The following is a 144,179-nucleotide window of genomic DNA, read 5'->3' on the forward strand; positions in this document are numbered from 1 at the left end:
ATGTGACTTGAAGTTTAAGGTCCTCTCCAAGAAATTAGATCAAAGATTTTTTACGTTCTGTTCAGTCACATTTACAATAGTTTATTATCTACTTACAACATGCAAAGTAATGTTGTAGACGTATTGAGGGCATGTTAAAAATGAATAAGATAGTCTTTGCTTTTTAGAGGGTCATAACCATGAAGGAGATACTTTTAAAGTATATGTGGGTTCAAGTATGGTGGCTCATGCCTGTAATCCTAGCACTGTTGGGAGGCTGAGTCTGGAGGAGTACTTGGGCCCAGGAATTCGAGGTTATAGTGAGCTATGATTGTGCCACTGTACTCCAGCCTGAGTGATGGAACAAGACCTTGTCTCTTAAAAAAAGCATATGTGGGTAAATACTAGAAGAGATGTACAGCTGAAGTAATGAGATTGCAAGGAGAAAGGCGAGAAACATATTTATTGGGATGATCTGGGAAAGCATAAAGATGGTGGGTTTCGAGCTGATTCTTAAAGGATTGACAGAATTTCGTCAGATAGATGGCAGTTATTCTAGACAGCAGAAAATAACCTTGAGCAAAGGCTTGGAAATAGAAGGAAAGCAGCGCTTATTTGGGAATACAGACCAACAATCATATGCTCTTGGGGGCATACGATTTGAGAATGTGTAAGGTTGAAAAGTAGGTAGGGCTAAGTTAATGATACTTTGTTAGAGTACTTCAAATTTAAGAACCTCCTTTTCAAACATGACATGTTATCCATTTGGATATGTTATGAGGCAAATTGTATTTTCTAGACTTATTTGACAAATACAGTGAAAGCTTGGAACCTAGTCAGCCCATGAAAGGACCTATGCTATTTCTTCCCCTCAATGAGATAGTTATAAAAGGGTGTACTGAATTCATAATGACAGACTCTTATCATTAGATTAGAAAATGCCACATGTGACTAACAGGTGATTTCAGTTTCATTTTAGTATTCGGTCTTAAAGGTTTACACATCCTTTAATTATACTTGTTTTTAGTGAAGAAGAAGTAAAACATTCACAAGATGAAGATTTTTCCAGAAGGGACTTTGAATCAAAGATGGCTTTTTATATTTGACAAGTAAGTCTGTATTTTATATGTGTTAAATTTGGTTGACAAGGGAAAGTTTCCTAGTTTTAATTTCTTTAAATAGCTACCTTATCTCCGATAGTTGTACAGTGGGCAAAAGTTGTGTATTTTGACTGGCAACCAGGTTGATATTTGGAATTGGATTGAAACTGTCTGTGTTAAACCATTCTTGCATTGCTGTAAAGAAATGCTTGAGACTAGGTAATTTGTAAGAAAAGAGGGCCAGGTGCAGTGGCCCATGGCTGTAGTCACAGCACTTTGGGAGTCCAGCGTGGGTGGGTCACTTGAGGTCAGGAGTTCGAAATCAGCCTGCCCAATATGGCGAAACCCTATCTCTAATAAAAATATAAAAATTAACCAGGTGTGGTAGCGTGCGCCTATAGTCCCAGCTAGTTGGGGAGGCTGAAGCAGGAGAATCACTTGAACCCATTGTCTTTGATATTAGCACTTGACTCCTTTTTAGTTATGCAAGTATCTTTAGCAAGTGGTTGCTCTACAGCCTGCTTGGAGTCCTCTTCTGAAGAAGCTTTTTCTTTCTTTTTTTACCTAACCAGGCTGCACATTTTTCAAACTTTTATGCTCTGCTTCCTGTTTAAATATAAATTCAAATTTTAAGTCATTTCCTTGCTCCCACATCTGGGCATAGGTTGTTAGAAGCAGCCAGTCCACATCATGAATGCTTTGCTACTTAGAAATTTCTTCTGCCAGATACCCTAAATCATCACTCTGAAGTTCAAACTTCCATAGATCTCTAGGGCACAAATACAATCCAACCAAGCTTTTTGCTGAGGCATAACGTGGGTGATCTTTGCTTCACTTCTGAATAAGTTCTTCATTTCCATCTGAGACATCAGCAGCCTGGACTTGGCTGTCCATATCATTATCGACATTTGGTTCACAACTTTTAACCAGTCTCTAAGAAGGTCCAAACTTTCCCTCATCTTCCCACCTTCCTCTGAGTCTTACGAACTCTTTCAGTCTCTGCCTATTACTCCATTCCAACACTGTTTCCATGTTTTCAGCTATCTTTATACCAAAACTTTACTACTGGTGCCAATTTTCTGTGTTAGGCCATTCTTGCACTGCTGTAAAGAAATACCTGAGACTGGGTAATTTATAAGAAAAGAAGTTTAATTGGCTCATGGTTCTTCAGGCTGTACAGGAAGCAAAATGCCAGAATCTGCTTTTGGGGAGGCCTCAGGAAGCTTACAATCATGGCAGAAGGTGAAGAGGGAGCAGGTGTCTCACATGGTGAGAGCAGGAGCAAGAAAGAGAGTAGTGGGAGAGACGCAACGCTTTACAACAACCAAATCTCACTTACTGTCATGAGGACAGCACCAAACCATGAGGGATCCACCCCTATGACCCAAAACCTCCCACCAGGCCCCACCTCCAACATGGGGGATTACAATTCAATGTGAGATTTGGTAGGGACATATATTCAGACTATATCATTGTCCTATTAAGTCAGTAAGTGTAGGAAGTCCCCTATGAAGCCAAACTTTGTAGGTGGCATTATTTTACCTAAAGTGGTACCGGAATAGTGATCAACCATAGAGATAGAGATGAACTATTCTTAATACAAGTTATACAACTATGTGGTTATTGAAAGACCTGCAGGCTCTCTTTATCAGATCTGCTATATGTATTAGCTTGCTGTGTAGGTTTCCTTCTACTTGGTGTTATGTTCTGCCTGACTAAATTAGGAATATGGATCTTACCATATTAGATTAATCTATTGCATCTAATGTTCTGCCAGTACCAGTTTCTGTTTCTTGGAAATTATTCTTTCCATCTTGTAAAAGTTGACTCAAAACTGCTAGTGTTGGCCAGGTATGGTACCTGTGCTGATAGTCCCAGCTACTCAGGAGGCTAAGGTGGGTGTATCATTTGAGCAGAGGAGTTCAAGACCAGCCTGGGTAATATAGAGAGACCCTGTCTCTTAAAACAAGCAAACAAACAAACCAACAAACAACCCAAACCTGCTACTATATTTTTGTTACTCATGCCAGGTAAAGGAAACTCTCTTTATGGGTTGAGAGATTAAGAAATGCACATATGGAATACTGAAGTATTATAGTCTGTAATTTTAAGGAAATTATCTACATTTAAAATCACTTAAAGCAAAATTTTAGCTTAACTATTGTGTTTTAGTCAACTTTTATTCTTTTGAACATATTCTCAGACTATAAAGTTTTGCTGAGAAGAGGCAGTGGAAAATAAGTTAAAGAAAAAGAAAATTAACAAAAAATCTTTTTTTTTGTTTTGTTTTGTGACAGGGTCTCACTTTGTTGCCAGACTAGAGTGCAGTGATGCCGTGTCAGTTCACTGCAACCCCCACTTCTTGGGCTAAAATGATCCTTCCACCTCAGCCTCCCAAGTAGCTGACACTACAGGAACACACTACCATGCCTGGCTAATTTTTGTATTTTTTTTTTGTAGAGGCGGGGTTTTACCATGTTGCCCAGCCTGGTCTTGAACTCCTGGACTCAAGTGATCCTCCTGGCTCAGCCTCCCAAAGTGCTGAGATTACAAGCATGAGCTACTGCACCTGGCCAAGATTTTTGTTTAGAAAGGCTTAGATCACATCATTTGCAATTCTAACTATATTCCTCTCTCCCTTTAATTTCACTACAGAAAAGAATAATATACGATAATAATAATAATAATAATAATAATAATAATGTGTAGTCTATCTCAAATCTATAGACTGCTATGCCTAAGTGTTATACTCACACAACTATAAATGTTTTCTGTTTTCAGATACTGTGTAAGTATATTGTGGGTAGGACCTAAGCATTGGGGGCAAACAGATTTTACTCATTAGAGATAACTCACCTAAATTTCGAACACCTCTATGCCTCAGTTTTCTGGTTTGCAAAATAGAGTCAATAATACTGTTTTCAAAGGGATTTGTGAGGATTAAATGAAATAATTTATGCCAAAAAACTTCACTTTTAGTAAACACCTAGCAGTAGTAGCTATTATTACCACCATCTGTTCTTTTATATATGCAATCTTTTTCTTAGTATAAAGCTTAAGAAATTATGTTTTGAAGAATGATATTAGAACAGGATTTGTATACACATTAAACATATCCAATAGAACCATGCTGAGGAATTTCTGACAATATTTTATGAAACTTATTTTTGGAGGATTTAAAATCTAGTGCATTAGACTTTTGAACTAACTGTTCCTTCAAGCTGGAAAGCTTTTCCATCTCATATTCACATGGCCAATTTCAATACTCAGATGCCACCTTCTCAGTGAGTCCTGCCCTGACCAGTCTAATTAATGTCGCAGCCCATGATACGTGCCTCTCTACTGTAATTGCTGATCTTCCTTAATATGCTTTTTTTTTCCTATAGCACTTACCACCTTCTAATATAATATTTGATTTATTTATTCATTATTTTTATTGTTAATTGACTATATTTCAAATTTTATGTTTAAAAATGATACATAATGTAAATATTTTTGAGGTGCATGTGATAATTTAATACATTAATATAATTTATAAAGATCAAATCATTGTAATTGAGATACTCCTCAATTATCTTTCTGTGCTAGGATATAAGTTCCACAGGGGCAGGAATACTTGTCTCTCATCACTTGATATATCCAGAAGAGCCTAAAACAGCACATGGTAGGTTCTAAGTAAATATTTAATTAGTTCAATTGAGCAGAACCTCCCAATTAACCTCATCTTCCTAAACCCCATGTATATGTTGGCTTGAGGTCTTTCATTTTAACATAAGAAACCTACTGCAGGGAAATTCATGGCCCACTAGATTTTAAAAACTCAATTTTTAAACTGTTTTTTTTTTTTCTGTCCTGTTGGTCACAATGTTCTTGACAGGAGAAGCAGTGATCATAACTGTTGCTTTATTCTGTGAGAAGAATGAAATACCTTTTAATATTATTCTGAAGACTTTTAAAGTAAATACTTGTAAGTGATAAAATGATGAGAACACAGTAAGTATTAGTTTGTGTGTGTATTTTTTAGTAAACATTCACCTTGGTGTGTTTAAAGTAATATTTTTTATAGAAATATAGTGTGTTAATTGGTCTGGCTGCCATAGCAGAATACCACAGATGTGTTAGCTTAAACAATAGAAATTTATTTTTTGACAGTTCTGGACACTGGAAGTCCAAGATCAATGTGCCAGCAGGGTTGGTTTCTGGTGAGGTTCTCTCTCCTTGGGTTACATATGGCTGCCTACTTGTGTCCTCATGTGGCCTTTTCTCTGGTGTTGCTTCCTCTTCTTGTAAGAACACCAGTCCTGTTGCATCAGGGCCCTAGAGCTCATTTCTCCCTCCTTACCTTTGAGATCATACCATAGTACTTTTTCACAAAACATTATATGATGTAAAGTCAGAGACTGCAAACTCATATGCTTACAGAGGCCAGGCAAGCGGTCAGCAAGGTCATAATGATAACTTAGCATTTATTGAGCCCTAACTGTGTGCCAAGTACTTTTCTAGGGGTTTGTTTATATGTATTACATGTATTATCTTTCTTGACCTTCACAACAACCCTATAAGGTATATACCATTATTCTCTCCACATTTTAGATGAAGAAAATAAGGTATAAGGCTGAAAAGAACACATATTTTTTTTTTTGAGATGGAGTCTCGCTCTGTCGCCCAAGCTGGAGTGCAGTGGCCAGATCTCAGCTCACTGCAAGGTCCGCCTCCCGGGTTCATGCCATTCTCCTGCCTCAGCCTCCCGAGTAGCTGGGACTACAGGTGCCCGCCACCTCGCCCGGCTAGTTTTTTGTATTTTTTAGTAGAGACGGGGTTTCACCGTGTTAGCCAGGATGGTCTTGATCTCCTGACCTTGTGATCCGCCCGTCTCGGCCTCCCAAAGTGCTGGGATTACAGGCTTGAGCCACAAACGCGCCCGGCCGAAAAGAACACATTTAAGGACACACAGCTAGTAGGTAACTGTATTAACATTGAAATCCAGCTGTTGAAATGCCTGAAATGGGCCAGATGACTACTGTGATGAACAGGAGAGAGCATGCCCCATCTAAAGGGGCAGCCCCTGCTCATGAAGGAGTAATCTAGTATAGAGGATCTTTCTGTTTTTTGATAGCAGTTAAACATTTGCATTTTTTGTGAAATGTTGGCAATTAATTAGGAAAACAAACCAAAAAACCACCAATGAGTCAGACAAATCTTGTATACAGATTGCATTCATTCAGACTGTTTATAAAATAGTAATAATAGTAGAATCTACATTTTAAGTGACAGAAGAATTAAATTGGGGCGTTTTATATACAACATTTTGCTCAGTGCTTGGCACATAGTGGTAAGTAAATGTTAACTTTTATTAGTAGCATAAACATTTTCTCCAGTCATTGAGATTCTGCGTAAGTATCATTTACTATTGTTTTTATTTACAAAAATTATATACCTAGCAACATCAGTACAGGTCTGTTGTTAAAAAAAACTGAAAAAATATAGCAGTATAGAGAGAAAACAACTGAAGTTGCATGTGCTTCCTTCTCTCAACCCTCTTCCTCTCTCCATATATAATTAAAAACCATAAATAGTGTACGGTATTTATCTTTCTGGGATTTGCTTTTTTCACTTAAAACATCTTGAAGATCTTCCAAAGTGAGTTCATACAAAGCTGCTTTACTCTTTTTAAAAGCTGCATGGTGTATCCTTTAGTATGGATGTACCATAATCTGTTGAACTAGGCCTCTCAATTGTCATTTAGGTAGTTTTCAGTATTTCGCTCTTATAAAAAAAGGCTCTGCAAAGATTATCTTTTTGCACATTTTTGAATATTTCCCTAGGATAGAATCCTAGATGGAATTGCTGGGCCAAAAGCATATTAAGAATTGTTACAACTATTGCACCTTTGTTACATATATTTTAGTAGTTTTGTAATATTCTATTTTATGAATCTACCTTTATTTACTTTACCATTTCCTTATGTTGAAATATTTAGGTTGTTTCCAATTTGCCACTATAAATAGTCATGTGATAAATATCTTTGTGGATAGGTCATATTTTTAAAAGATAAATAGTCTGAGAGGAAGTTATCAACTATCAAGTATATTTTTGAGACTTTCCCAAAGTTGTTATAAGAACTGTATTTACTGGCAATATGTTATTTTTAGAAAAAGTAGAGCTTTGATGAAATCATTGCCAAGCATTTTTAATATTATACTTAAGATATTTTGGAACTTAAATATCTGTTTTATTTTAGGTCTTGTCATCTGTAATGAAGATCATTGTGAAACAGAAGATTGATTAAAGCCTTGTAACATTGGACCTAGATTGGAGATTTAGAAAAGAAAGTCAAAATTAGTCACTTTGGTGTTAATGTTCCCATTTCATAATATTTATTCTTTCTTCTAAATAGATTTAGGGAGTAGAAATTAAAATTCAATGCTATGCCAAAGGATATACTAATATTTATTTGGCTTTTTTTCTCTTTTTGTGAGGGAGAAAAAAGTAGATAACGAAAAGCTATAGTCATTCATAATGAAATATACTAAACAGAATTTTATGATGTCAGTTCTTGGCATTATAATCTACATAACTGATTTAATTGTGGACATATGGGTATCTGTCAGATTTTTCCATGAAGGACAGTATGTTTTTAGTGTTTTAGCATTAAGCTTTATGCTTTTCGGAACACTTGTGGTTCAGTGTTTCAGTTATTCTTGGTTCAAGGCTGATTTAAAGAAAGTAGGCCAAGAAAGTCAGCATTGTTTTCTTCTACTTCATTGCTTGCAAGGAGGAATTTTTACAAGGTAAGCATACATGTTTAATCATTACCACTGTTTTTCTTTTATCCAAACAGAAGCTACCTTTATGTATCTGGATAGTCAAATGTACAAAGATCCCTTATTTGCATGAAGCACAAAGGTTACTTGCTCCTCACTATTGTGCTTATGTAAGTCATTGCCATACTGTCAGAATTTTCCAGGTTCATTAATAAAAATGTTTAAATTTATCTAATTAGGTTACTTTTTCTGATATGAACTCAGTTTTCACGAGAAGGAAAAAGACATTTCTGTGTCGTACAGAACTTTTATCTTCTCTGTATATTCTAAGTCTGATTGTGTAAATATGACATTTCACTTGTAACTGAGAGAGTACTCACTTTTTTATACTTATCATTGATTTAACTAAATGAAATTTTTGCTGCAATAATGCAGTAGCTATGTGGTTAGCTAGGTACAGAGTCATAGAACTAAAGCAGCCTTAAGAATCATCTTGTTGTAGGTAAAGAAACTAGACTCTAAATAGGCCCTCAGAATTCCATGATTCTCTGTATATCTCATTTTATATGACCTCTCCATTATTCCTTTAAGTGATTCTACTTCTGATTCTGTCCTGTCAAAAAGCAACAAATTCATGACCCTTAGTTGAATGTATTAAAAAAATTCCGGGCTTTTCTTATATTAATTAATGGGAATAATGTCATTGTATATATGTGGAGACTTATAATTTTCAAAGTATCTTCACATATTTTGCCTTTTTGAAGCTATAGTTATTATGTTTTTAATAAGTAAAAGAAACAGAATGTGCAATGAGAAAGAAGTTTACAGGTTTTAGGAAAAGCTGGAAAGAAAGTGCTTTAGTTGTTGGTATTAGAAGTCAATTTTCGAACTGCACATTCTCAGTAAGATGCAAATGTTTAAAGAAATACAGTAAAAGTGCTGATGAACAAATACATATGTAATAGATAAGATTTAATGAGTATTCTGTATGAGAAATATTGAGAATTATATAGTTGTAATATTGAAGAAAGACAAAAGTTGCTTTTGCAAGGAATTTAGAAATATGGTAAATTCTCTGTTATTTGCCATTCTAATAATGGACAATTTGCACATCTGCAGAACTATTTTCATCAGCATTCAAATTAGGACCTTAAGGTACATTGTGTTATAAATTATAAATTGTATTATAAAAGAAAGGTCAAATTGCCTTGATTTCCAGGGTCTCTTGATACACCTAGTAATTTTTGATTGAATATTACACATTGTATACTAAAGATGATAGAAGTTCCAAATGCTGCTATTTTGCTTTTTCTCTGGTAGGCATTTAGACTAAGGTTCAGTCTGCTTTTGGTTTGCAGTCTCTAGGGAACTGAGAGTATGGTGTAGTCATCGCACCTCCTCAAGTCCTGAACGCTGATTTTTATCTTGGCACCACAAGACTACCAGAAAGCCTGTTTTGCTTTTTCAAGACTTTCTGCTTAGCTTTTAGCCTGTATGGTGTAGTTTCAAAATTTGGCACATATGTTGGTGGAAAAATTGATTGAGTTGAGGTCCCTCAGTAACAGACCTCTAAAACCTAGCTTAAACATCTTGAAGATCTTCTGGAGTGAGTTCATACAAAGCTGCTTTACTTTTTTTAAAGGCTGCATGGTGTATCCTTTAGTATGGATGTACCATAAGCTATTGAACTAGGCCTCTCTTCTTGCCTAACAACAGCCCTTTGCTTGGGCAAAATCCAGGTTTTCAACCTCTTGTTCTGAGTAATAGAATCAGCAAGTATTTCCAAGCAATAAGCATTTGTAGATATATCAGCCCAGTTTATAGTTTCTCTAATTGCTTTGGCAGGAGCATTGGTCTGTTCCAATATACTGGATCCTACCTAGAAGTATAGTGCATAATGTGTAGTCTTAAATTGTTCTGAGTATAAAGTAAAACAAAACCTTTGCTGTTAACATTGATAATTTAAAAACCTCAAAACACTAGAATTCGATTTGCTATGCTCCCAACTAATATATTTATATTCTTGTCATTTTAATGCCTGTTGTTAATCCCACTAGATGATATTATTATGTATTTTTCTACTTTATGTAGTTAAATTCTACTAAATTTTATTTATGTTTACCCATATATTTACTATTCTCTTTTTTATTTCTTCTTGAATCTCAGGACTTCTACCTAGAATTACTTTTCTTTTCTTTTTTTTTTTTTTGAGACAGGGCCTTGTTCTCTCACCCAGGCTGACCTGCAGTGGCGCCTTCCTGGCTCTTTGCAGCCTCCGCCTCCTGGGTTCAAGAGATTCTCTTGCATCAACTTCCCGAGTAACTGGGATTACAGGCATGCGCCATGACACTTGGTTAATTTTTGTATTTTTAGTAGAAATGGGGTTTCGTCATGTTGGCCAGCCTGGTCTCGAACTCCTGACCTCAAGTGATCCACCCACCTCTGCCTCCCAAAGTGTTGGGATTATAGGCATGAGCCACTACATTCGGCCCTAGAATTATTTTACTTCTGCTTTCCCGAGGTCTGCCTTTTAGAATTTCAACTATTGAGGGGCTGTTGGTGACATCATCTCTCAATTTTTGGTTGTTTGAAAATATCTTTATTTCACTATCTTTCTTGAGAGATATTTTAGTGGCTATAGAATTCTAGATGAGTAGTTATTTTCTCTCTGCATATTATATTTGATTGTTTGTTGGATTCTATTGTTGCTCTGGAGGAGTTAGATTTTAGTCTCATTGCTGCTCTTTTGAAAGTGTTTTGTCTTCCTCCTCTGGCTGCTCTTAAGATTTTTCTCTTTATCTGTGGGTTTCTGCAGTTTAATTATATGTTTAGATGTAGATTTTATTTCTCTTGCTTAGGATTTGTTGGTCTTCTTGATTCTGTGGATTATTATCTTCTATTAATTCTACACAATTGTCAGCCATTATCTTTTTTAACATTTTCTTTACTATGTTTTGTGTTTCTTTCCCTTCTGGGATGCCAATCAAACATAACTATTAAATGTTAGATTTTAAAAATTCTTATTTTTTAACTCTCTCTGATACATTCTGTGGAATGTTTTTTTTTTTTTTTTTTTTTTTGAGACGGAGTCTGGCTCTGTCTCCCAGGCTGGAGTGCAGTGGCCGGATCTCAGCTCACTGCAAGCTCTGCCTCCCGGGTTTACACCATTCTCCTGCCTCAGCCTCCCGAGTAGCTGGGACTACAGGCGTCCGCCACCTTGCCCGGCTAGTTTTTTGTATTTTTAGTAGAGACGGGGTTTCACCGTGTTAGCCAGGATGGTCTCGATCTCCTGACCTCGTGATCTGCCCATCTCGGCCTCCCAAAGTGCTGGGATTACAGGCTTGAGCCACCGCGCCCGGCCCTGTGGAATGTTATAATCCAAATTCCTCTCTCTCATTCCTTATATCATTGCTGTCATTCATTTCACTTATAGTAAGTATACATAAGTATATAAATATATACACACAAGCATACATAATCAAATATATTGTCATATTATTTTGAACTGTTATCTGGATCAGTTAAAATTAAGATCAATTAAATGTAAGAATTATATTTAAATAATTTAAAATTAGATCAATTAAAAATCAGAAAAATAAGTTTTTGTTTATCTTCAATTATTCCTTCTTAAGTGCTCTTCCTTTCTTTATATATTTTAATAGATCCAAGTTTCTAACCTGTAACATTTTCTTTTTCTTTGAAGAATCTATTTTAACATTTCTTGCAAGGCAAGTCTACTGGCAACAAGTTTCCCCAGTGTTTGTGGAAATCTTTATTCTTCACTTTCGAAGTATAATTTCACAGGGTACAGAATTCAGAGTGGTGTTTTCTTTCTTCTTCTTTTTTTTCCTCTGAACACTTTAAGTATTTCACTCCATTTTGTTTTAAATTTTATTTTTTATTTTTTATTTTTTTAGACAGAATCTCACTCTGTTGTTCAGGCTGGAGTGCTGCAGTGGTACGGTCACAGATAACTGCAACCTCTAACTCCCTGGGCTCAGGTGATCCTCCCACTTCAGCCCCACAAGTAGCTGGGACTACAGGTGTGTGCCACCACACCGAGCTAATTTTTATATATATTTTTTGGTAGAGACAGAGTTCTTTTTTCTAGATGAATTCTTGTTCTGTTGCCCAGGCTGGAGTGCCGTGGGTGATCTTGGCTCACTGCAACCTCCGCCTCCTGGGTTCAAGCAATTCTCCTTTCTTAGCCTCCTCAGTAGCTGGGACTATAGGCATGTGCCACCACGCCTGGCTACTTTTTGTATGTTTTGTAGAGACAGGGTTTCACCATGTTGCCCAGGCTGGTTTTGAACTCTTAGGCTCAAGTGATCCGTCTCCTTTGGCCTCTCAAATCCATTCTCTTCTTGCTTGAATGGTTTCTGAGGAGAAAGTGCATGTAATTTTTACCTTTACTCCTTTAGGTGTTTTTTCCTCTTTGGCTTCTTTTAAAAATTTTTTTCAGTTTTAATTATTATGGGTACATAATAGGTGTATGTATTTATGAAGTACATGTAATGTTTTGATACAGACATACACAATATGTGATAATCACATAAGGGTAATTGGGGTATTTATCACCTCAAGTATTCATTTATTTTTTTGTGTTAGGAACATTCCAATTTCACTGTTAGTTATTTAAAAATATACAGTAAATTATCGTTGACTTTAGTCACCCTGTTGTGTTATCAAATGCTAGAGCCTATTCATTCTAACTACATTTTTGCACCCATTAACCATACCTACTTCTACCTGACTCTCTGCTACCCTTCCCAGACTCTGGTAACTATTATTCTACTCTTTAACTCCATGAGTTTGTTTCAATTTTTAGCTCCCGTGTATGAGTGAGAACATGTGAAATTTGTCTTTCTGTGCCTGGCCTGGCTTTTTTCACTTAATATAATGTTCTCCAGTTTCATCCACGTTGTTGCAAATGAAAATGACAGGATTTCTTTCTTTCTTCTCTCTTTCTTTATTTATTTTAAAATAGAGACAGGATCATCATAGCTCATTATAACCTTGAACTCCTGGGCTCAGGTGATCCTCCCATCTCAGCAACCTGAGTTGCTAGCATCACAGGCATGTGCCATCAGGTCTGGCTAATTTTTAATTTTTTTGTACAGATGGGGTCTTAGTATATTGCCCAGGCTGGTCTCGAACTCCTGGCCTCAAGTAGTCTTCCTGCCTTGGCTTCCCAAAGTGCTGGGATTACAAGTATGAGCCACTGTGCCCAGTCCAGTTCAAAATATTTTTTAGCTTCCTTGTGATTTTGTCTTTTACTAAAGGGTTAGACTAATAAATGTTTTTTCAAATATTTGGGTCTTTTGTGGTTATTTTAATGTTGATTTTTAATTTAATTCTTTTGTGTTCAGATAACATACTCTTATGTTTTCAGTCTTCTGAAATTTATTCAGACTTGTTTTATTGTCTAACATATGGTTCATCTTTATGAATGTTTCATGTACACTTGAAACATATGTGTTTCTGCAGTTATTCTGGTATTCTATAAATGAAATTTAGTAAGTGTAGTTGATAGTGCCATTCAGACATTGTAGAGTTTTACTGATATTATGCTTAGTTGTTATAAGTGTTGGGGAAACTGGGTAACCATTTAGAAGGAAACAAAATATGTAAATTTTATTTGGCGATAATAGTTTTCACACAAAGGTCAATCTTAGGCTATGCCCTACCATGGCACATGATCTAGAAAAGAGGTCTCTTCTGTGGAGATGAAATCTTCATTCTGTGGAAGTGGTGGTGAAATCTTCAGAAGTATATTAGTAGAAACATAGAGGTAGACACTGGGAGAAATGTGCAATGTTGTATGTGTCTTTGGCATGTCACAGTTTTTGATGTGACAAAATATGGGTTCTAATTCTTCCAAGTCAGGAGAAAGTTTGAAAGGATAATCTGCAAGAGTTCTCCTCATCACCCATCCAAACCACAAGGGCAATAAACGAATTTTTCTCTGTATGGCATATGAATACACAGACCATAGATTTTTTTTTTTTTTTTTTTTTGAGATGGAGTCTTGCCCTGTTATCCAGGCTGGAATGCAGTGGTGCAATCTTGGCTTACTGCAAGCTCCATCTCCCGTGTTCACGCCATTCTCCTGCCGCAGCCTCCTGAGTAGCTGGGACTACAGGCACCCGCCACCACGCCTGGCTAATTTTTTAATTTTTAGTAGAGATGGAGTTTCACCATGTTAGCCAGGATGGTCTCGATCTCCTGACTTTGTGATCCGCCTGCCTTAGCCTCCCAAAGTGCTGGGATTACAGGCATGAGCCACTGCTCCCGGTCTTTTTTTTTTGAAATTGATTGGAAAAAAAGGAAACAATAGCCAGTATATGCAGCATGAGAACAGTAAAAACTTTGTTAACTTATAAAGTTGGTATACTTTAAGATAGCATGTTGTACTTCTAGGTAGGATACCAGATAGCAGGATAAATTTCTAATGAATCAAATATTAGTGTAAAACACTATGAAAGAAAACATCGGAGAAATCCTTTATAACTTTGAAATGGGGAAAGCCTTTGTAACCATGAGTCAAAATCCAGAAGATATTAACAATTGTAGATTTGACTATAAAAATGCGTGCTAATAAACAAAAGCAAAAATCCCAACACACACACAACAAAAGCATAACAAAGAAAAACAACATTAACAGGGAAGAATAATTGTAAACTTATAACAGTAAAAGGGCTAGTCCTCTGATATTTAAAGAACTTCTGGAAATCAAAAAGTAAAAGACCATCTACCCAACAGAAAAATGGGAAGAGAAAAAGGATAGTTCATAGAAAAGGAAATACAAATGGGCCTTAAGTTGTTTAAAAGATGCTAAGCCTCATTCATGAAAAATTTCAATTAAAACTACATTGAGATATTATTCCTCATTTACTAGATTGACAAAAGTCTGAATGACTATATACTCTCTTGGTAAAGTACGGGAAAACAGATACTTTCATACCTTGTTCATCAGAGTATGGATTGGTATAATTTCTGTGGAAAGTAGCTTGACCATATTGCAAATATATATATACACACACACACATATATATATATATATTATATATATATGTATATTGGCCCTAGAGCTTCCTCTTCTAGTAATTTATCATACTTGCGTACATGTAAAGTGATATCTGCACACAATTTTTAAGTGTAGCTTTGTTTGTAGTAGAAAAATATTAACAATTTTAGTGTCTTTTGATAGAGTTTGTATTATACTATGCAATGGTATACTACATAACTATCATAAAGAATGTTAAAGTACTTTATATAGTGAAATGAAAAGATATCCAGAATTTATTTTTGGGTGAAAAGACAAGGTGCAGACAGGAGGTTTAGTATGATACAATATTCCTGTGTAACAAAAGATGGTGAAAACTAATGGATATTTATGTTTGCTTGTATCTGCATGAAGAAACTCTAGACGAGTACACATGAAACTAATAACTGAATTCCTGTGGTCATGGGGAAGGGTAAAAGCTGGATAGTGGGTTATAGGAGTAGGATAGAGTTTTCTCACTTATAACTTTCTAATTTTTTGAATTATTTAAATATTTTGTCCATTTAAAAAGGAAGAAAAAGAAAATTGAATTAGGTTGGGCATTAGTGGAAGATGCCAGATAGATAAACAAACTCATTACTCTTTTTTTGTTTTTCTTTCTTTGTTTTTCTTTTTGAGAATTTTTGTTTTAGGTTCAGGGATACATGTGAAGGTTTGTTACATAAACACGTGTCATGGTGGTTTGTTATTACATATTATTATATCACTCAGGTAGTAAGCTCAGTACCAAATAGTTATCTTTTCTGTTCCACTCCCTCCTTCCACCCTCCCCCTCAAGTAGATGCCAGTGTCTGTTGTTTCCTTCTCTGTGTTCATAAGTTCTTACAATTTAGCTCCCACTTGTTTTTTTATTTTTTTTGGAGACGGAGTCTCACTCTGTCACTAGGCTGGAGTGCAGTGGTGCGATCTCAGATGACTGCAACCTCCGCCTCCTGGATTCAAGCAATTCTTTCTCCTGCCTCAGTCTCCTGAGTGGCTGGGACTACAGGCACACGCTGCTATGCCCAGCTAGTTTTTTTTTTTTTTTTTTAGTAGAAATGGGTGGAGGGAGGCATCTCACCATGTTGCCCAGGCTGGTTTCGAACGCCTGAGCTCAGGCAATCAGCCCACCTCGGCCTCCCAAAGTGTTGGGATTACAGGCATGAGCCACTGCACCTGGCCAGCTCCCACTTGTAAATGAGAACATGCAGTATTTGGTTTTCTAGTCCTATGTTAATTTGCTAAGGATGATAACCTCTAGCTCCTTCCATGTTCTGGCAAAAGACATGATCTTGCTTTTTTTATGGCTGCCTAATATTCCATGGTGTGTATATATGCCACATTTTCTTTATCCAGTCTGTCATTGTTTGGTATTTAGGTGATTCTATGTCTTTGCTATTGTGAACAGTACTGTGATGAACACTTATGTGCATGTGTCTTTATGGTAGAATGCTCTGGGTATATACCCAATAATGGAATTACTGGGTCGAATGGTAGTTCTTTTAACTCTTTAGGGGAATTGTCATACAGTTCCTCAATGGTTGAACTAATTTACATTCCCACCAGCAGTGTATAAGGGTTCCCTTTTCTCTGCAACTTCACCAGCATCTGTTATTTTTTGACTTTTTAGTAATAGCCATTCTGATTGGTGTGAGATGGTATCTCATTGGGGTTTTGATTTGCATTTCTCTAATGATCGGTGGTATTGAGCTTTTTGCCATAAGCTTGTTTGCCACATGTATGTCTTCTTTTGAGAAGTGTCTTTTCATGTCCTTTGCCCACTTTTTAATGGGGTTGTTTGTTTTTCTTTTGTAAAGTTGTTTAAGTTCCTTATAGATACTGGGTATTAGACCTTCATCATATGCCTAGTTTGCAAATTCTTTCTCCCATTTTGTAGATTGTTTACTTTGTTGATAGTTTCTTTTGCTGTACAGAGCTTTTAAGTTTAGTTAGATCCCATTTGTCAATTTTTGCTTTTGTTGCAATTGCTTTTGGTGTCTTCATCGTGAAATATTTGCCTGTTCCTAGATCCAGCATGGTATTGCCTAGGTGTCTTCCAGAGTATTTTACAGTTTTGGGTTTTACATTTAAGTCTTTAATCTGTATTCAGTTGATTTTTGTATATGGTGTAAGGAAGAGGTCCAACTTCAATCTTCTGCATATGGCTAGTCAGTTATCCTAGCACCATTTATTGCACAGGAACATTTTTTTCCCATTGGTTGTTTTGGTCAGCTTTGTCAAAGATCAGATAGTCAAAGATATGTGGCCTTATTTTGGGCTCCTTATTCTGTTCCATTGGTCTATGTGTCTGTTTTTGCACCAGTACCATATTGCTTTGGTCACTAGTACCATATTGTTTTGGTCACTATAGCCCCATAGTATAGTTTGGAGTCAAATAACATGATGCCTCCAGCTTTGATCTTTTTGCTTAGGATTGCCTTGACTATTTGGGCTCTTTTTTGGTTCCATATACATTTTAAAATAATTTTTTCTAGTTTTGTGAAGAATGTCATTGGTAGTTTAACAGGTATAGCATTGAATTTGTAAATTGATTTGGGCACTATAGCCATTTTAATGATATTCATTCTTCCTATTTATGATAATGGGATGTTTTTTCATTTGCTTGTGTCTTCTTTGATTTCTTTGAGCAGTGTTTTGTCATTCTCACTGTAGAGATTTTTTACCTGCCTGGTTAGCTGTATTCCTAGGTGTTTTATTTTTTTTTTGTGGCAACTGTGAATGGGATTGCCCTTCTTATTTGGCTCTCAGTTTGGTTGTTGTTGGTGCATAGGAATGCTAGTGAGTTTTGTACATTGATTTTATATCCCGTAACTTTGCTGAAGTTGTTTATCAGCTAAAGGAGCTTTTGGGCCAAAACACTGGGATTTTCTAGATATAGAATCATGTCATCTGCAAACAGAGATAATTTGACTCCCTCTCTTACTACTTGGATGCCCTTTATTTCTTTTTTTCTCTCTTGACTCATGGCTCTGGCTAGGACTTCCAATACTATGTTGAATAGAAGTGGAGAGAGAGGGCATCCTTGTCTTGTACCAGTTTTCAAGGGGAATGCTTCTAGCTTTTGCCCATTCAGTATGATGTTGGCTGTGCATTTGTCGTAGATGGCTCTTCTTCTTCTTCTTCTTCTTGATTTGAGACAGAATTTTGCTCTTGTTTCCCAGGCTGGAGTGCAATGGTGTGATCTCGGCTCACTGCAACCTCTGCCTCCCAGGTTCAAGCGATTCTCCTGCTTCAGCCTCCTGAGTAGCTTGGATTACAGGTGCCCGCCACCACACCCGGCTAATTTTTTGTATTTTTAGTAGAGACGGGGTTTCACCATGTTGGCCAGGGTGGTCTCGAACTCCCAACCTCAGGTGGGCTGCCCGCCTCAGCCTCCCAAAGTGCTGGGATTACAAGTGTGAGTCACCACACCTAGCCATGGCTCTTACTATTTTGAGGTATGTTCCTTCAATACCTAGGTTATTGAGAGTTTTTAACATGAAAGAATGTTCAGTTTTATCAAAAGCCCTTTCCATATCTGTTGAGATGATTGTGTGGTTTTTGTCTTTAGTTCTGTTTATGTGATGAATCACATTTATTGATTTTTGTATGTTGAATCAACCTTCCATCCCAGGGATGAAGCCTACTTGATCATGGTAGATTAGCTTTTTGATGATGCTCAGCATTTGAGTTACTAGAGTTCTTGTATTGGCTCTTTCTCATCTCTGCGTGTGGGTATTTCTTTAACTGCAGTGTAGATTGAGTATGGTCAATAGACTTCTTTTCTGGATGTTTTCACCTGGCTGAGGCTTTGTGTAGGGTCTTTATTTGAAGCTGACTTCTTGTCTCTGGTTTCAGTGGGGGTATATTAGTGAGATATTTTTGGTGTTGAAGCTTTGGGGGTATGATCCAGCAGGTGACATTTAGGCTTATCAATCAGTTGGTAGACTCTTGCTTGGTTGTGTGGCTTCCCTATGTTTCCTCACAGTTGCAGCTGTGTTCCCTGTCAGTGCTCTGAAAGTGTAGGTTCCTCTCTCCCTTGAGTGCTGGCTGTATTTCACAACTTGTCACTCCTGGGCTGCCCACTGCAGCTCTGGGACAGTCTTAGTGTTTATTTTCCTTCTCCAGGTTAGAGGCAGCAGAGGAAAAGATCATAGTAGTGATTGTGGTCAAGGGTCATTTGCTTGACTCCTGGGGGCTCCACCCCAGAGAGATGCAGGTCAGCAGTTACTCAGTGCAGTCAGCCCAAGATGGAGGGTTTGTGCTATGGGTCCAAGCCAGGGGTTTTCTCTCTGGTGACAAGCTAGGTAGGGTATGGGGGACTTGTGGGAAATTGGTTGGCCTCTTCTCCTCAGGTTGACTGCAGCTCATTGGAGGTGTGGATAAGGCACTTGGGATCTTTGCTCCTTTGTTAGTCCAAGGGTGGCAAGGCATGTTCCACTGCAGAGGCAGTGGCAAAGAGGCTTTCATTTGCCCCCGGAGGCTCTGTCTATGGAGTTGCTGAGTTGGTACTGACTTGGTAGCTCTGGCAGGGGTGGTTGGAGGCCCAGGGCTGGAGGACCTGCCCGGTGAGGAGATACAGGAATGCGTACCCATTTAGCAGTCTGGGCACTTTTCTGTAGGGCTGCTGTGGTATGCTTGGGGCCTGGTCCAGTCCTAGTCACCTCAGATTTTCCAGAACCTGGAGGTGTTACCATGAAGGCTGTGAAACAGCAAAGCTGTTGCCAGCTTAAAGGCACCTGTAGGAAGTGGCTGGAGACCCTGGTTGCGAGGTCCCACCCAGTGAGGAGGAACAGGATTGGCACCCACTTAACACAGTCTGGCCATATTTTAGTAGAGCAGCTGGGCTGTGCTGGGGATCCACTTCAGCCCTTGGTTGCCTCAGACACTCTGAAGTCCAAAGGCTGGAATGGCTAAGTTGTCCAAACAACAAGGTGGCCTGCCCCTCCCTCTAGGAGTGCCGTTCCAGGGGGAATTCAGATCTGTGTCAGCTGGAAAGCTCTGTTGGGGGTGGCTGGAGGCCCTGGTTGGGAGCTCCTGCCCAGTGAAAAAGAATGAGATCAGGTACCTGCTAAAGGCAGCAGTCTGGCCATGTTTTGATAGAGCGGCTGTGCTGTGCTGTGGGAATCCCTTCTGCCTTGGGTGGACTCAGACTCTCCGAAGCCTGAAGGCTAGAATGGCTAAGGTGCCTGAATAGCAAAGATGGCAGCCTGCCCCTCCTCCTAGGAGTGCCTCCTTAGGGAGGTGCAATGCCACTATTGGTAGCTGGTTAGAATCCCAAGTAAGTGGGTCTTAACTTGTGAGGTGCTATGGAAATGGGGCCTGTGGGCTGTTGCTGTTCAGCCCCGTAGATTCAGCCTCTTTTCTAGGGGTATGTATAGGAGTCTAACATCCTACTTTGCCATAGCTGCAGCTACTTTTGCTGGAAAGCCCTAGTATCTAAGCTTCCAGGGTCTCCATGCATGCCTGAGTGGCTGCTCTGCTGACACTCTACATAGCTCTGTCTGTCAGACTGAAGACCGAAGGCCCTGGTGGAGTGGGTTCACAAGATCTGACCTGAGGGTTGCAAAGATCTGTGGGAGAATCATGATTTCCCCGGGTTGCTCTTTGACTCACCACTTCCCTAGGTTGGGGAGAATACCCTGGCTCTGTGTTGTTTCCAGGTGGCTGTTGTCCTGCCTTGTTTTTCTTTGTTCTCTGTGGGTCAGGTTGTTTCCTTGATTAATCCCAATGTAAGTAGCTGGGTGTTTCAGTTGAAGATGTTGTATTTACTTGCCCCTTCTGTTTCTCTTTGAGAGCCAGGCACACTAACTGCTTCTAGTCAGCAATCTTGGCCACTTCATATCCCAACCCTTTTCCTTTCTCTTTGTATATTTTTAGTTCAGGAAGAGACAGAATACTGAGATAGATAGTGAGAAATGAGCAAAAATTAGAACAGTTCGTAAAAATGGGCCAAATTGTCCAAAGGTTTGTCCAGGCTAAGTATGGTAAAACCTGAGATTTGCTGAATTGTGGGTTTGTCTCCCTAAGGAATAGAAAAATTGAATTCGTGTTGGTAGATGAAAGACAAGGGATAGCAACATGAATTATTTATTAAGTATGTGTGCCTCTTACTACTATGTATGCCATTACTGTTCAGGGGTCTGTGGTGTGGGATGTTTCATTTTCCAGAATATAAATTAAATGACAGTTTTGCATTTCCATTTTATGTGTGATTTGTGGTAAAAACCTCTCTCTGCCAAAGGAGAGTTTTCTTTTGATGGATATATGGAAGGCATTTGAATTATTTAAAATATGGAAATGACTTTTGCTCTTTTTAGTACATATGAAAAAGTTTAAATTATATAAAAATGAATACAATGGGAGTTGAATCTCCCTCCTCCCACAGATTCTTAGGCCCTTCTATGGAGTTAAATGGGGCATTAAATAGTTGCACTCTCCTTCTTACCTATTTTTCAATTTAAATATCCTTAAAGAGAGGTCATGTAGTCATGTTCAAATTTATTAGGGTTCAATATTTATAAAACTTTAGGGTAAATTTTACTGCAGTCTCCAACTCTTTGGAGATTTAAAAAATATGTTGATTATTGATTTCACACTTAAATTTATTATGATAACATACTTCATAGGGTTACAGTCTTTTTACTTTTATTAAGACTTGTTTTTATAGCCCAACATGTAGTCTAACTTGGTGAATATTCCATGTGCATTTGAAAAGAATTTCTATATTTTCAGTTACTGAATGTAATGTTCTATAAATGTCAATTAGGTCAATTAGGCAGATAATGTTAAATTATAGCCTTACTGATTTTTTTAAGTTCTCCTTTTCCTCTCAATTACTGAGAGTCAGGTGATAAAATCCTCAACTGAGAATGAGGATTTATCTTTTTCTCACTTTACCTTTGACAATTTTTGCTTTGTGTATCTTAAAGCTCTATTAGGTGCATACAGATTTTAAAATATTATGTATTCATGATGAATTTATTCTTATATTATTATGACATGTTGATCCTCTTTATCTCTGGTAGTATTCCTTGATTTGAAGTCTGTTTTGTCTGGGATATTAATATAGCCATATCAAGATTTTTATTTGGTGATTTCCTTTTTATTTATTTATTTATTTATTTATTTATTATACTTTAAGTTCTAGGGTACATGTGCATGACGTTTATATCATGTATAACTCCCCAATGCAATCCCTCCCTCCTCCCCCCTCCCCATGATAGGCCCCAGTGTGTGATGTTCCCCTTCCCGAGTCCAAGTGATCTCATTGTTCAGTTCCCACCTATGAGTGAGAACATGCGGTGTTTGGTTTTCTCTTCTTGTGATAGTTTGCTAAGAATGATGGTTTCCAGCTGCATCCATGTCCCTACAAAGGACGCAAACTCATCCTTTTTGATGGCTGCATAGTATTCCATGGTGTATAGTGCCACATTTTCTTAATCCAGTCTGTCACAGATGGACATTTGGGTTGATTCCAAGTCTTTGCTATTGTGAATAGTGCCGCAATAAACATACGTGTGCATGTGTCTTTGTAGTAGAGTAATTTATAATCCTTTGGTATATACCCAGTAGTGGGATGGCTGGGTCATATGGTACATCTAGTTCTAGATCCTTGAGGAATCGCCATACTGTTTTCCATAATGGTTGAACTAGTTTACAATCCCACCAACAGTGTAAAAGTGTTCCTATTTCTCCACATCCTCTCCAACACCTGTTGTTTCCTGACTTCTTAATGATTGCCATTCTAACTGGTGTGAGATGGTATCTCATTGTGGTTTTGATTTGCATTTCTCTGATGGCGAGTGATGATGAGCATTTTTTCATGTGTCTGTTGGCTGTATGGATGTCTTCTTTTGAGAAATGTCTGTTCATATCCTTTCCCACTTTTTGATGGGGTTGTTTGTTTTTTTCTTGTATATTTGTTTGAGTTCTTTGTAGATCTGGATATTAGCCCTTTGTCAGATGAGTAGGTTGCAAAAATTTTCTCCCATTCTGTAGGTTGCCTGTTCACTCTGATGGTAGTTTTTTAGCTGTGCAAAAGCTCTTTAGTTTAATTAGATCCCATGTGTCAATTTTGCTTTTGCTGCCGTTGCTTTTGGTGTTTTAGACATGAAGTCCTTGCCCATGCCTATGTCCTGAATGGTACTACCTAGATTTTCTTCTAGGGTTTTTATGGTATTAGGTCTAACATTTAGTCTCTAATCCATCTTGAATTAATTTTCGTATAAGGGTAAGGAAAGGATCCAGTTTCAGCTTTCTACTTATGGCTAGCCAATTTTCCCAGCACCATTTATTAAATAGGGAATCCTTTCCCCATTTCTTGTTTTTCTCAGGTTTGTCAAAGATCAGATGGCTGTAGATGTGTGGTATTATTTCTGAGGACTCTGTTCTGTTCCATTGGTCTATATCTCTGTTGTGGTACCAGTACCATGCTGTTTTGGTTACTGTAGCCTTGTAGTATAGTTTGAAGTCAGGTAGCGTGACGCCTCCAGCTTTGTCCTTTTGACTTAGGATTGTCTTGGCAATGCGGGCTCTTTTTTGGTTCCATATGAACTTTAAGCCGTTTTTTCCAATTCTGTGAAGAAGTCATTGGTAGCTTGATGGGGATGGCATTGAATCTATAAATCACCTTGGGCAGTATGGCCATTTTCACGATATTGATTCTTCCTATCCATGAGCATGGTATGTTCTTCCATTTGTTTGTGTCCTCTTTGATTTCACTGAGCAGTGGTTTGTAGTTCTCCTTGAAGAGGTCCTTTACATCCCTTGTAAGCTGGATTCCTAGGTATTTTATTCTCTTTGAAGCAATTGTGAATGGAAGTTCATTCCTGATTTGGCTCTCTGCTTGTCTGTTACTGGTGTATAAGAATGCTTGTGATTTTTGCACATTAATTTTGTATCCTGAGACTTTGCTGAAGTTGCTTATCAGCTTAAGGAGATTTTGGGCTGAGACAATGGGGTTTTCTAAATATACAATCATGTCATCTGCAAACAGGGACAATTTGACTTCTTCTTTTCCTAACTGGATACCCTTGATTTCTTTCTCTTGCCTGATTGCCCTAGCCAGAACTTCCAACACTATGTTGAATAGGAGTGGTGAGAGAGGGCATCCCTGTCTTGTGCCAGTTTTCAAAGGGAATTTTTCCAGTTTTTGCCCATTCAGTATGATATTAGCTGTGGGTTTGTCATAAATAGCTCTTATTATTTTGAGGTACGTTCCATCAATACCGAATTTATTGAGCGTTTTTAGCATAAAGGGCTGTTGAATTTTGTCAAAAGCCTTTTTTGCCTATTGAGATAATCATGTGGTTCTTGTCTTTGGTTCTGTTTATATGCTGGATTACGTTTATTGATTTGCGAATGTTGAACCAGCCTTGCATCCCAGGGATGAAGCCCACTTGATCATGGTGGATAAGCTTTTTGATGTGCTGCTGAATCCGGTTTGCCAGTATTTTATTGAGGATTTTTGCATCGATGTTCATCAGGGATTTGGTCTAAAATTCTCTTTTTTTGTTGTGTCTCTGCCAGGCTTTGGTATCAGGATGATGTTGGCCTCATAAAAAGAGTTAGGGAGGATTCCCTCTTTTTCTATTGATTGAAATAGTTTCAGAAGGAATGGTACCAGCTCCTCCTTGTACCTCTGGTAGAATTCAGCTGTGAATCCATCTGGTCCTGGACTTTTTTTGGTGGGTAGGCTATTAATTGTTGCCTCAATTTCAGAGCCTGCTATTGGTCTATTCAGGGATTCAACTTCTTCCTGGTTTAGTCTTGGGAGAGTGTAAGTGTCCAGGAAATTATCCATTTCTTCTAGATTTTCTAGTTGATTTGCGTAGAGGCATTTATAGTATTCTCTGATGGTTGTTTGTATTTCTGTGGGGTCGGTGGTGATATCCCCTTTATCATTTTTTATTGCGTCTATTTGATTCCTCTCTCTTTTCTTCTTTATTAGTCTAGCTAGCGTCTGTCAATTTTGTTGATCTTTTCAAAAACCAACTCCTGGATTCATTGATTTTTTGGAGGGTTTTTTGTGTCTCTATCTCCTTCAGTTCTGCTCTGATCTTAGTTATTTCTTGCCTTCTGCTAGCTTTTGAATGTGTTTGCTCTTGCCTCTCTAGTTCTTTTAATTGTGATGTTAGAGTGTCAATTTTAGATCTCTCCTGCTTTCTCTTGTGGGCATTTAGTGCTATAAATTTCCCTCTACACACTGCTTTAAATGTGTCCCAGAGATTCTGGGTGTTGTATCTTTGTTCTCATTGGTTTCAAAGAATCTTTATTTCTGCTTTCATTTCGTTATGTACCCAGTAGTCATTCAGGAGCAGGTTGTTCAGTTTCCATGTAGTTGAGCGGTTTTGATTGAGTTTCTTAGTCCTGAGTTCTAGTTTGATTGCACTGTGGTCTGAGAGACAGTTTGTTATAATTTCTGTTCTTGTACATTTGCTGAGGAGTGCTTTACTTCCAATTATGTGGTCAATTTTGGAATAAGTGCGATGTGGTGCTGAGAAGAATGTATATTCTGTTGATTTGGGGTGGAGAGTTCTATAGATGTCTATTAGGTCCGCTTGGTGCAGAGATGAGTTCAATTCCTGATATCCTTGTTAACTTTCTGTCTCGTTGATCTGTCTAATGTTGACAGTGGAGTGTTGAAGTCTCCCATTATTATTGTATGGGAGTCTAAGTCTCTTTGTAGGTCTCTAAGGACTTGCTTTATGAATCTGGGTGCTCCTGTATTGGGTGCATATATATTTAGGAGAGTTAGCTCTTCCTGTTGAATTGATCCCTTTACCATTATGTAATGGCCTTCTTTGCTCTTTTGATCTTTGATGGTTTAAAGTCTGTTTTATCAGAGACTAGGATTGCAACCCCTGCTTTTTTTTGTTCTCCATTTGCTTGGTAGATCTTCCTCCATCCCTTTATTTTGAGCCTATGTATGTCTCTGCATGTGAGATGGGTCTCCTGAATACAGCAGACTGATGGGTCTTGACTCTTTATCCAGTTTGCCAGTCTGTGTCTTTTAATTGGAGCATTTAGTCCATTGACATTTAAGGTTAATATTGTTATGTGTGAACTTGATCCTGTCATTATGATATTAACTGGTTATTTTGCTCGTTAGTTGATGCAGTTTCTTCCTAGCCTCGATGTTCTTTACATTTTGGCATGTTTTTGCAATGGCTGGTACCGGTTGTTCCTTTCCATGTTTAGGGCTTCCTTCAGGGTCTCTTGTAAGGCAGGCCTGGTGGTGACAAAATCTCTAGCATTTGCTTATCTGTAAAGGATTTTTTTTCTCCTTCACTGATGAAGCTTAGTTGGCTGGATATGAAATTCTGGGTTGAAAATTCTTTTCTTTAAGAACGTTGAATATTGGCCCCCACTCTCTTCTGGCTTGTAGAGTTTCTGCCGAGAGGTCTGCTGTTATTCTGATGGGCTTCCCTTTGTGGGTAACCCGACCTTTCTCTCTGGCTGCCCTTAAGATTTTTTCCTTCATTTCAACTTTGGTGAATCTGGCAATTATGTGTCTTGGAGTTGCTCTTCTGGAGGAGTATCTTTGTGGCGTTCTCTGTATTTCCTGAATTTGAATGTTGGCCTGCCCTACTAGGTTGGGGATTTCTCCTGGATGATATCCTGAAGAGTGTTTTCCAACTTGGTTCCATTTTCCCCCTCACTTTCAGGCACCCCAATCAGACGTAGATTTGGTCTTTTTACATAATCCCATACTTCTTGCAGGCTTTGTTCATTTCTTTTTCTTCTTTTTTCTTTTGGTTTTCTCTTCTCGCTTCATTTCATTCATTTGATCCTCAATCGCTGATACTCTTTCTTCCAGTTGATCGAGTCGGTTACTGAAGCTTGTGCATTTGTCACGTATTTCTCGTGTCATGGTTTTCATCTCTGTCATTTCGTTTATGATCTTCTCTGCATTAATTAGTCTAGCTGTCAATTCTTCCACTTTTTTTTCAAGATTTTTAGTTTCTTTGCGCTGGGTACGTAATTCCTCCTTTAGCTCTGAGAGGTTTGATGGACTGAAGCCTTCTTCTCTCATCTCGTCAAAGTCATTCTCTGACCAGCTTTGATCCGTTGCTGGCGATGGGCTGCGCTCCTTTGCAGGGGGAGATGCGCTCTTATTTTTTGAATTTCCAGCTTTTCTGCCCTGCTTCTTCCCCATCTTTGTGGTTTTATCTGTCTCTGGTCTTTGATGATGGTGACGTACTGATGGGGTTTTGGTATAGGTGTCCTTCCTGTTTGATAGTTTTCCGTCTGACAGTCAGAAGGACTGTCTGTTGGTCTGTTGGAGATTGCTTGAGGTCCACTCCAGACCCTGTTTTCCTGGGTGTCAGCAGCAGAGGTTGCCGAAGATAGAATATTGCTGAACAGCGAGTGTACCTGTCTGATTCTTTCTTTGGAAGTTTCCTCTCAGGGGTGACTCCACCCTGTGAGGTGTGGGGTGTCAGACTGCCCCTAGTGGGGGATGTCTCCCAGCTAGGCTACTCAGGGGTCAGGGACCCACCTGAGCAGGCAGTCTGTCCGTCTCAGATCTCAACCTCCGCGTTAGGAGATCCACGGCTCTCCCCAAAGCTGTCAGACAGAGTCGTTCGCGTCTGCACGGCCCCGCTCTTTCCCTATTGGACTGCAGCTGTGCGCTGTCCGCAGAGGTAGAGTCTACAGAGACAGGCAGGCTTCCTTGAGCTGCTGTGAGCTCCACCCAGTTCGAGCTTCCCAGCGGCTTTGTTTACCTACTTAAGCCTCAGCAATGGCGGGCGCCCCTCCCCCAGCCTCGCTGCTGCCTTGCGATAGATCGCCGCAGACGGCTGTGTTAGCAGTGAGGGAGGCTCCGTGGGCGTGGGACCCTCCCGGCCAGGTATGGGATATATTCTCCTGGTGTGCCTGTTTCCTTAAAGCGCAGTATTGGGGTGGGAGTTACCCGATTTTCCAGGTGTTGTGTGTCTCAGTTCCCCTGGCTAGGAAAAGGGATTCCTTCCCCCTTGCGCTTCCAGGTGAGGCGATGCCTCGCCCTGCTTCAGCTCACGCTGGTCAGGCTGCAGCAGCTGACCAGCACCGATTGTCTGGCACTCCCTAGAGAGATGACCCCAGTACCTCAGTTGAAAATGCAGAAATCACCGGTCTTCTGTGTCGCTCGCGCTGGGAGTTGGAGACTGGAGCTGTTCCTATTCGGCCATCTTGCTCCGCCCCCGGTGATTTCCTTTCAAACTATCTGAGTCTTTATGTTTAAAGAGAGTCTCTTGCAAAACACATGAATTTGTATCTGTCTTTTTAAAAATCCAGGTTGTTAATCTCTTTTAATCCATTTACATTTAGTGTAATTATTAATATGGTTGTTTTCTGACTTTGGTTCTTTCTGGTGAGAAGTCAGCCAACATTCTCATTGTTTCTCTGTGAGGAATATGTCTTTTTTCTCTGTGTATTTTTCAGGTTTTCTTTTTACATTTGATTTTCAGCAGTTTGAGTAAGATGTGCCTATGTAGGGTGTTTGGGTATTTATTTTGCTTGGGTTCATTGAGCTTTTTGAGTCTGTATGTTACTGGTTTTGATTAAGTTTAACAAATGTTTTGGGTTAATATTTTGTCAAGTATTTTTTTTTCCCCTCTATCTTTTCTTCTAGGACTTCAATTTTACCTGTTATTGTTGTTCTGTTCAGTTTTTTTTCTCCTAAGTTTTTCCCCTTTGTGCTTTAGTTTGGGTGATTTCTTTTGACCCTTAGTCATAGTCTAGTGAGATCTTAAGTCTCTTGAGTGTTAGTGTAGTGAGATGGCTATAAAACAAAATACAGGTTTTAAACAACAAAAATTTATTTCTCAGTTCTGGTGGCTGAGAAATCCAAGATCAAGGTGCTGGAAAATTTGGTGTCATAGATGGTGCCTTCTCGTGGTGTTCTCACATGGTGGATGGGCAAGGCAGCTCTCTAGGGCCTCTTTTATAAGTGCACTAATACCATTCATTTTATCATCTTCCAAAGGCTCTCCACCTCAAATACCATCACATTGGGAATTAGGTTTCAACAAATGAATTTTGGGGTAACACAGACATTTAATCTATTGCACCTGTCTTCATGTTCACCAATCCTACTTTTGTTGCTCTTTTCTGCCTTGTTTTCTTTTATATTTTGTCTGGAATTTATATTTGTAATCAGTAGGGGAGTGAGCCTGATACAATGTAATTCATCATTACTGGAAGTTGGTGGCTTTTTATTTCAAATAAAAGAACATATAGGGATAAAAATATGGGAATACACTATGTTAAGAAAGCCCTCTCTGCTTTTTCCTTTTTTTGGCCTATTTGTCATTTGTTTCATAAAAGTGAAGCAGGCTGGGCATGGTGGCTCACACCTGTAATCCCAGCACTTTGGGAGGCTGAGGCAGGCAGATCACGAGGTCAGGAGATTGAAACTATCCTGGCTAACACGATGAAGCCCCATCTCTACTAAAAATACAAAAAATTAGCCGGGCATGGTGGCAGGCGCCTGTAGTCCCAGGTACTCAGGAGGCTGAGGCAGGAGAATGGCATGAACCCAGGAGGCGGAGCTTGCAGTGAGCAGAGATCATGCCACTGCACTCCAGCCTGGGTGACAGAGGGAGACTCCATTTCAAAAAATAAATAAATAAATAAATAAATAAATAAATAAATAAATAAATGAAACAGTGTCCTATTGATTAAAAATTATATTCATATTCCCTTTTTGATGAAATTACCCTCAGATAAGCAGAACTTTATATATATTTGCCATTAATTGTTTCAGAATTAGAAAATATTTTTACCTAAAGACACTGGAAATTAAAATGTGTACATTTGTAGGGAGCACTATCTGTTTTGTTTTTAACAGACACTTAACATGTGCCAGGTCCTGGTCTAAGCATTTTACATATATTAACTCATTTAATTCTCACAACAACCCAATGAGGGAGGTGTGATCATTGGCCCTATTTTCCAGATGAGGAAACCGAAGCACAGAGAGATTAAATCAGGAAGTAGCAGAGCCAGAATTTGAACCATGGCATTCTGGCATTATTAGAGTCTGCATTCTTAACTACTTTGCTCTGCTACCTCTCTCAGTTTCTACTGCGTGTAATAATTATGCTCTGGGTATGTTTATGCTTGTGAATTTCTCAAGTTTTTCAATAGTATCTGCCCTATTGGATTATAAACCACTTAAAGAACAGGAATCACATACTCTCTACTATGTCAGATACCCAGAAAAGGCTAAAACACAACTTTTCTTAGAAATCTTGCTTATAAATCCTAGGCAGTATTAATCATTTTTTCTTCAGTACTTACAGTTCAGTGTTTGCCTTTCTGATGAATGACTATTGTTTTTCTGCCTTATACTGCAGCTAGTAGTTTATAGGCTTGGCCCTCCCATTAGGTTGTGAGGTCATTGAGGGTAGAGACCATGCCTTCATCATTTTTGTTGACACTCTTCCCTACTCTGGCATCAGTCCACATTCAGTATAATAGATCATGTTATTCTAGAACTGTGATGGTAAAAATATGCTTCTTTTTGCCAGATGAAGAATCTTTGCATATCCATATATTTGTCTTGTTTACAATGGGAATACTTTATATTTGTGTTTTACTTTCAGCTTTCCAAAGTCCTTTCATATCTACCATCTATTTATCTTTATGGAAAAAAATGTCATGAGCTTTCATGTATTACTTCAGTAAATATTTCTTGAGCACCTATTATGTGCCGATACTGTTCTGGTTGTTTAGGATATAGCAATGGACAAAACAAAGTCTGTCCTTTCATGTAGATTACATTCTTGTGAGAAAGTAAAGATAATAAACCAAAATAAATAATGTGCTAGGTGGTGATAAGTACTTCAAAGAAAAATAATATGGGATAAAGGGATAGAATATGGTAGAGAGTACTACTTTAGATGGTATGATCTGGAAGGCATCTATAAGTAAGTATAATTTGAGTAGAGACCTGAATGAAGTTAAGGAGGAAACTGAAAATATATGGAGTTTAGAAGAGTTCTAGACAGAAGAATTAGCAAAGACAAAGGCCTTTAAGTTGAGAAAAACAGCAAGGAGGCCATACTGGAAGTGGGAGAGAAATGAGATGGAAAGGTGGTTGTGGTGGTAGCATATGTGGGAGATAGATCATGGAGGGCCTTGTAACATATGGTAAGGACTTCGGATTTCATTCTAAGTTTGATGGAAATCATTGAAACATTTTCTACCCCAATGAAGAGTGACATCTGAATTATGTTTAAAAAGTTTAATCTGAATGCTGTGTAGGGAATAGCTTATATGGGGAGCAAGAGTAGAATCAGAGAGACCAATTATGAGGCTGTCGAAATAACAGGCCAGAGAGTTGGCTGCTGAAACAAGGGTGGTACTAGTGGAAGTGGTAAGAAGTGTTTAGATTCTGGATATATTTGAAGTTAGAACCAAGAGCCAAGCGAACTTGCTGGGGAATTTTTATAGCGCATGAAAAAAGAGGAGTTGGAACTATTCCCACATTTTTGGTCTGAGCAATATTGTGAATGTTATTACCATTTACTGAAATGGGAAACGTTGGCAGAAGGAACAGGTTGAAACAGGGCATATGTCATTGCCTTTATTGTATACATGAGGAAACTGAGACATAGATAAAGACTTTTGATAAGCTTTGGGGGTAGAATACTGGTTGCCTTACTGCTAGCCTCAGATTTCTTCTAAATAAATGTTTCAATTTTTTTTGTTATCGATTTTATCTATGGGATGATAACTTGTGTTTACTTTACAATTCTTTCAAAACAAGAGCCTGAACAGGAATATTTCAAGAGTCTTTGAAGTTTTATATATTTTCTGGGATGGTAATGGTCAAAGAGCCTAGCACCTTGTAGGTATTGAGTAATTGCTTTCTAGATTAAATTAAGGGATGATTCAATCTCATCTTCAACCTTGATATTCTCATAAGGGAAATTATCTGTGTTGTAGTTCAGATCAATTGCATGAATGGATAATTGCAGTTTGTCTTTCAGAAAGTAGTGATTAAGACTGGAAATAATAAGATCTGGGTTTGGACCCTGTGTCTACCCCTTACTATCTGTGTAACTTTCAGCACATCACTCTATCTTTCTCAGCTTTAGTTTTTCCATCTGTGAAATGGAATAATGCCTACTTTTCTCACATAATTATTGTAAAGATGAAATGAGATTATGTATACTTAATAGAACTAGCACACAACCGGCACATCAAACCTGCAATAAAGGTTTACAGGGTCTGAGTCGCAATAAAGCCACTGAGATATTCACAAAAAATCTGTAGTAGAGAGAATTTGTGGAAGAATTGTGTACTTAAAACACATATTCCTGAGGTGGGATGCCAACATGGCCGAATAGGAACAGCTCCAGCCTGCAGCTCCCAGCGTGAGCGACAGAAGACGGGTGATTTCTGCATTTCCAACTGAGGTACTGGGTTCATCTCACTGGGGCATGTCGGACAGTCGGTGCAGGACAGTGAGTGCAGCCCAACGAGCGAGAGCTGAAGCAGGGCGAGGCATCACCTCATCCGGGAAGCGCAAGGGGAAAGGGAATTCCTTTTCCTAGCCAAGGGAAACTGTGACACACAACACCTGGAAAATCGGGTGACTCCCACCCTAATACTGCACTTTACCAAGGGTCTTAGCAAACGACACACCAGGAGATTATATCCCACTCCTAACTCGGAGGGTCCCATGCCCACAGAGCCTCCCTCACTGCTAGCACAGCAATCTGAAATCTAACTGCAGGGCGGCATCGAGGCTGGGGGAGAGGCGCCCGCCATTGCTGAGGCTTAAGTAGGTAAACAAAGCTGCTGGGAAGCTCGAACTGGGTGGAGCCCACCGCAGCTCAAGGAGGCCTTTCTGCCTCTGTACACTCCACCTCTGGGGACAGGGCATAGCTAAACAAAAAGCAGCAGAAACCTCTGCAGATTTAAATGTCCCTGTCTGACAGCTTTGAAGAGAGTAGTGATTCTCCCAGCACAGAGGCTGAGATCTGAGAATGGACAGACTACCTGCTCAAGTGGGTCCCTGACCCCCTGAGTAGCCTAACTGGGTGTAGCATAACTGGAGTGGACCTCAAGCAAACTCCAACAGACCTGCAGCTGAGGGTCCTGACAGTTAGAAGGAAAACTAACAAACAGAAAGGACATCCACACCAAAACCCCATCTGTACGTCACCATCATCAAAAACCAAAGGTAGATAAAACCACAAAGATGGGTAAAAAGTAGTACAGAAAAGCTGAAAATTCAAAAAATCAGAGTGCCTCTCCCCCTTAAAGGAATGCAGCTCCTCGCCAGCAATGGAACAAAGCTGAACAGAGAATGACTTTGACGAGTTGAGAGAAGGCTTCAGCCGATCAAACTTCTCAGAGCTAAAGGAGGAACTACGAACCCAGTGCAAAGAAATTAAGAACCTTGAAAAAAGAGTTGATGAATGAATAACTAGAATAACCAATGCAGAGAAGTCCATAAACGACCTGATAGAGATGAAAACCACAACACGAGAACTACGTGACAAATGCACAAGCTTCAGTAACTGACTCGATCAACTGAAAGAAAGAGTATCAGTGATTGAAGATCAAATGAATGAAATGAAGTGAGAAGAGAAGTTTAGAGAAAAAAGAGTAAAAAGAAATGAACAAAGCCTCCAAGAAATATGGGACTAAGTGAAAAGACCAAGTCTACATCTGATTGGTGTACCTGAAAGTGCTGGGGAGAATGGAACCAAGTTGGAAAACACTCTGCAGGATGTTATCCAGGAGAACTTTCCCAACCTAGCAAGGCAGGTCAACATTCAAATTCAGGAAATACAGAGAACGCCACAAAGATACTCCTCGAGGAGAGCAACTCCAAGACACGTAATTGTCAGATTCACCAAAGTTGAAATGAAGGAAAAAATGTTAAGGGCAGCCAGAGAGAAAGGTCGGGTTACCCACAAAGAGAAGCCCATCAGACTAACAGCAGATCTCTTGGCAGAAACTCTACAAGCCAGAATAGAATGGGTGCCAATATTCAACATTCTTAAAGAAAAGAACTTTCACCCAGATTTTCATATCCAGCCAAAGTAAGTTCCATATGTGAAGGAGAAATAAAATCCTTTACAGACAAGCAAATGCTGAGAGATTTTGTCACCACCAGGCCTGCCCTACAAGAGATCCTGAAGGAAGCCCTAAACATGGAAAGGAACAACAGGTACCAGCCGTTGCAAAAACATGCAAAATTGTAAAGACCATCAATGCTAGGAAGAAACTGCAACTAACGAGCAAAATGACCAGCTAACATCATAATGACAGGATCAAGTTCACACATAACAATATTAACCTTAAATGTAAATGGGCTAAATGCTTCAATTAAAAGACACAGACTGGCAAATTGGTTAAAGAGTCAAGACCCATCAGTTTGCTGTATTCAGGAGACCCATCTCATGTGCAGAGACAGACATAGCTCAAAACAAAGGGATGGAGGAAGATTTACCAAGCAAATGGAAAACAAAAAAAGGCAAGAGTTGCAGTCCTAGTCTCTGATAAAACAGACTTTTAAACCAACAAAAATCAAAAGAGACAAAGAAGGCCATTACATAATGGTAAAGGGATCAATTCAAGAAGAAGAGCTAACTGTCCTAAATATATATGCACCCAATACAGGAGCACCAAGTTTCATAAAGCAAGTGCTTAGAGGCTTACAAAGAGACTTAGACTCCCACATAATAATAATGGGAGACTTTAACACCCCACTGTCAATATTAGACAGATCAACGAGACAGAAAGTTAACAAGGATATCCAGGAACTGAACTCATCTCTACACCAAGCGAACCTAATAGACATCTACAGAACTCTCCACCACAATTCAAGAGAATATACATTCTTCTCAGCACCACATCTCACTTATTCCAAAATTGACCACATAGTTGGAAGTAAAGCACTCCTCAGCAAATGTGAAAGAACAGAAATTATAACAAACTGTCTCTCAGACCACAGTGCAATCAAACTAGAACTCAGGACTAAGAAACTCAGTCAAAACCACTCAACTACGTGGAAACTGAACAACCTACTCCTGAATGACTACTGGTACATAACAAAATGAGGGCAGAAATAAAGATGTTCTTTGAAACCAGTGAGAACAAAGATACAACATACCAGAATCTCTGGGACACATTTAAAGAGATGTGTAGAGGGAAATTTATAACACTGAATGCCCACAAGAGAAAGCAGGAAAGATCTAAAATTGACACTCTAACATCACAATTAAAAGAACTAGAGAAGCAAGAGCAAACACGTTCAAAACCTAGCAGAAGGCAAGAAATAACCAAGATCAGAGCAGAATTGAAGGAGATAGAGACACAAAAAAACCCTCCAAAAAATCAATGAATCCAGGAGTTGGTTTTTTGAAAAGATCAACAAAGTTGATAGACCACTAGCAAGACTAATAAAGAAGAAAAGAGAGAAGAATCAAATAGACGCAATAAAAAATGATAAAGGGGATATCACCACCGAACCCACAGAAATACAAACTACCATCAGAGAATACTATAAACAACTCTACGCAAAAAAAAAAAAAAAAAAAAAAAAAGAAAAAAAAAACCTAGAAAACCTAGGAGAAATGGATAAATTCCTGGACACATACACCTTCCCAAGACTTAACCAGGAAGAAGTTGAATCTCTGAATAGACCAATAGCAGACTCTGAAATTGAGGCAGTAATTAATAGCCTACCAACCAAAAAAAGTCCAGGACCAGACAGATTCACAGCCTAATTCTACCAGAGGTACAAAGAGGAGCTGATACCATTCCTTCTGAAACTATTCCAATCAATAGAAAAAGAGGGAATCCTCCCTAACTCATTTTATGAGGCCAGGATCATCCTGATACCAAAGCCTGGCAGAGACACAATAAAAAAAGAGAATTTTAGACCAATATCCCTGATGAACATCGATTTGAAAATTCTCAATAAAATACTGGCAAACCAAATCCAGCAGCACATCAAAAGCGTATCCACCACGATCAGGATGACTTCATCCCTGGGATGGAAGGCTGTTTCAACACACGCAAATCAATAAACATAATCCATCACATAAGCAGAACCAAAGACAAGAACCACATGATTATCTGAATAGATGCAGAAAAGGCCTTTGACAAAATTCAACAGCCCTTCATTCTAAAAACTCTCAGTAAAGTAGGTATTGATGGAACGTATCTCAAAGTAATAAGAGCTATTTATGATAAACCCACAGTCAATATCATACTGAATGGGCAAAAACTGGAAGCATTCCCCTTAAAAACTGGCACAAGACAGGGATGCCCTATCTCACCACTCCTATTCAACATAGTGTTGGAAGTTCTGGCCAGGGCAATCAGGCAAGAGAAAGAAATAAAGGGTATTCAATTAGGAAAAGAAGAAGTCAAATTGTCCCTGTTTGCAGATGACATGATTGTATATTTAGAAAACCCCATATTCTCAGCCCAAAATCTCGTCAAGCTGGTAAGCAACTCCAGCAAAGTCTCAGAATACAAAACCAATGTGCAAAAATCACAAGCATTCGTATACACCAATAACAGAAAAACAGAGAGCCAAATCATGAATGAACTTCCATTCACAATTGCTTCAAAGAGAATAAATTACCTATACCTAGGAATCCAACTTACAAGGGATGTGAAGGACCTCTTCAAGGAGAACTACAAACCACTGCTCAATGAAATAAAAGAGGACACAAGCAGATGGAAGAACATTCCGTGCTCTTGGATAGGAAGAATCAATATCGTGAAAATGGCCATACTGCCCAAGGTAATTTATAGATTCAATGCCATCCCCATTAAGCTACCAATGACTTTCTTCACAGAATTCGAAAAAACTACTTTAAAGTTCATATGGAACCAAAAAAGAGCCCTCAATGCCAAGACAATCCTAAGCCAAAGAACAAAGCCGGAGGCATCGTGCTACCTGACTTCAAACTATACTACAAGGCTACAGTAACCAAAACAGCATGGTACTGGTACCAAAATAGAGATACAGACCAATGGAACAGAACAGAGCCCTCAGAAATAATACCACACATCTACAACCATCTGATCTTTGACAAACCTGAGAAAAACGAGAAATGGGGAAAGGATTCCCTATTTAATAAATGGTGCTGGGAAAACTGGCTAGCCATAAGTAGAAAGCTGAAACTGGATCCCTTCCTTATTCCTTATACAAAAGTTAATTCAAGATGGACTTAAGTGTTAGACCTAAAACCATAAAAACCCTAGAAGAAAACCTAGGCAATACCATTCAGGACATAGGCATGGGCAAGGACTTTATGTCTAAAACACCAAAAGCAATGGCAACAAAAGCCAAAATTGACAAATGGGATCTAATTAAACTAAAGAGCTTCTGCACAGCAAAAGAAACTACCATCAGAGTGAACAGGCAACCTACAGAATGGGAGAAAATTTTTGCAATCTACTCATCTGACAAAGGCCTAATATCCAGAACCTACAAAGAACTCAAACAAATTTACAAGAGAAAAACAACCCCATCAAAAAGTGGGCAAAGGATATGAACAGACACTTCTCAAAAGAAGACATTTATGCAGTCAAGAGAGACATGAAAAAATGCTCATCATCACTGGCCATCAGAGAAATGCAAATCAAAACCACAATGAGATACCGTCTTTTTTTTTTTTTTTTTTGAGACGGAGTCTCGCTCTGTCGCCCAGGCTGGAGTGCAGTGGCCGGATCTCAGCTCACTGCAAGCTCCGCCTCCCGGGTTCACGCCATTCTCCTGCCTCAGCCTCCCGAGTAGTAGCTGGGACTACAGGCGCCCGCCACCTCGCCCGGCTAGTTTTTTGTACTTTTTAGTAGAGATACCGTCTTATACCAGTTAGAATGGCGATCATTAAAAAGTCAGGAAACAACAGTTGCTGGAGAGGATGTGGAGAAATAGGAACACTTTTACACTGTTGGTGGGACTGTAAACTAGTTCAACCATTGTGGAAGACAGTGTGGTGATTCCTCAAGGATCTAGAACTAGAAATACCATTTGACCCAGCCATCCCATTACTGGGTATATACCCAAAGGATTATAAATCATACTGCTATAAAGACACATGCACACGTATATTTATTGTGGCACTATTCACAATAGCAAAGACTTAGGCCGGGCGCGGTGGCTCAAGCCTGTAATCCCAGCACTTTGGGAGGCCGAGATGGGTGGATCACGAGGTCAGGAGATCGAGACCATCCTGGCTAACATGGTGAAACCCCGTCTCTACTAAAAATACAAAAACTAGCCGGGCAAGGTGGCGGGCGCCTGTAGTCCCAGCTACTAGGGAGGCTGAGGCAGGAGAATGGCGTAAACCCAGGAGGCGGAGCTTGCAGTGAGCTGAGATCCGGCCACTGCACTCCAGTCCGGGCGACAGAGTGAGACTCCGCCTCAAAAAAAAAAAAAAAAAAAAAAAAAAAAAAAATAGCAAAGACTTGGAATCAACCCAAATGTCCATCAATGACAGACTGGATTAAGAAAATGTGGCACAAATACACCCTGGAATACTATGCTGCCATAAAAAAGATGAGTTCATGTCCTTTGTAGGGACATGGGTGCAGCTGTAAACCATCATTCTCAGCAAACTATCGCAAGAACAGAAAACCAAACACCACATGTTCTCACTCATAGGTGGGAATTGAGCAATGAGATCACTTGGACACAGGAAGCGGAACATCACACACCGGGGCCTGTTGTGGGGTGGGGGGAGGGGGGAGGGATAGCATTAGGAGATATACCTAATGTAAATGATGAGTTAATGGATGTAGCACACCAACATGGCACATGTATACATATGTAACAAACATGTATGTGCACATGTACCCTAGAACATAAAGTATAATAATAAAAAAAACCCACATATTCCTTTTCCCAAATTATTATGTGTATTAACAGACATGTTATAAAGAATATAAGACTAAAGAGAAATGTTTATGTTTACTTTATAGGTATTGGTTTGCCTTGAAAAGGGGTTACCATGCAGCTTTTACGTATGACAGCAATACTAGTAACTTCATGGAAGAACAAATCGATCTACATAAAGAAGTTATAGATAGAGTGACTGATTTGAGCATGCTCAGACTATTTGAGACCTACCTGGAAGGCTGTCCACAACTTATTCTTCAACTCTACATTCTTCTGGGGCATGGACAAGCAAATTTCAGTCAGTGTAAGTTTTTCTTAACACCTTGTGTTAGATGGATGCCACTGAGACCTTATGTCAACTATATAAATCTTTGACTGACTTTAGAAATTTTTAACACTTTAAAAATCATTTATTCTTTTGAAAAGGAAGTACGATAATATGGTTGAAATATCAAGAAGTATATGGATATATACTGTATCCATCTGCCCAGAAAGAAAACTACTATTGTTAGTTATTTGATGATTCCTTCAGAAAAGTTTTTAAAGCATATGTCCTTTTTTTTCTTTTTTCCTTAACACAAATGGTAACATAAAATTAAAACTGTCTTCATTTTTTGTGCCTCGTAGTATATCTTGGAGATCCGTTCATATTAGTACAGAAAAATTTCCCACATTCATTTTTATTTTCTGCATAGTATTGCAAATTATGAATGTACCATAATTTATTTAACAAGCTCCCTGTTTATGTTAATTTAGGTTGTTTCTTATATTTAACCATTGAAAAAATGCTGCAACGAGTAATCTTATGCGTAAATCACTTGCATGTAAAAAGTATATCCATTGGGTAAATTCCCAGAAGTGGAATTACTGGGTAAAAGTGTAAATGCTAAAAAACTAATGAATGTTTTGCAAGTTGGCCAGTGTGTTTGCTGTTTTACAGTAAATTTACTCGTTAAGGTAAAAATGTTCATTTTTTAAAGAAAAGTTTATTTCCATCTTCCTTTTTGAAAAGTCCTTACAGGCCGGGCGCGGTGGCTCAAGCCTGTAATCCCAGCACTTTGGGAGGCCGAGACGGGCAGATCACGAGGTCAGGAGATCGAGACCATCCTGGCTAACCCAGTGAAACCCCGTCTCTACTAAAAAATACAAAAAAACTAGCCGGGCGAGGTGGCGGGTGCCTGTGGTCCCAGCTACTGGGGAGGCTGAGGCAGGAGAATGGCGTAAACCCAGGAGGCGGAGCTTGAAGTGAGCCAATATCTGGTCACTGCACTCCAGCCTGGGCGACAGAGCGAGACTCCGTCTCAAAAAAAAAAAAAAAAAAAAAAAAAGTCCTTACATAATCTGTTCCAATCAACATTTCCCAAATATTTGCTCATCACTGCACTGAGAAATCCCTATACTTTCTTATCATTGAGCTTTTACTCATGGAATTCTCTCTCCCTTGACATTTATCTCTCTCCCCATCTCTGCTCCCTACAGATAATCAAAGACTCAATTATTCTTCAGTCATTGCAGTGGAATGACTATTGAACTTTATATCTCTTTAGTGACACATGTTACATCTTTCCTTCTATTTTACTTTTTCTCTGTGTATCTTATATTCCCTACCAGATCCTCTCCCTGAAAGCTGGAATGCATTTTCTACATCTTTGTATACCTCCCAGTGCCTAAAACAATGTGGTGTTTATACTGAGGGCTCAATAAACAGTTGTTGAATAGAAAAAAAAAAAAAAGAAAAAGAAAAGTCCTTTTATAGGTAATTAACTTGAGATGTTAAAAAACGATTTATTTGCTAAATAATAGTCCCAAATTGCATTAATGACTAGAGTTCCATGTATTCTCAGATTCATTTCAGGGAGTAAGATTTTTATCTTCCCTGGAGTTCTTGCTGTCCTAGACTCACATATGATATCAGTTAAACAGTGTCTCTGTTCCCATTTTCTTGTAAACCTCTAGAACATAGCCCCTTCTAATATTTTTACCTTTACTTTGATTGTTAGGAAGACACAAAATGATTGTGTGTATGAGATCTCTATTGTGTATGAGATCTTTTTTTTTTTTGATGCAAATAATTCATGGGTTGGGTTCTATGTGATGCAGAACCCTTAACAGTTCTGTATTATATGGTTCTGAAGTTAGAAGTTCAAAATTTAGATCTTACAGCCTGTATTATGGGAGATCTCGTGATGATTCCCAAGGATACATAGCATCTGGACTACCTATGAGATCCAGTGATAGCTATCTTTATGTTCAGTTTTCATCTATATAGTTTCTTATTGAAGTAGGAAATTGAGATAAGTTATTCAGAAATAGCATAAAATGAGATATAATTCAATTGTCTAAATATAGAAGAATTGGTAAATAAATTATTGTAGGCTGTTAATATGGAAGATTATGTAGCCACTAGAGTGTTTACAAAGAACTTTTAATGACACAAGAAAGCGATTATAACATAGAATGTAGGCAAAAAACAGTTTATAAAATTTTCTGCTAGCACATTTTTAAGGTTACAAAGAGATTATTATATAGAAAAATATCTGGAAGAAAATATGCAAAATGTTAAGTGTGTCTGATTCTGGGTAGAGGAATTATGAATGATTGTTTTCATTTAAAAAGTACTTTTCTGAATTTCCAAATTTTCTATAGTAACTATGTACAAAAATATGTTATATGAATTCTGAAATTAAATCAGTAACAAAAAACCTACCAGCCAGAAAAAACCTTAGACCAAATGGATTCATAGCTGAATGCTTTCAGATGTATAAAAAAGAGCTGGTATCAATTCTGCTGAAACTATTCCAAAAAATTGAGGCGGGAATCTTCCCTAATTTATTCTCTGAGGTCAGCATCATTTTGATGCCAAAACCTGGCAGTGACACAAGAAAAAAAGAAACTCCAGGCCAGTATCCTTGATGAACATAGACACAAAATTCCTCAACAAAGTGCTGTGATTATGGCGTGAGCCACCACACGCAACCTACAATCATTTTGTAGTCTTTGTCATGAGATCTTTGCCAAGGCCTATGTCCAGAATGGTATTTCCTAGATTTTCTTCTAGAGTTTTTATAATTTTACATTTTATGTTTAAGTTTCTAATCCATCTTGAGTTGATTTTGTATATGGTAAAAGCAAGCGGTCCAGTTTCAATGTTCTAAATATGGCTAGCCTGTTATCCCAGTATCATTTATTGAATAAACAGTCCTTTCCCTGTTGATGTCTTATTTAGGGAACATGGGAGTTCTCTATTTTCTTCACTGATGTCAGTACTTAATGCCAAATAAATTAATAAAAATCTCTGAATTAATAAGTACAGAATTAAGAATAATGTCATTGGACAAAGTTATTTTAGACTGAGGAAAAGGCATAACAAAGGCATAGTTTGACAATGGCACAAATTTAGTTTGAACAGAGTGTAAGATACAGGTTAGGGCAGCAATATGATAGAAAAAAATGTTAGAAGCAGGTAGGAAAGTGGGAAATTGGCAAAAATGTCAAATAATAGTGTCAACTAGATGAGAATAGACTATCGTGCCCTCACATTAGGAATGAAAGACCTGTTGACATCTGAAAGACAATTTAGTGAATAAATGTTAAGATCAGGTACACTGCCTTGGAATCCTAGCTCCGCCACTCACTAATCTTACATATTGAAGCAAATCATGTAAACTTTTCCCCTATGCTTAAACTAAATGTAGTCTCAACTTAGTTTCCCTTAGCCACATCCCCAAAATGCCCACAGCCACTTGAACATACTAGGGGAATATGTGAGAGAAAGTAAGCAAGAGTAGAAAGAGACAGGGAATTTAATCAACTGCAATTAAAATGTCTTATTTTTGCAAATTTTATAAAAATATGTGACAAGGTGAACACATGAGTCTTTGCTAGGGTTCGAAGGAGACTGGGCAAGTAAGAGTCCCTGAAATTTTAGCTTCACCATCTTATTGATATATTCATCTTTGAGGTAACAATATTGATTAGCCTTAAACTTTGATATGCTTAATATTCATGTTATGATTTCTAGAGAAATCACCAAAGAATAAAAACAGGGCATATCATTAAAGGATATGAGTTATTAGATTGAAAGAGTGAATAAAAATAGCTCACATCAAGCACATCATTATATCATTTCAGAGAAGCAAAGAAAGATGATTCTAGAAGATTTGAGAGGAAAAAAAAGTAATGTACTAAAGATAGAAAAACTGAATGGCATGAAATTTTTAACCATAACAGTGAAATTAAAACATAATAGAACAGTGAGTTTAAGGTTTCAATGGAAAACTTTTTTTTTTAAATTTTGAATTCTATTTCTAGCAAAACTGTATATCAAGTATGAGGGTAGAATTAGGATGTTTTGAGATATACAAGGTCTCAAAAAATTTTGCTTCTGAGAAATTTTTTTCTGGAAGGCCTGGCAAAAGTTGAATCAAAACATGAGGGTAAACCAAGAAAGATGATAGGAGAACAAGGAAACAGGAAGGCAATGTAGAAGAGAGGTGAAGGGAAGTTGCAGGAAGATTGGAAACAAGACTTAAGAGCAACTGGCTTAGAGCGGGAAGATAGTGTTCTAAAAAACCAGAAAAATAAAGAACGCGTAGATGTATATAGAGGAGTTTTATTAATTAATTTGAAGATTTTGCTAAGAAATAATTATAGGGTTATGGAAACTAACCAAGTAGGGAAACAAGGCAATTGTCAACTCCAGGAATAAAGAAACATTTTAAAAGAAAGGAAATATAGTGTGTTTTTTTTCTTTGTTTTGAAAAGTAAGCAATAAAAACACTCACTTATGTACTTATAATAATGTGTATTAGTTCATTCTCATGTTGCTATCAAGAACTGCCTGAGACTGGGTAATTTATAAAGGAAAGAGGTTTAATTGACTCACAGTTCTGCAGTGCTGTGGTGGTGGGGCCTCAGGAAACTTACAAACATGGCAGAAGGGAAGCAAACACATCCTTTTTCACATGGTGACAGGAAGAATGAGAGCCAAATGAAGGGGGAAGCCCCTTATAAAACCATCAGATCTTGTGAGAACTTACTATCATGAGAATAGCATGGGGGAAACTGCCCCTGTGATTCAGTTACCTCTACTGTGTCGCTTCCATGACATGTGGAGCTTACAGGATTACAATTCAAGATGAGATTTGGATGGGGACACAAAGCCAAACCATATCATTCCTCTCCTGGCATCTCCCGAATCTCATGTCCTCATACTTCAAAACACAATCCTGCCCTTTCCAGCAGTCCTTCAAAATGTTAGCTCATCCCAGCTTTAACCTAAAAGTCCAAGTCTGAAGTCTCATCTGAGACAAGGCAAGTCCCTTCCACCTATGATCCTGTGAAATCAACAGCAAGTTAGTTACTTCCTAGATACAATGTGGGTACAGGCATTGAGTAAATACACCCATTCCAAATGGGAGAATTTGGCCAAAACAAAGGGGCAACAGTCCCCATGCAAGTCTGAAATCCAGTGGGGCAGTCAAATCTTCAAGCTCTGAAATGATCCCCTTTGACTTCATGTCTCACATTCAGGTCACGCTGATGCAAGAGGTGGACTCCTATGGCCTTTGGCAGCTCTGCCCCTGTGGCTTTGCAGGGTACGTCCCCACTCCAGGCTGCTTTCCTGGGCTGGCATTGAGCATCTGTGGCTTTTCCAGGTGCCCTGTGCAAGCTGTTGGTGGAGATACCATTCTGAGGTCTGGAGGATGGTGGCCCTCTTCTCACAGCTCCATTAGGCAGTGCCTCAGTGGGGACCCTGTGTGTGGGCTCCAACCCCACATTTCCCTTCTGTACTGCCCTAGCAGTGGTTCTCAGTTAGGAATCCACCCCTGCAGCAAACTTCTGCCTGGAAACCAAGGCATTTCCATACATCCTCTAAAATCTAGGTGGAGGTTCCCAAATCTCACTTCTTGACTTCTGTGCTTCTGCAGGCCCAGTACCACTTGTAAGGTGCCAAGGCCTGGGACTTGCACCCTCTGAAGCAATGGCTTAAGCTTTACATTGGCCCCTTTTAGCCATAGCTAGAGCTGAAACAACTGGGATGCAGGAAACCATGTCCTGAGGCTGCACAGAGCAGGGGGGTCCTGGGTCCAGCCCACAAAACCATTTTTTCATCTTAGGCCTCCAGGTCTGTGATAGAAGGGACTGCAGTAAAGGTCTTTGGAATGCCCTGGAGACATTTTTCCCATTGTCTTGGTGATTAACATTTGACTGCCTATTACTTATGCAAATTCTGCAGTGTGCTTGAATGTCTGTTCAGAAAATGGATTTTTCTTTTTTTACAGCATTGTCAGGCTGCAAATTTTCCAAACTTTTATGCTCTGTCACCTCTTGAATGCTTTGCTGCCTAGAAATTTCTTCTACCAGAAACCCTAAATCATCTCTCTGAAGTTCAAAATCCCACAGATCTCTAGGACAGAGGCAAAATGCCGCCAGTCTCTTTGCAAAGCAAGAGTAATCTTTATTCCAGTTCCCTCCAAATTCCTCATCTCCATCTGAGACCACCTCATCCTGGACTTTATTGTCCATATCACTATCAGAATTTTGGTCAAAGGCATTCAACAAGTCTCTAGGAAGTTCCAAACTTTCCCACATCTTCCAGTTTTCTGAGTCCTTCAATTCTCCAGGAAGTTGCAAACTATGCCACATTTTCCTGTCTTCTTCTGAGCCCTCCAAACTGTTCCAACCTCAGCCTGTTACCCAGTTCCAAAGTTGCTTCCACATTTTTGGGTATCTTTGTTTATTTTATTTATTTATTTATTTATTTTTATTATTTATTTATTTTTTTGTTTTACTTTAAGTTCTGGGATACTTGTGCAGAATGTGCAGGTTTGTTACGTAGGTATACATGTGCCATGTTGGTTTGCTGCACCTATTATCCTATCATCTAGGTTTTAAGCCCTGCATGCATTAGCTGTTTGTCCTAATGCTCTCACTCCCTTGCCCCTGACACCCCAACAGGCCCTAGTGTGTGATGGTCCCCTCCCTGTGTCCATGTGTTCTCATTGTTCAACTCCCAATTATGAGTGAGAACATGGGGTGTTTGGATTTCCCTTCCTGTGTTAGTTTGCTGAGAATGATGGCTGTTAGTTTGCTGAGAATGATGGTTTCCAGCTTCATCCATGTCCCTGCAAAGGACATGAACTCATTCTTTTTTACGGCTGCATAGTATTCCATGGCATATATGGGCCACATTTTCTTTATCCAGTCTGTCATTGATGAGCATTTGGGTTGGTTCCAAGTTTTTGCTGTAGGAAATAGTGCTGCAATAAACATACATGTGCATGTCTTTATAGTAGAATGATTTATAATCCTTTGGGTATATACCTAGTAATGGGATTGCTGGGTCAAATGATATTTCTAGTTCTAGATCCTTGAGGAATCACCACACTGTCCAAAGTAGTTGAACTAATTTAGACTCCCACCAGCAGTGTAAAAGTGTTCCTATTTCTCCACATCCTCTCCTGCATCTGTTGTTTCTTGACTTTTTAATGGTCACCATTCTAATGGTGTGAGTTGGTATCTCATTGTAGCTTTGATTTGCACTTCTCTAATGACCAGTTATGATGAGTTTTTTTTTCATATGTTTGTTGGCCACATAAATGTCTTCTTTTGAGAAGTGTCTGTTCATATCCTTCACCCACTTTTTGATGGGGTTGTTTTTTTTCTTGTAAATTTAAGTTTCTTGTAGATTCTGGATATTAGCCCTTTGTCAGATGGATAGATTGCAAAAATTTTCTCCCATTCTGTAGGTTTCCTGTTCACTCTGATGATAGTTTCTTTTGCTGTGCAGAGCCTCTTTAGTTTAATTAGATCCCATTTGTCAATTTTGGCTTTTATAGCAATTGCTTTTGGTGTTTTAGTCATGAAGACTTTGTCCATGCCTATGTCCTGAATGATATTGCCTAGGTTTTCTTCTGGGGTTTTTATGGTTTTAGGTTTTAGGTTTAAGTCTTTAATCCATCTTGAGTTAATTTTTGTATAACATTTAAGGAAGGGATCCAGTTTCAATTTTCTGAATAAGACTAGCCAGTTTTCCCAACACCATTTATTAAATAGGGAATCCTTTCCTCTTTGCTTGTTTTTGTCAAAGATCAGATGGTTGTAGATGGTTGTAGACCTGTGGTGTTATTTCTGAGGCCTCTGTTCTGATCCATTGTTCTATATATCTGTTTTGGTACCAGTCATGTTGTTTTGGTTACTGTAGCCTTGTAGTATCATTTGAAGCCAGGTAGCATTATGTCTCCAGCTTTGTTCTTTTTGCTTAGGATTGTCTTGGCTATATGGGCTTTTTAAAAATTCCATATGAAATTTCAGGTAGATTTTCTAATTCTGTGAAGAAAGTCAGTTGTAGCTTGATGGGAATAGCATTGAATCTATAAATTACTTTGGGCAGTATGGCCATTTTCATAATACTGATTCTTCCTATCCATGAGTATGGAGTGTTTTTTTCCATTTGTTTGTGTCCTCCTTTATTTCCTTGAGCAGTGGTTTGTAGTTCTTTTTGAAGAGGTCCTTTGCGTCCCTTGTAAATTGTATTCCTAGGTATTTTATTCTCTTTGTAGCAATTGTGAATGGTAGTTCACTCATGATTGGGCTCTCTGTTTGTCTATTATTGGTGTACAGGAATGCTTGTAATTTTTGCACATTGATTTTGTATCCCGAGACTTTGCTGAAGTTGCTTATCAGCTTAAGTTTTTGGGCTGAGATGAGGGATTTTCTAAATATACAATCATGTCACCTGCAAACAAAGACAATTTGACTTCCTGTCTTCCTATTTGAATACCCTTTATTTCTTTCTCTTGTCTGATTGCTCTGGCCAGAACTTCTAATACCATGCTGAATAGGAGTGGTGAGAGAAGGCACCCTTTTCTTGTGCTGGTTTTCAAAGGGAATGCTTCCAGCTTTTGCCCATTCAGTATGATATTGGCTATGGATTTGCCATAAATAGTTCTTATTATTTTGAGATACGTTCCATCAATACCTAGTTTATTGAGTGTTTTTAGCATGAAGGAGTGTTGAATTGTATTAAAGACCTTTTCTGCATCTATTGAGGTAACCATGTGGTTTTTGTCTTTGGTTCCATTTATGTGATGGATTACGTTTATTGGTTTGCCTATGTTGAACCAGCTGTGCATTCCAGGGATGAAGCTGACTCGATCGTGGTAGATAAGCTTTTAGATATGTTGCTGGATACAGTTTGGCAGTATTTTATTGAGGATTTCTGCATCTATGTTCATCAGGGATATTGGCCTGAAATTTTCTTTTTTTTTTTTTTTTTGTGTCTCTGCCATGTTTTGGTGACAGGATGATGCTGGCCTATAAAAGTAGTTAGGGAGGAGTCCTTCTTTTTCTGTTGTTTGGAATAGTTTCCCAAGGAATGGTACCAGCTCCTCTTTGTACCTCTGGTAGAATTCAACTGCAAATCCCTCTGGTCCTGGGCTTTATTTGGTTGGTAGGCTCTTAATTACTGCCTCAACTTCAAAACTTGTTATTGGTCTATTCAGGGATTTGACTTCTTCCTAGTTTAGTCTTGGGAGGGTGTATGTGTCCAGGAATTTATCCATTTCTTCAAGATTTTCTAGTTTATTTGTATAGAGGTGTTTATAATATTCTCTGAGGGAAGTTTGTATTTCTGTGTCATCAGTGGTGATATCCCCTTTAATTTTTTATTGTGTCTATTTGATTCTTCTCTCTTTTCTTCTTTATTAGTCTTGCTAGTGGTCTATTTTGTTAATCTTTTCAAAAACCCACCTTCTGGATTCAATGATTTTTTGAAGGGTTTTTCGTTTCTCTATCTCCTTCAGTTCTTCTCTGAGCTTAGTTGTTTCTTGTCATCTGCTAGCTTTTGAATTTGTTTGCTCTTGCTTCTCTAGTTCTTTTAATTGTGATGTTAGGGTGTTGATTTTAGATTTTTCTTGGTTTCTGATGTGAGCATTTAGTGCTATAAATTTCCCTCGAAACACTGCTTTAGCTGTGTCCCAGAGATTCTGGTACGTTGTGTCTTTGTTCTCGTTGGTTTCAAAGAACTTATTTATTTCTGACTTTATTTTGTTATTTACCCCATAATCATTTGGGAGCAGGTTGTTCAGTTTCCATGTAGTTGTGTAGTTTTGAGTGAGTTTCTTAATTCTGAGTTCTAATTTGATTGCACTGTGGTCTGAGAGACTGTTTGTTATGATTTTCATTCTTTTGCATGTCCTGAGGAGGGTTTTACTTCCAATTATGTGGTCAATTTTAGAATAAGTGCTAGGTGGCACTGAGAAGAATGTATATTCTGTTGATTTGGGATGGAGAGTTCTGTAGATGTCTATTAGATCCTCTTGGTCCAGAGCTGAGTTCAAGTCCTGATTATCCTTGTTAATTTTCTGTCTCATTGATCTAATATTGACAGTGGGTTGTAAAGTCTCCCACTATTATTGTGTGGAAGTCTAAGTCTCTTTGTACATCTCTAAGAACTTGCTTTATGAATCTGGGTGCTCCTGAGTTGGGTGCATATATACTTAGGATAGTTAGCTCTTGTTGCATTGATCCCTTTACCAATATGGAATGCCCTTCTTTGTCTTTTTTTGATATTTGTTGGTTTAAAGTCTGTTTTATCAGAGACTAACATTGCAACTCCTGATATATATATTTTTTTGCTTTCCTTTTGCTTGGTAAATATTCCTCCATCCCTTTATTTTGAGCCTATGTGTGTCTTTGCATGTGAGATGGGTCTCCTGAATACAGCACATCAATGGGTCTTGATTCTTTATCCAACTTGCCAGTTTGTGTCTTTTAATTGGGGCATTTGGCCCATTTACATTTAAGGTTAATACTGTTATGTGTGAATTTGATCCTGTCATCATGATGCTTGCTAGTTATTTTGTACATTAGTTGATGCAGTTTCTGCATAGTGTCATAGGTCTTTATATTTTCATGTGTTTTTGTAGTGGCTGGTACCAGTTTTTCCTTTCCATATTTAGTGCTTCCTTCAGGAGCTCTTGTAATGTATGCCTGGTGGTGACAAAATCCCTCAGCATTTGCTTGTCTGTAAAGAATTTTATTTCTTCTTTACTTATGAACTTAGTTTGGCTGGGTATGAAATACTGAGTTGAAAGTTCTTTTGTTTAAAATGTTGAATATTGGCTCCCACTCTGTTCTGGCTTGTAGAGTTTCTGCAGAGAGATCTGCTGTTAGTCTGATGGGCTTCCCTTTGTAGATGACCTGACCTTTCTCTCTGGCTACCCTTAACATTTTTTCCTTCATTTCAGCCTTGGAGAATCTGATGGTTATGTGTCTTGTGGTTGCTCTTCTCGAGGATTATCTTAGTCATGTTCTCTGTATTTCCTGAATTTGAATGTTGGCCTGTCTTGCTAGGTTGGGGAAGTTCTCCTGGATAATACCGTGAATTTTTTTTTTTTTTTTTTTACTTTGCTTCCATTCTCTTCATCATTTTCAGATACACCAATCAATCATAGGTTTGGTCTTTCCATAGAGTCCCATATTTCTTGGAGGCTTTGTTCATTCCTTTTCATTCTGTTTTCTCTAATCTTGTCTTCAAGCCGGATTTCATTAAGTTGATCTTCAAACTGATATTTTTCCTTCTGCTTGATTGATTTGGCTATTGATACTTGTGTATACTGCACAAAGTTCTCGTGCTGTGTTTTTCAGCTCCATCAGTTCATTTATGTTCTTCTCTAAACTGATTATTCTAGTTAGCAGTTCCTGTAACCTGTTATCAAGGTTCTTAGCTTCCTTGCATTGCATTAAAACATGCTTCTTTAGCTCAGAGGAGTTTGTTGTTACCCACCTTCTGAAGCCTACTTCTGTCAATTCATCAAACTCATTCTCATTCTCTATCCTGTTTTGTGCCCTTGCTGGAGAGGAGCCGCGATCCTTTGTAGGAGAAGAGATATTCTGGCTTTTGGAATTGTCAGCATTTTTGTGCTGGTTATTCCTCATCTTTGTGGATTTATCTACCTTTGATCTTTGATGCTGATGACCTTTGGATGTGGTTTTTTGGGTGGGTGTCCTTTTTGTTGATGTTGATGTTGATGTTGATGTTGCTTTCAGTTTGTTAGTTTTTCTTTTAACATTCAGGCCCCTCTTCTGTAGATCTACTGGAGTTTTCTGGTGGTCCAATCCAGACCCTGTTTTCCTGGGTATCACCAGCAGAGGCTGCAGAACAGCAAAGATTGCTGCCTGCTCCTTCCTCCGGAAGCTTCATCCCAGAGGGCACCGGCCTTATGCCAGTTGGAGCTCTACTGTATGAGGTGTCTGTCAATCCCTGCTGGGAGGTACCCCCTAGTCAGGAGGCATGGGGGTCAGGGACCCACTTGAGGAGGCAGTCTATCCCTTAGCAGAGCTTAAATGTTGTCCTGGGAGATCCACTGCTCTCTTCAGAACCAGCAGGTGGGAATGTTTAAGTCTGCTGAAACTGCACCCACAACCACCCCTTCCCTCAGGTGTTCTGTCCCAGGGACATGGGAATTTTATTCTCAAGCCCCTGACTGGGGCTGCTGCATTTTCTTCAGAGATGCCCTGCCCAGTGAGAAGGAATCTAGAGAGGCACTCTGGTCATAGCCATTTTACCGTGTTGTGGTGAGTTCTGCCCAATCTGAACTTCTGGGCTTCCTCAACACTCTCAGGGGAAAACTGCCTACTGAAGCCTCAGTAATGGTGCACACCCCTCCCGGCACTGATCATCCAAGTCGCTCATCCAAGTCGACTTCAGACTGCTATGCTGGCAGCGAGAATTTCAAGCCAGTGATTCTTAGCTTGCTGGGCTCCCTGGGTGTAGGACCCACTGAGTGAGACCACTTGGCTCCCTGACTTCAGTTGCCTTTCCAGGGGAGTGAACAGTTCTGTCTTGCTGGGGTTCCAAGTGTCACTGGGCTAGGAAAAAAAAAAAACCTCCTGCAGCTACCTTGGTGTCTGCCTAAACAGCTGCCCAGTTTTGTGCTTGAAACCCAGAGCCCTGGTGGTGCAGGCACATGAAGGTTCTCCTGTTCTGTGGGTTGCAAAAACCGTGGAAAAAGCATAGTATCTGGACCTGGTAGCACAGTCACTCATGACTTCCCTTGGCTAGGTGAGGGAGGTCCCTGGCCCCTTGCACTTCATGGGTGAGGTGACACCCCACCCTGCTTCTTCTCACCCTCCATGGTCTGCACCCACTGTCTAACCAGTCCCAATGAGATGAACTGGTATCTCAGTTGGAAATGCAGAAATCACCCACCTTCTGTGTTGGTCTTGCTGGGAGCTGCAGACCGGAGCTTTTCATATCCGGCCATCTTAGTCTGGGTTCTCTGTTTTTGGGTATCTTTATAGCAGAACTCCATTTCTGTTACCAATTTACTGTATTAGTATAGTCTCATGCTGCTATAAAGAACTGGCTGAGATTGGGTAATTTATAAAGAGAAGTTTCATTGACTCACAGTTCTGCAGTGCTGATAGGGGCCTCAGGAAACTTACAATCATGGCGGAAGGGGAAGCAAACACATCCTTCTTTACATGGCAGCAGGAGGAAGAATGAGAGCAAAATGAAGGCAGAGACCCTTTATGAAACCATCAGATCTCATGAGAACTTACTATCATGAGAATAGCATGGGGGAAATTTCCCCTGTGATTCAATTACCTCCCACCGGGTCCCTCCCATGACATGTGGGAATTATGGGATTACAATTCAAGATGAGATTTGGGTGGGGACACAAAGCCAAACCATATCATAAGGCAAACACTAAATATTTACCAAAAATTTTGATGTTGCTCTTTTGGGTGGATGGGGGAGGGAGAGGAAAATGGAAGAAGTGTGTGTATATATGTGTGTATGTGTTAACATTTCCTCTTCCAAATAGGAAATCAATAAACAGTGTACAAAATAAATTAAGCACTATATATTTTATTTATAAATATGACAATAGATGTCAGGAGAAAAGCTAGAAGAGTTAATAGTGATTTCTTCTGGGGGTTACAATTGAGGGGTGAGGAGATGTAGAGCAAGGTACCATTTTTCTTATATACTTTGTAGAACTTTTTGACTTTTAAAAACGATGTACGAGAGGACTTAAAAAAGTTCATGGGGCTGGATGTGGTGGCTCATGGCTGTAATCCCAGCACTTTGGGATGCTTAGGCAGGCAGATCACTTGAGGTCAGGAGTTCAAGACCAGCCTGGCCAGCACTGGAAAACCCTGTCTCTACTAAAAATACAAAAATTAGCTGGGTATGGTAGTGGGCACCTGTAATACCGGCTACTCAGGAGGCTGAAGCAGGAGAGTCAATTGAACCCAGGAGGCGGAGGTTGTAGTGAGCCTAGATTGTATCACTGTACTCCAGCCTGGGTGACACAGTGAGACTCCATCTCAACAACAACAAAACAATAGCAACAACAAAACAACAAAACGTTCATGGAAAATGCATATTATGAAAAAAACTATGAATGGATTTTACATTTTCCTTCTCCCCAGATAAATTCAGTCTAACTTGTTATAATGTGTCTGAGCAGAATCCAATTTGAGGCACTAAGAAGGACAAGATAGCAGTTTGAAAAGTGCCCCATCACAACAATATGAATTCTGTTAATATTCAAATTGAAGCAAGAACACACATCAAATTTATGGTTAAGCTTGGTTGGAAGAATAGTGAAATCATTGATACTTTATGAATACTTTATGGGGACAATGCTCCAAAGAAATCAGCAGCTTACAAATAGATAACTCATTTTAAGAATGGATGAAACAATGTTGAACACCTTAGTGGCAGATCATCCACGTCAGTACATGAAGAAAAATTTAATTTTGTTTGTTCCTGAATTGCAGAGGACTGACAACAGCAGAAACATTTATAGCCCACACCACAGACATCTCACTTGGTTCAGCACACAGAGTTCTGAATGACAAATTACAGTTGAGCAAACTTTTCACTCAGTGGGTGCCCAAACTGTTGCACCCAGATTAGCTGCAGGTAAGAATAGAGCATTCAGTGAAAATTTTAAACAAATGGTATTAAGATCCTGAAGCATTTCTTTGAAGAATTGTAATAGTAGATGAAACATGGCTTTACCAGTATGATTCTGAGGACAAATTACAATCAAAGTAATCGCTACTAAGAGGTGGAAGTGGTCCAGTCAAAGCAAGAGTGGATTGGTCAAGAGCAAAGGTGCCAGAGTTTTTTGGGATGCTCAAGACATTTAGCTTGTTGACTTTCTGGAGGGCCAAAGAACAATAACATCTGCTTATGGTGAGTATTCTGAGAAAGTTAGCTAAAGCTTTAGCAGAAAAATGCCCAAGGAAGCTTCGCCAGAGAGTCCATCTCCATCATAGCAATGCTCCTGCTCCTCCTCTCATCAAACAAAGGCAGTTTTGTGAGAGTTTTGATGGGAAATCGTTAGATATCCACCTTACAGTCCTGATTTGGCTTTTTTTTTTTTTCCTTTTTTCTTTTTTTTTTTTTGAGACAGTCTGCTCTTTTGCATGGGCTAGTGTGCAGTGGCGCAATCTTGGCTGACTGCAAGCTCCACCTCCCAGGATCACACCATTCTCCTGCCTCAGCCTCCTGAGTAGCTGGGACTACAGGTGCCTGCCACCATGCCCGGCTAATTTTTTGTATTTTTAGTAGAGACGGGATTTCACTGTGTTAGCCAGGATGGTCTTGATCTCCTGACCTGGTGATCAATCGGCCTTGGCCTCCCAAAATGCTGGGATTACAGGTGTGAGCCACCATGCCCGTCCTGATTTGGCTTTTTCTGACTTCTTTTTGTTTCCTTAAAAAATCTGGTAAAAGATACTCATTTTTCTTGAGTTAATAATGTAAAAAAAGACTGCATTGACATGGTTAAATTTCCAGGACCCTCGATTCTTTAGGGATGAACTATGTGGCTGGTATCATGGTTTATAGAAATGTCTTGATCTTGATGGAGCTTATGTTAAAAAATAAAGTTTATATTTTTTGTTTTTATCTTTTAGTTCCATTTTCCATGAACTTTTGGAAGTCCCTTTGTGTATGTGTTAATTTGATAAAAATTAAAACTGATTATAGAAAAGATATCATGGGGCAATTTAGGGGAAAATTATGTTTTAACTAAAATGTTTTTGAATTAAAAAGACAAGTTTTTTTTTTCAGGGCTTCAGAGTTTTATTATTACTCAAGTCAGTCTTCCCCAGCATTTGGGGATCAGAGTTTTTTGTTTGTTTGTTTTGAGACCGAGTCTCTCTCTGTCACCCAGGCTGGAGTGCAGTGGCATGATCTTGGCTCACTGCAACCTCCGCCTCCTGGGTTCGATTGATTCTTCTTCCTCAGCCTCCTGAGTAGCTGGGACTACAGGCGCACACCCCATGCCCGGCTAATTTTTATATTTTTAGTAGAGACGGGGTTTCACCATATTGGCCAGGCTGGTCTCGAACTCCTGACCTCATGATCTGCCTGCCTTGGCCTCCCAAAGTGCGGGGATTACAGGCGTGAGCCACCACGCCTGGCCTGGGGATCAGGGTTTTTAAGGACAACTTAGTGTGTAGGGGAAGCCCGTGAGCTGGGAGTGCTGATTGGTCAGGTCAGTGATGAAATCATAGGGAGTAGAAGCTGTCTTCTTGTGCTGAATCAGTTCTTGGGTGGGGGCTACAAGATCAGATGAGCCAGTATATCGCTCTGGGTAGTGCCACTTGATCCATCAAGTGCAGGGTCTGCAAAATATCTCAAGCACTGATCTTAGGAGCAGTTCAGGTAGGGTCAGAATCTTGTCGCCTTCAGCTGCATGACTCCTAAACCCTAATTTCTAATCTCATGGCTAATTTGTTAGTCTTACAAAGGCTGTTTAGTCCCCAGGCAAGAAAGAGGCTTGTTTTGAGAAAGGCCTGTTATCTTTTTTTAAACTAAAAACCAGAAACTATGCTTCTCCCAAAGTTAGATCAACCTATGCCTAGGAATGAACAAGGAGAGCTTGGAGGTTAGAAGCAAGATGGAGTTGGTTACGTCAGGTCTCTTTCACTGTCTAAGGTGTAATTTTGCAATGGCAGTTTCAGTCCCTCTCTTTAGGTTTTATACCTCTTAATCTTAAGGTGTTGGCTAATGAAGATGGAAAAAGGGCGAAGACTTCTCTAACTTCTTCCTGCTGATCAGGGGCATAGTGGTGGTAGGTGTTGACCCCAAGGTGAGAGGAGTGGAACCACTTTACAACTGTCTGATCATATTCACACAGGGCAGGCTGGGCTTCCAAGGCTTGCATGTTAAAGGTGTTAGTATTGTCATCTGTAGTTTTAGTACAGCATTTAAGGGAATAGCATACTATAAGGTAAATGATGAACTCTAAGATAAGCAGTGCAATTCCCAGTTTTAAAAGTAAAAATCTGAGAGCATTAGTTTGGGAACTTGTGGCCTACAAAGAATTTAGGATTTTGTCCAAACTGCAGAAAAAAACCTCAAGAACAGCTAACAACAGGTGTTCTATAGTTTTTTCTTTTGAAGCATAATTTTTCTCTCTTCAGTCCCCATTTTTATGAAAAACAAATCATGATAGAACTAATTTGTTTACAAAATGAACTTTAGTCTTATTGTAATTGGTCTGATTATTGCATACAGTGCAGCAAGATTATTTTTCACATAGGCTTTTTAAAATTGGCTTTGGTGGAACTCTGTTCCATAGGGAATCTCAGATAAGATTTTTTTAAAGCTGAGCCCAGCCATGGGCTTGTACCTCAAATACCTATGAGCTGGGAAAATTCCTCTCCTCTTGAGGTCCCAGGATAACTTGGGGCTCCTAGGGCTGTTAGAAAGTGACATTCTTTACTTACCGCAGGTCAGGAACCTTGTACAGGGACTGTGTAGATAGAGTATGAGGCCAGATTTCCCTAGGGGCTGTTATTGGCTCTGTAAGTCAACCTTGATTATTTAAAGAAAGTATGCCATTCTAGTCAAAGTCTTGGTAAAATAACCAGTTTCTCCAATTGTGTCCTGTTACGAAAGAAAACAGATTCTTATTGCACTTATGCAAATAACTATATTGCTATAAGTTGAGAATACTCACAAATAGTTTCCAAATTCTGGATAAATTAGGTAGAGAAACAAATATGCTCCAAATTTTGTTCATAGGAATGTATTTTACTAAATTGTTAAAAGCTGTAAATAGCTCAAAAGTTTTCTTGGCTCTGGAAACAAAAAGAATCAGCAATGTTTTATGCAAAAAAGTCAGAAAAAGATTACTTTAGTCTTCTAATAGTTCAGTTAACTCCTGTTCTGCTTGATATTCATGAATATTTCAGCTCTCCATGGGAGTCTTGGAAGTTTTTTCTCTTTATTCTAATGTCATAATCCCCAAAGTTATAAGACACTTGCATTCAAGAGCACCTGTCAATGTTTTATAGCTGATTAGGAAACCACCATTTAAAGAGGATCAAAATAAGGCAACAATTGCCTATGGATGACAAAAAATCTTAAGGTAGCCATAGTTAAAGACACAATTGACAAGAAAATGTGTTACCTCTGTGGCACACAATAATTTAACATAATTATAATTCTTAATGATATCATATACTAAGTCATATCAGAAGTGTAGGAGTTTCACATAATTTTGGAGCATATACCTAGAACACATTTACACAAATATAGCCCAAAGAAAGCCAAACACCATTTTAAATTTGACAGTGCTTGCTGTATGATTTTTATACCAGATAAGCCAACACATCATTTTTGGACTTCAGGGGCCTAATGTCCAAAGGATTAATTAGATCAGAAAGTGACATACTTTGTAATTTGATTTTGGAAAGTTTGTCAGATATCAAAGGCATAAAACACTGGATATCACAAAATGGGATCACAGTTTATTTACTTCTCTGAGGTGGTAACTCAAAAAAAATATTTTTAAGGCAAAACCCTTTACTCTGATAGAAGAGTTTTAGTTTTCCAAACAAGACCCAATGGAGATAGCATGAGGCCAACTGATATCTTGTCCTTCCTCCCCCTTTTTCCCTGCCATTTACCCAAAGGGGCAAAAACCCGCCTTTCATTATCTTTTAATATTACATAAAAATCTTTTTCAAATGAGAAAACCAAATTTCATGTTTACATTAGTGCATCTTCAATGTTAAAGCTAATTTTTTAAATAAAATATTATAAATCTGTATAGTTTAAATTAGTTTGACCGTAAGGTAATATGTTTATAAACTTTTTTAGAACCCTTTACAGTTTTCTCCATAGAACTCTTTTTTTTCTAAAGAAAAATTCTTTTAAATTTCTTGTTACCAGACTCTAGCCAGAAGAGCCAATATTTCTGGCTTTTGAATTCTACTACAAGTAACTTTCCACATGAAATTAATAACTTTTAACTAAGGTTATAACTTAACCATGGATGCATAAAGTGTTTTAAAGAGATGGTAAGCATTTTTTAAAAAAAGAAGATTTATAATCTCCCCAAGGGTAGTTCAGAGAAAGGAAAATTCAAGACAGGAAATCAGAAGTGATTGTTGAGGGGAAAAAAACCTTAATATGTGGCAAAGTTACACACATAATAAACCAGAGAGAAATTATTCCAGAAGCCAAGAATTGAATCTGGACTACCATTGTCAAAAAACAAAGCCTTAGCTAGTGAGCTACACAGCATCGAGCGGTTTCTGCTCCTCTTCCCACAAGAAGTCTAGAGCAGCCAATTTCAAGCTTGCAAAGGCTCTTGACTGCTTAAGATAATTTTAGGGCTATGATATGAACCGTAAAATTTCTGTCCTCTGGATGGCAGAACCAAGGGAAAGTATCCCCACATGGTTGCAAGGTTTAAGTTCTTAAGGACACAAAACAAGATAGAGAAATTTCATCCAGTATTGGTTTCAGGGACCCACAGCAAAGTTTGTAACTGACCAGCCTGCTGGGGCTGGCTTGAAAAGCAGTCTTATAGGGGCCCTAAACCCTCATTGTATCCTGTGATACCTATTACAGAATAACACAGAAAGACAAATTCTTAGCACAAAGCACACCAGCTTTGCTACAGCCTAAGGCTAGTTTCACAAATCCTTTTTTCTATCAATCAGACTCATGCAGAGGCGACAAATAGTGATGTCTACCATTTACATACACACACAGAGAAGGAGCGAGAAAGAGACCAGAAACTTGGCTGGTAAGAATTTCATGTGCTTTTTTTTTTTTGCTGGCATACCAGGTTTCCAGGTTCCTTTTCTCTGCAGCCTCCAGAAGAATGGAGCAACTTTTGATGATCCTGCTTGATGTGCCATAGCTGTGGGGTTCAAGCCACTTAACAAAAGCCACTTTTTCTGTTTTATGGAATCATAGACAAAAGATTCTCAATTGTGCAAGATGTTGCCTAATGGGCTGCATGGGGAACCAAATTAACATTTTCCATTCTAGCAAAAAACACATAACAAAACAGACACCAGTCACCTCATTCAGCATCCAATATCAACCTGTCAAAGCTCAGACTTTCTCCTGTTGGTCCCCTGTTGACTTTGATCTACTCCAGGTGGGGAAGGATGACCTCTGAATGGTAATTCACAACGGATGGTCTCTGGGCAAGGTGAAGAGCGGATAGTCACCTTGAGACAGGCCTGTTGAGCATTCTTTCAGGCTCATGGAATGTAACTAGACAAGGAAAGTTCTCTGAGTTAGGACTGTGGAACTTCTGTAGACAATTCCTTCTGAGATCCCCTCCACATGTACAAACATACACTAAGACAAGAAGGACAGAAGACCTTCCAAATCAGATTCCTAATCAAGAACTCCAAGAGTATCTCATCCAAACTATCCTCCTATTCTCAGTCTGAGAAATCTCCCTGAAATCTTCCTGATTGAGGAGAAGTCTCCTGAACCAAGACTTCCTACTAGTTAGGGAGAGCCAACCATGACTCCCCAGGAGCTGAACCGAGACAGACACCCCCCAGTGGGGCTATAGACAAACCAAGACCCCCAAAGGAGCTGAACTGAGATAGACACCCCATGGTGGAGCTACAAACAGATACCCCACAATGGGGCTGTGGACAGACAACCCATCATGGGACTACAGAACCATTTGGGAGAAGGAAGGAGGCATTGGCAGTGCCTAGGATACTCACCAAACCAGACACCTTGTAATGGGGTTACAGCTACAGACACTCTGCCATGGAGCTATAGATACCCTGTGAGGGGGCTACAGTAACGGGATGTCTCACTAGGACTATTTCTTTATTATAGTTAAATCCATGCACATTGGGTGGGCAGCACTGCCAAGAGTAGCAGAGTCAGCCCCCAGTCCGAGAGAACTAGGCAGCCACTTGGGCTGGCCTCTGGATCCATTGCCAGAGTGGGACTACTGAACCATGGGCTGGTAGTCACAAGGGCATTCCTGGATGATCCCGCAGATTTGTAACCACCCCGTGGGTTCACCTTGCCGCTGCATGGACAGAACCAATTTATCATGATGGGAATTAAAATAGAGAAAGAGTAATTCATGCAGAGCCTTCTTTGCAGTAGACTGGGGTTTTATTGTTACTCACATCAGTCTCCAAAAAAGTTTGACTAATGAGGTACAGTGGTGTATGCTAAAACCAAGAAAGCATGCAAATGCATTTATAAAGGTCCTGTCCTCATTTTCTTCATCAATAGATAAATTTTTGTAAGTCTGCCTTTCAATCATATTATATAGAAAGTGGTAGGCGAGGTGCAGTGGCTCATGCCTGTAATCCCAGCACTTTGGGAGGCTGAACTGGGTGGATCACTTGAGGTCAAGAGTTCGAGACCAGCTTGGCCAACATGATGAAACCCCATCTGTACTAAAAATACAAAAATTAGCTGGGTGTGGTGATGTGGGCCTGTAGTCCCAGCTACTCAGGAGGCTGAGGCAGGTGAATTACTTGAACCCGGGAGGTGGAGGTCGATATTGCACCACTGCACTCCAGCCATGGTGACAGAGTGAGACTCCATCTCAAAAAGAAGGAAAGAAAGAAACGAAGTGGCAATTAACTTACTTTTCTGTTATTTGTTGAGAAAAAATGGGGTGGAGATGTAAATCCTACAGAAATTATAGAACATACTCATTCACTTGTTTCAATATCTTCAGGATATGGGAAGTTAGGCTTGTTTAATATCTCATATTAAATTTTCTGTTTAACCCTCTTTCTCTCTCTCTACCCCTCCTCCTCCCCTTCCCTTACCCCTGCTTGAAGCTATTATCTCTTAGTGAATTGGGTGTATGCCTAAAATCGCAGTCAAAAAACGTAGAAAAACTAGGATTATAAGTGTAGTCTCTCAACTCACAGAGTGTATCAGTTGCTCAATAAAATTTTTCCCATGAATTAAAAAAAAATCATAATAAAGCAGTCTAATATAGTGGATAAATCTATCCATTTTGGAATCAGGTTCAAATCTCAGTTCTGCAACTTGCTAGCATTGCAGGTTGGGTCAAGCAGTGTATCTCTCCAAGCCTCAGTTCCCTCATATGTAATATATGACATATTAATGTCTACTTCAGAAGATTAGATGAGATGAGTAAAGTACCTGACGTGTTTGTGGGTGTATGTAGATATAGCATGTATGGGATATAGTAATTTAATATTTTATTGTTATTCCTATAACAATATCTTTTTTATTTTTTTGTTTTGTAGATGCGGCTATCATGGTCTCTTGCTGTGCTATTTCTTGGTCAACTGTTGATTATCAAGTAGCTTTAAGAAAATCCTTACCTGACAAAAAGCTTCTTAATGGATTATGTCCCAAAATCACATATCTCTTTTACAAGTTTTTTACATTATTATCATGGATGCTGAGTGTTGTACTTCTACTATTCGTAAATGTTAAGATTGCTTTATTTATGTTGTTATTTCTTTGGTTGTTAGGTGTAATATGGGCGTTTAAAAAGAACACCCAGTTTTGTACTTCTGTAAGTATGGAATTCTTATATAGGATTGTTGTTGGATTCATTCTTATCTTTACATTTTTTAATATTAAGGGACAGAATACCAAGTGTCCAATGTCTTGTTATTATATTGTTAGGGTACTGGGCACTTTGGGGATATTGATTGTATTCTGGGTTTGCCCTCTCACTATTTTTAATTCAGACTATTTTATGCCTATCAGTATCACTATAGTTCTTGCTCTTCTTCTTGGAATTCTTTTTCTTGTTGTTTATTATGGGACTTTTCACCCCAACAGAAGTGAAGAAACAAAATGTGATGAAATTGATGGAAAACCAGTTATAAGAGAATGTAGAATGAGATATTTCCTAATGGAATAAGCTATTCATTTATGATATATATTTTCTTATATTTTATTTCATTGGTTAGTAAAGAAAATGTGTGTTATGTGAGTGTATTGTCTCTTATTTTTGCCATCTTTAATTTGAAATTAATTATGTGAAATAGGAGGTACATAATAGTATTTTATTTTTAAAATTAATTTCTCATTTGGTTTTGAAGATCTTGGGTACTCAGATATCTTTCTACTGCCTGGTAGAGCTGCCATCTTGAGCCTGAAATGTAAGAAATGGTCTGGTTTTCATAATGAGAAGGCTGGAATTGAGCTTCCTTCCCATTTTTCTTCCTTGTTCCTGAACTAATACTACTGTACCTGTTATGGAGGACTGCAAAGGGAAGAGAAAAGCAGAACACTTTATGAGTTTTTCCTTTATTGTCTTCAGTGCATATATTTGCAGTTGGGGACAGCTTGAGTAGAGGAAAAGGGAAGGAAGGGAAAGAAGAAAACAAATTTTTAGCATCTGCTATGCTTTCATCCATGAAATCTCCAATTCATAAGTACAAAAGAGAGTTGGTATGCATTTGAGAGGTTTGACATTTCATTATTTACTGATTTCCTAGCTTTTCTGAATTAATGTACTCAACATAATTATATTAATCCTATTTGTGCTAAAATAGTTGTATCTAAGTCATATTTTTAAATTGTTTATATTTTAAAAAAATTATGGTAAAAACATATAAAATTTACCATCTTAATCACTTTTGTGTGTACAGTTCACCAGTGTTAACTGTATTCACCTCGTGCAACAGATCTCAAGAACTTTTTCATCTTGTAAAGCTAAGACTCTCTATTTATTGAACAAATCCCCATTTCCTCCTTTCCCAAGTCCCTGGCAACCACAATTATAATTTTTCATTTCTATGAGTTTGACTACTTTAGATACCTTATTGCTATGGTTTGAATGTGCCCCCAAAATTTCATGTGTTTGAAACTTAATCTCCAAATATGTATGTTGATGGCATTTGGAAATGGTGGAGACTTTGGGCAGTATTTAAGATTAGATTAGATAAGATTATCAGGATGGGTTCCCCATGATGGGACTGGTGGTTTTATAGGAAGAGGAAGAGAGACCTGAGCTAGGACACTCTTGCCCTCACTATTTGATGCCCTCTGCCATGTTATGATACAACAAAGAGGCCCTCACCAGATGCCAGTGTGATGCTCTTGGCCTTCCCAGGCTCTAAAACCACAAGTAAAGTAAACTTTTCTTTATAAATTACCCAGTCCCTGGTATTCAGCAGAAAACACACTAAGACACATATAAGTGTAGTCATATTATATTTGTCTTTTGTTACTGGCCTATTTCATTGAGCATAATGTCTCTGAGCTTCATATTTTAGCATGTGACAAGATTTACTTTTTTTTTTTAAGGCTGATAGTATTCCATTGTATGTATATGCCACATTTTCTTTATCCATTCATTCACTGATGAATGGATTGATGAATGGATATTTGGGTTGCTTCCACCTCTTGGCTATTGTGAATAGTGCAACAGTGAACTTGGGTTTACGAATACTTCTTTGAGATTCTGCTTTCAGTTCTTTTGGATATATACTCAGAAGTGGGATTACTTGATCACATGGTAATTCTGTTTTAAATCCTATTCAGAAGTAGGATTTCTTGATCATATGGTAGTTGTTTTGAGGAACCTTCATACTGTTTCCATAATGGCTGCACTATTTTACAATCCCACCGATAGTGCATAAATGCCCCAGTTTCTCTATGTCCTCACCAACACATGTTGTATTCTGTTTTTTTTTTCTTCTGATAATGGTCACCCTAATGAATATGAGATGATATTTCTTTGTAGTTTTGATTTGGATTTCTTTAATGATTGGTGATGTTAAGCATCTTTTTATATGCTTATTGGCCATTCATATATCTTCTTTGAGAACTGTCTATTTCTAAGAGTATATAAATAACTTCTATAACTGGACAACAACAAAAAAGCCTAAATAACCTGATTAAAACTGGGCAAAAACTCAGTAATATGTCCCCTATGCTACTCTTTGAGAAAGTTAATCAGTGTGAACCATTTACTCTTGTCGGAGGCAGGAAATCTTCGGTTTACCTTGGGCACATAATTCTTGTATAATTACATAGCTCCCTGTTTCTGCATGTTTGGTGTATATGTTTGCATGTATGTTTGTGGGGTGAAGGTGAGAAAAGAAGTTAAGCTGCTTGGCAGCATCTGAGTCAGAATCTCTGAGTAATAAAGAGCCAAAAGACTTTGAATCATAAAGTGAAAGTGTTCTTCGTTTGTTTTCAAATATTTAAATGTCTATGCGTTATTATTTCCCTTCAGCCTGGATAATTTATTATGGATTTTTCTATAGTTTAGGTTTTCTAGTGATGAATTCTTTTTTTATTTTTTAAAATTTGAACATATCTTTATTTATCTTTCATTCTTGTAGGATATTTTTGTTGGATATAGAGTTCTGAGTTGACAGGGTTTTTCCTTCCTTTAAGCATTTTAAAGACATCACTCCACTATTGTCTGGTCTCCATTGTTTCTGATAAAAAGTTAGTGATCATTTACATCATTATTCCCTGGTGTGTAATTTGTTGTTTTTCTCTAGCTGTTCTTGAGATTTTTACCTTTAGCTGTTGGTTTGCAGTTGTATGACTACTGTGTTCATGTATATAGTATTTTTTTTCTAGTTTTTTCTTTGTATTTCTCCTACATAGGGTTCTCCAAGTTTCTTGAACCTGTAAATTTTTGTCTTCTCTTATATTTAGGAATTTTCTGGCCATTATTATTCTCATACTTTTTCTGCCCCTTTATCTTCTTGGACTCCACTTCCACCTGTGTTAGACCTATTGATATTCTCCCACATATTCCTGAGGCTCTGTTCATTTTTTTCCAATTTGTTTCTCTGTTCTTTAGATTGGATTTGTCTTCAGATTGACTTTCCCCCTATCTTCAATCTGCTGTTAAGTTCATATAATGAATTTTTAAAATTTTTCAGATATTGTATTTTTATGTTCTTGAAATTTCCTTGGGTTCTTTTTATGGTTTCTATTTATTTGCTAAAATTTTATGTATTTTTATTTATCATAAGCATATTTTTCTTTATATCCTTGATCATATTTAAAATAGCTGCTTTAAAATCTGTCCACTAATTTCAGTACCTGGGTCATCGTGAGATTGGTTTCCATTGATTGCCTTTTCTCTTGAGTATGGGTTACATTTTCACGTTTGCTCATATGGCTACTATTTTTGAATTGTGTCCTTGATGGTATGACTGATACATTTTATATCCTCTTGATTATTTTTGTTCTTCAGAGGAACATTTTTTTTCTTTTCAGCAGGCAGTAACTTGAACTTTAAGCTCTGAACTCTAAACAATCTTTATTTAACCTTTAGTGGGCTGCATAGGGTGTTCCCCTTATATGCATAGTTCAAGGTCAGCCTAAAATTTGGGCAGAATTAATATATGAAGTGAGACTTCCTTTCTGTTGGTTCTATTTTTCTCCTAGATTTTCCACCTCATTTTTCAGCAGTTGTGGTCATTGCATACTCTGTTCTCTGGGCCTTAAAACCACTAAAACTGTAGGTTTTTAAATTTGGATTTTGTGTAGTTGATGTGCTGAGTGGGGTCTGCTCTCACTCAGTGCCATTCCTTCTTCCAGATGTCGACCACTCTGCAGTGTCTGCTTGCTCTTTTTTTGCTGTCAAGTGCTTTCAGGGAATTGTCAGTATTTTGTCCAGAGTTCATAGTGGTTATTTGTGAGAGGATTTGTGCAATAAGAGATATACCCACCTTCTTATTAATCTATAACATTTTCAGTAATCTTTCTGTAATATTTGCCAGTCTTTCTGCCAGCATTTTGGGAGGCTGAGGCAGGTGGATCATCTGATGTCAAGACCACCCTGGCCAACATGGTGAAACCCTATCTCTACTAAAAATACAAAAATTAGCTGGGCTACCTCTAATCCCAGCTACTTGGGAGGCTGAGGAAGGAGAATCACTCGAACTCGATAGGCAGAAGCTGCAGCAAGCAGAGATCATGCTATTGCACTCCAGCCTGGGTGACAGAGCGAGACTTCGCCTCAAAAATAAAATCTTTCTGTAATATTTACTTGGACAAGATGTGTAAAGCTTTTTAAATTTAACATTTAGTTCTCTCTCATCTCTAATGACCCTGATAAAAACTGCAATATAGATATTATTATCATCACTACCCTTTAACTGGGAGAACCAAGGTTCATAGAGTTTAAGTAATTTGCCAAAGTTCACACAGATAAAATCTCAGGATTTTTCACCTCAAATCCAGTTTATTTTTTGTGAAACCATGCTGTCTTTATCTGATGAATAGGTTACCTAGAGCTATGCTTAAGTTATGCATGATTTAAAAATTACTATTTTTGTGATAGAGTCTTGCTCTGTCACCCAGGCTGGAGTGCAGTGGTGCGATCGTGGCTCACCACAACCTCCACCTCCTGGGTTCAAGTGATTCTTGTGCCTTAGCCACCCAGGTAGGTGGGACTACAGGTGTGCACCACCACGCCTGGCTAATTTTTGTATTTTTAGTAGAGACTGGGTTTTGCCATGTTGGCCAGGCTGGTCTTAAACTCTTGGCCTCAAGTGATCCACCTGCCTCGGCCTCCCAAAGTGCTGGGATTACAGGCATGAGTTACCATGCCAGGCCTAAATTATTTATTTGCCTATGATATAATTTTTAAAAAAGTTTAGCCTAAATATTTTTCAGCTTTAGCTCAAGGCAGAGCTGGAAATGTGTCTCTGTTAGCTTGAACAATCCTGTTAACAATATATGTAATGGGAAAAAGGGTAGGAAATAATATACATCTACTAAGGAGTTTGAATGCTAAGTATCCCACAGAAACAGATTAAGTATTCATTCCATCCAACAAACGTTTTCTTATTGGTTTTATAGCCAAGAAATAAAGGGGAAGATCCTGGTCAGATGTTGTGGCTAAATAGTAAGCTTTTAAAATGAACTTTTAATATAGAATGAACTTAATTAATTTTATCCTCTTATGTTCTATGTGGTTCGGTCATGGCTTTACAACACTTAAATTTCCACAACTAAATTATGAGGTTTTTCTAGATTGTTATGTGCATATAAAAGGCCTTTTGAAATTTAAAAAAGCAGAAAAATAATTATGAGCAATGCTTTCATAAAAGAATACTCATATGCACCTATATACATTCACATCTTCAAATATGAATACTATCCTCATAGACTAGTGGTTCTCAACCTTTAGTGTGCATCAGAATCACCTGGAGTGCTTATTGAAACACATTGCTGGCCCCTATCCCGAGTTGCTTTTTAGCAGGCATTAGGTAGGACTTGAAATTTGCATGTTTAAAAAAGTTCCCGGATGTTGCTGATGCTGGTGTTCTCCACTCCCTTCTTTGAGAATCCCCGTTGACTTTTGAAGGCTATCAGTTAATAACTAGTTTCAAAACAGCCACTAGAGGGCAGTGGAACCACAGAGAAATTGGACGTGCTACTTAATTTGTTCCCTGGTTTATATGATCAACTATATATTGCTGCAAGCCAGGAGAACACCAAAGCCAAACATTAATTTCTAGCACAATATCTTTATGCTCATTTCCAATTGTAAATCTTGTCCTTGTAATTGTGGGGGTCAGAGATATATAATGCATCTCTAACTCTGCTGGCTGATGTCCCACTTAATGATTACAATAAATTCAAAGTTGGACTTTTCTAGGTGAGCATTTGCACATATACATAGTAGTCTTTGGAGTTAACATGAACCATTTGTGGTTTCCCAAAGAGGCTATATTTTGCTATTAGATCTAGTTTGTTATAGAGATGATTATGTAGTTAAATGGTATCCTTCATTTTAAGATTTGTGCCTTTTATTTTGTGAAAGTGGGACTTAAGTACTTTTAAAAAATGTTAAACAGAATATAATACATAATTATATGTTATATACAGTAAAATAAACAGCATGTAGTATATAATTATATTCATAAAGAATATGATTATACATTCATATCTTCAAATATGAATACTATGCTTCTCATAGACTAGTGGTTCTCAACCTTTAGTGTGCATCAGAATCAACTGAAGTGCTTATTGAAACAGAATAAAGAATGTAGAATATAAAGAATATAATTATATATAATATAAAATATAATTATATATAAAACATAAAGTAAAATATATTATAAATATATGTTATATACAAATATATAATAAAATATATAAAATACAATAATATATAAAATACAATTATATATTTAATTGTATTCTTCATGGACTATAAAGATCACAGAGTATAGGGAATTTGCAGTTTCTTTCTTTTAGATATATTGCTTTGATAGTAGGAAAGGACTAGAGGAAAATGAAAAGATGTAGTTTGCAGAAATGTTGTATTTTCTTTTTGCCTAGATTGGTACAGAACTTGAAAGTTTCTTCACTGCTGTTGTTGCTGCACTTTAAAAACTCTCTCTTGATAGTCCTACGATTTGAATGTTTGCCCTCTCCAAAACTCATGCTTAAACTTAATCCCCAATGTGGCAGTACTGAGAGGTGGGGCCGGTTTTTTTTTTTTTTTTTCTCCAGATTCAGGAGTCTATGTGCAGATTTGTTACATGGGTATATGGTGTGATGCTGAGGTTTTAGTGTCTATTGATCCCATTGTCCAAGTAGTAAACATAGTACCTGATAGGTAAATTTTCAACGCTTGCCCTCCTCCCTGTCTTCTCCCTTTTGGAATCCCCAGTGTTTATTGTTCCCATCTCTGTGTCCATGTGTACCCATTGTTTAGCTCCCACTGATAAGTGAGAACATGTGGTTTTCTGTTTCTGTGTTAATTCACTTAGGATAATGGCCTCCAGCTATCCATGGTTCTGCAGAGGACATGATTTTGTTCTTTTTTATGGCTGTGTAGTATTCTGTGGTGTGTATTTACCACATTTTCTTTATTCAGTCCACCATTGATAAACACCTGGGTTGAGGCCATGTCTTTGTTATTGTGAATAGTGCTGAGATAAACATGAGTGCAGGTGACTTTTTGGTAGAATGGCTTATTTTCCTTTGGATATGTACCCAGTAATGGGATTGCTGGGTTGAATGGTAATTCTGTTTTTAGTTCTTTGAGAAATCTCCAAACTGCTTTCCACAGGGGATTTGGTCATGAAGGCACTGCCTCATGAATGGATTTATCCATTCATGGATTAGTGGATTAATAGGTTAATACGTTAATGGGTTATCATGGGAGTGGTACTGGTGACTTTATAAGAAGTAGAAGAGAGACCTGAGCTAGCATAGTCAGCACCCTTCCTATGGGGATGCCTGTATGACCTTGAGACTCTGCAGAGAGTTCCCACCATCTAGAAGGGCCTCACCAGATGTGGCCCCTTGACCTTAGACTTCCCAGCCTCCTGAACTGTGAGAAATACATTTGTTTCTTTATAAATTACCCAGTTTCAGGTATTCTGTTATAATCAACAGAAAACAGATTAAGATAGATAGGTAGAGTCTTAGACACCTTTCTGAGTAGTCTTAATTCTTGGCTTGAGGCAACAATTACTTTCAATTGCAATGTAGAAATTTTTATTTAAAGTCCAAAGACTGGAGTTTGATTCCTAGACTTGACATTATTTTTTGGATGATGAGTCATTTAAGACCCAGTTTCTGCATATGTAAAATAAGAATTACATATTTAATAATAATAATAATGTCTCCAAGGGCTGTTGTGAAAAATCAGTGAGATACTATATGTGATGGTGTTTTGTAGACTGTTACTATCCCTAAAATTTTATGTTTTTGATATTCTTTCACCAAGATAGTATTAGTGAACGTGATTTTGATGTTGTTATTATATCTTTGTAAAATTACTTCCACATGTACGAGATAGCAATAATTATATAAAAAATTTTAGAATTATATTAATGACAGCGGCAGCCCATCTGGAATGGCCTCTGTGAAGATGTGGGCTGCAGCGGGGGAGGTGTGGCTGGGGCTGCACTGTTCTGCAGAGCCAGTGGGGGCGGGAGCAGGTGAGAGCCCTCCCTCTACTGAGTCAGTGGGGGCAGGAGACCTGTGCTCCTGGGTGCAGCTGTAGCTTCCCAGCTGTGGCTCTAGACCTGGGGATCCCTGCACTCTCAGGGGCCCAGGAAGCCCCCTATCCCTCACAGGCTTGGAAGTGCCCGCTCCTGCTTCCTTGTCTCTCCCCACTCCTGGCACCTTCTCTGGTGTGGAGCAAAGTTGTAGCCAAGCCTGGGTGCTATTGTGACCTGGCTGGGTGTGTGAGCACTCAGAGAGGCACTAACATGCCAGCCCCCTGCAACCTTGGCTCCCTCTAGACTTTGGGTGCTGACAAGCGTTGGATGGAGGCTGGTAGGGGCTGAGGGTGGTTCTGTGCAGGCCTGCAGGTACCCCTTGGCATGAGGAGCCTGCGCACTGTGGATGGCATGTCGATGGTGGCAGGAGGCAGACAGGTTCCTGGTGGAAAAGGGCAAGTCCCAGTGAAGCCCCGCCATTTAACCAGGGACAGCTTGAAGCCTGGAGGCCAGGCTGTGAGTTCTGGGTAGAATCCACTGCCCAGATGAGAACTTTATGGTGCTTTTTTCCATGGCTGCCCATGGACCAATCAGCATGCACTTCCTCCCTTCTGAGCCCGCAAAAACCCCAGACTCAGCCAGACTAACAGACATTGGGAATAAGCTGTGAGAAGGAGCTACCTACTTCAGGTCTCCTCAACTCTTCAGGATGACCTGCCTGCATAAAGGAGCTACCCACCATAGTTCTGCTCTCTGCTGAGAGCTGGACACTTACCTGGATGACCTGCCTATGGAAAGGAGCTACCCACCATGGGTCTCCTCTCTGCTGAGAGCTGGACATTCATCGGGATGACCTGGCTACAGAAAGGAGCTACCCAAAGGAGTGACCCACTTCAGGTCTCCTGAGAGTTTTTCTGTTGCTCAGTGAAGATCCTCTCTGCATTGCTCACCCTCCAGTTGTTTGTGTATCTCCTTCTTCCTGAATGTGGGACAAAAACTTGGGGCCTGCTGAATGGTGGGACTGAAAGAGCTCTAATACAAACGGGGCTGAAACATGCTCCATGCTTGCCACATTGTGGGTGATGAGAAGGAGAGAAGAGCTGTGGCCCTTCTGGGAGTCCAGACCTCAGGGCTCCCCAGTCTAGGGCTGTGACACACTGTAACACCCTCTTTGGAGTTCTGTGGTTACTCGTGCCTCCAAGCTTTCAGGTGCACCACATTTCCTTTATCGAGATGTTGGTGCCTGCAGCAGAAGCCATTTGTGTTACATTTGGTCCAGTCACAGCCTCACATGGAGCCGGCATCTATGCCAGTGCCTGGAGCTGCCCCCCTGCCACAGCTGGCGTGCCTGGCTATGCACAGTGGCTGGACTCATGCTTGCTCACTCACACACCTCTCACCACTCAATGCCTGACTCACCCTTGGCAGGCATTGGATCCAGGCCAGTAGTGCGAGTTGAGTGCAGCCTGCCAGGCCATTTGGGTGGAATGAGTCCAGCAGGTGCAAGCAAACCTGAAGCAGAGGCATCACTGGCCACAGAGGTTTCTGGCTGGTGACAGACCAGTCACCCTAGGGTGTCACTGTGACTATATAACAAATAAGCTGAATCCTTTTGCGTATAACATCTTAGTTTTTCATTAGACTGTTGTGTGTTGTATTTATTCCTGATATTTAGAAAATATAATCTACAGAGACTGTTAAATACAAGTAGTGATTAGATCAGGAATAAGGCTTAAATTGCAAATTATTTTCTGGGCTTTGGAAGTATGTATAAATGCGTGTGTGTGTATGGTGTGTGTTTGCATGAATGCACTTACGTGCATGGTAGGATTTCATGAAGTATTTATTGATAAATATTATTTCTCTTATTTTTTTCTAGAGTAGAGCCCCTCTAGCTATGGTTGCTTTAAGGTTAAACAATGGTTTTATTTATAGTTTTGTTTTGTGTCTGGTAGTGTGTCTTGCTAACTAGAATATGAGCTCATATAGATTAGGGATTGCATTTCTGTGTTGCTCAGTGAACTTTGAATGGAATTTTCAGGAGTTACTATTAGCAGCAGAATACTGTTACTTTTTCTGAGCTCCTAGAGAAGTGAATGGAGTATATTTTTTTCCCTAGGAAAATCATCCGATTCCACTATGGGAGTAATACATCAATCCATCAGCATGTGCTTTGGAGGGCTGTCTATGTATTCAGCAATGTTCTGGGGTAAGTCTTAACCATTCCAGAGGAGTAATTTAGGTTTTCTTGGTATCTGTAGATGTGCAACTTTGTAAAAAAATGCAGGTAAAATAACTTTTTTTCATTCTCCAAGGATATGAAGATTGCCATTGGAGTCTGCTCTTCCTTTTAGAAAACAGCTTTCTTGATATATAATTAATACAATTCAACTGTTTAAAGTATTTAATACAATGGTTTTTAGCCTAGTCATTAAAATAGACTAAAGCCATTAAACTTTTCTAATCTCTAACTATCACCACAATCAACTTTAGAACATTTTCATCACCTAAAAAAATAAACTCTTACTTTTATCCTTTCTGTGATGGTTAATTTTATGTGTCTATTTGGCTGGGTCATGGTGCCCAGGTAAGTGGTCAAAAATGTTATTATGGATATTTCTGTGTAGATGTTTTTGGATGAGATTTAATATTTAAACGAATGGACCTGGAGCAAAACATATTGCCTTCCATAGTGTGGTTGGGCCTCATCGAATCAGTTGAACACCTGAATAGAACAGATGACTTATCTCCCTCAAGCAAGAGAGAATTCTGGCCTTCAGACTTGAACTGCAGTATTGGCTCATGCTGTGTATAGCCTGCTGGTCCACCCTGCTGATTTTGGGCCTGCCAGCCTCCATAATTGTGATAGTTATTGTTATTATTATTTTTGAGACGGAGTCTCACTCTGTCGCCCAGGCTGGAGTGCAGTGGCACAATTCAGCTCACTGCAACCTCCACCTCCCGGGGGTTTAAGGGATTCTGCTGCTTCAGCCTCCCAAGTAGCTGGGATTACAGGCACCTGCCACCATTTTCTACTAATTTTTCTACTTTTAGTAGAGATGGGGTTTCACCATGTTGGCCAGGCTGTCTTGAACTCCTGACCTCAAGTGATCTACCCAACTCAGCCTCCCAAATTTCTTGGATTACAGGTGTGAGCCACTGTGCCTGGCCTGTGATAGTTAATTTTAGGTATCAACTTGACTGGGTAAAGGGATACCCAGATACTTTGTAAAGCATTATTTCTGGGTATGGTTGTGAGGATACTTCTTGAAGAGATTGACATTTGAATCAGTGGACTAAGTAAGGATGATGTGCCCTCACCCAATATGTGTAGGTATCATACGATCATTTGAGGGCCTGAATGGAACAAAAAGGCAGAGGAAAGGTGATTTGCCGTTTCTTCTGGGGCTGAGACATCTATCTTCTCCTGCCCTTGGGCACCAGAACTTCAAGTTCTCTGGCCTTTGGACTCTGAGAATTGTAACAAAGCCTCCACACCTGCTGTCACCCCATAGTCTCGAAGTAAAAATTATACCACCCATTTCCCTTGTTCTCACACCTTTGAACTTGGACTGAGCTATGCCACCAGCTTCCCTGATTTTCCAGTTTGCAGACACAATATTGTGGGACTTCTCGGCTTCCATAATCACATGAATCAATTCCCATAATAAAGATGGGCTTTATCTGTCTTTATATCATATTGGTTCTGTTTCCTTGGAGAACCCTGACTAATACAATTGTGTAAGTCAATTCCTTGAAGCAAATCTCTCTATATATTCATCCCATTGATTTTTTTTTTCTTTGGAGAACCATGATTAATACAACTCTTGCTCCTCCACCCCATTTTCCCTCTCACTGATTCCAGTCCTAAGCAACCACAATCCGCCTTCTGTCTATAGATTTCCCTATTCTGGACTTTCATATGAATAGAATCATATAGGATGTGGTCTTTTGTGACTGGCTTCTTTAAAACACAACATTTAAAAATTTTGATGAAGTCTGTTTTAATCTGTTTTCTGTTGTTATATCTGAATACCTGAGTCTTGGTAATTTATAAAGGAAAGAGGTTTATTTATCTTACAGTTTTAGAGGCTGGATGGTTCAAGATTGAGTGGCCACATCTGGCTGGCTTCTGGTGAAGGTCTCATGATGCATCATAATGTGGCAGATAAGTTGAAGGGGAAGTGAGCATGTGCAGGGACCAAACATGAGAGGCAACCTCACTTTACAATTCACTCTCATGATAACTAATCCAGTCCTGTGAGAGTGAGAATTTACCTCTAAAAGGCATTAATCCCTCTTAAGGACCTAATCACCTCTTAAAGGCACAAGCTCCCAACATAGCTACAATGAGGACCATGCCTCCACATGAGTTTTGGTGGGGACAAACCATAGCAAAGTCCAATTTATCAGTTTTTTTTCATGTGCTGCTCAAGATTTTGGTTTCATATGAAAAAAGGTCATAAAGATTTGCTCCTATGTTTTCTTCTAAGACTTTTATAATTATATGCCCTTACATTTAGGTCTTTGATCAATTTGGAGTTGATTTGAGTGTGAGATAAGTGTTTATTCTTTATTCCTTTGCCTATGGCTATCCAATTACTCCAGTACCATTTGTTGAAAAGACTATTCTTTATTCATTGACTAGTCTTGGTACCCTTATTGAATATCAGTTGACCATAGATACATGGATTTATTTCTGGCCTCTCAATTCTGTTCGAGTACTCTATATATCTATTCTTTTGTCAGTACTATACTATTTTGATTACTGTTGCTTTATACTAAGTTTTGAAATTGAGATGTGTGATTCCTCAGTTTATTAATTTTCAGCATTATTTTAATTGTTCAGAGTCCCTTGCAATTTCATATGAATTTTAGAATCAGTCACTTCCTGCATAGAAATTAGCTAAGATTCTGATAGGGTTTGCATTGAATCTATGGATCAGTTTGGGGAATATTGCCATTTAAGCAGTGTTGAATATTTTGGTCCGTGAACATAAAATGTCTTTTCCATTTATTTAGACGTTTTATTTCTTTCAACAATGTTTTTATAGATTTCAGAGTATAAGTTTTGTACTTCTATTAAATTTATTCCTAAGTGTTACATCCTTTTTGATGCTACTGTGAATAGAATTGTTTTCTTAATTTCATTTTTGGATTGCTCATTGCAGATGTATAGAGATACTATTGATTTTTGTATATTAATCTTGAAGTCTTGCTGAACTTATTCACTAGCTCCGATAGTTTTTTGGGCTACTTTAAGATTTCTGCATATAAGATCATGTCATCTGCAAATAGAGATCATTTTCCTCCTCTTCCAATTTGTATACCTTTTATTTCTTTTCCTTTTTTAATGCCGTGTCTAGAACATCAGTACAATGTCAAATAGAAGTGGTGAGGGTTGACATCCTTGTGTTGTGGCTTATCTTAAGGGGAACCATCCAGTCTTGCACCACTAAGTATGATGTTAACTGTGGATATTTATAGATGCTCTTTATTAGGTTGAGGAAATTTCCTTCTATTCCTATTTGTTCAATGTTTTTATCATGAAAGGGTATAGATTTTTTTTCAAATTCTTTTTCTGTGTCTATTGAGACAATCATGTGATTTTTGTTTCTTAGCTTACTTATGTGACATACTACATTATTTGAGTTTTGGATATTTAACTTTGAATTCTTGGTGAAATCTCATTTGGTTATGAATTTTCTCATTTCTTATCTCCTTCTGATAGTCCCTTTTTGTGTATGTTGGTGCATTTAATGGTGTCCCATATTTCTGTGAGGGCTTGTTTATTTTTTCCTTATCATTTTTTTTTCTCTCTGTTCCTTTGCTTTCATAATCTCTGTCAATTTATCTTCCAGTTTGCGAGTTCCTTTTTCTTTCAGTTCAAACATCCTGTTGAGACCTTCTAGCAAATACATTATTTCAGTCGTTACACTTTTCAACTCCAGAATTTTGATTTGGTTCCTTTTTTTAAAAAATTTATATTTATTGGTATTCTCTATTTGGTATAATATTGTCAATATATCTTTCTTTACTTCTTTAATCATGCTTTTATTTGTTTATTTATTTATTTATGATGGACTCTTGCTCTGTCACCCAGGCTGGCGTGTGGTGCCGCGATCTCGGCTCACTGCAACTTCTGCCTCTGGGTTCAAGTGATTCTCCTGCCCTAGCCTCCTCAAGTAGCTGGGACTATAGGCGCATGCCACCACGCCTGACTAATTTTTGTATTTTTAGAAGAGACAGGATTTCTCCATGTTGGCCAGGCTGGTCTCAAACTCCTCATCTCAGGTAATCCGCCAACCTCAGCCTCCCAAAGTGCTGGGATTACAGGTATGAGCCACTGTGCCCGGCCGCTTTCCTTTATTTCTGTAATGGCTACTTTGAACTATTTTTCTGTTAAATCTGACATCTGGTTGTTTTGACAGGAAATTTATGTTGTTTGCTCTCCCACCTCCCAGAGAATGGATCTTACTTTCCTGTTTCTTTGCTTGCCTCGTCATTTTTTGTTGGTAACTATTTTTGATAATATAGCTACTCTGGGCACTACTCTGGGGCTGGTTATTGTTGTTTTCTTATTTATTTGTTTAGCGATTGGCTAGATTATTAAAGTCTCTCCCTTGTTCTCTCTGCTATATGTCCCTCACCCCTACGTTGTTAAGCCTCTGATGTTGTTCCTTAGGGAGACACAGCTTTGAGTATGCCCACAATTAGCTTGGGATGACAGCAGCACCGGTAGGGCTCTCTCTCACTCTTTCCCTGACCACACTTAGCTGTTAAACTCCAATAGTTGCTGGACTATTGCTCTATTGTTTATAATAATGCCTTGGAATATAAATTTCTCTATACACTAATCTCATCAAATTGTGGTTCTTTGGACAGAAAAGTTTCTGAGGTCAATGTATAATATTTGTTTTGATGTTGACAGGGCTCATTCCGGCTGTCTTATTCCCCAGTTCTTTCTTGCAAATTAGCTGTCTTTATAGTTTAGGCACCCATTTAATAAGAACTTTTTAAAAAATATGGAATTACCCAGATAATGTGGAATCAGAGATGCTCTGGAAGATCCAGGTCCCGGTTCAGTTCTTCCTAAACATTGTCCTATGATATAATGGCAACATTTTTGTCGTTCACAAGTAACAGCTGTATTTAGACATTGCTCTTTTAAGTCAGTCTTGATGACATAATTTCTTTGGTTTAAGATTAGAGTAGTTCAATAGCTAGCATTTTAAATTGTCACTCACTGTCTATTTATATTATCATCAATAGTGAAGCCAGCAGGCATGGGCAGTGAAGTTATAGAGTAATAGCAAAGCTCTCCTTATATGGCCTTACCATACTGGTCCTTTAAATGGAGGTGCCTGGTCGGTTTAGAGGCAATCTCTAATGTGCTGGCTGTGTTACTTGTGACTGTTTAGGATGAATTATGCAGAGGTCTACCTATCATTCCGACAGACAGGGATCCTTCAAGAAAATTTCCCACCGTAAGCTATATTATGCAAATGACTATTTTAATTAAAAGCCTGTTCCCCTTCCTTTTCATGGCTGGTAGTACCAGGACTGTACAGAGACTTTCAAAAGTCTCCAGAGTAAAAAGTCTTTCCAGTTTTTAGTCATAAATGGGTTTGGTGTTTTGCTAGAATTTTCTTGACAAATGTTTTCTATTTGATAGAAAAGAATGCAAGCTTTTAATCATGGAATTTTTAAAAACAATTCAGGCCCATGCATTATGCAACTGGATGTGCATTGGGCCAGGTACATTAGGTATTATTAATAGGACTCACTTTTCAGGAAATAAGAGCTATTTTGAAAAGCGGGTAGAGAGAAAGGAAGGAAAGAGAAGGAAGAAAAAAAGAGGAATAATTTTTCTAAGGGTACAGTTTAGTTACTGCATGCAGATGATTTTCCTCCTTTTTATTGTGAGATAGGTTTGGAAATAATCTGTCTGACAGATCATGCATCATGCTTGACCTTGTCATTTTAATACAATAGTAAATAGAAAACAAATGTTTTTTTTCTTTGAAGGAATGGTTATGACATCTTGCAGAAGTATTTTCAGTAGGTTAAATTAAAGATAATAAGCTATTTCTTCTTGTTTTGACTACTGTCATTGTGTAGGAGAGGGACTGCATTCCATGGACTTGTTTTAATTACCCTATTGGTATTTGCTGTGACATCTGGTGGCATTGCTGAGCTCACCTGATGGACCACAAAGAACTCTGATTTATGAACCCATAACTGGGGTTCCAATAAACATTTGTCAAAATAATGTATTAGTTCAAACCAAAGCCTTTTTTATTTATTCATATAAAAGAGCACTTAACTTTCAACAAAGAATTGCCTATCATCAAAAACACTCTATAAATGAATCAAATTTATGAAGACATGGTTCTAGAGGGTGATTGGTCAAAGACTACAGCTTATTTTAACCCTTTGGAGGACTTAGAGTTCTAACTTGTCTGTTTCGACCATATTCTTTATATTTTTGTTTTCAAATAATGTAGATTTTAATACTCACATGTGACTTGTTACAGAATGAATCTAATGACCTTTAAAATATTTGTTCAATTATCAAATTAGCAATCTTTAGCAGTCATTATTCTATAGCTATTTCAAATTCTGTTAGGACAACATATTTTTTACCCATTCTTATTCAGTTTACTTGTAAGTAAGAATAAAACGGCCGGGCGCGGTGGCTCAAGCCTGTAATCCCAGCACTTTGGGAGGCCGAGACGGGCGGATCACGAGGTCAGGAGATCGAGACCATCCTGGCTAACATGGTGAAACCCCGTCTCTACTAAAAATACAAAAAACTAGCCGGGCGACGTGGCGGGCGCCTGTAGTCCCAGCTACTCGGGAGGCTGAGGCAGGAGAATGGCGTGAACCCGGGAGGCGGAGCTTGCAGTGAGCCGAGATCCGGCCACTGCACTCCAGCCTGGGTGGCAGAGCGAGACTCCGTCTCAAAAAAAAAAAAAAAAAAAAGAATAAAACACACAGTGCTCTCAAACTACTTTGTAAAGTGGTAAGGCTACTGATAAGGAAATTGTAGTCCATCTTTATTTTTAATATTCAGCTATTTTACCTATTTGCTCATTAACTGATTAGTATTTGTTTCTTTTTTTTTTTTTTTTTTTTTTGAGACGGAGTCTTACTCTGCCGCCCAGGCTGGAGTGCAGTGGCTGGCTCTCAGCTCACTGCAAGCTCCACCTCCCGGGTTCACGCCATTCTCCTGTCTCAGCCTCCCGAGTAGCTGGGACTACAGGCGCCCGCCTCGTCGCCCGGCTAGTTTTTTTGTATTTTTTAGTAGAGACGGGGTTTCACCGTATTAGCCAGGATGGTCTCGATCTCCCGACCTCGTGATCCGCCCGTCTCGGCCTCCCAAAGTGCTGGGATTACAGGCTTGAGCCACCGCGCCCGGCCTAGTATTTGTTTCTTTTGGGGTAAATAAGATAGGTAATTTATACAGTATGTACACCTTAGAGTCTTCACACTTGTAGAGTGAATTGTTACGCAGCACTTTGTGAGGTATTATTTTAATATTTAGTAGTCACTATGCCTTTTTTATTGTGGTAAAATATATGCAACTAAAACTTACCATTTTAACAATTTTTGAAGGGTTTTGCTATGTTTCCCAGGCTAGCCTCAAATGATCCTCCTGCCACACAGCCTTCCCCATAGCTGGGAGTACAGGGAAATGCCACCATGCCATTTTAGCCATTTTTAAGTGTATAATTCAAGTACATTCACAATTATACAACCACCGCCACTATCTATTTCCTGAGCTTTTAAAAAAATTTATTTTAAGTTCGGGGTACATGTGCAGGATGTGCAGGTTTGTTACATAGGTAAATGTGTGTCATGGGGGCTTGTAGTACAGATTATTTAATCACCCAGGTATTAAGCCTAGTATCCGTTAGTTATTTTTCCTGATCCTCTTCTTCCTCCCACCCTCTGCCTTCCAGTAGGCCCAGTGTGCATTGTTCCCCCTGTGTGTCCATGTATTCTCATCATTTAGCTCCCAGTTATATGTGAGAACATGCAGGATTTGGTTTTCTGTTGCTGCGTTACTTTTCTAAGGATAATGGCCTCCAGCTCTATCCATGTTTCTGCAAAAGACATGATCTTATTCTTTTCTATGGCTGCATAATATTCTATAGGGCTTATATACCACATTTTCTTTATCCAGTCAACCATTGATGGGCATTTAGGTTGATTCCATGTCTTTGCTATTGTGAATAGTGCTGCAATGAACATACGCGTGCATGTGTCTTTATGGTAGAACCCTTATGTTCATTTGGGTATTTACCCAGTAATGGGATTGCCTGGTTGAATGGTATTTCTGTCTCTAGGTATTTGAGGAATCAGCACACTGTCTTCCACAATAGTTGAACTAATTTACACTCCCACCAACAGTGTAAAAGTGTTTTTTTTTCACCACAGCCTCACCAGCATGTTATTTTTTGACTTTTTAATAAAAGCCATTCTGACTGGTGTGAGATGGTATATCACTGTGATTTTGATTTGCATTTCTTTAATGATCAGTGACACTCAGCTTTTTTTCATATGATTGTTGGGCACATGTGTCTTCTTTTGAGAAGTGTCTGTTCACCCCACCTTTTAATGAGGCTGTTTGCTTTTTTTCTTGTAAATTTGTTTAAGTTCCTTATAGATGCTGGATATTAGACCTTTGTCAGATGTAGTTCGCAAACATTTTCTTTCATTCTGTTAGCTGTCTGTTAACTCTGTTAATTTTTTTTTTCTGTGCAGAAGCTCTTTAGTTTAATGAGATCTCATTTTTCAATTTTTGCTTTTGTTGCAATTGCTTTTGGCATCTTTGTCATGAAATCTTTGCCCATGCTTATATCCTGAATGGTATTGCCTAGGTTTTCTTCTAGAGTTTTTACAGTTTTGGGTTTTACATGTAAGTCTTTAATCCATCTTGAGTTGGTTTTTGTATATGGTGTCAGGAAAGGGTCCAGTTTCAATTTTTTGCATATGGCTAGCCAGTTCTCCCAGCACCATTTATTAAATAGGGAATCCTTTCCCCTTTGTTTGTTTTTGTCAGGTTTGTTGAAGATCAGATAGTTGTAGGTGTGTGGTCTTATTTCTTCGTTCTCTTTTCTGTCCCATTGGTCTATGTGTCTTTTCTTGTACCAGTACCATGCTGTTTTGGTTACTGTAGCCCTGTAGTATAGTTTGAAATTGGGTAGTGTGATGCCTCCAGTTTTGTTATTTTTGCTTAGGATTGCCTTGGGTATTTGGGCTTTTATTTATTTTTTATTTTTTTTGGTTCCACATGAATTTTAAAATAGTTTTCTCTAGACTTGAACATTTTTAATCATCCCAAACAAAAACTATATAATTGTTAAACAGTAACTTTCTGTTCTCTCTTTTTCCAGCCCCTCATAATTTCTGTTTCAGGAGTCACCAACCCCTGGGCAATGGACGGCCAGTTTGTGGCATATTAGCAACTGGACTGCACAGTAGGAAGTGAGCAGAGGGCAAGTGAACATTACCACCTGAGCTCCACCTGCTGTCCCATAAGCCACAGCATTAGATTCTTATAGAAGGATGAACTGTATTGTGAACAGATCCAGGTTGTGTGCTCCCTATGAGAATCTAACTAATGCTAGATGATCTAAGGTGGAACAATTTTATCCTGAAACCATTCCCGCACCTCCCCTGCATCCATGGAATTTATTAAAAGTGTCATTCTTTCTGTTCAGTAATACAGTCATCTTAAGTTATGGTATTTTTTGAAAATAATGATATATAAAGAGGTTGGTTTCAGCTGTTCATGTCAACAAATATTTAAAGAGAACTAATTGTGTTCTAGGTGCAGTGATGTCATAGAGATAAATAAGATATAATCCCTAAATTTTAAGGGACCCTTGCAGTTCCCAAATCTTAATAATTCAGCCACTAGTAATGGTTTCAAGTCTGCTGTAAAACTCAATGAACTTTATTTATTTGTGTTACAAAGCAGAAATAGGTTTTTCATACTTTTGTTATTCCTCCAACAAAATATATAGAGACACTATTGAAATCATGAATTGTATGTGGTGGATTTTTTGGTAAAGGAAGGTTGATCTAATAGTCTTGTGACCAGATCCTGAATAATTTTGTGACTAGAGGATATAAAAAGGGATTTAACTGTATAGTAATTCCTACCTTTATATGATCTAAGCAAAAAGGAATCTCAGGCTGTAGTCTGTGAGAAAGGGATGAAAAGAGGGAAAATTGTGGGCTGTAAAATGGATTAAGGGGTCTTTGATAGTATAGTTTCTGTCTAGAATTTGAGTAAGAGCTCAATACATCTGTGGGTAGAATGAGATTCACTCTACTTCAGAAGCATGATGGTTAATTTTGAAAAATATCCTGAGGTAGTGGCCTTGCTTACTTAGTCCACATGTTTGTAGACTCTTTTGGCCTTTGTAGAATAGAACAGGGATGATCCAACTAACTTCTTTCAGATAACTCTAAGGTGTCTGTGAGTTGATGTTCTACTGCTTTTTAGCATTCCTAGAGATCTGGGTGTGAGGTAAGAATCCCCCTGTGGACTTTGACTGAAATAGAATTTGAGAATTCATGGTTGGCTGCTTTGGCCTTTGGCAGTTCTCATTAATATAATTCTTCTATTTATAATACATCATTTCCATAAACAATGTATATATTCAGTTTACAGGTGTTTGAACTTCTTGGCCTAAAAGGAAATTTCAAATTAAAAAGCAGATCTAAAACTAATTTCTGAAGAAATTATTTTTTTCCCTTTCATATTGTAGTAGATATAAGGGCAGTGAATTGTCTCCATCCCCTATTTGAAGCAGAAATGCAAACAGTGGTGTTGCTCCTCTTCAAATTATTATTCAAGTGTATTGGTGGAGGGGAACTTATTCCCTGGCCTTGTTGCCGGTCCTTGGGTATACAAATACTGATAACTGGTGAGCTGGATTAGTAGACTGCTTTCCTAGGCAATATATTGGCATCTGCCTCTGGAGTCTGCAAATGATATAATTCCTGATGGAAGTTTAGATTCAGATTTTTCAGGCCCTGGTAGGCCAACCTGTGTGACATGCATTTACCTTGATTCCCACTGATGCTGCGTCTGTCTCAAGTTTTTTGCCACATACTGCAGATAGTTTTGAGTCTATAGCCTTATTGATGAGCTCTCCTTGCTTCCCATTATGAGATAACCTATGTCATGACTGCTGTCTTGGGATCTTCTCATTATTTTCTTAGGGATATTTGAACAACTTTAGGTTTATTCCACCAAATGAGAGATAATAATGACAATTAGGCCTTTTTCTGCTCAACTTTCCTTCTCTGCCGTCTTTACTCTGCCAGGACTATACCATATTAGCACAGGTTTGCCTTGCACAGCAGTTTTGCTCTTGAGTTCTAAAGGGCCAAAAACCTCTTTTACTCTCAACATTCCTTTCATCTTATCTAAAAGTTTCTCCTCTCTGGAACTTCAGCTTGGAGAGGGTAGGTCAGAAAATGTACTTGTTTCTTTTGCTGCTTTCTCTCTCTTGGTTTTCTTTCTCTTCCCAAAGTTCACTGGCAAACAAAAGAATAAGCTTTCACATTTCTTTCTATTTGGACTTCTTCGATATATGCATCTTCTATATAAAAGTCTATGATTAAGATGACCAGAACTGCCTCTTCATTTGTTAAAGAGGGGGATAAAAAAATTTAGAAAATTATTTTTTTATTATACTTTAAGTTTTGGGGTACATGTGCAGAATGTGCAGGTTTGTTACATAGGTATACATGTGCCATGGTGGTTTGCTGCACCCATCAACCCGTCATCTATATTATGTATTTCTCCTAATGCTATCCCTCCCCTTGCCTCCTACCCCCTGACAGGCCCTGGTGTGTGATGTTCCCCTCCCTGTGTCCATGTGTTCTTGTTGTTCAACTCCCACTTATGAGTGAGAACATGCGGTGTTTGGTTTCTGTTCCTGTGTTAGTTTGCTGAAATGATGGTTTCCAGCTTCATCCATGTCCCTGCAAAAGACATGAATCTATGGCTGCATAGTATTCCATGGTGTATAAATACCACATTTTCTTTATCCAGTCTGTCATTTTTGGGCATGTGGGTTGGTTCCAAGTCTTTGCTATTGTGAATAGTGCTGCAGTAAACATACATGTGCATGTGACTTTATAGTAGAATGATTTATAATCCTTTGGGAATATACCCAGTAATGGAATTGCTGGGTCAAACGGTATTTCTGGTTCTAGATCCTTGAAGAATCACCAAACTGTCTTCCACAATGGTTGAACTAATTTACACTCCCACCAACAGTGTTAAAGCATTCCTATTTCTCCATATCCTGTTCAGCATCTGCTGTTTCCTGACTTTTTTAATGATCACCATTCTAACTGGCGTGAGATGGTATCTCATTGTGGTTTTGATTTTCATTTCTCTAGTGATCAGTGATGGTGAGCTTTCTATCATGTTTGTTGGCTGCAAAAATGTCTTCTTTTGAGAAGTGTCTGTTCATATCTTTGTCCACTTTTTAATGGGGTTGTTTTTTTTTTCTTGTAAATTTAAGTTCCTCATACATTCTGGATATTATCCCTTTGTCAGATGGATAGATTGCAAAAATTTTCTCTCATTCTGTAGGTTACCTGTTTACTATGATGATGTTCACTTTTCTATTCTGTAGGTTGACAGTTCACTCTGCTTTCTTTTGCTGTGCAGAAGCTCTTTATTTTAATTAGATCCCATTTGTCAATTTTGGCTTTTGTTGCAATTGCTTTTGATGTTTTAGTCATGAAGTCATTGCCTATGCCTATGTCCTCAATGGTATTGCCTAGGTTTTCTTCTAGGGTTTTTATGGTTTTAGGTATTACATTTAAGTCTTTAATCTATCTTGAGTTAATTTTTGCATAAGATGTAAGGAAGGGATCCAGTTTCTGTTTTCTGCATATGGCTAGCCAGTTTCCCCAACACCATTTATTAAATAGGGAATTCTTTCCCCCATTGCTTGTTTTTGTCAGGTTTGTTAAACATCAGAGGGTTGTAGATGTGTGGTGTCATTTCTGAGGCCTCTATTCTGTTCCATTGGTCTATATAGTTGTTTCAGTACCAGTCTTGTTGTTTTGGTTACTATAGCCTTGTATTATAGTTTGAGTCAGGTACCGTGATGCCTCCAGATTTGTTCTTTTTGCTTAGGATTGTCTTGGCTATATGGGCTCTTTTTTGGTTCCATATGAGACTTAAAGTAGTTTTCTCTAATTCTGTGAAGAAAGCCAGTGGTAGCTTGATGGGAATAGCATTAAATCTATATATTACTTTGGGCAGTATGGCCATTTTCATGGTATTGATTCTTTCTACCCATGAACATGGAATGTTTTTCCACTTGTTTGTGTCCTCTCTTATTTTCTTGAGCAGTAGTTTGTAGTTCTCCTTGAAGAGGTCCTTTACATCCCTAGGGGATGGAGTTCCCTGACCCCTTGTGCTTGTCTGGTGAGGCAATGTCCCACCCTGCTTCAGCTTGCCCTCTGTGGGCTACACCCACTGCTTAAGCAGTCCCAGTGAGATGAACCTGGTACCTCAGTTGGAAATGCAGAAATCACCTGCCTTCTGCATTGGTCTCACTGCCAGCTGCAGACTGGAGCTGTTCCTGTTTGGCCATCTAGAAAGTTATTTTTACAAAGCCTGACTTTCAAGACTATTTTTTATCCTTATTGACTTGAAATTTTTATTTCGTAGTCCAAATGATTACTGATTTTTTTTCTCTTTATATGAATGGGGCAACAACACTGATCTCTTCACCTCACTTTCCAAGGGAGATAGATACCTTAGTATGTCTGTAAGGAATGTAAAAGAGAAAAGCCTGTTAATATACTTCAAAAAATATTATGCTTTTTTCTCCAGGGATCAAGTGACTGTTTTAGTCATTCTGGCTTGCATATGACATTAATTGACGATTGGGTTGGTCTAGGTCAAAAGAAAATGTGGTCTGTGTTCTTTGGTAGGGTGGTAATAGCTGAAATGTTCCTTAATGCTGTCCACTAATGATATCTTGTAGCTCCACTTCTTGAGAACCCAGTCTCACTTGTCAAGCTGTTTCTTGAGGTTTGGGTGAAGCAGATGATCCAATCCTGTTGTAGCATGAATCTTTTAGAGTATGGCAATAAGAGAATTGTAGATATTGACAAATTTTCTGGAAGGATTACTTTTGGAAAATTAATTAAAATTGGTTTTTTAAAAATCCCAAGAAAATTTTCTACATGAGATTTAGATAAACAAAATAAAAAATAGAAAAGAAAACTGTTTTTCCTGCCATGTGTGGTGCACTTTTGAATACTTTTATAGTTAAATTTTATTTGAGATGGTCCATCCAAGTACCAGACTTGCATTAATTGATAAATTAATACCATTTACACCTTGAGAATGTATTATCTTTGCATAATTAAAATGCATTTTCTTTCCTAGAATATAAGCAACTTGAGATCAGGATTGTATCTTACTCACTTCTGTGTCAGGAGTCTAGCATGATTAACTGGAGCATTGTAAATGTTTAACACATGTTTGCCGTCTGTCTGGATATTTGCTGATCTCTGAACAGAAAATTTGTGAAAGAGAACACAAAGGAAATGATGCACCTCTCTTTTTAGTGTTGTATGGTTGGGACAATATTCCATGACAAAGGAACCTAAAGATTTGAATTTACATTTGTGCTGACCCTACAGTGATTTTGAACGGCCCAATTTAGTAATTGACAGGAGCAGTTGGGGGAGAAGTAGATTTCTTGGCAATTCAATCTAGTTTAAAACACCATGAAATGCCTTGGTTATTATATCCTTCGCTAGCTAACAAGCCAGGAATCTTATAACATTTGTGACACTGACAGGAGTTTAGAAATGAATACTGTGTAAGGTTTCATTTTGATGGATTGTAGTTCTCTTTATTGTGTTGTCTTGTGCTCATACAATCATCGTGAAATACCATGGCAACTTTTTTTTTTTTTTTTTTTTGAGACGGAGTCTCGCTGTGTCGCCCAGGCTGGAGTGCAGTGGCCGGATCTCAGCTCACTGCAAGCTCCGCCTCCCGGGTTTACGCCATTCTCTCGCCTCAGCCTCCCGAGTAGCTGGGACTACAGGCGCCCGCCATCTCGCCCGGCTAATTTTTTGTATTTTTTTAGTAGAGACGGGGTTTCACCTTGTTAGCCAGGATGGTCTCGATCTCCTGACCTCGTGATCCGCTCGTCTCGGCCTCCCAAAGTGCTGGGATTACAGGCTTGAGCCACCGTACCATGGCAACTTTTAAAAATTATTATATTTATGTAGAAATGTTAAAAAAATTAAAAGACCTTTTGAAAAGATGAACAGAAAAATTAGTTTGTTGATTTCTAATTCATGTGTTGCAAGTCTTTGCTTTTTAGGACTTGCCAAATGTTTGTCTTCCCAGTTTTCTAGTTAGGTATACAGTAAAGGGGAGTGTTTGGTATAAAAGTTTAAAGGATTTTAATGGCAAGGACAAAGCATTGTTGGTTTCAGTTGAAAAGTGTTTTGAACGTTATTTTTAAAATGCTATGTCCATTGGCTTGTTGGGAAATCAATAGGTCATGAAAATATTAAATTAAAAGTTTATTTATACATGCAATGTAGATGTATATTTGTGATAAACATATTATGTAATCGTACTGTAACACAAGTCTTGTCACTTTATAAAAGGCTCCAATATTATGATTACTGAGTGTTCAGGAAAGCCAGTGCATTCTTTCAGTGGTTATAAAAAGATCTGGCAGATATGGTGAGGTAAGCAGTTTACAAGTATCTTTGAGGGATTTTTAGTTCAGGTTGCCCAACCAAAACAGGATTATTATTTGGCATGTTTAAGGATATGGATATGCAGGGAAGCAGGCCTATAGCTTAATTAAGTCAGAGAATATGCGTTAACAAATTGGTTCTGTTAGTGATGGATTATGCCTGCAAGAAGTTAACTTGAATACAATCTGCTGGCCATGGTCGTAGAGCATAGAGCAACACAACTTTTTTACTTCCCTTCAGGCTGTCTTTTCTCTTGGCTCAGTTTTTAACAAGTTCCACATGCAAAAGTGGATGATCTTGGTTGTTATAAAGTGGCCTCAAAGTGTACATTTTGGGAAAGGGGAGAAACACTTGGATTAATTTTTGTGTGTTAATCTTTTATGATGTGTGTGGATCAGACTTTGGGAAGGAAACTGATAGCTTCCTGGTGAAATGTTGGCATACCATTTCTAACTTCCATTTGTCAGTTAAAAGGGGGAAGTGTTCAGGGTCAAAAACACTGATTTATTTGCTTCCTATGAAGGCAATGAATCAACAAAATGAGTGTGTCATTGTAATATTTGGAATCAAGTCCAGGGTGAATTAGGGCCATTTAACTTGTTCTTAAACCAGCTGGTTGCAATGGACTCTGCATTTCTTTGTAATCTTTGTTAGGTTTAGTAAGAAGGCATGGACTGGCTATTAGAATAAGGTCATCTTCATGTAGATTAAAACTATGGAGATTTAAAATCTAGAGCAGTGTTTACTAGAAACAGTTTCACAGCAATCTGTTGGCATCATTTTATAATACTTTTCAATTTTTCTTTGTACAAGTCACCTTTAACAGAACATCCATCTCTTCCTTGAGGTCATACCTCTAATTTCATGCATGATGGATGTTCTCAACTGATGATTTGCCACATTTCACTTTTTTTTTTTTTTACTGTTAGTACCAACGAGACCTTACATTTCTGATTTCTGAGAGAAACAGCATATGAACTATGTAATCAATGCATTTATTACTGAAGGGGCTAAAATATGCTTCAGTACAAAGAATGCCCAAATCTCATGATATAACACAATAAATACTTAATTCTCACCCATGCTACGTGTCCAGAAATTATTGGCAGTATCTGTTATATACACTTAAGGATATAGGTTGATAGAGATTCTACTTCAACCGATACTTTCATGATTGCATAGAAAAGGGAAAACGGTAAATTATGCACTATCTCTTAAAGCTTCCAACCTGAAGTGATATAATTCATTCAAATTTAATTTAATTTTTAAAAAATTTAATATTTTTCAGAGATGGGGTCTTGTTATGTTGCTTAGGCTGGTATTGGACTCCTGGGCTCAAGCAATTCTCCCATCCACTCACCTCAGCCTCTAGAGACACTGGAATTACAGGGACTAGCCACTGCACCTCACTTCATTTGTGTTTTATTGGCAAAACCAAGTCAATATTTGCCTACCCTACAGTCTTAAAGATTTTCTCCTTTGTTTTCTTCTGGAAGCTCTATAAATTCAACATTTAGATCTATAGGCCACTTGGGGTGTTGTTTTTTTTGTGTGTGTAGTATGAGATAAGTGTTTAGTTTCACTTTTTCCTATATGGATTTCCAGTTGTTCCAGCGTAGTTTGTTGAAAAGACTGTCCTCTCCCCATTGAATTATTGGTATCTTTGTAAAAAATAAATTGACCCTATATGCAATGGTCCATTACTGGGCTGTCTATTCTATTTGTCTATCCTTAGGCTAATGCACACTGTTCTGAAAAATATAACTATAAATATTCAAATAAATATTGCAAGCCCTGCAACTTTGTTGTTTTTCAAAATTGTTTTTACTGTTATATGTCTCTTTTATTTCCATATAAATATTATAATCAAGTTTTTACCTTTTAGAAAAAGCCTGATAGAATTTTGATTAGGACTGTATTGAATCTTTTGATGAATTTTATTGAGTTTCCCAATATCTTTTTATCTGCACAGGTCTTTAATTGTTCTCAGCCATGTTTTATAATTTTCAGTGTACATATTTTATTACATTTATCCCTAAATATCTCATTTTTATGTTATTGTAAATGGTATTATTTTCTAAATCTCATCTTCTAATTGTTTATGCTAGGATGTATCAACATAACTGAGTCTTGCATATTGATTTTGTATCCTGCAAATTTGCTAAGTTTAGTTCTTAATTCTAGTGCCTTTTTGGGTCAATTTTTTAGTATTTTTTATGTACAATCATGTCTTGCAAATTAAGACAATTTTAGCCCTTTTTTCCCAAGTAGTATGACTTTTATTTCTTTTTTTGCATGATTTCTTGAGTACAACCTCAAACACAATGTGAAACAGAAGTTACAGCAGACATCTTTGCCTTGTCTTCACTACTAGTGAAATAGTGTAACATCATACAATTAAGCATGATGTTAGCTGTAGATTTTTAGTAGATGCTCTTTCTCAGGTTTTCTCCTAGTCTCAGTTTTCTGAGATTTTAAAATTATGAATGAGTGTTGAATTTTGTCAAATGCTTTCTCTGCATTTATTGAGATGCTCTAATATCTTTTTAATTTGGTTAGTATGGTGGAATATATTATTTTCAAATATTATACCAACCTTGTATTCTTGAGAAAACCACACTTGGACATGATGTATTATACCTTTTATATATTAATGGATTTAATTGGCTTGCACTTTTATTAAAGATTTTTGCCTCTGTGTACATGGGGAATATTGGTCATTTTTGTTTTTTGAGACAAGGTCTAAGTCTTGCTCTGTTGCCCAGACTAAAGTACAGTGGCGCAATCATGGCTCACTGCAGCCTCGACTTTTTGGGCTCAAGTGATCCTCTCACCTTAGCCTCCTGAGTAGCTGGGACCACAGGTGTGTGCCACTGTGTTTGGTTAAGTTTTACATTTTTAGTACAGATGGGGTCTTGTCATCTTGCCCTGGCTGATTTCAAACTCCTGTACTCTAGCAATCCTCCCATCTCGGCTTCCCAAATTACTGGGATTACAGGCATGAGCCACCGCCCCTAGCCTGGTCTTTTCTTGTAATGTTTTTGCGTCATATTGGTATTGGGAAAGCCCTGTTTCACAAAATCAGTTGAGAAATGGTTTCTCTTCCTCTATTTTCTAAAAGAGTTCTTTTTAAAACTTTTTGAAAGTGAAGTCATCTGGGTTTTGAATTTTATTTATAGGAAGGGCTTCATTCTAATACAGTTTCTTTAATTGACAAGGGAGTTATTCAGATTTTCTGGTCTTCTAGAATCCGTTTTGGTAACTCATTCTTTCAAGGAATTTGTTTCAACTAAGCAGTCAACATTTTTTCACTTAAAAATGTAAATAATAGTACCTTTTTTAAAGTGTCTATAGGATCTTAGTGATATTTCTTCTTTTTTTTTGGTATAAGCCATTTTCTCTTCTGAAAGAATTAAAGCTAATCTTTAATGAGCAGTCTGGTTGGACTCTCATTTCTGATACAGATGCTATCAGGGTCTTAGATGTGATAAAATCCCTGGGGTTTCTATAAGACTCTGAATGCTGTCTGGAGTTAAATGCCTCTTCTCCTCTGAGCTCCTGCAGCTCAGTCCAGATCAGTGAGTGGCAGACACCTGGCTGCAGGGAAAAGCCAGGTTCTCCTTGTAGGCTGGAGTAATGGAGATAGGACAACCTCTGCACCACCTGTTCTCTCTCTTCATGGCTGTCCCTCCTTAGTCCTCAGATCTCAGCATGAATGTCACCTCGTCAGAAGGGCCGTCTCCTGCCACCTTAAATTAAGAAGTCCTAGATTTTCTTCTAGGGTTTTTATGGTATTAGGTCTAACATTTAAGTCTCTAATCCATCTTGAATTAATTTTCGTATAAGGGGTAAGGAAAGGATCCAGTTTCAGCTTTCTACTTGTGGCAGAGAAATGCAAATCAAAACCACAATGAGATACCATCTCACACCAGTTAGAATGGCAATCATTAAGAAGTCAGGAAACAATAGATGTTGGAGAGGATGTGGAGAAATAGGAACACTTTTACACTGTTGGTGGGATTGTAAACTAGTTCAACCATTATGGAAAACAGTATGGCGATTCCTCAAGGATCTAGAACTAGATGTACCATATGACCCAGCCATCCCACTACTGGGTATATACCCAAAGGATTATAAATTACTCTACTACAAAGACACATGCACACGTATGTTTATTGCGGCACTATTCACAATAGCAAAGACTTGGAATCAACCAAATGTCCATCTGTGACAGACTGGATTAAGAAAATGTGGCACATATACACCATGGAATACTATGCAGCCATCAAAAAGGATGAGTTTGCGTCCTTTGTAGGGACATGGATGCAGCTGGAAACCATCATTCTTAGCAAACTATCACAAGAAGAGAAAACCAAACACCGCATGTTCTCACTCATAGGTGGGAACTGAACAATGAGATCACTTGGACTCGGGAGGGGGAACATCACACACTGGGGCCTATCATGGGGAGGGGGGAGGAGGGAGGGATTACATTGGGGAGTTATACATGATATAAACGTTATGCACATGTACCCTAGAACTTAAAGTATAATAAAAAAAATAAATAAAAAAAAAAAAAAAAAAAAGAGCATAAAGTTTTTCTGGGGAGGTGATGAAAATATTCTAAAATCGTAGTGATGACTGTACAACTCTGAATCACGAAAAACATCACTGAATTGTATAATTTAAATGAGTGGATTGTATGGTATGTGAATTATATTTTAATAAAGCTGTTTCTAAAGAAAAAAAAAAAAAAATTAAGAAGTCCTTATAATTTTACAGATTCCTTTGATTACTGGGAGCTACCTAAGGGCAGGAATCGTCCATTTGGCCTGCCATTACATTCTTATCAACACAGTACCTGGCATTTAGCAAGTTTTCTCTCTCTCTCCATATATATATATTATATATAAATATATATTTATATAATATATATTATATATAATATAATATAAATTTATATAATATATAAATAATATAAATATTTTATATTTATATTATTTATATATTATATTTATATATTTATATTTATATTATATATTTATATTTATATATTTATTATTTATATTTATATATTTATATTATATATTTATATTTATATTATTTTATATAATATATATTATATATAATATATAAATATATATTTATATAATATATTTATATATAAATATATTATATATTTATATTTATATTATATTATTATTATATATTTATAAAATAAATATTTGTATATTTATATTATATTATTCTTTAAGTTCTGAGGTACATGGGCAGAATGTGTGGGTTTGTTACTTAGGTATACATGTGCCATGTTGGTTTGCTGCACCCATCAACTCGTCATTTGCATTAGGCATTTCTCCTAATGCTATCCCTACCCCAGTCCCCCATCCCCTGACAGGCCCCATTGTATGATGTTCCCCTCCCTGTGTCCATGTGTTCTCATTGTTCAACTCCCATTTATGAGTGAGAATGTGTGGTGTTTGGTTTTTGTCCTTGTGATAGTTTGCTGAGAACGATGGTTTCCAGCTTCATCAGTGTCCCTAAAAAGGACATGAACTCATCATTTTTTATGGCTGCATAGAATTCCATGGTGTATATGTGTCACATTTTCTTTATCCACTCTATTACTGATGGACATTTGGGTTGGTTCCAAGGCTTTGCTATTGTGAATAGTGCTGCAATAAACATACATGTGCATGTGTCTTTATAGTAGCATGATTTATAATCCTTTGGGTATATACCCAGTAATGGGATTGCTGGGTCAAATGGTATTTCTAGTTCTAGATCCTTGAGGAATCGCCACACTGTTTTCCACAATGGTTGAACTAATTTACACTCCCACCAACAGTGTTAAAGCATTCCTATTTCTCCACCTCCTCTCCAGCATCTGTCATTTCCTGACTTTTTAATGATCGCTATTCCAACTGGCATGAGATGGTATCTCCTTGTGGTTTTGATTTGCCTTTCTCTAATGACCAGTGATGATGAGCATTTTTTTTTCATATGTCTCTTGGCTGCATAAATGTCTTCTTTTGATAAGTGTCTGTTCATATACTTTTCCCACTTTTTGATGAGGTTTTTTTTTCTTGTAAATTTGTTTAAGTTCTTTGTAAATTCTGGATATTAGCCCTTTGTCAGATGGATAGATTGCAAAAGTGTTCTTCCATTCTGTAGGTTGCCTGTTCACTCTGATGATAGTTTATTTTGCTGTACAGAAGCTCTTTAGTTAAATTAGATCCCATTTGTCTATTTTGGCTTTTGGTGCAATTGCTTTTCGTGTTTTAGTCATGAAGTCCTTGCCCATGCCTATGTCCTGAATGGTATTGCCTAGGTTTCCTTCTAAGGTTTTTATGGTTTTAGGTCTTACATTTAAGTCTTTTATCCATCTTGAGTTAATTTTTGTATAAGTTGTAAGGAAGGGATCCAGTTTCAGCTTTCTACATATGGCTACCCAGTTTTCCACTTATTAAATAGGGAATCTTTTCTCTGTTGCTTGTTTTTGTCAGGTTTGTCAAAGATCAGATGGTTGTAGATGTGTTATTTCTGAGGCCTCTGTTCTGTTCCATTGGTCTCTATATCTGTTTTGGTACCAGTACCATGCTGTTTTGGTTACTATAGCCTTGTAGTGTAGTTTGAAGTCAGATGCCTCCAGCTTTGTTCTTTTTGCTTAGGATTGTCTTGGCTATGCAGGCTCTTTTTTGGTTCCATATGAACTTTAAAATAGTTTTTTTTCCCCAGTTTTGTGAAGAAAGTCAACAGTAGCTTGATGACAATAGCATTGAATCTATAAATTACTTTGGGTAGTATGATCATTTTCACAATATTGAGTCTTCCTATCCATGAGCATGGAATGTTCTTCCATTTGTTTGTGTCCTCTTTTATTTTGTTGAGCAGTGGTTTGTAGTTCTCCTTGAAGAGGTCCTTCACATCTCTTGTAAGTTGGATTCTTAGGTATTTTATTCTCCTTGTAGCAATTGTGAATGGGAGTTCACTCATGATTTGGCTCTGTCTTTGTCTGTTATTGGTGTATACCAATGCTTGTGATTTCTGCACATTGATTTTGTATCCTCAGATTTTATGAAGCTGCTTATCAGCTGAAGGAGATTTTGGGCTGAGACGATGAGGTTTTCTAAATATACAATCATGTCATCTGCAAACAGAGACAATTTGACTTCCTCTTTTCCTAATTGAATACCCTTTATTTCTTTCTGTTACTTGATTGCCCTCGCCAGAACTTCCAATACTATGTTGAATAGGAGTGGTGAGAGAGAGTGTCCTTGTCTTGCACTGGTTTTCAAAGGGAATGCTTCCCATTTTTGCCCATTAAGTATGATATTGGCTGTGGGTTTGTCATAAATAGCTCTTATTATTTTGCGATATGTTCCATCAATACCTAGTTTACTGAGAGTTTTTAGCATGAAGGATTGTTGAATTTTGTTGAAGGCCTTTTCTTGTCTATTTCTCAATAGATAATCATGTGGTTTTTTTGTCGTTGGTTCTGTTTATGTGATGGATTATATTTATTGCTTTGTGTATGTTGAACCACCCTTGCATCTCAGGGATGAAGCCAACTTGATCGTGGTAGATAAGATTTTTGTTGTGCTGCTGGATTCGGTTCGCCGGTATTTTATTGAAGATTTTCGCATCAATGTTCATCAGGGATATTTGACCTAACATTCTCTTTTTTTGTTGTTGTGTCTCTGCCAGGCTCTGGTGTCAGGATGATTCTGGCCTCATAACATGAGTTAGAGAGGATTCCCTCTTTTTGTATTGATTGGAATAGTTTCAGAAGGAATGGTACCAGCTCCTCTTTGTACCTCTGGTAGAATTCAGCTGTGAATCCATCTGGACCTGGGCTTTTTTTTTGGTTGGTAGGCTATTAATTATTGCCTCAATTTCAGAACCTGTTATTGGTCTATTCAGAGATTTGACTTCTTTCTGGCTTAGTGTCAGGAGGTTGTATGTGTCTAGGAATTTATCCATTTATTCTAGATTTTCTAATTTATTTGCGTAGAGGTGTTTGTAGTATTCTCTGATGGTAGTTCGTATTTCTGTGGAATTGGTGGTGATATCTCCTTTATCATTTTTTATTGTGTCTATTTGATTCTTCTCTCTTTTCTTCTGTATTAGTCTTGCTAGTGGCCTATCTGTTTTGTTGATCTTTTAAAAAAACCAGCTCTTGGATTCACTGATTTTTTTGAAGGGTATTTGTGTCTCTATCTCCTTCAGTTCTGCTCTGATCTTAGTTATTTCTTGTGTCCTGCTAGCTTTTGAATTTGTTTGCTGTTGCTTTTCTAGTTCTTTTAAGTGTGATGTTAGGGTGTCGATTTTAGATTTTTCCTACTTTCTCTTGTGGGCATTTAGTGTTATAAAGCTATTTCTTCTTTTAATCTCAGTATTAGTAATTATCTTTTCTCTCTTTTTTATCTAGAGGTTTTTCAATTTTATTGTACTTTTTCATGAACTAGCTTATATTTAATTTATGTTTCTCTTTTCTCTTCTATTTTAATGTTTTTCACTTAAATCTTCATTATTTCTTAGTTTGGGTTTAATTTGTCCTTCTTTTCCTACCTCCTTAAGCTGGATGCTTAGATAATTCATTTTTGAACATTTATTCTTTTCTAATGTAACCATTTAAAACTGTAAATTTTCTTCTAAATATTGTCTTAGGTGGTCCCACAAATTTTGACATGTTGTGTTCTCATTATCCTTTAGTTCAAAATATTATCTAAGTTCCTTGTTTTTTTTTTTTTTTGACTTATGTACTATATAGAAACATCATGTTCAATCTTCACATATTTTGGAAGTTTTCCAGCTAGAAGCCAGGAAAGTCAAGGATTTCCAGAAACCCCTAGAAGCTTGAAGAGGCAAGGAAGAATTCTTCCCTAGAACTTTCGGAGGAAGCATGACTTTGCTGGCAGCATGATTTTGGGCTTCTAGCCTCCAGAACTATGAGAGACTAAGTTTCTGTTGTTCAGAGCCATCTGATTTTTGGTAACTTATTATGGAAGTCCTAGAAAACGAATATAGTTGGTGGTATTATAATTCTATGTTTGTCTTTTTAAGGAGCTGTCAAATTAATTCACTGGTACCTGCATCATATTACGGTCCCACCAGCAATGAGGTTTCTCCTCCTCACCAATAATTGGTTTTCAACACCAACAATTCTCTTCCAATTTTTTTTTTTTAAACCAGTCAAATTTAGCAGTGGGGAGTTGTATGCCAACTTCAGTGATGCTGATGTTAATAAGTCCTGATAACCCACCATCATCGGGCCAGTGATTCTCTTCCTTACTATTGTCAGACCAGCAATTCTCTTCCTTTGTTTTCCTCACCAATAATTCTTTTCATTTTCTTTTAAAAAAAATTATAACCATCCTAGTGGGTGTAAAGTGGTATCACATTGCAGTTTTGATTTGCATTTCTTTAGCGACTAACAATATTTAGCATATTCAGTATCTTTTCATGTGCTTATTGGCCACTTGTGTATCTTTTTTGCAAAAATATCTATTAAAATCTGTTATCCATTTTAAATTGGGTTGTCTCTTTATTGTTGAATTGTAAGGATTCTTTATACATTCTGGATACTAGACCCTTATCAAATATATGATTTGCAATATTTTCTCTGATTTTGTGGGTTGTCTTTTTACTTTCTTTTTTTCCTTTTATTTTTAGTTGACATGTAATAATTGTATATGTTTATGGGATACAAGGTGATATTCTGATACATGTATGCAATGTGTAATGGTCAAATCATGGTAATCAGCATATCTATTACCTCAAACATTTATTATTTTTCCATAAGTGAGACCCCATCTCCAAAAAAAAAGAGTTCCCTTTTCTTTGAATCCTTGCCAGCATTTGTTATTTTTTGTCTTTTTGATAATAGCCATTCTAACTGGGGTGAGATGAGATCTCATTGTGGTTTTGATATGCATTTCTCTGATAATTACTGATGTTGAGCATTTTTTTATATAGCTGTTGGCACTTTGTATGTCTTCTTTTGAGAGTTGTCTATTCAGCTAATTTACCCAAAGAGTATACTCTTGATAGACATTTAGAACAACCTTTCTCAAAAAGTGTGTTCTGAAAAAATAAAAGAAAGATTAATTCCTTAAAATATTTTTGTGGATTACTGGGGGGGAAAAAATTGTTCTTTGAATTACTTATAGCACTTGTGTTCTATGGTTTACACTATGGATTTAGGAAAACAAAGAAAAGCCTTTGATATGTGGTTAGAACTTTACAAGATACACTTACATACACAAGTATGATTGTAGATTATAAGCTCTAGACCTCTGCTCCCAAATGTCCTGAGTAAAGTCTTTCCTTACTGGCTTCTAAGTCCTGCAGAGGCTGTCACTTTCACCTGGACTTAGGTTGAACTTCAAAGTCTGATGGAAACATGTAGGAATGGGAACCAGCACAGCTGCTATCTTAAACTCTTTGAAAGACTTTAAATTTGTGCTTTGCTATTCTCAGGTTTAGTCTTTCCCTCTACATTATGCCTTCTTGTGTGCATTTTATTTTTATTTTTTATTGTAAATTGACAATTTATAATTGTATAAATTTATGGGATAAAAAGTGATATGTTTTATGAATATGATGTTAAATAATTAAGTAGAGCAGTTAACATACCCATCACTTCAAATACTTAGCATATTTGTGATGAGAATATTTGAACTGTACTGTTAGTTTAGAAATGTACATTACAACTGTATGCACTATGCTGCATACAGTTGTAAAAAAAATTCCTTCTGTGTGAGATTTTTTACCCTTTGACCATAATCGTCTTATTCCTTCTGCTTGAGATTTTGTACCTTTTGATCATAATCTTCCCATCTCTCCCAATTATATATATATATATTATATATATATAAAAAAATATATATCACATTTTATTTATCTGTTCATCTGTTGATGGACATTTTAGTTGATTCCATAACTTGGCTATTGTGAATAGTGCTGCAATAAATGTAGGACTGCCGACACGTCTTCAACCAACTGATTTGACATTGTTTGGGTAAATACTCGGAAGTGGGATTGCTGGATCATGGTAAATCTATTTTTAGTTTTTTGAGAAACCATACAGTTTTCCATAATAGGTGTCTTAATTTACATTCCTAGCAATAGTAGAATGTTGAACCACCAAGGGTTCCCTTTTCGTCACATTCTTGCCAATACTTATCTTTCATCACTTTTATAATAGTCATTCTGACAGGTGTGAGATGTTATCTTCTTGTAGTTTTACCTTGCATTTCCCTAATGGTTAGCAATATTGAGCATTTAAAAAATATGTCGGTTGGCCATTTGTATGTCTTTTTTTTTCTTTTTGAGACAGAGTCTTACTCTGGCACCCAGGCTGGAATGCAGTGGCGTGATCTTGGCTCACTGCAAGCTCCACCTCTGGGGTTCACGTCATTCTCCTGCCTCAGCCTCCCGAGTAGCTGGGACTACAGGCACCTGCCACCACACCCGGCTAATTTTTTGTATTTTTAGTAGAGATGGGGTTTCACTGTGTTAGCCAGATGGTCTCGATCTCCTGACCTTGTGATCTGCCTGCCTCAGCCCAAAGTGTGTATGGCTTCTTTTGAGAAAGTCTATTTAGACCTCTTGCCCATTTTTTAATTGAGTTTTTTGTTTTTTTGCTACTTAGTTGTTTGAGCTCCTTGTATATTTTGGATATTAACCAATTATTGGATATATGGATTGCAAATATTTTCTCCCGATTTGTAGATTTTCTCTGCACACCATTAACTATTTTCTTTGCTGTGCAGAAGCTTTTTAGTTTGAAGTAATTCAATTTCACTATTTTTGCTTTACTTGGCTGTGCATTTGAGGTCAAATACATTGATCGTTTCTCAGATCAATGTTTGATAGTTTTTCTCCTATGTTTTCTTCTAGTAATTTTACACTTTCTGGTCTTATATGTAAGTCTTTAATCCATTTTGAATTGATTTTTGTATATGATCTGAGATAAGGGTTCAATTTTGTCTGCATATGGATATTCAATTTTCCCAACACCATTTATTGAAGAGCCTGTCTTTTTCCAATGCATGTCCTTGGCACCTTTGTGGGAGATCAGTTGACCATATATGCATGAGGTTATTTCTGGGACTCTGTTTTGTTCTACTGTTCTATATGTCTACTTTAATGCCAGTACTACACTGTTTTGATTACTATGGCTTTGTAGTGGATTTTGAAGTTAGGTAGTGTGATGCCTCCACCTTTGTTCCTTTTGCTTGAGATTGCTTTGCCTAGTTGGTGTCTTTTGTGGTTCTATACAGATTTTAGGATTATTTTTTCTATTTCTATGTAAAAATGACCCTGGAATTTTGATAGGGATTGCATAGACTCTATGGATCATTTTGTGTAATATGGACATTTTCACAGTGTTAATTCTTCCAATCCATGAATGTGGAATATCTTTTAATTTATTTGTGTCTTCTTTGATTTCTTTCATGAATTTTTTATAGTTTTTAGTGTACAGATTTTTTTTACTTCTTTGGTTAAATTTGTTCCTTTTTTGTACCTATTGTAAGTGGGATTGTTCTGTTTATTTCTTTCTGGATAGTTTGTTGTTAGTGTGTAGAAATGCTACTGATTTTTGTGTGTTGATTTTGTACCTTACAACTTTACTGTATTTGTTTATTAGTTCTGGCAGATTTTTTTTTTTTTTTTTTTGGTATGTAGGGTTTTCTATATTATAAGATCATGACATCAGCAAACAGTGACAGTTTTACTTCTTTCTTTCCTGTTTGGATGCCTTTTATTTCTTTCTCTTGCTTAATTTCCCTGGCAAGGACTTTAAATACTATGTTGAATAGAAGTGATAAGAATAGGCATCCTTGTCTTGTTCCAGATCTTAGAGGAAATGCTTTCAATTTTTCATCATTGAGTATGTTAGCTGTAGGATTCTCATATATGGACTTCATTGCGTTGTGATACATTTCTTCTATACCTAATTTGGTGAGAGTTTTTTTTTTTTTTTTTTAAATCATGAAAGGATGTTGAATTTAATCAAATGCTTTTCTACACCTACTGGGTGATCATATGATTTTTCTTCTTCATTCTGCTAATGTGATGTATCACATTTATTGATTAGCATATGCTGAGCCATCCTTGCGTTCTGGAGATAAATCCTACTTGATCATGGTGACAGTTGTTTTAATGTGTTGTTGAATTTGGTTTGTTAGTATTTTGTGAGGAATTTTGCATATATGTTCATCAAGAATATTGGCCTGTAATTTTTTTTTCTTGTAATGTGCTTGTCAGGCTTTGGTATCAGGGTAATGCTGGCCTCATAAAGAGTTTGGAAGTGTTCCCTCTTTTTTGATTTTTTTTGGAAGACTTTGAGAATGGTTGGTGTTAGTTCTTTAAATGTTTTGTAGAATTCAGCAATGAAGTCATCACGTCCTAGGCTTTTCTTTGATGGGAGACTTTTTATTACTGATTGTATCTCCTTATTAATTATTGATCTCTTCAGATTTTCTGTTTCTTCATTATTCACTTTTGGTAGACTTTATGTGTCTAGGAATTTATCCATTTCTTCTAGGTTGTCCAATTTATTCATGCATAATTGTTCATAGTAGTCTCCTATGATCCTTTTTATCTCTGTGATATCAGTTGTAATGTCTCTTCTTTCATTTCTGATTTTATTTATTTGAATCTTCTATTTTTAATCAGTCTAACTGAAAGTTTGCCAATTTTGTTTATCTTTTTAAAAAATCAAATCATTTTCATTGATTAACAATTGAACAATTAAATTGTTTTTCTAGTTTCCGTTTTATTTATTTCTCCTCTGATCTTTATTATCTCTTTCCTTCTGCTTGCTTTGGGTTTAGTTCCATCTTCTTTTTTTATAGCTGTTTGAGGTAGAATGTTAGGTTGTTTGAGATGTTTCTTCTTTTATAATGTAGGAATTTATTAGTAAAAATTTTCCTCTTAGAACTGCTTATGCTGTATCCCATAAGTTTTGGTACGTTGTATTTACTTTGTTTTGCTCTCTCTCTCTCTCTCTCTCTCTCTCTCTATATATATATATATATACACACACACACACACACACACTTACATATAACATGCCAAAATTTGTATCTATCTTTCTATATTTTCTATGACATTTGTCTCCCAGGCTGGGCTGTAGTGGCATGATCGTAATTCACTGCAATTTTGAACTACTGGGCTCAAGGAGTCCTTCCACCTCAGCCTCCAAAAGTGCTGGGATTACAGGTGTGAGCCACCATACTGGACTTTCAAGATAGTTTTAAATTTCCCTTTTAATTTCTTCAGTGACCCATTGGTTGTTCAGGATCATGTTGTTTAATTTCCATGTATTTGTTAATTTTCTGAACTTTTCTTGATATTGATTTCTAGTTTTGTAACATTGTGGTTGAAAAAACCTACTTGATATAATTTCAGTCTTCTTAAATTTGCTGAGGCTTGTTTTGTGCTCTAACATGTGATCTATCCTGGAGAATATTTTGTGTGCACTTCAAAACAATGTGTATTCTGCTACTGTTGGATGGAACATTCTATGTATGTCTGTTAGATCCATTTAGTGTAAAATATTGTTCAAGTTTAAGGTTTCCTTATTAATTTTCTGTCTGGATGATCTATTTATTGTTGTAAGTGGGGTCCTGAAATCTCCTATAATTATTGAATTGTGATTTGTTTCTCCCTTCAGACCCTTTAATATTTGTTTTATATATTTAGGTGCTCTGATATTGGGTACATATATTCCTACAGTTATTATATTTTCTTGACAAATTGACCACTTTATTATTACATAATGTCCTTTTTTGCTGCTTTTTACAGTTTTTGACTTAAAGTCTGTTTTATTGGATATAAGTATAGCTAACACTACTCTTTTGGTTTCCACTTGCATAGAATGTCTTCTTACATTTCTTCACTTTCAGTTTATTTGTGTGTGCCATTATTCTTTTGTATGCAGCATATAGTTGGGTCTTGTTTTTTCAGTCCATTGAGTCACTCTATGTCTTTTTATGGGAGAATTTAATCCATTTACATTCAGGGAAATTATCATTAGGCAAGGACCTACTACTGCCATTTTGTTAGTTACTTTCTGGTTGTTTTGGATATACATTTGTTCTTTCCTCCTGTCTTACTGTCTTCCTTCATGGTTGATGGTTTTCTATAGTAGTATGCTTTGAGTCTTTTCTATTTTTGTTTTGTATTTCTACTAAGTATTTTTGCTTTGTGGTTACCAAAATGTGTTTTCGAATATGGCTGTGAGTAGCTCAGGTAGACTCTTGGATTAAGATATTAACTACATTCTTCCAAAATTAAGCAATCTTGCAAAGTCTTTAAGTTTAGAACTAATCCTGGAGCAAAGCTTGTGTCGTTAAGAGAATGGAAGAGAGAAATTTATTATTGCACAGATGTGATTAGCAAAATTGTTCAATAATATCCTGTATCTCCATGTTGTAGCCAAAAAGTTTCACTGAAAACAAATTCTGCTGCTTGTTTACATATAGATAATTTTTTTTAAAGAAGTAAGAATAATGATACTGATCACCTGTTTGAATTTTTAAATATGTGTCTCTAAAAGTAACTCTGGAGGAAATTTTAGGGGATAATGCTGAAACAGTTGTTTTTCTCAAAAGACCACCCTAGTGGATGACTCAGTTACGAATTATTTGCTATAAATCTTCAATGCAAAAATAGGCTTGGAAATATCATCATGGACAATGGCAAATGTTGGGAGAAGTAATTAAGTCTAGAAAATCAGGACCTGAGGAGAGTGAATGGAGTTGCAGTGTTTAGGTGCTGTAGCATAGCCCTGAGTACACAGTGCAGTCTACCAGAATAAAATGAGAAGCAAGAAGATAAACTTATGATAACAGTGCTTTGCTAATCTGGTTACTGAGCATATTTAAAAAGCTACAGAAGAGAATACACCTCCATGGCTGTGGTCCATTTTATGCAGATAGCAGAAAACACAGTCTTTACACAGACAAACCAAGTCTGTGTTTTTAAAGTACAATTTGCTTTACAAAATGTTGCACTAGGTATCTACATGATACATTTTGACCAGCATTATTCAACACTATTTGGAGAAAGTCTAAGGTAATTTTTCTAGATTAATGATTTTTAGTGAAAGGATTATTAATGTATTTGGTCAAGGCTGAAATAAAACATTTTGGATATCTTGAAAATAAGCAAATAAAAAAAAATTAAGAGGAATAGGTCCATGACATAGTCTCATTCGTGACTCTTGGTAACTTAACTTTGACCTTATTTAAGTTAACTGAAGAAGAAAGTCTAATATTTTGAATATCCAAACTTCAACCAATTCAATGATAAATAACCTAATTAATTTCAGTTATCATTAATAGTTACACAGTGATAAGACCAGCTGACCAGAGTTCAAACCTTGACTCCTCCAATGATCAGTTCTGTGTGATTATATGTCTGTTGCACAATTTCCTGTGGTAAATAATAGCACCCCACAACATAGTTCTGAGAATGGGGTTAGTGTACATGAATCGTGCATAGTTCCATGTCTGATGTTATTAAATGTTAGTTGTTAGCTCATAAGGTTGTAACAAACACAGAAATAATTGTCAGTTGTTGCAACTTTTTCTCTTTTCTGTTGATGTTTTATAACATTGTGGAGCATTCTTGCTATGCAATACAAGTACATTGTTCTATGGTTGCTACCCTTGGGCAGGTGGGCCAGCAAAGTTGTGTGAAATGTTCAAGCAACATTACATTGAATAATTGTTACACTGAATCATTGAAAGACTTTGCAGGCATGCTTAACCAGCGCAGATGTTGATAAATTAAATATCCAAGTCTGTACTGAATTATTTACACTTATGTAACATGATAATTATAAAAGTAATAGCTTGTATAGTTTCAGACAATGATTAAAAAGTTAGATATCTATGATTTATGAAGCCATACTTCAATTTAGCTTATGTATATAACTTATAGAAAGTATAGCTTTTTGGAGTTGCCTAACCTGTTAGTGGGAAGAATTAAACTCCATCAGGTAAATGCAAATGTTACAAGATAATGTTTAACAAAAGTATGAACTGATCTATAAAATATCCTAAACATTACGTTTCTGCAAGTGGATTGGAAGGCCTGGATGTGAGAGTGTGTTGGGGCTATACATGTAAGTGTGGGTCATATGTGAAACAGACTAAAATCTGAAAATTTTAGGTCCATATCCTGTTGTATACTTGCTGATAGACTTCTGGAGTAATCCTTGTTTCATCTATCAAATATGAGAAAATATAGTGAAGTTCCTTATGAGGATCATTATAATTTGGTTTTTCAAAAATGCAATTTAATCAAACTAATTTACATCTCTAGTGATCTCATGACTAACTAGAATGGTCCTTTTCTATTTCTTGCCGATTTCATTTACAACAAACAACAAAACACAGTTTAGGTGTAACTTAGGTCTGAAGGGAAAATATCTATACTATGTCTAGTAAGCATAAGAAAAACAAAAAATTAAGTGTAATTTCTAAAAGATTAATTCAATTCTATAGAATTAAGGCCTAGAAGACTATGAAGAATGTGTTAGAAATGTTAGAATGATTGTGCTTTACCTAATCTTCATACATATAGGAAGCTTTGAAAAATTCAAAAGAAAATATGCAAAGCTGGATTCAACTTCATCTACAGCAAGAACTTTGATAACTGCACAATCATCAATCATTCTCAGAGAACAGAAAGCTCCAGTTCAAGCCTGTAAGTCATTTCTTTGCTGATATTATGGTATGGTAGTCAGCTCTGTCTCAATACAGACACAGTGGTACAAAAGAATGAAGTAGAGATGAGGAGGTAACTATTAGCAAAAGGAAATCTCTTTCTGAGTAAGACAAATACTCTGCAGTGATTTTCACTGAAATTTACACTTTTCTAAATATTGGTCATTATATAGAAATCTCAGACTCATCTTTCTACTCTATGAGATCTTAATTTTTCATGACCTAATAGTTTTTTCGTTAATAAATGCTAAAACAGAATAAATAATTTAAAAAGCAAAGTCACCTTGTGGAATGTGGGTTCAGGTTTAAGTAATTACTGTTTTTGTTTCACTGCATTTTGATGAGCACTAACATTCTAATTAAAGTCCAGCATCTCTTGTTTAGCAGACAATGCCAATGCCAATCATACTCCATTATATATTGCTATGGAGTAACCATTAGCAACAACTGCATTCACCACCCTAATTTTTGGCTAATGCTCCATCCACATGAGTGCTCTAGTCTCCAGAGATAAGAACAGCTTTGACAATTGTTTTTTTTTTTTGGCCTCATGTCACAAGTTATCTACTAAAGGACACACCTTAGCCCTGTGATTAAAAAGAATTTATTACTTCGGCTGTTTCTTATGCAAGATCTTTACTTTCATCTAAAATAGTGCTCTTATATTTCACACTGAGTTTCAAAATTCCAAAGAGGAGACCAGTATACTACTGTGATTTGATGTGATAGAATGCCAAAGTAGGGGAACAAGTTGAAAGTAGGTTCAAAACTTCACTAATTTATATGAAAGTGTGCCTTTAAAAGTATTGAATATATAAAAGTATTAGAAATTAGTTTCCTTTTCATATTTTTAATTGTCTAAAAAACAAGTTATCAGTTGCATGAGATATTTTGTACTTAGTCATTCTCATTTCAGAGAAGCTTGGTTAATGAGTTCCTACCTTGGAATGTTCTGACTCCCCTTTAGTTCTGTAAATGTCTGTTCATGAGAGAATGGTTCACATTAATTACAGTGTCTCTTCATCTTCCTTTGCATGCAGCAGGATTCCAATATCCAGCACCTTGCGTCTGAAATGAAATAAATGGGGAGAGGATGTTTGCCTATTTACATCTAGTATATATGATAGGACTAACTTCTCCTATCTGAGTCCCCAAAATAACCTCTTACAGTCTAGTCTATCCTCTGCAATTTTGTTTTTTCCTGAAAGGCATAATTGTCTTAGTATTTTTGGATTCCTATATCAAAATACCATAAATTGGGTGGCTTATTAGCAATGGAAATTTGTTGCTTACGATTCTGGGACTGGAAAATCAAAGATCAAGGTGCTCGCAGATTTGGTATCTGGTGAGGACCTGCTTCCTTAAAATGGTGCCTTCATGCTGTGTCCTCACATGGTGGAAGGGGCAAACAGCTCACTCAGGCCTCTGCTGTGAGGGCACTAATCCCATTCATATGGTCAGAGTCCTCATGACCTAATTACCTCCCAAAGATCCTACTTCCTAACACCATCACCTTGGGAATTGGGGGAGGATTTAAACATAAATTTCAGGGGTGAGATATAAACATTCAGGCCATAACAACAAGAATAAGGGATTTTATTTATTCTATAATCTGTTCCATGAATACTTCAGCATTTCTGAAATAAGAATGGGTCTTTTGGCCAGGCATGGTGGCTCATGCCTGTAATCCCAGCGCTTTGGGAAGCTGAGGTGGGGAGAGGATTGCTTGAGCCCAGGAGTTTGAGACCAACCTGAACAACACAGTGAGCCCTCATCTCGCTTAAAATAAAAAAAAGAAGAATGGGTCTTTCAATCAATGGCATATTTTTCTCAGCATCACACAAAGTATGGATTAAAAAATTATCAATATGATTTGAATGTTTATCTTTTTCCAAACCCATGGTCAAATTTAATTGTCATTATAATAATATTAAGAAGTAGGATTTTTAAGAGGTGATTAGGCCATGAGGGCTTTGCCCTTATGAATGGATTAATGTTATTGTGGGAGTGGGTTCCTTCCTTACAAATGGATGAGTTAAATACTTATTTCTTGTTCTCTCCATCCCTCTTTCTTTCTCTTTCCCCCACCACTCTCTCTCACTCTCTTTGTCCTTCTGCCGTGGAGTTATGCAGCAAGAAAGCACTCATCAGATGCTAGCCCCTCAATTTTGAACTTCCCAGCCTCCAGAACTGTGAGCAAATAAATTTCTGTCTATTATGAGTTGCTCCATCTGTGGCATTCTGTTATAGCTTCACAGAACTGACTAAGACACTGATGAATTTTTGAATTGTACAAAATTCAGCAAAAATTGCTAAAATGTATTAGGGTTTACTAAGTCTCAGTATTTTAAGTGATTTACCCCCTTCATTTATAAACTCTGCAAGAATTTCTATAGAAACTGAATTTCAGAGGGTCCAAGTGACTTAGTAAGTGGCAAAGCCAGGCTTTGAGCATGTGTCTGTTTGATGGAGTCCCTGTTCTTCAGTTTCCTACCACACACTTAACCTTTCTCCAAGCCTGTCCTTAAGAAATGATCAATCATTTGATCTTCAGTGTTCTTTCTTCCACGTGTTTTTGCAATTTAGAGATAAAAGATATCTGTCTAATTTTGGAATGCTAATCATGCACGGTACAATAGCTTACAAAATACTTTAATTTATTCAATTAACACTAACGGACTCTTTCTTTTTCTGGGCATGATGGTGAAACAAAAATTACTGAACGTAGTTCCTGTCTCCAAGGGCTGAGTCTAGTGGCGGAATCTCAGACAATAATTACAGCAGTGGGGAAAGTTTTAGAGCAGGGATAAGTACCAAGATCCTCAGGCATGAGTTACCTCAAAGTTGAACTGAGCTGGGCTATGTCTGTGGTAGTTAAGAGGAGTCTTCCCTGAGGAAACGACCTCAAAACTGAGTTTTGATTCACAAGAATTTGCTTCAGGGTGTCATGTACTGTGCCAGATGATGAATAAATGAGTAAATCAATCAGTCAACAAAAGAAAAAAATGAACCATGGAGTGAAAAGGACTGAGCCCACAACTCTGGAACACTGACATAAGGAGCAGTTAGTGCAAGACAGGGCTTTGAGGGAGCCTGACAGGGCTATTCTCTAGAAGAGTGGAAAGAGATGGGGGTGGGGGCAGTGAAGAAATGATAGAAGGTTTCTGTGAAGCAAGAAGGCTCCAAGGAGGGAATGGCCAACATTGCCAAAAATTGCAAAGAAGAAAAACTATAATCCCTGAAACAAGCTTATCAAATTTGTCTCCTTATAAAAGACACCCCAGAAATTTCTCTCAGTCTTTCTACCATGTGAGAACACAGTGAAAAGGCTATCTGTGTACCAGAAAATAAGCCCTCATCTTAGACGGAATCTACTGGCATTGTAGACTGAATCTACTTGATCTTGGACTTTCCAGCTTCAAGAACTATTAGAAATAAATGTTTGTTATTTCAAGCCACCTAATCTTTAGAATTTTTGTTTTAGTGTGAATAGACTAAGACAATTACAAAGGCTTACACTTACGTTTTCTTCTAGGATTGCTATAGTGTAAGCTCTTATGTTTAGATCTTTGAAACATTTTGACTTCAGTGTTGTATATGGTGTGAGGTAGGCATTCAAATTCATTATTTTGAATGTAGATATTAGCCTTCTCTTACCATGTATTAAAATGAACATTCTTCTCCCATTGAATGCTTCTGGAACATGCTAGGGTTTTGATGTTTGTACCCTCCAATACTCATGTCGAAACTTAATCCTCAATGTGGAAATATTGAGAGGTGAGGTCATTAAGAAGTGATTGGATCATGAAGGCTCTGCCCTCATGAATGAATTAATACATACATTAATCAATGGATTAATGAATTATCATGGGAATTGGACTGGTGTATTTATAAAAAGAGGAAGAGAGACCTGAGCTAGCATGCTCAGCTACTGTGCCATGTAATGCACTAGGCCATCTTGCGGCTTTGCAGAGTATGCCCCACTAGCACACATGCCTTCAGCAGATGTGGCCCCTTGACCTTGGACTTCTCAGCTTCCAAAGAAAAGAATCCCTTTTCTTTATAAATTACCCAGTTTCAGGTGTTTGATTATAAGCAGCAGAAGTTGGACTATAACAGCACCCTCATCTAAAACCAATTGATCATAGATGTATAGGTTTATTTCTGGACTTACAATTATATTCCACTGATACATATTTATCTTTATGTCAGTTCCACACTGTCTTGATTATTGTAGCTTTGTAGTAGAATTTAAAGTTGGGAAGTGTCAGTTCTCTTTGTCCCTTTTTTTTTTCAAGATTTCTTTGCCTGTTTTTGAACTCCCATAATTTCATAGAATTTTAGGATCAGCTCTCCATTTCTGTCAAAAAGGCAGTTGAAGTTTTGATAGTGATTGCATTGAATCACTAAATCACTTTGGGAGTAACTTAACAATTTAAGTCTTCAAATCCATGAATACAGGATATCTATCCATTTACTAAAATAAAAGCAGAGATGTGTAATTTCTTTCAATAAAGTTTTATAATTCTTAGTGTACAGTTTTTGTGCATCTTATGTTAAATGATACCTTTGTATTTTATTTTTGTTTGATGGCTTTATAAATGAATTTGCCTCCTTAAATTCACTTTTAGGTTGTTCGTTGCCAGTGTGTTGAAATACTACTTATTTTTGCATATTGGCCTTGTATTCTTCAACCTTGCTGAACTATTTATTTAGTTCTAACAGGTTTTTTATTAGTAATTTAGAATTTTTTACAGTTAAGACCATGCCGTCTACCTATAGGGATGGTTTTATTCTTTCCCTCTCAATCTGGATCCCTTTTATTTCTTTTTCTTGCCTAACTACCTTGGCTAGGATTTCCAGTACAATGTTGAATAGAAGTGGTGAGAATTAGCATCATTCTCTTAATTCTTACCTTAGGCAGAAAGTTTTCAGTCTTTCACCATTAATTTTGATGTTAGCTATAGGTTTTTCATATGACCTTTATTAGATTGAGAAAGTTCTGTTTTCCTAGTTTGTTGAATGCTTTTATAACAAAGGGTTGATGGATTTTTTCAAATGATTTCTCTTTGTTGATATGATCATGAGTGTGTGTAGTTTTAAACCTGTTGTTCTATTAATATGGTACATTATATTGGCTGATTTTTGTATGTTGAACCAATCTTTATTCCTGGAATAAGTCCTACTTGATCATGGTGTATACTCCTTTTTATTTTGTTTGTTTGGTTGGCTAGTATTTTGTTAAAGATTTTTGTGTCTGTATTCGTACGATGTATTTGCTTGTAGTCTTCGTGTGTGTGTGTGTGTGTGTGTGTGATATTTGTCTAATTTTGTCATCAGGATAATACTATCCACTTACAATAAACTAGAAAGTTTTTTATTCTCTTCTGTTTTCTGGAAGAACTTGTAAAGAATTGATGTTAATTATTCTTTTTGTTGTTGTTTATTTATTATTATTATTTTAAATTTAACTTGTAAGTTCAGAGTACATGTGCAGGTTTGCTATATAGATAAACTTGTGTCATGGGGGTTTATTGTACAGATTATTTTGTCACACTGGTATTAAGCTTAGTACCCATTAGTTACTTCTTTTGATCCTCTCCCTCCTCCCTCCCTCCACTTTCTGATAGGCTCCAGTGTGTGTTATTCTCCTCTATGTGTTCATAGGTTCTCATTATTTAGCTCCCACTTATAAGTGGGAACATACGGTATTTGGTTTTCTGTTCCTGTGTTAGTTTGATAAGAATAATGGCCTTCAGCTCCATACATGTTCCTGCAAAGGATAGGATCTCGTTTATAGCTGCATAGTATTCCATGGTGTATATGTACCACATTTTCTTTTTTTAGTCTACTATTGATAGATATTTAGGTTGATTCCATGTCTTTGCTATTGTGAATAGTGCCACAATGAACATGTGGACACATGTGTCTTTATGACAGAAAAATTTATATTCCTTTGGGAATTTACCCAGAATGGAATTGCTGAATCACGTGGTAATTCTGTGTTTAGGTCTTTGAGGAATCACCACACCATCTTCCGTAATGGTTGAACTAATTTATACTCCCACCAACAGTGTATAAGTGTTCCTTTTTCTTCATAACCTTGCCAGCATCTGTTATTTTTTGACTTTTTAATAATAGTTATTCTGACTGGTGTGAAGTGCTGTCTCATTGTGGTTTTGATTTGCATGTCTCTAATGATCACTGATGTTGAGTTTTTTTTTAATATGGTTTTTGGCTGCATGTATATTTTCTTTTGAAAAGTGTCTGTTCATGCCCTTTGACCACTTTTTAATGGGGTTGTTTTGTTTCTTGTAAATTTGTTTAAGTTCCTTATAGATGCTGGATGCATAATTTGCATCTGACAAAGGTCTAACTTTCTCCCATTCTGTAGGTGTGTGTTCATTCAACATTTGGTAGAGTGTATCAGTTAAGTCATTTGGTACTAGACCTTTCTTTGTGGAAAGTTTTTTGGTTACTCAATTTCTTTACTTGTTATAGGTCTATTGAGAGTTTGATTTTTTTTTTTTTTTTAGTTTTTGTTTCATGTTTAGGAGTACACATGCAGGTTTTTTTGACAGAAAATTGCATGTCACAGGGGTTTGGTGTACAGATTATTTTACCACGCAGGTAATAAGCATAGCACAAAAAGTAGTTTTTCAGTTGTTACCATCCTCCCTCCCTCTACCCTCAACTAGGCTCTGGTGCCTGTTATTCCCTTCTCTCTGTTCATATGTACCAGATTTTGAATTTTTTCTTGAGTCAATTTTGGTAATTTCTTCCTTTCTGGGCATTTTCCCATATTATCTAAGTTATCTAATTTGTTTCTTTACAACCGTTCATTGTTTTTCCTTATAATCTTTTATATTTGTGTATGTTCAGCAGTAACATTTCCCTTTTTCTTCATGATTTTAGTAATTTGAGTCTTCTTTCTTTTTGTCAATCTTGCTAAAGGTTGATTTACTTTGTTTATTTTTTCACAGTACAGACTTTTGGCTTCACTGATTTTCTTTTTTGTTTAATTAACTTCAGCTCTGTTTTTTATAATTAGATTATTGACTTGAAGTCTCTCTTTTTTAACTCAAATAATGTTACAAAATTTATTGACTAACTTGACATTTGTAAAGCATATCGCTGTAAGGTAAATTTAAAGAAATGTCAATAGAATACCAGCTTCATTTTAAAATTAAATACTGTATGTTACTTAAAGAATGTTAGAGACACAGGACATATTGCTAGGCCTAGCACATAGTAACCACTTAATACATATTTGTCGAATGAACACTTAAATTGTTCCTTCTCAACCCTAACATAACATATGTTATGCCTTTAGGTTACAGGCTTAAGAAGACAAACATGATAGTGACAGATATGTGTGTATTGACCCTTCCAGACTATACTGGCCTTGTGAACAACAAAAAAAATTACCCTTCTGCAAAGTGATTGAAGAGAGGATCCTATGCTCCCAGTTAGCACCTGCAGCATTAAAGCTCCATTCCTTGGGTTCAAATAGTGGTTGTTCGATTTTTAGGAGACCTCTGTCAAAATGCAAGGTGGGAAAGTTCACACACGAATCCCTTTTCAACTAACACTTCAGTCTGTTGTTTTATCAGTTAATGCTTCAGCAAGAATTTTTAAAAATGAGGTAACAGAGAGAGGTGTGTATGTGTGTGTGTGTGTGCATGCACACATGCACATTTTAGGTGAAGAGGTAGTGTGGAGAATAGAGGGTGTCACCTGGCTGAGAGTACCAGAGAAAGGACAGGCACATGAACAAGAAATGCAGGAGGACGCCAAGACAATTTTCACCTCCTCTGCACTTTAGCTTAGGTGTGGCCTTTCTTCTAAGTGCCCGCCTTCTCTTGGATTTGCATGTGGATTCAACCTTTTGAACTGAATCATCTAATTTTTAAATTTTGATAAAAATATTCCTTCTTCTTCAGCTCTCATCAGATATGATCCCAGATCTACATATATAATCTTTAACTTTTAGCAGCCCTTGGTCTCATAGCTATAATAACTGCAGATTTTTTTTTTTACTTATATTTTAGGTTCAGGGATACAATGTACAGGTGTGTGAAATAGGTAAATTGTGTGTCACGGGTGTTTGGTGTACAGATTATTTCATTGGCATAGTATCCAATAGGTGGTATTTCCATCTTCACTCCCCTAACCTCCACCCTTAATGAGGCCCTGGTGTCTGTTGTTCCATTCTTTGTGTCCATGTGTAATCAATGTTTAGCTTTCACTTATAAGTGAGAATATGTGGTATTTGGTTTTGTGTTTCTGCATTAGTTTGCTTAGGACAATGGTGTCCGGCTCTATCCGTGTTGGTTCAAAGAATATGATTTTGTTCTTTTTTATGGCTACATAGTATTCCATGGTGTATATGTACCACATTTTCTTAATACAGTCTATTATTGATGAGCATTTAGGTTGATTCCATGTCTTTGCTATTGTGAATAGCACTGCAATGAACATATCAGTGCATGTATCTTTATGGTAGAATGATTTATATTCCTTTGGGTATATCCTCAGTAATGGGATTTCTGGGTTGAATGGTAGTTCTGTTTTATATTCTTTGAGAAATTGCCACACTGCTTTCCACAATGGCTGAACTATTTACATTACCACCAGCAGTGTATAAGTGTTCCTTTTTTTTCCTGCAACCTTGCCTGCATCTGTTATTTTTTTGACATTTAATAATAGCCATTCTGACTGGTGTGAGATAGTATCTCATTGTGGTTTTGGTTTGCATTTCTCTGATGATTAGTGATGTTGAGCATTTTTTCATATGCTTGTTTGTCACATGTTTGTCTTCTTTTGAGAAGTGTCTCTTCAGGTCCTTGGCCCATTTTTAAATGAGGTTGTTTGGTTTTTGCTTGTTAATTTGTTTAAGTTCCTTATAGATTATGAGTATTAGCCATTTGTTAGGTAAACGGTTTGCAAATATTTTCTCCAATTCTGTAGGTTGTCTGTTTAGTGTGTTGGCAATTTGTTTTGCTCTGCAGAAGCTCCTCAGTTTAATCAGGTCCCATTTGTCAATTTTTGTTTTTGTTGCAATTGCTTTTGAGGTTTTTGTCATGGAATCTTTGCCAGGACCTATGTCCGGAATGGTATTTCCTAGGCCATCTTCCAGGGTTTATATAGTTTTAAGTTTTACATTTACATCTATAATCCATCTTGAGTTAATATTTGTACATGGTGTAAGGAAGAGTTCCAGCTTCAATCTTTTGCATATGGCTAGCCAGTTATCCTAGCAGCATTTATTGAATAGGGAGTCCTTTTCCCATTGCTTGTATTTGTTGACTTTGTTGAATATAAGATGATTGTTGATGTACAACTTTATTTCTGAGTTCTCTATTCTGTTCCACCGGTCTATGTGTCTGTTTTTGTACCAGTACCATGCTCTTTTGGTTACTGAAGCCTTGTAGTATAGTTTGAAGGCAGGTAGTGTGGTGTCTTCAGCTTTGCTATTTTTGCTTAGGATTGCCTTGGCTTTTTTTTTTTTTTTTTTTGCTTAGGATTGCCTTGAGCATTTTTTTTTGGTTTCATATAAATTTTAAAATAGTTTTTTCAACTTCTGTGAAGAATGTTACTGGTAGTTTGATAGGAATAGCATTGAATTTGTAGGTTGCTTTGGGCAGTGTGGCCATTTTAACAATATTGATTCTTCCTGTCCATAGGCTTGGAATGCTTTTCTCATTTGTTTGGGTCAGCTTTGATTTCTTTGAGCAGTGTTTTGTAATTCTTGTTGTAGAGATTTTTCACCTTTTTATTAGCTGTATTCCTAGGTGTCTTATTCTTTTTGTGGCTATTGTGAATGAGATTGTATTTTTTTTTTTTTTTGACGGAGTCTCACTTTGTAGCCCAAGCTAGAGTGCAGTAGTGTGATCGTGTCTCACTGCAACCTCCACCACCAGGGCTCAAGTGATTCTCGTGCCTCAGCCTCCTGAGTAGCTGGGACTACAGGTGCATGCCACCATGCCCAGCTAATTTTTTTGTATTTTAGTAGAGACAGGGTTCTACCATGTTGCCCGGGGTGGTCATGAACTCCTGAGCTCAGGAGATCCACCCGTTTAGGCCTCCCAAAGTGCTGGGATTATAGGCATGAGCCACTGTGCCGGGCCGAAACTGTATTCTTGATTTCTCTCAGCTTGGTTGTTGTTGGTGCATAGAAATGCTACTGATTTTTGTATGCTGATTTTGTATCCTGAGACTTTGCTGGAGTTGTTAATCAGCTTAAGGAGCTTTTGGGATAAGACTATGGGGTTTTCTAGATATAGGATCATGTCATCTGCAAATAGGGATAGTTTGACTTCCTCTCTTTCTATTTAAATGCCTTTTATTTCTTTCTGTTTCCTGATTTCTGGGCCCAGAACTTCCAATACTATGTTGAATAGGAGTGGTGAGACAGGACATCATTGTCTTGTGCTGGTTTTCAAGGGGAATGCTTCCAGCTTTTGCCCATTCAATATGATGTTGGCTGTGGGTTTGTCATAGATGACTCTTGCTATTTTAAGGTATGTTCCCTCAATACCTAATCTATTGAGAGTTTCTAACATGAAGGAATCTTTAATTTTATCAAAAGCCTTTTCTACATCTATTGAGATAATCATGTGGTTTCTGTGTTTAGTTCTGTTTATGTGATGACACACATTTATTGATTTACATATGTTGAACCAACCTTGCATTTCAGGGATAAAGCCTACTTGAGCATCGTTAATAAGCTTTTTCTTGTGCTACTGGATTCAATTTGCTAGTATTTGGTTGATGATTTTTGTATCAATGTTCATCAAGGATATTGGCCTGAAGTTTTCTTTTTTTTGTTTTGTTTTTGCCAGGTTTTGGTATTAGGATGATGCTAGCCTCATAAAATGAGTTAGGGAGAAGTTGCTTTACCTCAGTTTTTTGGAATATTTTTAGGAGGAAAGGTACCAGCTCTTCTTTATATATCTGGTAGAATTTTGCTGTAAATCCATGTGCTTTGGGCATTTATTTTTAGACAGAGTGTTGCTCTGTCACCCAGGCTGGAGTGCAGCGGGGGCAATCTCAGCTCACTGCAACCTTTGCCTCGTGGGCTCAAGCGATTCTCTTGCCTCAGCCTCCCAAGGAGATGGGATTACAGCCACCTATCACCATGCCCAGCTAATTGTATTTTTAGTAGAGGCAGCATTTCACCATGTTGGCCAGGCTTGTCTCAAACTCCTGACCTCAAGTGATCTGCCCGCTTCAGCCTCCCAAAGTGCTGGGATTACAGGTATGAGCCACTGTGCCTGGCCAGGTTCTGGGTTTTTTTGGTTGGTAAGGTTTTTATACTGATTTAATTTTGAAACTGATTATTAGTGTGTTCAGGGATTCAATTTCTTCCTGATTCAGTCTTGGGAGGTCATTTGTTTCCAGGAATATATTATTTCTTCTAGGTTTTCTAGTTTGTGTGTATAGAGGTGTTCATACTAGACTCTGAGGTTTTTTTTTTTTTTTTTTTTTTTTTTGTATTTCTCTGGTGTTGGTAGTATCTTTTTGTCATTTCTGATTTTTTAATTTGAATTTTCTATTTTTTTAAAAAAATACTGTAGCTAGTGGTCTATCAATCTTATTTATGCTCTTTCAAGGAAACAACTCAGGGATTCATTGATCTTTCATATGGTTTTTCATGTCTCAGTTTGCTTCTCTTCAGCTCTGTCTTTCGCTACCTTTGGAGTTGGCTTTCTCTTGTTTTTCTAGTTCCTCTAGGTGTGGTGTTGGGTTGTTAATTTGAAGTCTTTGTAACTTTTTGATGTGGGTTTTTAGGACTATACACTTCCCTCCTAACACTGCTTTAGTTGTGTTCTAGAGATTCTGGTATGTTGTATCTTTGTTTTCATTGGCTTCAAATAATTTATTTCTGCCTTAACTTTATTGCTTGCTCAAAAGTCATTCAGGAGCAGGTTGTTTAAATTCCATGTAATTTTATGGTGTTGAGTGATTTTCTTAGCATTATTTTCTATTTTAATTGTGCTACAATCTGAGAGTGTGTTGGCATGGTTTCTTTTTTTTAAATTTGCTGAGAATTGTGTTATGGCTGATTGTGTGGTTGATTTTAGAGTATATGCCATGTGCAGATGACAAGAATGTGTATTCTGTTGTCTTTGGATGAAGTGTTCTGGAGATGTCTGTTAGGCCCATTTGGTCATACATTAAGTTCAGATCTCAAATATCTTTGTTAGTTTTCTGCCTCAGTGGTCTGTCTAATACTGTCAGTGGGGTGTTGAAGTCTTTCACTGTTATTGTGTGGTTATCTGAGACTCCTCATAGGTCTCTAAGAATGTGCTTTATGAATCTGGGTGCCTCTGGGCTGGGTGCATACATATGTACAATAGTTAGATCTTCTTATTGAATTGAGCCCTTTCCCATCATTGCTGGTTTAACATCTGTTTTGTCTGAAATTAGAATATCAGCTCCTGTTTTTTTTCTGTTTTCTGTTTGGTATATTTTTCTCTTTCCCTTAATTTTGATCCTATAGGTGTCATTGCATGTGAAGTGGGTCTCCTGTAGACGGCATACAGTTGTATCTTGTTTCTTCATTCAACTTGCCACTCTATGCCATTTAATTGGGGCATTTAGCCCATTTACATTCAAGGTTAATATTGATATGTGTGGGTTTGAACCTGTCATCATGTTGTTAGCTGGTTATTATGCAGCCTTGATTGTATTGTTTTATTGTGTCTATGTTCTTTAGTGTGTTTTTGTAGTGACCAATAGTTGTCTTTTCTTTGTGTATTTAGCAGTCCCTCAAGGAACCTTAAGGATACCTTGTAAGGCAAGTCTGGTGAAATCAAATTCCCTTAGCATTTCTTGTCTGAAAAGGATCTTATTTCTCCTTCACTTGTGAAGTTTAGTTTGGTTGGATATGAAATTCTGGGTTAGAACTTATTTTATTTAAGAATGCTGACTTGAAGGGTTTCTGCTAAAGTTTTGCTGTTAGCCTGATGGGCTCCCTTTGTAGGTGACCTGGCCCTTCTTCCCAGCTGCCTTTAACCATTTTTCTTTCATTTCACCTTTGGATAATCTGATGACTATGTGGCTTGGGGATGGTCTCTTGTATAGTATCTCATAGGAGTTCTCTGCATTTCTTGGATTTGAATGTTGGCTTCCCTAGTGAAGTTGGGGAAATTTTCATCAATGATATCCTCAAATATGTTTTTCAAGTTGCTTGCTTTCTTTCCTTCTCTTTTAGGTTGACAGTATGACATAGATTTGGTCTCTTCATGTAATCTCATATTTCTCAGAGGTTTTTTTCATTTTTCTTTATTTTTAAAATTATTGTGACTGTTATTTCAGAGAATTGGCCTGCAGACTTGGAGATTCTTTCCTCAACTTGGTCATTTCTGCTGTTAGTATTTGTGATTGTATTATGAAATTCATGAAGAGAGGTTTTTTTTTTAGCTCAGTTCAGGTTGGCTCTTTCTTGAAGAGCCATTAAATTTTTTGTCTCCTGTATCATTTTATTGTATTACTTAGATTCCTTGGACTGAGTTTCAACTTTCTCCTAAATGTTGATGACCTTCATTCCTATTCATATTCTAAATTCTACTTCTGCCATTTCAGCCCTTTCAGCCTGGTTAAGAATTATTGCTAGGGAACCAGTGCAATCATTTGGAGGTAAGAAGACACTGAGTTTTTGAGTTGCCAGAGTTTCTGCACTGGTTATTTCTCATCTGTGTGGGCTGATGATTTTTGAAGTTGCTGTCCTTTGGATGAGTTTTTTTGCTTTTATCTTTTTTGATTCCCTTATTTGATTGTGGTATAAGGTGGCCTCAGTCAGCTGGCTTCTATTTTAGCCTTCTTCTGGGTCTTGGAGGAGCATCCTTTGATAACTGTTTTTGCATCCATGTTTCTTTTGTTGGATGTTCTGGTCCATGCACCTCCCTCAGTCAGGGACTGCATTTTGTGGACAGGCTATATTCTTGCCAGGTCAGCCCTAGTCTGGTGACCAAGTGCTTCCTGGTGGAACATTGGGTTGTGCTTGACTGCAGGGTTCAGGCAGAACTGGGACTGCTGGGCCAGAAGCTCTAAAAGGTGTTGCCCTGCTGGCAACCAGTGGCAGGGCTAGGTGGGGTTGCCTACCCTGCTGTCTGGGTGTTTCCCAGGGCAACAGGAGGCTGTGCTCTTTGAGTTGCCATAGAGCAGATCTGCTGGGCTACAAGCTCTAGCAAGCCTTGCCTGCCTGTCTACCAGTGGTGAGTGTGGGTGGGGTGACCCATCCTGCCATCCAGGTGTATTCTGGGACAGTAGGAGGCTGAGCTCTCTGGCTGAGTTCACACAGAAGCAGGACTGCTGGTTCAGATGCTCTAGCAGGTGTCATCTGTGTGGCTGCAAGTGGTGGGAGTGGGTGGGGTCACCTGCCCTGCTGTTTGGGTATTTCCTGGGATAACAGGAGGCTATGCCTTCCACTGAGTTCACACAGAAGCAGGACTGCTGGGTAAAGCAATTTTATAGTTTTAAGTTTTACATTTATATCTATGGTCTATTTGGAGTTAACTTTTATATACATTACAAGTTATAGATTCAAATTCTTTTTTTATATTAACTTTCTATGCCTCAATTATGTTATGTGCAAAGTGGGATGATCACTAAATTAAATAATAACATAGTACATGTAAAGCTTTTAGCATATACTGTTATGTCATTGTTATTAGATAAAAATTGGGAAACAAGTTGGAAATACAGGATACATGAAAGGCAGATGGTAAGTGTGCTTTTCATGGATAACACAGGGCCAAAAAATTATGAAACATAGTGTTTTCTCTAAAAAATGGTTTTATACTGAGTTTTTGTGTAGTTTTAAATCTGATATGTTTAATTGGCTAGCAAATTTTGCTGGTATTGAAGCTAAATATGATGGGTAGTCAAATAATATGAATGAATATAAATTTTTTATCATGTTTGTCCTTCATGTACTCATTTTATTTTGCATATTTCACAGACTTTTGGATTGGTAACATCAAGTCTAGTTTATATAAAAGAAAAAGAGCATTACACATTCCTTGAAAGCTGTGGTGACCCTGGGGTCCCTTGATTCATAATTGCTTCACCTTCTACACAAATGTTTAAAATACTGGCCAATGGGTGGGGCCAAGATGGTCGACTAGAAACAGTGGTGATCAGAGGCTCCCATCAAAAAGAACCATAATAAGCATGTGAACCCTTCATTGGCAACCACAGTATCCAGATTGTCTTATCAGAACTGATAAGACATGATCCATGGAGAGGAAGGAAGGGCAGTGTGCACAGTGGCCCACCTGAGAGCCACACAGGGCAGGGGTACCTCAACCCCCCAGCTAAGGGAGGTAGTGAGTGAGCGTGCTACCCGACCAGGGAACCTGTGCTTTTTCCATGGAACTGTGCAACCCACGGATCGAAAAATCACACTCATGAACTCATGCCAGTGGGGCCTAGTGTCCCACAACAGAGCTGCGCATATTCTCAACAGCCTCACAGCTGGAATCTGCTTAGCCTACTGAGCTCCCAGGGGGAGGGGTGACCAGCCACAGCTGTGGCTGCCTGCTGTTTAAGCCAGTTGAGCTCCTTTGGGGAAGGGCAGAAGCCAGCACTGGGACTCACAACTGCCTAACACACTAAGCTCCCCGGGTGGGGGAAGGGCGGCATTCATCTGTAGCTCTAGGCTGTGCTTTTACCCTGCTGAAGCCAGGGAAACTGAACAACTTGGTCCCAAGACATGTTTCCCCCACAGCCCAACACACTGGCTGTGGCAGACTGGCCAGAGTGCCTCTTCAGGCCTGACCCTGACTCATCCTTACTGGGTGGGGCTTCCCTGCAGGGACTCCAATAACTCCAGCCAGAGTCTCAGGGACAGAACCTGGACCTCCCTGGGCTTGAGCCCCTAGGGGGAGGAGTGCTTGCAGTCTTTGCAGAACAGCAGACTTAGCCTTTCCTCCTGGTAGTTCTGAGGAATATGGGCAGCCCAGATGAAAGTGTTTCCCCCCAGTGAAGCACACCCCCTCCACCAAGGGACAGTGAAAGTGATCCATTTAATGGGTCCTGTTCCCCATGCTACCCAACTGGGTAAGACCTTGCAACAGGAGTTGTCTGTCAGACACCCTATACAGAAGCAATCCTACTGGCATCAGGTTGATGCCCCTTGAGGTCAGAGATCCCAGAAGAAAGAGCAGGCACCCATCTTTGCTGTTTTTAGCCCCCTTGAGTGACATCTCCAGGTGCAGGAGCGAACCAGATGAATAGGGCCTGAAGTGAACCCCCAGCAAACCGCAGCAGCCCTACAGAAGAGGGACCTGACCATTGAAAGAAAAACAAACAGAAAGCAGCAACAATAGCATCATCAACAACAAAAAAGTCCCCACAAAAATTCCATCCAAAAGTCAGCAGCCTCAAATCGAAACTAGACAAATTCACAAAGATGAGAAGGAATCAATGAAAAGATGTTGAAAGCCCCAAAGGCCAGAGTGCCTCTTCTCCTCCAAATGATTGCAACATCTCTCCAGCAAAGGTGCAGAATTGGACGGATAATGAGATGGAAAAATTGACAGAAGTAGGCTTCAGAAGACAGTTAATAAAAAACTATCATCTTCTAACCCAATGCAAAGATGCTAAGAACCTTGATAAAGATTAAAGGACCTGCTAACTAGAATAACCAGTTTAGAGAGGAACATAAATGACCTGATGGAGCTGAAAAGCACAGCATGAAAACTTCATGAAGGATACACAAGTATCAATAGCTGAATTGACCAAGCAGAAGAAAGGATATCAGAATTTGAAGACCACCTTGCTGAAATAAGGCATGCGGATAAGACTAGAGAAAAAAGAATGAAAAGGAATGAACAAAGCTTCCAGGAAATGAGGGACTTCATAAAAAGACAAAACCTACTATTCACTGGAGTACCTGAAGGAGATGGGGAGAATGGAGACAAGCTGGAAAACACACTTCATGGTATTATCCAGGAGAATTTCCCCAGCCTGGCAAGGCAGGCCAACATGCAAATTTAGGAAATACAGAGAACACCACTAAAATAATCCACAAGCAGATCAACCCCGAGAGACATAATCCTCAGATTCTCCAGTGTTGAAATGAAGGAAAAAATGTTAAGGGCAAACAGAGAGAAAGATCAGGTCATCTACAAAGGGAAGCCCATCAGACTAACAGCAGACCTCTCAACAGAAACCCTACAATGCAGAAGAGATTGGGGGCCAATACTCAACGTTCTTAAAGAAAAGAATTTTCAACCCAGAATTTCATATCCAGCCTAACTAAGCTTTGTAAGAAAAGGAGAAATAAAATCCTTTTCAGACAAGCAAATGCTGAGAGATTTCATTACCACCAGGCCTGCCTTGCAAGAGCTCCTGAAAAAAGCACTAAATAATGAAAGGAAAAACCAGTTTTAGCCACTGCAAAAACACACCAAAATATAAAGGCCTATGACAATATGAAGAAACTGCATCAAGTAGTGTGCAAAATAACCAGCTATTATCATAATGATGGGATCAGATTCACACATAACAATACTAATATTAAATGTAAATGGGTTAAATGGCCCAATTAAAAGACACAGAGTGGCAAATTGGATAAAGACCCATCGGTGTGCTGTATCCAGGAGGCCCATCTCACATGCAGAGACACACAGGGACTCAGAATAAAGGGATGGAGGAATATTTACCAAGCAAATGGAAAGCAAAAAAAGCAGGGATTGCAATCCTAGTCTCTGACAAAACAGATTTTAGACCAACAAAGAAAAAAAAGACAAAAAAACAGCATTACATAATGGTAAAGGGAACAATTCAACAAGAAGAACTAACTATTCTAAATATATATGCATCAAATACAGGAGCACCCAGATTCATAAAACAAGTTCTTAGAAACCTACGAGGAGACCTAGACTCCCACACAATAATAGTGGGAGAATTTAACACCCCACTGTCAATATTAGACAGATCAACAAGACAGAAAATTAACAAGGATATTCAGGACTTGAACTCAGCTCTGGATCAAGTGGATCTAATAGATGTCTACAGAACTGTCCACCCCAATTCAACAGACTAATAGTCTTCTCAGTGCTACATGGCACGTATTCTAAAATCAACCTCATAACCGGAAGTAAAACGCTCCTTAGGAAATGCAAAAAAAAAAAAACAAAAACAGAAAACCACCTAAAATCATAACCAACAGTCTCTCAAACCACAGTGCAATCAAATTACAACTCAGGATTAAAAAACTCACTCAAAACCACACAATTACATGGAAATTGAACAACCTGCTCCTGAATGACTGCTGGGTAAATAATGAAATTAAGGCAACAATCAAGAAGTTCTTTGAAACCAATGAGAAGAAAGAGACAATGTACCAGAATCTCTGGAACACAGCAGAAGCACTATTAAGTGGAAAATTTATAGCACTAGATGCCCACATCAGAAAGCTAAAACGATCTCAAATCGACAGCCTAACATCACAATTAAAAGAGCTACAGAGACAAAGCAAACTAATTCAAAAGCTAGCAGAAGACAAGATATAACTAAGATCAGAACATAATTGAAAGAGCTAGAGACACGAAAAACCCTCCACCAGGAGCTGGTTTTTTGAGAAGATTAACAAAATAGACCACTAGCTAGACTAATAAGAAAAGAGAGAAGAATCGGCCGGGCGCGGTGGCTCAAGCCTGTAATCCCAGCACTTTGGGAGGCCGAGATGGGCGGATCACGAGGTCAGGAGATCGAGACCATCCTGGCGAACACAGTGAAACCCCATCTCTACTAAAAAAATACAAAAAACTAGCCGGGCGAGGTGGCGGGCGCCTGTAATCCCAGCTACTCAGGAGGCTGAGGCAAGAGAATGATGTAAACCCGGGAGGCAGAGCTTGCAGTGAGCTGAGATCCGGCCACTGCACTCCAGCCTGGGCGACAGAGTGAGACTCCATCTCAAAAAAAAAAAAAAAAAAAAAGAAAAGAGAGAAGAATCAAATAGACAATAAAAAATGATAAAGGGAATATCACCACTGATCCCACAAAAATACAAACTACCATCAGAGAATACTATAAACACCTCTACACAAATTAACTAGAAAATCTAGAAGAAATGAATACATTCCTTGACATATACACCCTCTCATGACTTAACCAGGAAGAAGTCAAATCCCTGAATAGACCATAACAAATTCTGAAATTGAAGCAAGAATTAATAACATACCAACCAAAAAAAGCCCAGAAACAGATGGATTCACAGCCGAATTCTACCAGAGATACAAAGAGGAGCTGGTACCATTCCTTCTGAAACTGTTCCAAAATGAAAAGGAGGGACTCATCCCTAACTCATTTTATGAAGCCAGCATCATCCTAATACAAAAACCAGAAAGAAACACGACAAGAAAAGAAAACTTCAGGCCAATATGCCGGATGAACATGATGCAAAATTCCTCAATAAATTACTGGCAAACCGAATCCAGTGGCACATCAAAAAACTTATCCGCCATGATCAAGTGGGCTTCATCCCAAGGATGCAAAGCTGGTTCAACATACAGAAATCAATAAACATAATCCATCACATAAACAGAACCAATGACAAAAACCACATGATTATCTCAATTGATGCAGAAAAGGCCTTTGATAAAATTCAACATCCCTTCATGTTAAAAACTCTTAATAAACTAGGTATTGATAGAACATATCTTAAAATAATAAGAGCTATTTATTACAATCCTACAGCCAATATCATATTGAATGGGCAAAAGCTGAAAGCATTCCCTTTGAAAACTGGCACTAGACAAGGATGCCCTCTCTCACCATTCCTATTTAGCATAGTATTGAAAGTGCCAGCGGGGACCATCAGACAAGTTAAAGAAATTAGAGTATTCAAATAGGAGGAGATGAAGTCAGGCTGTCTCTGTTTGCAGATGACATAATTTTATATTTAGAAAACCCATCATCTCAGCCCCCAAACTCCTTAAACTGATAAGCATCTTCAGCAAAGACTCAGGATAAAAAATCGAGGTGCAAAAATCACAAGCATTTCTTTACACCAACAATAGACAAGAAAGAGCCAAATCATGAATGAACTCCTATTCACAATTACTACAAAGGAATAAAATACGTAGGAGTACAGCTGACAAGGGCTGTGAAGTACCTCTTCAAGGAAACCTACAAACTGCTGCTCAAGGAAATAGGAGAGGACACAAACAAATGGAAACACATTTCTTCCTCATGGATAGAAAGAATCAATATCGTGAAAATGGCTATACAGTCCAATGTAATTTGTAGATTCAATGCTATTCCTATGAAACTACCATTGACATTCTTCACAGAATTAGAAAAAAACTACTTTAAATTTCATATAGAATCAAAGAAGATTCTGTATAGTCAACACAATTCTAAGCAAAAAGAACAAAGCTGGAGGCATCATGCTACCTGACTTCAAACTATACTACAAGACTACAGTAACCAAAATAGCATGGTACTGGTAACAAAACAGACATACAGACCAATGGAACAGAACAGGGACCTCAGCAATAACACAGCACATCTACAACCATCTGATCTTTGATAAACCTGACAAAAACAAGCAATGGGGAAAGGATATCCTATTCAATTAATGGTGCTGGGAAAACTGGCTAGCCATATTCAGAAAACAGAAACTATACCCATTCTTACACACACAGAAAACCAAACACCTCATGTTCTCACTCAGAAGTGTGATTTGAACAATGAGAACACATTGACAAAGGGAGGGGAACAATGCACACCAGGGCCTGTGGGGGGTGAGGGACAAGGGGAGGGAACTTAGAGAACAGGTCAATAGGTGCAGCAAATCACCACGGCACACGTATACCTATGTAACAAACCTCAAAGTAAAATACAGTAAAATACTGGCCAAGCCATAGCAAATAACATTACATCTCAAGCCTTCCCACAGAATTCCCTGCCACCTGTAATGCTTCGACTTCAAATTATGTGCCTTGGAATAGCCTTCTTATTCTTCATCCTCAATTTTATCCCGGCAGATGTGTCATCACTCATGTGAAACCTTCTCTGACTGTGTTCCCAACAAAGTAGAAATCCCTAGTGTTTCCATATTCTCATAGTGCAAGCCCACATGAGCCCTCTCAAACTGTGGAATCTATAGTAGTGTCTATCCTCAGCAAAGGCTGTGAAAACCTGGATGTCAAAGACTATGCCTTGCTCATATTTCTGTTACTTGTTCATGGCATTCGGAAACATATCAAATAATTTTTATTGTCAGCCTATTTGAATTCATACTTTTGGAGAGTAGGAAATTAAAGTAAGGTCTGAAGACCTGAAGTCCATTCTCTTATTTGAAAAGTATAGTGTTTATTTAGTAAATTTCTCTTGAAGTAACTGTGTACTGTTTTACAAAGATCATTTTATTTTTCTCATAAGTTGCTAAAATTTGTAAAATTTGATGAGTACATGGACAACCTCAATTATTCAGGTCATTATGTTTATATCTTCAACCGAGTCCAGCAGCTCTGTTATTTCTTAGAAGACTGGCTGATCCATCAAGGTCAGGCAGACTGCCTTAGGTAGCCTCTGACTTTACACCAAATGGACCTAATTGACATCGACATAATCCTACCCAATAACTGCAGAATATATATTTTCATTAGCAAATGGAATATTCTCCATGATAGACCATATTTAGGTCACAAAACAAGTCTCAGCAAATTAAAAATAATTGAAATTATATCAAACATTTTCTCAGACTACAAGGGAATAAAAACTACAAATCAGTATGAAGAGGAACTTTGGAAATTACACAAACACATGGAAATTAAACAACATGCTCCTGAACAATCATTGGGTCCATAAGTTAAGATAGAAATATAAAAAAATTGAAACAAATAAAAATGGAAACCAAAAACCTGTAAGATACAGCAGAAACAGTGCTAAAAGGAAACTTTATGGCATTAAATGCCTACATCAGAAAAGTAGAAAGATTAAAAACTAACAACCTAACGTTGCACCTCAAGGAGCTAGAAAAGTAAGAACAAATTAAACTCGAATTTAGCAAAAGAAAGAAATGACAAGAATCAGAGCAGAACCAAATGAACTAGAAATTTTAAAAAATCATACGAAGGATCGATGAAATGAAAAATTGGTTCTTAAAAAACATAAAAGTGAATACCTGCTAGCTAGACTCAGAAAAGACCCAAATAAAGAAAATCAGAAATGAAAAAGGAGATGTTACAACTGACACCACAGAAATACAAAACATTATCACAGATTATTATGAACAACTATATACTCCCAAACTAAGAACAACTATATGCTCCCAAACTAGGAAACTAGAGGAAATGGATAAATTTCTGGAAACATAAAACCTCCCAAGATTGAACCAGGAAGAAACAGAAAGCTAAACAGACTGATGATGAGTTGTGAGATTAAATTAGTAACAAAAAAATCTCAAAAAGAAAAGACCATGACCAGTCAGATTCACAGCTGAATTCTATCAAATGTGCAGGGAAGAGCAGATACCATGGCTCTTGAAACCTTTCCAAAAGTCGAGGAGGAGGACATTTTGCCTTACTCATTCTATGAGACCAGTGTCACCCTGATAACAGAATCAGACAAAGACACAACAACAGTAAAAGAAAACTACAGATCAATACTCCTGATTAATATGTAAAAATTCTCAAAGTACTAACAAATTGAATTCACCAGCACATCAAAAAGATAAAGCACTAAGACAAAGTGGGTTTTATATGAGAGATACAAGGATGGTTCAACATATGGAAGTCAATAAATGTGATAAATCACATTTATATCATTTCAATAGACATGGAAAAAACATTTGACAAATTACAGCCTCTTTCTGATAAAAACCCTCAACAAACTAGGCATAGAAGGTACAGATCTAAAAATAATAAAGGCCATATATGACAAACCCATTGCCAATATCATACTGAAGAAAGAAATGGGGAAAGTTTCCTCTAAGAACTGGACAAGACAAGGATGCCTGTTTTCGCCACTCTTGTTCAACATTGCTAGTACTGGAAGTCCTAGCCAGACAATCAGGCAAGAGAAAGAAATAAGAGGCATCCAAAATGGGAAAGAATAAGTTAAATTATTCCTCTTCACTGATGATACAATCTTATGTCTAGAAAACCCTAATGACTCCACAAAAATATTATCTTTAATAAATGAATTCAGTAAAGTTTCAGTATATAAAATCAGTGTTCAAAAGTCGGTGACATTTCCATACATCAATAATAATCCAGTAGAGAATCAAATCAAGAAGGCAATACTATTTACAATAGCTACAAAAAATAAAATACCTTGTAATGTATTTATGTAGATAAAAGATCTCTGTAAGGAAAAGTATAAAACACTGATGAATGAAATTGTAGATGACACAAACAAAAGGAAAAACATTCCATACTCATGGATCAGAAGAATTTTTTTACATTGTATTTATTTATTTTTAAATTTTTTAACTTTTATTTTAAGTTCAGGGTACATGTGCAGGTTTGTTATATAGGTAGACTTGTGTCATGGGGGTTTGTTGTACAGATTATTTCATCACCAAGGTATTAAGCCTAGTACTTATTAGTTGTTTTTTCTGATCCTCTCCTTGCTCCCATACTCCACCCTCCAATAGCCCCTGTGTGCATTATTCCCCTCTACATGTCCATGTGTTCTAATCATTTAGCTCCCACTTACAAGTGAGAACATGTGGTATTTGGTTTTTCTGTTCCTGCATTAGTTTGCTAAGGATAATGGCCTCCATCCATTGTCACTGCAAAGTACTTGATCTCATTCTTTTATTTTATTTATTTATTTCTTTTTTGAGATGGAGTCTCCCTCTGTCACCCAAACTGGAGTGCAGTGGCGCGATCTCGGCTCACTGCAAGCTCCGCCTCCTTGGGTTCATGCCATTCTCCTGCCTCAGCCTCCGGAGTAGCTGGGACTAGGGGCACCCGCCACCATGCCTGGCTAATTTTTTTGTATTTTTAGTAGCGTCAGGGTTTCACCGTGTTAACCAGGATGGTCTCAATTTCCTGACCTTGTGATCTGCCCATCTCGGCCTCCCAGAGTGCTGGGATTACACACGTGAGCTACCACGCCCCACCCTCACTCTTTTTTATATTTTTTTATTTTACGGTATATGTGCACCACATTTTCTTTATCCAGTCTATCATTGATGGGCATTTAAGTTGATTCCATGTCTTTGCCTTTACCAATAGTGCTGCAGTGTGCATACACGTGCATGTGTCTTTATTTTTATTTTTATTTTTTTTGAGACGGAGTCTCCCTCTGTCGCCCGGGCTGGAGTGCAGTGGCTGATCTCAGCTCACTGCAAGCTCCGCCTCCCGGGTTTACACCATTCTCCTGCCTCAGCCTCCCGAGTAGCTGGGACTACAGGCGCCCGCCACCTCGCCGGGCTAGTTTTTTGTATTTTTTAGTAGAGACGGGGTTTCACCATGTTAGCCAGGATTGTCTCAATCTCCTGACTTCATGATCCGCCCATCTCGGCCTCCCAAAGTGCTGGGATTACAGGCTTGAGCCACCGCGCCCGGCCTACATGTGTCTTTATAATAGAATAATTTATATTTCTTTGGGTATATACCCAGTAATGGGATTGCTGGATAGAATGGTATTCTACCTGGGAGGCAGAAGTTGCCATGAGCCGAGATTGTGCCATTGCATTCCAGCCTGGGCAACAAGAGTGAAACTCTATCTAAATAAACAAACAAATAAAAATTAAACAGACACATAGATAAATGGAGAAGAATAGAGAACCCAGAAATAAAGCCACATATTTTCACCCAACTAATCTTTGACAAAATCAGCAAGCACATACACGGTTGAAAGGAAAACCTTTTCAATAAATGGTGCTGGGAAAACTGGACAGTAGTTGGGAAGTTAAATTAGTACAACCTTTATGGAAAACAGTATGGAGATTTCTGAAGGAACTAAAAATAGAAATATCATTTGCTCCAGCAATCCCATAGCTATCTGCCCAAAGGAAATGAAATTATTATATGAAAAATATATCTGGTTCCGTATGTTTATAGCAGCACGATTCTCAATAACAAAGATACAGAGTCAACCTAAGTGTTCATCAATGGAAGATTGACTAAAGAAAATGTGGTAGTACTGTGAGATGCTATATAAAACAAACATCACCAAGGCATATAGTCACCAGACAATCTAAAGTCAATGCTAAAGAAAAAAATCTTAAAGGCAGCTAGAGGAAAAGGCCAAATCATATACAAAGTGAAGCCCATTAAGTTAACAGTGGATTTCTCAACAGAATCCTTACAAGCCTAAAGAGATTGGGCTAGATGCAAAAATTCTCGTCATAATATTAGCAAACCAAACCTGTCAGCACATCAAAAAGTTAGTTCACCATGATTGAATAGGCTTCATTCCTGGGATGCAAGGTTGGTTCAAAATGTGCAAATAAATAATTGTGATTCACCACATAAACAGAATTAAAAACAACATCCATATGATCATCTCAATATATGCAGAAAAAGCTTTTAATAAAATCCAACATTCTTTAATGATAAAAACTGTCAACTAACTGGGCATTGAAGGAACATATCTCACAATAATAAGAGGCATCTATGACAGCCCAAAGCCAACATCAAGAGAAAGAGAAGAGAATGATATGATTTTATATCTAGAAAACCCTAGACTCCACAAAAAGTCTTATCTTTGATAAATGAATTTGATAGCATAGTACTGGAAGTTCTAGCCAGAACAAGCAGGTAAGGAAAAGAAATAAAAGGCATACTCATAGGAAAAGAAGTCAAATTATCTCTTTGCTGACAGTGTGATTCTATATGTATAAAACATAAAAATTTCACCAAAAGCCTCCTAGAACTGATAAATGACTTCAGTAAAGTTCCAAGATGCAAAATGAATGCATAACAATTAGTAACATTTCTATGTACCAATAATATTCAAGTTGAGTGCCAAATCAAGAATGTAATTCTATTTACAATAGTCACACAAAGAAATAAAATACCCAGGAATACATCTAACCAGGAAGTTCAAATATCTCTACAAGGAGAACTACAAAACACTGCTGGAAGAAATTACGGATAATACAAACAAATGGAAAACCATTTCACGCTCATGGATTGGAAGAATCAATATCATTAAAATGACCCTACTACCCAAAGCAATCTATAGATTCACCACTGTTTCTATCAAACTACCAATGTCATTTTTTCACAGAATTGGAAAAAAAAATTCTAGAATTCATATGGACCGCAAAAAAAGCCCCAATAGCCAAAACAGTCCTAAGCAAAAAGAACAAAGCTGGAGGTATCACATTACCAGATTTCAAATGATACTACAGTGTACAGTATGCTACTGGTTAAAAAACAGTTATCTAGACCAATAGAACAGAAAAGAGAACCCAAAAATAAAGCTGTACACCTATAACCACCTGATCTCTGACAAAGTTGACAAAAATAAGCAATAGGGAAAACACTCCATATTCAATAATCGGTGCTGTTATAACTGGCTAGCCATAAGCAGAAGAATGACACTGGACTTCTATCTTTCACCATATACAAAAATTAACTCAAGATGGCTTAAAGGTTTAGATGTAAAACCTCAAACTATAAGCATTCTAGAAGAAAACCTATGAAATACCATTCTGGACATCAGCCTGGGCTAAGGATTTATGACAGTCCTCAAGAGTAACTGCAGCAAGAACAAATTTGACAATGGTACATAGTTAAACTGAAGGGCTTCTGTACAGCAAAGGAAACTATCAAAAGAGTGTGTGTGTTTTTTTAAGTTTCCACGTGATTATCTCTTTTATCATTCTTGAAGTTTCAGGTTAAATTCTTATAAAGTTCTTCCCTGGTCATCCCATCTAATTATCATTCACCACCCAGGCAGTCTTATTTCCCATTACAGTGCTTTATTTTTTTATTTATCTCCTGCAACACTTCTCTTAGCTTATACTTACATTTGATGTTTACTTATTTACCTGTTTATTGACTATCTTTTGCTTAGATTCTAAGCTTTGTGAGTGTAATTATTATGACTTTTATTTATTATAATATAACTAACACTTAAACTATGACTGTTTACCACCAAATAACTAGTGCCTGGCATTATTTGTTAAATGAATGAGTAAATGAATACATCTGAGCGTCCTTAGGGATTCTTGATAAATCTATGAAATCGGGGGGCGGGTGGACACATGTATTCTTAGTATAGTATTATACATTATTTTTGCTGGGTTGTGCAGAATACATTTGATGGTTTGGGAATTTTGTTTGTGTTAAATTGCTATAGAGAAATGTAACTAGGGGTTGAGTAGTCTTAGAGACTGTGCCATTTTTACATACCTCTGCTAAGTCATTATTAGGGAATTGGGTTACACACTGGCCTATTTACAGTGTGGTTGCAATTTGGCAAGACCAAGTCCATGGCTAGTCATCTGGATCTCAGGTCTTTCTTTAGCTCTGGAATGGTGAGATAAAAGCACTCCTGTCTTTCTAAAGCTGATGAAGAACAGACTTCTTCCCTGGAAAAGGGCTGAATAGTAATGTGCCTCTAAGGACTGCACTGAGTAAACCTTTAGAGCAAGGTGCAGTCAAAGCTGGTTAAAATTACACCATTTCATAACACTGTTTACAGGCAAAGACATACACCAGGAAGCTGCAAAGAAAGAGAGCTGGCTGCACAAGGAACAGCAGCTTGGATCTGTTCTTTCACCCCCTTGAGCTGTTTGTTTAGCACTGCATGGAAACAGATTTCCTGGTTTGTCTGTTAGTCCTTCAGCTTCCCTTTTGTGTCTAACTTTTTGATAAGATGCCTGCGTATTTCTTTCAGTTTTCCACCTTGAGCTTTAAAGTTGAAATGACACTCCTGTTTCTCTACTGCTTCCTTGAAAGAAAAGATTTAGTGATATTTCAGGAAAATGGAGTAAAAGAGAATCATACCTCTTAGAAGTTTCCAGCATGTTACTAACATATAAAAATTTCCATTCTCTCCTTGAGGGATGAGACTGTGTTTCCATCAATGTGTTCACTAGTGTTTCAGTATTCAGTCTTTTCTGAGTGGTGATGAAAAGACTGTTGTTCTTGGAATTTAAAGCGGGATTAAAATTATGACTCTATCACTTAACAATTTGAGGACTTCAGACAAATCACTTAATATCTCTGAGCCTCAATTTCCTTATATAAAATAGAAATAACAGCTGTTTTGACCTATAGGGTTATTTTGAGAATCAAGTAGAAGAATGGATGTGAAGATACTTTGTATTCTGGAAAGCTCTTTGCAAATGTAAAGTAACATTGTCCTTGCCAAGGGTTTTCTCTCCCTTTCTGTAAAGAAAAGGTTGACATTTTCAAACCATTAGTTAATCATTCCTCTAGGTCCACACCTGTTTGCAGACAGAACAGGTGTGAGGCTCTATGTTGAGATTTGGACCAAAGACGAGAAGAAACTCTAGAGTCTTTTAAGTGAATTTTAAGCATGACAGCCTTCAAAAAGAGGAAAGCTGGCTCATATAAAACATTTTTCCTTGTCATGGCTCTTCTAGCAAGGCCCCTTTGGAAGTACAAACTTCGATGGAAAGCACTGATATAGTTCAGAGCATGCTACTCCAAAATGCCATATTGGCATTTGAGAAAACAACAAAAGCAGGAAGGCCATTCTCTGACCTTCTCCTGTCCCTCACTCCTGAAGCAGGTCATAAGACTCTCATTCTAGAAGTATCCTTCCTATACCCAGAGAAAAAGAACATCCTTACCTCTAAGGATGATAAGAAACACAGAGAAGAATCTGAACCCATAGGGCTTGCTAAGTTCCTCTCAGTTTATTAATATTAGATTATACCCTTTTGTCTGATCATACTTCTTGTGTTAGTCTGTTTTGCATTGCTATAAAGGAATACCTGAAGATAGGTAATTTATAAAGAAAAGAGGTTTATTTGGATCATCATTCTGCAAACTGTACAAGAAACCTGGAGCCAGCATCTGCTTCTGGTGAGGGTCTGGGGAAGCTTACAACCATGTTGAAAGGCAAAGAGATAGCAGACATGTTATATAATGATAGAGAGAGCAAGAGAGGAAGAGGTGCCGGGCTCTTTTTAATAACCAGCTTGTATTAGTTCATTTTCATACTGCTATAAAGACTGCTCGAGGCTGGGTAATTTATGTATGGAAAGGGAAGAGGTTTAATTGACTCACAGTTCAACATGGCTGGGGAGGCCTTAGGAAACTTAAAATCATGGCAGAAAGCAAAGGGAAGCAAGGCAACTTTTTCACAAGGTGGCAGGAAAGAGAAGTGTTAAGAGTTAAGGGGGATGAGCCCCTTATAAAACCATCACATCTCATGAGAACTCGCTCATTATCACATGAAGAGCATGGGGGAAACCCGATCTCTTTCTTGACATGTGGGGATTATGGGGATTATAATTCATGATGATATTTGGGTGGGGACACAAAGCCTAACCACATCATTTTGCCTCTCTTCCCTCCCAAATCTCATGTCCCTTTCACATTTTAAAACCAATCATGCATTCCCAACAGTCCCCCTAAGTCTTAGTTAATTCCAGCATTACCCCAAAAAGTCCAAGTGCAAAGTCTCATTTGAGACAAAGCAAGTCCCTTCTGTCTATGAACCTGTAAAATCAAAAGCAAGTTTTTTACTTCCTAGATACAATAAAGGTACAGGCATTGGGTAAATATAACCATTACAAATGGGAGAAATTGACCAAAACAAAGGGGCTACAGGTCCCATGCAAGTCTGAAATCCAATAGGGCAGTCCAATCTTAAAGCTCTGAAATGATCTCCGTTGACTCTATGTCTCACATCCAGGTCACACTGGTGTAAGAGGTGGGCTGCCATGGTCTTGAGCAGCTCCACCCCTGTGACTTTGCAGGATACAGCCCCTGTCCTGGCTGCTTTCACAGGCTGGCATTGAGTGTCTGCAGCTTTTGTAGGTGCACAGTGCAAGCTGTTTGTGGATCTACAATTCTGGGGTCTGGAGGATGGTGACTCTCTTCTTACAGCTCCACTAGGCAGTTCCCCAGCGGGGACTCTGTGTGAGGGCTCTGACCCAACATTTCCCTTCTGCACTACCCTAGCAGAGGTTCTCCATGAGGGCCCCACTCCTGCAGCAAACTTCTGCCTGGACATCCAGTCATTTCCATACATCCTCTGAAATCTAGGTGGAGGTTTCCAAACCTCAATTCCTGACTTCTGTGTGCCTTCAGAATCTACATCACATGTAAACTGACAAGGCCTGGGGCTTGCATCCTCTGAAGCAATGACCTGAGCTGTAAATTGGCCCTTTTTTAGCCACGGCTGGGATGCAGAGCACCACATCTCATCTTAAGACTTCACAAAACATAAGGCCCTGGGTCCTACCCATGAAACCATTTTTGCCTCTGGGCCTGTAATGGGAGAGGCTGCCATGAAGATCTCTGATATGCCTTGGAGACATTTTCCCCATTGTCTTGGTGATTAACATTTGATTCCTCATTACTTATGCAAATTTTTGCAGTGGGTTTGAATGTCTCCTCAGAAAACGGGGTTTTCTTTTCTATTGCATCATCAGGCTACAAATTTTCCAAACTTTTATATACTTCTTCTCTTTTAAACATAAGTTTAAATTCCTTTATAGATATACTTGCAGGAATATTATTTTTATTAAAAGAGGCCATAGATGCATTAATTTAATAGAACTAACCCATTACTTGATTGTAGAGGAAAATAGAAGCACCTTCATACATATCAACCTGATTAAAAGTCATTTTAATTTGTTGTATTGCCTAACATTTATTTTTCTATCCAGGCAATAATTTGATTAAAAGCAATCCTATTTTTCTGGTCTTAAAATTCATCAGGATAATTTTAGGGGTTTAATTAGAGATTTTATTCATTTATCATAATTGTCGTGGATGAAGACCTTGTCAAAAATAATTTCAGATAGTTTGGGAAAAACAGGAACATACATGATCATGAGTAATACACATGGTCCAGCAGAAGATGAACGACTTTTTTCTTTGTATCTGAATCTGCTGATTTCCTAAAAGTTTTACTCTACTTATATTTACCTCAAAACATAGAAATATAAATTATGGATTATGTGTTTATAATAACATAATTATAAATAACATAATTTATATTACAAAGGAGAAAGAGTAATAGGTTCAGATTTGCAGTGGGGATTTAGATACTCACTTTAACTTAGTGACTGCCCAGGATATTTAGTGAAAGTTGACTCTGTGCGACAAGTTTAGCTTTAGCAGCAAGCATGACTTGTTTCCTTCCATCCCTGCCCCCAAACCCAGATTTTTAAGACTTTACCTCCTTGGAAATGCAAACAGAGCAGTCTCTCCCCCTACTGAGAGGGCCAAGTTCCTGAAAAACTCTAAGCAAATTCATAGGTAAAGAATACAAGACATTATCAGATAAACAGACACTGAAGTTTTAGAAACACCTAAGAGTTCTTATAAATAATCTTAAAGTCAAGAATATAAAACACGGGGGTGGAGCAAGATGGCCGAATAGGAGCAGCTCCAGTCTCCAACTCCCAGCGCGAGCGACACAGAAGACCGGTGATTTCTGCGTTTTCAACTGAGGTACTGGGGTCATCTCGCTAGGGAGTGCCGGACAAGCGGTGCTGGTCAGCTGCTGCAGCCTGACCAGCGTGAGCTGAAGCAGGGCGAGGCATCGCCTCACCTGGAAGCGCAAGGGGGAAAGGAATCCCTTTTTCCTAGCCAGGGGAACTGAGACACACAACACCTGGAAAATCGGGTAACTCCCACCCCAATACTGCGCTTTAAGGAAACAGGCACACCAGGAGAATATATCCCACACCTGGCCGGGAGGGTCCCACGCCCACGGAGCCTCCCTCACTGCTAACACAGCCGTCTGCGGCGATCTATCCGCAAGGCAGCAGCGAGGCTGGGGGAGGGGCGCCCGCCATTGCTGAGGCTTAAGTAGGTAAACAAAGCCGCTGGGAAGCTCGAACTGGGTGGAGCTCACAGCAGCTCAAGGAAGCCTGCCTGTCTCTGTAGACTCTACCGCTGCGGACAGCGCACAGCTGCAGTCCATTAGGGGAAAGAGCAGGGGCGGTGCAGACGCGAACGACTCTGTCTGACAGCTTTGGGGAGAGCCGTGGATCTCCTAAAGCGGAGGTTGAGATCCGAGAACGGACAGACTGCCTGCTCAGGTGGGTCCCTGACCCCTGAGTAGCCTAGCTGGGAGACATCCCCCACTAGGGGCAGTCTGACACCCCACACCTCACAGGGTGGCGTCACCCCTGAGAGGAAACTTCCAAAGAAAGAATCAGACAGGTACACTCGCTGTTCAGCAATATTCTCTGCAAAGGAGCGCAGCCCATCGCCAGCAATGGATCAAAGCTGGTCAGAGAATGACTTTGACGAGATGAGAGAAGAAGGCTTCAGTCCATCAAACCTCTCAGAGCTAAAGGAGGAATTACGTACCCAGCGCAAAGAAACCAAAAATCTTGAAAAAAAAGTGGAAGAATTGACAGCTAGATTAATTAATGCAGAGAAGATCATAAACGAAATGACAGAGATGAAAACCATGACACGAGAAATACGTGACAAATGCACAAGCTTCAGTAACCGACTCGATCAACTGGAAGAAAGAGTATCAGCGATTGAGGATCAAATGAATGAAATGAAGCGAGAAGAGAAACCAAAAGAAAAAAGAAGAAAAAGAAATGAACAAAGCCTGCAAGAAGTATGGGATTATGTAAAAAGACCAAATCTACGTCTGATTGGGGTGCCTGAAAGTGAGGGGGAAAATGGAACCAAGTTGGAAAACACTCTTCAGGATATCATCCAGGAGAACTTCCCCAACCTAGTAGGGCAGGCCAACATTCAAATTCAGGAAATACAGAGAACGCCACAAAGATACTCCTCCAGAAGAGCAACTCCAAGACACATAATTGCCAGATTCACCAAAGTTGAAATGAAGGAAAAAATCTTAAGGGCAGCCAGAGAGAAAGGTCGGGTTACCCACAAAGGGAAGCCCATCAGAATAACAGCAGACCTCTCGGCAGAAACTCTACAAGCCAGAAGAGAGTGGGGGCCAATATTCAACGTTCTTAAAGAAAAGAATTTTCAACCGAGAATTTCATATCCAGCCAAACTAAGCTTCATCAGTGAAGGAGAAATAAAATCCTTTACAGATAAGCAAATGCTTAGAGATTTTGTCACCACCAGGCCTGCCTTACAAGAGACCCTGAAGGAAGCCCTAAACATGGAAAGAAACAAGCGGTACCAGCCATTGCAAAAACATGCCAAAATGTAAAGACCATCGAGGCTAGAAGAAACTGCATCAACTAATGAGCAAAATAACCAGTTAATATCATAATGACAGGATCAAGTTCACACATAACAATATTAACCTTAAATGTCAATGGACTAAATGCTCCAATTAAAAGACACAGACTGGCAAACTGGATCAAGAGTCAAGACCCATCAGTCTGCTGTATTCAGGAGACCCATCTCACATGCAGAGACATACATAGGCTCAAAATAAAGGGATGGAGGAAGATCTACCAAGCAAATGGAGAACAAAAAAAAGCAGGGTTTGCAATCCTAGTCTCTGATAAAACAGACTTTAAACCATCAAAGATCAAAAGAGACAAAGAAGGCCATTACATCATGGTAAAGGGATCAATTCAACAGGAAGAGCTAACTCTCCTAAATATATATGCACCCAATACAGGAGCACCCAGATTCATAAAGCAAGTCCTTAGAGACCTACAAAGAGACTTAGACTCCCATACAATAATAATGGGAGACTTCAACACTCCACTGTCAACATTAGACAGATCAACGAGACAGAAAGTTAACAAGGATATCCAGGAATTGAACTGATCTCTGCACCAAGCGGACCTAATAGACATCTATAGAACTCTCCACCCCAAATCAACAGAATATACATTCTTCTCAGCACCACATCGCACTTATTCCAAAATTGACCACATAATTGGAAGTAAAGCACTCCTCAGCAAATGTACAAGAACAGAAATTATAACAAACTGTCTCTCAGACCACAGTGCAATCAAACTAGAACTCAGGACTAAGAAACTCAATCCAAACCGCTCAACTACATGGAAACTGAACAACCTGCTCCTGAATGACTACTGGGTACATAACGAAATGAAAGCAGAAATAAAGATGTTCTTTGAAACCAATGAGAACAAAGATACAACATACCAGAATCTCTGGGACACATTTAAAGCAGTGTGTAGAGGGAAATTTATAGCACTAAATGCCCACAAGAGAAAGCAGGAGAGATCTAAAATTGACACTCTAACATCACAATTAAAAGAACTAGAGAGGCAAGAGCAAACACATTCAAAAGCTAGCAGAAGGCAAGAAATAACTAAGATCAGAGCAGAACTGAAGGAGATAGAGACACAAAAAACCCTCCAAAAATCAATGAATCCAGGAGTTGGTTTTTTGAAAAGATCAACAAAATTGACAGACCGCTAGCTAGACTAATAAAGAAGAAAAGAGAGAGGAATCAAATAGACGCAATAAAAAATGATAAAGGGGATATCACCACCGACCCTACAGAAATACAAACAACCATCAGAGAATACTATAAATGCCTCTACGCAAATCAACTAGAAAATCTAGAAGAAATGGATAATTTCCTGGACACTTACACTCTCCCAAGACTAAACCAGGAAGAAGTTGAATCCCTGAATAGACCAATAGCAGGCTCTGAATTGAGGCAACAATTAATAGCCTACCCACCAAAAAAAGTCCAGGACCAGATGGATTCACAGCTGAATTCTACCAGAGGTACAAGGAGGAGCTGGTACCATTCCTTCTGAAACTATTTCAATCAATAGAAAAAGAGGAATCCTCCCTAACACTTTTTATGAGGCCAACATCATCCTGATACCAAAGCCTGGCAGAGACACAACAAAAAGAGAGAATTTTAGACCAATATCCCTGATGAACATCGATGCAAAAATCCTCAATAAAATACTGGCAAACCGGATTCAGCAGCACATCAAAAAGCTTATCCACCATGATCAAGTGGGCTTCATCCCTGGGATGCAAGGCTGGTTCAACATTCGCAAATCAATAAACGTAATCCAGCATATAAACAGAACCAAAGACAAGAACCACATGATTATCTCAATAGATGCAGAAAAGGCTTTTGACAAAATTCAACAGCCCTTTATGCTAAAAACGCTCAATAAATTTGGTATTGATGGAACGTACCTCAAAATAATAAGAGCTATTTATGACAAACCCACAGCTAATATCATACTGAATGGGCAAAAACTGGAAAAATTCCCTTTGAAAACTGGCACAAGACAGGGATGCCCTCTCTCACCACTCCTATTCAACATAGTGTTGGAAGTTCTGGCTAGGGCAATCAGGCAAGAGAAAGAAATCAAGGGTATCCAGTTAGGAAAAGAAGAAGTCAAATTGTCTCTGTTTGCAGATGACATGATTGTATATTTAGAAAACCCCATTGTCTCAGCCCAAAATCTCCTTAAGCTGATAAGCAACTTCAGCAAAGTCTCAGGATACAAAATTAATGTGCAAAAATGACAAGCATTCTTATACACCAGTAACAGACAAGCAGAGAGCCAAATCAGGAATGAACTTCCATTCACAATTGCTTCAAAGAGAATAAAATACCTAGGAATCCAGCTTACAAGGGATGTAAAGGACCTCTTCAAGGAGAACTACAAACCACTGCTCAGTGAAATCAAAGAGGACACAAACAAATGGAAGAACATACCATGCTCATGGATAGGAAGAATCAATATCGTGAAAATGGCCATACTGCCCAAGGTGATTTATAGATTCAATGCCATCCCCATCAAACTACCAATGAGTTTCTTCACAGAATTGAAAAAAACGGCTTTAAAGTTCATATGGAACCAAAAAAGAGCCCGCATTGCCAAGACAATCCTAAGTCAAAAGGACAAAGCTGGAGGCGTCACGCTACCTGACTTCAAACTATACTACAAGGCTACAGTAACCAAAACAGCATGGTACTGGTACCACAACAGAGATATAGACCAATGGAACAGAACAGAGTCCTCAGAAATAATACCACACATCTACAGCCATCTGATCTTTGACAAACCTGAGAGAAACAAGAAATGGGGAAAGGATTCCCTATTTAATAAATGGTGCTGGGAAAATTGGCTAGCCATAAGTAGAAAGCTGAAACTGGATCCTTTCCTTACCCCTTATACGAAAATTAATTCAAGATGGATTAGAGACTTAAATGTTAGACCTAATACCATAAAAACCCTAGAAGAAAATCTAGGTAGTACCATTCAGGACATAGGCATGGGCAAGGACTTCATGTCTAAAACACCAAAAGCAACGGCAGCAAAAGCAAAAATAGACACATGGGATCTAATTAAATTAAAGAGCTTTTGCACAGCTAAAGAAACTACCATCAGAGTGAACAGGCAACCTACAGAATGGGAAAAAATTTTTGCAACCTACTCATCTGATAAAGGGCTAATATCCAGAATCTACCAAGAACTCAAACAAATATACAAGAAAAAAACAAACAACCCCATCAAAAAGTGGGGAAAGGATATGAACAGACATTTCTCAAAAGAAGACATCCATATAGCCAACAGACACATGAAAAAATGCTCATCATCACTGGCCATCAGAGAAATGCAAATCAAAACCACAATGAGATACCATCTCACACCAGTTAGAATGGCAATCATTAAGAAGTCAGGAAACAACAGGTGTTGGAGAGGATGTGGAGAAATAGGAACACTTTTACACTGTTGGTGGGATTGTAAACTAGTTCAACCATTATGGAAAACAGTATGGCGATTCCTCAAGGATCTAGAACTAGATGTACCATATGACCCAGCCATCCCACTACTGGGTATATACCCAAAGGATTATAAATTACTCTACTACAAAGACACATGCACACGTATGTTTATTGCGGCACTATTCACAATAGCAAAGACTTGGAATCAACCCAAATGTCCATCTGTGACAGACTGGATTAAGAAAATGTGGCATATATTCACCATGGAATACTATGCAGCCATCAAAAAGGATGAGTTTGCGTCCTTTGTAGGGACATGGATGCAGCTGGAAACCATCATTCTTAGCAAAGTATCACAAGAAGAGAAAACCAAACACCGCATGTTCTCACTCATAGGTGGGAACTGAACAATGAGATCACTTGGACTCGGGAAGGGGAACATCACACACTGGGGCCTATCATGGGGAGGGGGGAGGAGGGAGGGATTGCATTGGGGAGTTATACATGATATAAACGTCATGCACATGTACCCTAGAACTTAAAGTATAATAAAAAAAAAAAAAAAAAAAGAATATAAAACACCAAATACAGTGCATAACATTCATCCATTTGATATTAATAATAATACATACTTTATAATTAATTTCCACCTATCAGTCAGTACATGTTGCTTATAAAATTTTCAGGAATCTCTGTCTGCTAGAGTTTCAAGGAGATATAAAAAGTGTTCAGTTTGCCTTCTAAGAGATAACACATACATGAAGAGATGATATCTTTTGTGTCTGAATGCCTTAATGGTCCGCAGTTGTTGACTTTGTCTCCAGATTCCACTGTGGTCCCACAAATATACCATAACTTAGATATCTGACATTGATCTAATTTTGAGTATTCTTTATTTTACATATTTGGCATCACTAAGTAGTTAGTTCCTAAATTATATCCTCAACCCAAGATCTATAATTATGGCTCTGATCACTGCAATTTGCATAAAATCACACCACCACAGCTCTTAAGTATAACTTGACTTCCTCCCCACTCACAGAAGTAGAAGTGTAATTCCAACACTCAAGGTTACTTTTCCTCAGCCTTTCTATCTCTGGAGAGGGTCCAATGCAAACATTTCTATTGCTGCTCTGCGATACACTCTATCTTTTCTATTACCAACTACTACTTCTTTTTCTACTTATCTCTCATAGGAATGACATACAATTTATCTTCAAGAACTGAAATTCCCATGATTGCTAAAAAAGTATGCAGGAGATTAGAACTTTTGGAAAGAGAAAATTGCTATTGGAAAAAGATTCTTGTACTCAGGTAAAGGTAATGGATTTGGTATTTTTTAATGTTTTCATATCTCAATGAGGTGAGTTTATGAGATTGTCTCCTGAGAGAGCTTTTAGATGGCCAAGGGGTCAGGGTGGGGGAATCAAGAGGAACAAGAAGGCGCATGTCCTTGATCAAGTGGACAGGGGACTATACAGAAACTTTGAGGAGAGTTCTGAAGGAAAGGCATTAGCAACACTGAGAATAAACTGTCCATTTCACTGTTTTACCTAAAGTAGAAATAAAGTCTCTATTCTCAAAGAACTTGAAATCTAGTTTTTGTAGCAAGAATTTCTTGTGGTGGGATTGTGAATCACTGGAATATTATTACCAAAGCAATTTGTAGTCTTTTGAGAATTTTTCAGTGGAAAAGTTTGATTACAGTACTTTCTGGGGTGGACTGGCTTAACTGTAATGTGCTATATACTATGATTCTGAGATAGTGACTGGGGAAATACATTAGGCAAAAGCAGACTATTTTCAGCATTTGGTTAACTTTATCCTCTGTTTTACCTGTTTTAAATATTAGCTTGGTGCATAGTAAGTAAACAATACTTGTAAGTTATTTTTAGCAGAATTATGAAACTATTGTTTTTAATC

General features: G+C 38.0%; 1 protein-coding gene across 1 annotated transcript; it reads left to right on the top strand.

The window, feature by feature from the left end:
- The first annotated feature begins 1,000 nt into the window (after nt 1-1,000).
- Nucleotides 1,001-62,001, top strand: XKR9 (XK related 9). The gene is made up of 5 exons (XM_033203394.1): nt 1,001-1,088; nt 4,668-4,743; nt 7,321-7,870; nt 38,838-39,058; nt 61,306-62,001. The coding sequence occupies exons 3-5, from the start codon at nt 7,599-7,601 to the stop codon at nt 61,932-61,934; spliced, it is 1,122 nt and encodes a 373-aa protein (XP_033059285.1). The 5' UTR covers nt 1,001-1,088; nt 4,668-4,743; nt 7,321-7,598; the 3' UTR covers nt 61,935-62,001.
- The last annotated feature ends 82,178 nt before the right edge of the window (nt 62,002-144,179 follow it).

Source organism: Trachypithecus francoisi, unplaced genomic scaffold (assembly GCF_009764315.1).
Source record: "Trachypithecus francoisi isolate TF-2019V2 unplaced genomic scaffold, Tfra_2.0 Lachesis_group7, whole genome shotgun sequence".
NCBI classification, from domain to species: Eukaryota; Metazoa; Chordata; class Mammalia; order Primates; family Cercopithecidae; genus Trachypithecus; species Trachypithecus francoisi.

Bases quoted from the DNA above. Each gene is read 5' to 3' on its own strand.
- XKR9 (XM_033203394.1), top strand. From the start codon at position 7,599: ATGAAATATACTAAACAGAATTTTATGATGTCAGTTCTTGGCATTATA. The intron at 7,871-38,837 runs GTAAGCATACAT...TTTACTTTATAG, and splicing joins CAAGGAGGAATTTTTACAAG to GTATTGGTTTGCCTTGAAAA. The intron at 39,059-61,305 runs GTAAGTTTTTCT...TTTGTTTTGTAG, and splicing joins ACAAGCAAATTTCAGTCAGT to ATGCGGCTATCATGGTCTCT.